At 48.0% G+C, this 141,549-nt stretch overlaps 3 protein-coding genes and 1 long non-coding RNA gene across 9 annotated transcripts; 1 reads left to right on the top strand and 3 right to left on the bottom strand.

Annotated features, from left to right (window-relative positions):
• Positions 1-22,418: 22,418 nt before the first annotated feature.
• PARD6B (par-6 family cell polarity regulator beta) lies at positions 22,419-38,682 on the bottom strand. 3 transcript variants are annotated; one of them, XM_041417903.1, is made up of 4 exons: positions 38,510-38,682; positions 33,481-33,703; positions 26,152-26,940; positions 22,419-24,498 (listed from the first exon to the last, which is right to left on the bottom strand). In XM_041417903.1, exons 1-4 carry the CDS (start codon positions 38,573-38,575, stop codon positions 24,404-24,406), a joined length of 1,173 nt encoding a protein of 390 aa, XP_041273837.1. In that variant the 5' UTR covers positions 38,576-38,682; the 3' UTR covers positions 22,419-24,403. The 3 variants fall into 3 exon arrangements, with proteins under 3 accessions (XP_041273837.1, XP_041273838.1, XP_041273840.1); XM_041417904.1 differs by having other exon boundaries at positions 38,522-38,682; XM_041417906.1 differs by lacking the exon at positions 22,419-24,498 and having other exon boundaries at positions 25,139-26,940.
• Positions 38,683-41,707: 3,025 nt separating this feature from the next.
• LOC121343028 lies at positions 41,708-47,556 on the bottom strand. Its single transcript, XR_005953630.1, has 3 exons — positions 46,749-47,556; positions 42,566-42,724; positions 41,708-42,094 (listed from the first exon to the last, which is right to left on the bottom strand). It is a non-coding gene; the product is annotated as an uncharacterized LOC121343028 (long non-coding RNA).
• Positions 47,557-48,661: 1,105 nt separating this feature from the next.
• Positions 48,662-89,560, top strand: RIPOR3 (RIPOR family member 3). Of its 4 annotated transcripts, none has more exons than XM_041417827.1 (22): positions 48,662-48,788; positions 66,277-66,404; positions 69,171-69,317; positions 71,400-71,478; positions 71,845-71,868; positions 72,003-72,056; positions 72,735-72,884; positions 73,387-73,450; positions 73,804-73,847; positions 74,454-74,579; positions 75,600-75,745; positions 80,741-80,870; positions 81,236-81,820; positions 83,346-83,482; positions 83,725-83,857; positions 84,295-84,403; positions 84,796-84,960; positions 85,115-85,273; positions 86,179-86,381; positions 86,890-86,973; positions 87,761-87,851; positions 88,627-89,560. In XM_041417827.1, exons 2-22 carry the CDS (start codon positions 66,304-66,306, stop codon positions 88,722-88,724), a joined length of 2,829 nt encoding a protein of 942 aa, XP_041273761.1. In that variant the 5' UTR covers positions 48,662-48,788; positions 66,277-66,303; the 3' UTR covers positions 88,725-89,560. The 4 variants fall into 4 exon arrangements, with proteins under 4 accessions (XP_041273761.1, XP_041273763.1, XP_041273762.1 ...); XM_041417828.1 differs by having other exon boundaries at positions 48,759-48,777; XM_041417829.1 differs by lacking the exon at positions 69,171-69,317.
• Positions 89,561-90,053: 493 nt separating this feature from the next.
• On the bottom strand, positions 90,054-122,968 carry PTPN1 (protein tyrosine phosphatase non-receptor type 1). Its single transcript, XM_041417831.1, has 9 exons — positions 122,821-122,968; positions 100,342-100,432; positions 98,700-98,800; positions 97,375-97,473; positions 95,784-95,921; positions 95,128-95,337; positions 94,561-94,722; positions 93,716-93,951; positions 90,054-93,217 (listed from the first exon to the last, which is right to left on the bottom strand). The coding sequence occupies exons 1-9, from the start codon at positions 122,881-122,883 to the stop codon at positions 93,013-93,015; spliced, it is 1,305 nt and encodes a 434-aa protein (XP_041273765.1). The 5' UTR covers positions 122,884-122,968; the 3' UTR covers positions 90,054-93,012.
• Positions 122,969-141,549: the final 18,581 nt, after the last annotated feature.

Here is a 141,549-nt window from a genome sequence, read left to right as displayed (position 1 = left end):
AATTTGCTAATTTTTTTAGATGCCTGTGATAGTAAATCTGGTGCTTTGGTGTCTAGCCCCTCACTCTCTCTATAACATTGCAGCTATTTCGACTCACACCTTTCCCTCTGACCTGCAGGCATCACATTCTCTGTACCCCCTTGCCATGGGGCATTTTTGGGGTGACTTCCCAAAACGGTACCATAACCACTTCCAAACCCACTCCTCCTTTGGGCTGCGTGCCCCAAACCCGGGGAGGATCCCTTGTTACCAGCCGGAGTTAAAGGAACCTCGTTCTTATCTGGGGTTCAGCTGCTGAATCACTGGGAATTGAGAGGCAAAGCTCCCAGTCCACACAAGGTTTTCCAAAGAGGGCCCAAGGAAAGCTTTTCCACAGCGGGACAAATGCCCCCCGGGGCAGGAGGAGTCTCTGTGCTGTGCACAGCTCGCAGGCTGAGATGAAATAATTCCTTTGTGGTCAGGCTGCTGGGAAACTCAAAGGAGAAGTGAGGTGGTTGCTGCTAAGTAGGAGGGGCATGGGGGGAAGAGGGAGAAAATGTCTGGAAATTCCAAAGGCTCTTGAAATGATCAAAAGAGAAAGGTTTGAGTAGGAGCAAAGAGCTTTTTGCCTCCAGATCACTCGATTCCTCTGTGTCCCCAGATCATAAAGGCCAGATCAAGCTGCTGCTGGAAGCAGATCTCTCTTGATCTGCCCCTGCATTCTATTAACTTAAAGATCTAACAATGAGGGAATAAACTGAGAAAATAAAGATTAAAGGAATTACAGAGGAATTTAGCATTTGGAAGGCAGTGTAGCACGTTCAGATGAGGCCTGATCAAATAATAGTAAAGAAAGGATTAAAACATTTACGAGAGCTTTTGAAAAATCAAGCGCACACCACTCTGCACTTGCAGGCAAATAAAAGCACTGGCATGTAGAATCATGCCTGGAAGATTAAAACTTCTGCTGGCAGCTTTAGAGACTTCAGTCAGCTGCATTTTAACAGGCAGCCAGGTTATCCAGGGAGACAAATAGTGTGACAAACCGTGGAAGGCACTAAAAGCACCCCGGAGAAATGCAGTTGGAAGCCCCCAGGCCCCAGCTGGCACAGCAGAAAGAAAATGACCCATTTAAGGGCAGAGTGGCCACTGACAACGGCAGCCCAGCATCAGAGCAGCAAAGCTGGGTCTAAAGGTGATCACTTCCAGGGTACATCACTTCCAGGTGGAAATTCTCTTCAGGACAGGAGTCGTTTCTGTCCTAAGGCAAACACAGCAATGTCAAACCACTCCAGCTTTCAGAGCAGAAGCCTTGGAGCCCAATTTTTGCTTTCCTCCCACACTACATATCCTGCACCCAGCATTCCTTGGATTCCATGCTCCATATGGAGCACCTTTACCACCACAGACAGGTAAAGGAATCAAACTACTGCTCTGTAAGCCCAAAATGACTGAATGAGGAGCACAAGCTGCAGGATTTTCTTCCTGGAGAAACACAAAAGTCCTTTCCTTCCTGTTGTTCTAAACATTTCTGTGCAAGCACTTTGGAGCAAAGTCAATTCCATGCAAGCTCCAGGAAGCATCACATAGATCTTGTTGACTGAAACTGGTCATTAATGACAACCTTTCACTTACAACATGTAATTTCCTCAAGGCAAGGATAAATCAGGCTTCCCTTGTGAAGTACAATACCATGACAATACAAAAAATCTGCCAAAGAGTTATTTGTATTTCATAAATAATAATGAGGTACATGAAGTCAAGAGAATTTAGAAAAAAACACAGGAGAAAAAACCAACAACCGTGTCCCACTTTTCCACCCTCGGTCTCTTCAGATCTGTTCAACAGCTGCAGTGGTGATCTGCACAAATCAATACTCTTGCAGAAGCCTTGGGAGCTCAGTTCACTGGCTGCTTGGCAAGAGACAGGAGGCAGGGATGCACACAGCAGTGTGGGATGCAGTGTGGGATGCAGCAGAGGCAGGGCAGCTCCCAGAACCCAGCCCAGGATGTGCTGAGTGCACAGCCCAGGCGTGGTGTTTGCTCTGTTGCACACCAGCTGATGGATTCAGCTCCTCACCAACAGAATCATTTCCCCAGGATGCTGTTGCCAGGAGGAGCAAGTCCTTTCCAAGAGAAGGTCTGGATGTGTTTTGTTGCCATTTGTGGCTGGTGTGACAGTCTGTGTCTGTGAGGCTTCCTCGGGCAGCCAGCCCTGGCTGGGGCATGCCCAGACTCCCAACTGCCTCGTGCTCAGCTTCAGGAAAGCCAGGAGGGAACTGGAGGGAAACAAGGAATGAGACAAACCAAGACAAATAAAAACCAACATTCTGAGCATCTCAAGCTCCAGGAGCAGCACAGGCAGAGACCTTCACAGCACCCTTCTAGCACAAATACTCTCATTTTATCAGTAAGGTAACTCCATGCATTCTTTGCCCTGGCTTTTACTGCCAGCTCTGCTCTCAGGTTCCAGGTCCCTGTACAGTGGGACAATCTAAGGAAGGGCCTAGGACAGGCAGATCAGAGAGGGACTATCACAGCAAGCTGGTAAAAAAAGAAAAAACCAACAAACACTAACAGAACCTTTGGGACCAGATAATGCATTTGGGGAGGCTAAAGCTGCTGGTTCTCAGCATTGTGAGGCTGCTGTCAATCAGCTAAAATGCCAGGGCAATCAGAGCAGGGTCTTGATGGCTGGAAAAAAGCCAAATGCCATGTTCAGCTTCCAGAAGGCTGAGGAGGAAGCACTACAGGATGTTCAGCCTAACCTCAGTCCCAACAAAAACATGGAGCAAAACCTTTTGGAATCCATTTCCATCACTCCAAAGGAAAGGGGATGATCAGCACAGCTCTGCTAAGGGTGAGCAGGGGGCAGTGACCCTAGTTCCCAGCTGGCAAGGAGGCAGCTCTGTGGGCAGGGCTGGTGCCCCTCAGAGAGCAGCAGCTGCCCTGAGCAGCAGCCTGTGGCAGGGGAGAGGTGGCACAGCGGGCATGGGGACCAGCACAGCCAGGCTGGACACACCAGCCACGAGCAGAGAAGAGAAGGAATGGGATGGAGAGCACCTTGGACACTCCAGCAGGTCCTGCAAGCGTACCAAAACTGCAAGTGTCAGATTTAGCCTGGCAAAATACTCCATATTCTCATGCTCATTGGGAAGGCATTCAGACAAACAGAGACTGACCCACCCACAAGTCACAGGAGATGGAAAATCACACGCATTTTCCAAGAGTAATACAGCAGGAAATAAAGATCAGTGAGGGCTGGCTTGTATGTGAACTCTAGTGAGCAGCTGGGACGCTGTTCTGTGGTGGTACAGCAGAAATTTGCCCACAAATACAAGAACAGCCAGCATGGTTTCACTGTCCAGCAAAGCTGAGGAATTTGTTTCCAGCAGAGACCGACAGCTGATTCTCAGAGTATAAAAACAGGGCAAGTATGCAGCATTCCTGCCTGAAATACTCCCCAACCTATAGGAATTTGCAGCATAAGAGTTCCTAGGAATAGAAAGATAGCTTTGCTAAACAACTTTGATGAATTTTAAGATATATAAATCTTCTTTTCAGTTGCAACTGCAACAGTGAGTTCCAAACCTCAGTGATACATCACATGTCAAAAACCCTCCCTTACTTCATTTGGAGACCATTTCTTGATAATTTCTGCTTGTCTCGTGCAATTTCGGATTTCCTAAACTCCACTGGATTCCTGTTGAGTGTGGAAAAGAGAAGACTGAAATCTGCTTAGCTGTTTCCCAGAGGGATGTGGTTCCCAGCTCCTGCTCCAGATGCCTTTTCCAGTCCTGCTGCAACAGGACCAGGACTTCAGTCAAAGATGAAACCACAGATGCAGAGAGGGACAGAAGATGGTTTTCATTTTCTGTCTTCATACTTTTCCCAATATTCCTAACTTTCAATTCTTTCTTGCTTGTAACTGACCTGTAAGTTGAAGGTTTTCCTGAGGCCATCTGGATTACTTCATGATCTCTTTCTTTAATGAAAAATGCTGGTTCACAGACCAACACCACTCACGTGAGTCTTCCTCGCATCAGCCCCAACTGCATCACAATTTATCAACACCTTGTTTTGGCCAGAGTTTTCCTCTCAGTCTCACAATGTTGCAAGGTCTGCCTGCAGCTCTCTGCAGTTGCCATTCCCTTTTGTGATCTCAAAATAGCCAACCTTTCTCACCTCATGGTTTGCCTCACTTTCTAAATACTTTGTGAACACTGAGCAGCGTGCTGGAGATACAGACAGCACCTGAAAGGTTTCTTCCCAAGATTTTTAGCTCAGGATAATGGAAAATATTTGTGAACCCAAGAGGATGAAGGAGCCAGCACTGCACTTCTACACTTTGCAGGACCATCATGGAACATATTTGAGTATGTGACTTTTAGCAACCAGCCACAGTGCTTTGGTGGGAGGAGAACACCCCAGACAGTCCCTCCCCTGATACAAGCCTCTGTTCCTTTCTTTTGTAAAAAGAAATAAAGTTTTCTCTTACGGGACGGAAATCAGAACAGTTTTGCAGTCCCACAGAGTCCTGCTGCAGAGGGCACTCAGGAAAGGGAAGAGCTCAGCAGGAACGGTGGGGGCTCTGCCTGGGTTACCCAGACTTTTCTGGAAGAGACCCTACCACGGTTCTCCTTCAGCTGTGTCAGCGGGCAGAGCAGGGCACAGCAGGGCTGGGGGCCCAGGGCACCCAAACCCGGTCTGACCCCGCAGCCTGGCCAGGCAGCGAGGGGAGCCCCGGGACACACGGACACACGGACAGACACACACATCCTGCACGTCTGGCAGAGCGCTGGGCAATCCCTGCAGGTGTGGCCAGGCAGGCACAGCCCAGCTCGGAGACCCCCAGGCCCTGCGTGTGAAATCCCTGCGGCAGAGCTGGCTCCGGCCGCGTTCTGTGCCCAGCCGGGGGCAGACGTGCCTCGCTCATACCTGGCTTTTTTTCCCCAGCCGTATTGACACAGGGACTCTGCGACAAAATGAACGCTACTGAAGCCCGAAATATCTGCACCGACTATAAATATATTATGAAAGAGCTTTAAACTCTGCCCTGGAGCACTTCCCGATTGGCTGCCAGTGATGTCACACGGCCCCGGAGCCCAGCGGAGCGCGGGCTGGGGAGGCTCCGCTCGGAGCTCGGAGCGGCCGCCGGCGGCAGCGCGCACCCGGGAGCGGGGCCAGCGCGGTGTGACAGCGGAGTAACCGCGCCGTGTAACCGCGGTGTAACCACGGAGTAACCGCGCCGTGAAACCACACAGTGTAACCGCGGAGTAACCGCGGAGTAACCGCGGTGTAACCGCAGTGTAACCACGGTGTAACCGCGGAGTAACCGCGCCGTGAAACCGCGGTGTAACTGCGGAGTAACCGCGGAGTAACCGCGCCGTGAAACCGCGCCGTGTAACCGCGGAGTAACCGCGGAGTAACCGCACTGTGTAACCACGGTGTAACCACGGTGTAACCGCGGAGTAACCGCGCCGTGTAACCGCGGTGTAACTGCGGAGTAACCGCGGAGTAACCGCGGAGTAACCGCACTGTGTAACCGCGGTGTAACCACGCCGTGAAACCACAGTGTAACCGCGAAGTAACCGCGCCGTGAAACCACGGTGTAACCGCGGGGTAACCTCAGTGTAACTGCGGTGTAACCACGGTGTAACCGCGCCGTGAAACCACGGTGTAACCGCGGAGTAACCACGGTGTAACCGCGGGGTAACCGCGCCGTGTAACCGCGGTGTAACCGCGGAGTAACCGCGCCGTGTAACCGCTGTGTAACCACGGTGTAACCTCAGTGTAACTGCGGTGTAACCGCGGAGTAACCGCGCCGTGTAACCGCTGTGTAACCACGGTGTAACCTCAGTGTAACTGCGGTGTAACCGCGGAGTAACCGCGCCGTGTAACCGCTGTGTAACCACGGTGTAACCTCAGTGTAACTGCGGTGTAACCGCGGAGTAACCGCGCCGTGTAACCGCTGTGTAACCACGGTGTAACCTCAGTGTAACTGCGGTGTAACCGCGGAGTAACCGCGCCGTGTAACCGCTGTGTAACCACGGTGTAACCTCAGTGTAACTGCGGTGTAACCGCGGAGTAACCGCGCCGTGTAACCGCTGTGTAACCACGGTGTAACCTCAGTGTAACTGCGGTGTAACCGCGGAGTAACCGCGCCGTGTAACCGCGGTGTAACTGCGGAGTAACCGCGGAGTAACCGCGGAGTAACCGCACTGTGTAACCGCGGTGTAACCGCGGAGTAACTGCGGAGTAACCGCGCCGTGTAACCGCGCCGTGTAACCGCGGTGTAACCACGGAGTAACCGCGCCGTGAAACCACACAGTGTAACCGCGGAGTAACCGCGGAGTAACCGCGGTGTAACCGCAGTGTAACCACGGTGTAACCGCGGAGTAACCGCGCCGTGAAACCGCGGTGTAACCGCGGAGTAACCGCGCCGTGAAACCACAGTGTAACCGCGGAGTAACCGTGCCATGAAACCACGGTGTAACCGCGGAGTAACCGCGCCATGAAACCACGGTGTAACCGCGGAGTAACCTCAGTGTAACTGCGGTGTAACCGCGCTGTGCAACCACGGTGTAACCGCGGTGCAACCGCGGAATAACCGCACCGTGAAACCACAGTGTAACTGCGGTGTAACCGCGCTGTGCAACCACGGTGTAACCGCTGAGTAACCGCGCCGTGAAACTACGGTGTAACCGCAGAGTAACCGCGCCGTGAAACCACGGTGTAACTGCGGTGTAACCGCACCGTGAAACCACAGTGTAACTGCGGTGTAACTGCAGTGTAACCACGGTGTAACCGCGGTGTAGCCTCAGTGTAACTGCAGTGTAACCACAGTGTAACCACGGTGTAACTGCGGTGTAACCGCACCGTGAAACCACAGTGTAACCGCAGTGTAACCTCAGTGTAACCGCGGAGTAACCACGCCGTGAAACCACGGTGTAACTGCGGTGTAACCATGGTGTAACCGCACCATGAAACCACAGTGTAACCATGGAGCAACCTCACTGTAACTGCGGTGTAACCTCAGTGTAACTGCACTGTGTAACCGCGGTGTAAGCGGAGTGTAACCACAGTGTAACTGCAACATGTAACCACGGTGTAACCGAAGTGTAACCACAGTATAACCGCACTGTGCAACCGCGCTGTAAGCAGAGTGTAACCAGAGTGCAACCACGGTGTAACCACAGTGTAACCACGGTATAACCGCACTGTGTAACCAGAGTGTAACCACACAGTGTCTCCAGAGTGTAACCACGGTGTAACTTTTCCATGTAACCAGCGTGTAACCATGGTCGCCGTGAAACCACGGTGTAACTGCGGTGTAACCATGGTGTAACCGCACCATGAAACCACAGTGTAACCATGGAGCAACCTCAGTGTAACTGCGGTGTAACCTCAGTGTAACCGCACTGTGTAACCGTGGTGTAACTGCACCGTGAAACCACAGTGTAACCGCGGTGTAACCTCAGTGTAACTGCACTGTGTAACCGCGATGTAACCGGAGTGTAACCACAGTATAACCGCACTGTGCAACCGCGGTGTAAGCAGAGTGTAACCAGAGTGCAACCACGGTGTAACCACAGTGTAACCACGGTATAACCGCACTGTGTAACCAGAGTGTAACCACACAGTGTCACCAGAGTGTAACCACGGTGTAACTGTACCATGTAACCAGCGTGTAACCATGGTGTAACCACAAAGTGTAACCACGGTGTAACTGTACCCTGTAACCAGAGTGTAACCACGGTGTAAGCCCGTGCTCACTGCCCCATAGCCTCACCAGAGCTGCCGCTGTGCTCAGGCCCCCTGTGCTCACAGCCTGCCCGGGGCACAGGACAGCGCTTCGCTTGGAGAGAAGCCTTCCTAAAGGGTGCGGTGAATCAGCGTTTGGGTGTTAAAGACACACGTGTGCACATTCAGAGCAACCTTTCCCAGCAGTTGTGACCTTACATTTCTAGTCAAAGGTGAGATAAGTACTCTGCCCTCCCCTTTCCCCACAGGAACCTGGCCTCCAGTCCTGTTTGAATAAACTGCTATGGAAGTGAGGAGCATTTCACACAAACCCTAACAATACCACTGTCCCAGGCTGCTCCAAGCCCTGTCCAGCCTGGCCCTGGACACTGCCAGGGATCCAGGGGCAGCCACAGCTACTCCGGGCACCCTGTGCCAGGGCATCTCCACGCTCACAGCAAAGAATTTCTTCCCAACATCCCATCTAACACTGTTGTCCCTCCATTGCCCCTTGTCCTGTCACTCCAGGCCCTTTTAAGCAGTCCCTTTCCATCTTTCTTGTTGGTGCCTTCAGGTGAAGGCTGCGTGTTTTTATCCACTGTTGTTCCTTCTGCCTTTCTTTGCAGTTTCATATTAAAGACAAATGTACTAAAATCAGTCATAAGAAAAAAACCCCGCAAGTTCAGTGTCTAAAAAACTCCCGCTTTCCTCGATTACTCCTAAAGGACCTCTTGACCGCTGAACCCAGCACATACCACGGGTTATTTCGAGTGGAACAAGTCCATTAACTTGTAAACACTCCTGGAAACCGGGAGGCAGCGCCAGCCCGCTCCTGCTCCCGGCTCAGAGCCGCAGTCCGTGCGCTCACACTCGCCATCTGCTCGGCTGCGCTCGTACCGCAGGACAAGATGGGACTGCTGAGACTCCAGAGGAGCGCGAGAGGACAGCCCGACCTCACCGAGCCATAAACTCGGGCTTATCTGGGTTTTCCTTCCAGCCGCACACCCCTCGCTCTCTCAGCGCCCAGCGCAGAGGCTCCCGTGTAAAACGGGCTGCCCAGCGCTGCTGCCCGCCAATGGCGCCTGGGAAACCGGGAGAAGCCAGCGGAGCCCGGGCGTGCAGCGCGGGCAGCGAGGGACCTGGCGGGGACAGGCGGGGCCGGGCGGAGCGCGGGGGCGCGTAGGGAGGCGCGGGGATGTGGGGGGATGCTCAGGGATGCGGGGATGCGGAGGGATGCGGGGATGAGGAGGGATGCGGGGATGCGCGGGGATGCTCGGGGATGCTCAGGGATGCGGGGATTCTCAGGGATGCGTGGGTGAGCACAGGGATACGCGGGGATGCTCAGGGATTCTCGGGCATGCGAAGGGATGCGCGGGTGAGCGCAGGGATGCGCGGGGATGCTCAGGGATTCTCGGGCATGTGAAGGGATGCGCGGGTGAGCACAGGGATACGCGGGGATGCTCAGGGATTCTCGGGCATGTGAAGGGATGCGCGGGTGAGCACAGGGATACGCGGGGATGCTCAGGGATGCGCGGGGATGTGAAGGGATGCGCGGGTCAGCGCAGGGATACGCGGGGATGCGCAGGGATGCTCGGGCATGCGAAGGGATGCGCAGGTGAGCGCAGGGATGCGCGGGTGAGCGCAGGGATGCGCAGGGGCATGCACACTTTGCTGCCGCTGCAGCGCAGCAAAGCCCCTTCCCCGGAACATCGCGACATCAGCCCAGAGTGCCCGAGGCCACGACCCGTGATGGAATGCGCTCCATTTTGGGAAACAGGCACGGGTTAAATTCATTCTTTTCAAAAATTAGATTTGCAGTACAAACCCCTTCTCAGTCCCTGGGAAACTAAGGAAGATCAATGCTTTTCCCTCAAAGTCACACAGGGCTGAAAAAAGGGCTTTAGCAGCACATAGTGATGCCACAAACACCTGAGCACAAGGCATTCTTTAGACCGAAAACTGCTTCACCTGGTCCCAGATCCTTCACCCCTCACACCCACACCCTTTTACTGCCAGTCCAGCTCTCCCCTCTGCACAAAGGAGCCCAGGTGTTTCTTGAATCCACTTTGCCTTTCCAACACTTCACTCATTCCCATATTAATGAAATCCATATGGTTAAGTATTACTGCCCTGCCTGTCTTCCTCAAGGCCCTTTTGCAGAGACTGAATTCACTTTATGACTAGCTTTCCCTGTACTACAAAAAGTTGCAGAGGTTTTATGAGCACCTTTCACGATTCTGAAGGCTACTATAAAATGCCTTGTTTACTGGAGCCCATTTGGACATGAGGAACCAAAGATGAGTGTCTCCTATTTTCAAAAGCATCTTTGTCCAAGATCACCCCTTTTACAGCTTTCCACTTAAGAGCCACTTCAAGAATTAATGTGGTAGACTGCATATATTAAACTGGAAGCTCAGAGACAGAACAGCTTGCATGAAGAGAGCTGCAGTGATTTTCAACCCCAACTGAATCCTGAGTATAAATTATGAACTTGTTTTTATAAAGTAAAATGTTTGTAAACAGATAATAATTGTATAGCTTTTTTTTTTTTTTTTTTTTTTTTTTTTTTTTTTTTTTTTTTTCCCCTGTGCAGAAATAAAAATAGGAACAGAATAAACACAGAGATTTTTGCTTCTGTCACAGTGAGACCACAATTTCCACAGACATTCCTCTGATGGGACACCATTCCAGAAGTATCTATTACATGGTTACAGCAGTAAGGAGAGGAGCATAACGTGCTTGGAGTCAATAATCCACAGAAATATGGTAAAACAAAGTCTCCAACATGCTCACCACAACTATGGCTGGCAAGAAGAGAAATTCTCAGTGTACTAACAAAATCCATTTGAAATGTTTAACTCTAACATCATCCAATCTTCAGGATGTTCCCTCATCTCAGCTGGAATAGAATGTGTAGCTGGTAGAGCACAGACCGAGAAAAACAGTGTAACCAAAGAAACCCTGAAACAGGAAAGCCAGTCAGCCTTCCCTAGTGAGGCAATTCCAATATTTGGGAAAAGGTATTTTCCCTTAACAGCAGCTGTATAAATGGCACACCTGTAGCAAAGTTCCAGCCCAGGTTTGTGAGGAGCAGCCCTGACCCACAGGTGTTTCACACACGTTGTTTTGTAACACTGAGCACACCCAGCCCTGTCTGACGGTGTGAATGTGGCACTGAGCCTGCACTGCAGACAGAAATGCAAAGTACAGACAGCAAAGCTGCTGCAGCTGCAGCCACCCCCCCACTGCCCCAGCAGCCAGGCCTGCAGAGCTGCAGTGGAACATGCAAACACTTCCACCAGTGTGAGCAGCAGCTCTGCTGCAGTGGAACATGCAAACACTTCCATCAGTGCGAGCAGCAGCTCTGCTGCAGGAACACCGAAACCCTGCCATTCGTGTGAGCAGCAGCTCTGCTGCAGTGGAACATGCAAACACTTCCATCAGTGCGAGCAGCAGCTCTGCTGCAGGAACACCGAAACCCTGCCATTCGTGTGAGCAGCAGCTCTGCTGCAGTGGAACATGCAAACACTTCCATCAGTGCGAGCAGCAGCTCTGCTGCAGGAACACCGAAACCCTGCCATTCGTGTGAGCAGCAGCTCTGCTGCAGTGGAACATGCAAACACTTCCATCAGTGTGAGCAGCAGCTCTGCTGCAGGAACACCGAAACACTTCCATTAGTGTGAGCAGCAGCTCTGCTGCAGTGGAACATGCAAACACTTCCATCAGTGTGTGAGCAGCAGCTCTGCTGCAGTGGAACATGCAAACACTTCCACCAGTGTGAGCAGCAGCTCTGCTGCAGTGGAACATGCAAACACTTCCATCGGTGTGAGCAGCAGCTCTGCTGCAGTGGAACATGCAAACACTTCCACCAGTGTGTGAGCAGCAGCTCTGCTGCAGTGGAACATGCAAACACTTCCACCAGTGTGTGAGCAGCAGCTCTGCTCCTGCATTCCTGACAGTGTGAGCAGAGGGACTGAGGTGAAGAGACAATTCCTGCTCTTGACTGGCACCAGCAGTACCCTCTCTGTAAGTAATTTAACTCTGCACAGGGCAGTGTTATGTAAAACACTGCCCAAGGAAGATTTTTGCTGCTTTTCAAGAGCAAGCATCACAGCCAGCAGCCGTGTGCTGCAGAGTGCATTTCAAGCTGAACTAACCAACAGTCCCTGGCACTGACACGGGGGAGGAGCTCTGCTTCCTATTTTCTGGCACAGATCAGGCCGGCTTACAGAAAGGCAGCATTTTACAAATCTTTACATATGTAGCCAGAAGCTTTTGTCAGTGAGATCCAATTATAGCTTAAAAACAATTCCTATGACAGAAAAGAGACGAGAGCACTAATGAAGGTGCCTCTCTGACAAATCAAGTTTTTTCTAGTTGTTTTTGTTCATTCATTTGATCTCAGTACTGGAATTTTGTAACAAGAATTGGCTCCGTATCTTTCAAAACATAAAGGGCCTAATCCCTCCCATTAGAGAACAGGAAGTCAGAAGCCAATCTTAGCACTGACTAAAAAAAGGAATCTGGATTGTTATTTTAACTTCTTTGCTGCACATAAACGGGACCATTTTTCCCCCGGTGCCACTGCAGCACGATGGCTCAATGAAAAGCTGATTGTCCCCAACCAGTGGCACCTGTTTACACAAGAGCTTTGCCCCAGGTGCTGTCCCTGGAGCAGAGGTGGCTCTGCAGTGTCCCCCGTTGCTGCTGTGTAACTCCTGATGGTCGTGCCTGTGCTGTCCTGCCTGGCAGGGTGACAGGGTGACAAGGACACATCTGCCACAAAGCCTTTTTACACTGCTGGGAGTGCAGTCCATTCAGGTGGGACAGGCAGAACTTTTGTGTTTTGACTTATGTTCTTGTCCCCTTGAAAACTGCAAACTGTCACTGTCACAGCACTGTGACAGCTGAAATCTTGACTGCTGGGCCTACTGCATCCTCTTCCTTGAATGTTCCCACTTTAAACCAATTTATTTCTCAATGCACAACCAGTGAGGGCTCTCAAACCAGTTAATGTAGCAGTCCAGGTCACAATGGAACTGGATGAACTTCAAGCACAGCTGCAGGTAAAATAAACTGAACATCCCCCTAAAGTTCTTAACATTACATATTTAAGCACATGCTAGATTTTTTTTTTGTTGTTGTTGTTTTCCCCATTACTAAAAAAGTGGCCTGTAGTACTCAGCACTTGAAAATTAATGAGCTTTAAATATTAACATAGTACACCCCCAGTCTTGAAATATTCTGCTCTATTTTCCCTCCTCTCATCTTTCCCATCTGGTACAGTTTAGTATTAATTCAATAAATATTTTTCTTCAAGACTGTCAGAAAAATCTCATAGCACTTTGAAAACACCAAATATTATCTTGTGAGGTAAATTAGGACACAAAAAGTAGTGTGACATACATGTGATCACACATTGTCAGTGGCAAAGAATAACAGAAATTGCAATATGTGCTGCTCTGGAGTCTTCAAGAAGAGAAACTGCTAATATACAGCAAAGAGTGAGGCTGACACCTCCCTCGAGTTACATTTGAAGGATGATCTGCAAAAGTTAAAAAGTGCAAAGTCTCCACATAGGAGAGATTTCTTACTCCAGTGATTTATTTCTGAAAACAGCAAGAGTTGCTAATGCCCAGCCTTCTTCCATCCGAAGATATGAGTGGTTTCTTTAAACTCCACATGCTGAAGTTCTCTAAAATAGATTTACTGTCCTTTCTCTAAGACTGCTGCACCCCATTCAGCCAGGGCACAGATAACATCTTTGAAGGAAAATGTCTGAAATTACAGTTTCTGCCACACGAAGTTCAAGCTCTACAGCAGAAAAGCTTTTCCGCCACAGAGCTGCAAACTTCACAAGAGAAGGCTCCTTCCCCTGTTCTGCTCCCTCTGGAGGTGTTTTATTCTTACAACCCAGCAGACTCACCCAGCCATGTTTGTAATTTATATTTAGTACAAGGTCCTTTGTGTTCAGCCCACCTTGATGTTCCAAACACGGAGAGTAAATCCTGATCACTTTTCTCCTACGGATTACATCCCTTTCTCTTTTCTTCACTAATGTCATCATTCCAAGGTGCTTGCAAGCATGATATGCAAAATTTCAACATTTTTCTTAAAAAAACAAAAATGAAAGCACTGTGCTTGTTCAAGCCCAGCTCAAGGAAGTTTCTGTGTCTCCAGCCTGGCCTTCGTGTTCTTACTGGTGTCCCAGTTACACAACATTGTTTGTATGGGCAGCCCAGCCCTGCAGAACCTCCAGCTTGGATCTTTTTTCCAGATGGGCTATTTGCTGCAGGTTTAACAACTTTGGAAAGTTTTAGGGAATAAAACCAAATCAATTCAGATAATGAAATTAAGGAAAAGTATGTGTTGTTTAGCTCTTTTGAAAAGTCCCGATGCCTTCATAAGCTACAGCAGAGATTTTAAATTGGCAGAAAACTACCTTCATCTGGGACACATTTTCCCATTTCCAGGAAAATATGACTGAATTTGGCCAATTTACAATTCTTTACTGAATTCTTTACTCTATATAAACTGTGTTTTCCTGGAGATTCACTGGAGTCTGACAGCTGGGGATGAAATCAGTGTGCACCATCTCCTGTGCATGCCACACTGAACAGTCATCATTGTCCTGGCAGCTCCTCTTTGCCCTGGACCTGCAGGAGCTGAACGGGATTTTTCCTGCAGCTGAAGCTCCCTAAGCTTGCCCTGGCACCTGGCAGAGCTGTGAATTTGTGCACCTGTGCCCAGTGCTCAGTGGCACCTGTGAGGAATGGAAGGGCTGAGGTCAGGAAGGGCTGCCTGGAGCTAGGAGAAATTCTTCTTTAACCACACAGAAATGAGTGAGGATCTTATAGCTGGAATGGAGAGAACCTGGCACCGGGCAAATAGCGCAGGGAATTTTTTGGGCATTTTCAGGTATTTAATCTAGATTCTCAAATAAATAATAAATGATCACTGTAGGTCATTTGATCCGTGGATCAAGCTTTATAAGCTCCAAGAGGTACTTGTACATTTTGCTGATTTACTTGTACATTTACATTTTACTCCAACAGGTACTTGTACATTTTTACTTCCTAAAAAAAGCCAAGTCGCACATGAGTCACATTTTTCACAAAATGTGACTCATTTGTGTCTTTGCTTATTTTAGGTAGCTGCGTTTTTTAAGAACCGAGTATAAACGTAACAATATAATATATAATTACTCCTAGTAAGATTTTATGGTATTTTTATTAGCAGAAGGAGTAGATCAATGCAGATCAAGTGCTTTTACAGTGCTCTAAGTGTTCTGCAATAGCAGACCAAACAGCAGTAAACAAACCAGCAGTGTCCCCTGCACCACTGGGGTGTCTTTCCAGGATGTCCTGCAGAGCCAGCAGAAAGGGGACACGGACACCCAGGGTGGGACCCTTCAGGGGAGCTAGAGATGCGATGTGCACGGCTGGCTGATGGCACAAAGCACAAGGAACACAGAATACCTTGGCGTGAGCTCGCAGCTGAGCGCACGAACCCAGCAGCAGATCGGACAGAGCGCAGGAGCAGTGGGAGCTGGTGATGCCAAGCGCTGTGGTAGAGCAGGCTGCCCTCGTCACCTTCCAGAATGCACTGCAGGGATTTTTGGGCAAAGAAACCCATCTGTCCTGTTCCACACCTAGGGCAGGCTAAATGTGCCTGGCTCCCGGGCATCTGTAAAGGGGTGCAGGGGTCTGCAAGGGTTCCGAGGTGTCTGATGGGGTTTGTAGGGGTCTGGAGGTGTCCGCAGGGGTTTCTAGGTGTCTGTAGGGGTATACAAAGGGGGGGTATATATATATATAGGGGTATACATAGGGGTATATATATATAGGGGTACTTGGCGTGTCAGGGTATTTTTAGGGTTGTATAGGGGTCTGATGGGGTGTCTTGGGGTCGGAAGAGGTGTGTAGGGCTGTGTGAAGGTCTGTACAGGTCCGTGGGTGTTTGCAGGGCTCTGCCGGGGTGTTTTAGGGGTATTTTAGGGGTATTTGTAGGCTCCGGAGGTGTTTGCAGGGCTGTGCCGGGGTGTTTTAGGGGTATTTGTAGGCTCCGGAGGTGTTTGCAGGGCTGTGCCGGCGTGTTTTAGGGGATTTTTAGGGTTTTTTGGCAGGCTCCGAGGTGTTTGTTTCAGGCCCTGCCCGCCCGCTCCCCCTCGCCCCTCAGGCGGCCCCGCGCGCGCCCCGGCGCCACCTGGCGGCGGCGGCCCCGCAGCGCCGCCCGCGGCCAAGATGGCGGCCTGAGGGCCCTGAGGGCCCGGCCGCGGAGCCAGCCCGGCCCCGGCCAGAGCGGGGACAACGGGAGGGGACAAAGCCAGCGGAACGGCGGGGGCACCTCCTCAGAGCCTGTCCCAGCCTTGTCCAGGGCTGGGACACTCACGTCAGGCACCACAATGTCCTGCGGCAGAGGTGCGAGAGCTTCTGCTGGGCAAAGCCTTCTACCGGCTTTATTTTTCTGTATTTCTCATCAGAACTAACAGGTACTCACTTGCTGTACAGCACTGTACTGGAAAGCTGTTTGTGTCTTCTTTATTTCTTATTTAACACCAGTACAAGTGGCACTTCACTAAACCAATAGACTCCAGCTGACATGAACTAATACTTGAATGAAACTTGTTCCCTACTGAGTGATTCACTTTGCAACATCATCTTAATCAAGCTTGAAAATTCATTATTCATTTTTTGCAAATGTAAACAGCATTAAGGAGATTTGTGCCTTGCCCACTGCAGATGTGTAGATGACAGAAGTAAGACAAACACTGTCAGTGGTTTAACCACACAAAAATGATGTGGGTATCCTGGACCAAGCGTTGTGTCATCACCTTGAAAATGCTGAACACAAAACCAAAACAAAGACCCCAAGATGTGGACATGTGTAAGTGGTCTGATTATTGCAAATCATTGACAACCACATATGAAAAGATGATGTCAAGGAAGAGGCATGGGAAAAAATTCTCTGAATAATGAAACTGAACAAGTTTCCATTTTTTTTTTCCTTGGAGATAGAAATAAATCACATCAACATTTTACTGTCAAAATGAAGGAAGCGGGTGAGGAGAAGCTATTTAAAAGGTTGTTTTAGGAGCATCTTTTGTCATGACAAGAGAAAATTTTAAATAAACTGCCCCAAAATAACATTACCAAGGTTACATCAGCACCAGGCTGAGGTGGGATATCAGCTTTGTGCGGGTCACAACGGGAGCACTCCCAAGTGCTCCCCACTTTGGGGTTTGGAGCCTTCCTCTCTCTTTCCGCGGTGGAGAAGTGTCTCAGCCTACAAAGGGAAACCCCAAAACCTCGGGCTCTGCCTTCAGGGGTGCCAGGCGGGCTCTGTTCCTTCCCGGTGGAGCTCAGCCGGCCGCCCCTGGATCCGGCAGCTGCCCACGGTCCCGCTCAGTCCCACCGGCACCGGAGCCCAGCCTCACACCCCAGGGCTTCATTCCTACAATCCCAATAACCAGCGCCAGGCAATTAACGAGGAAAAAAATCGCAACAAAAGCGTGCAAATACTTATCCAGCAGCAGCTCAGCTTCACTCAGCTCTGCATCCCAGGCACGGGAGTCCCGCAGAGCCGTCTCTGCTCATCCCGGGGGATTCCCGGTAACTCACGGAGCATGGGCCGGGCCGGGGCCGCTCCTGGCCGGAACCGCCCCGCCGAGGGCTCGGTCCGGGCACAGGAGCCTCGGCGGCTGCAGCGGGACCCGGCCGGGCGGCGGGGGCTGCAGCCCCCTCGGTACCGTCCCGCCGGGACCCCCGGCCGCACCTGCAGCCCCCCGTCCGTGCCCCCGGTAGGACCGGCTCGGGAGGCAGCGCCAGCTCCGCGCCCACCTCCTCCGGGTCCGGGGCTGCTCCGGATGAGCATCCCCGTGCATCCCGAGCGCTCCCGGTGCCTCCCGAGCGCCTCGGTGCATCCCGGTGCCTCCCGAGCGCTCCCGGTGCCTCCCGAGCGCCCCCGGTCAATCCCGGTGCCCCCGGTGCCTCCCGAGCGCTCCCGGTGCATCCCGAGCGCCCCGGTCCATCCCGGTGCCCCCGGTGCATCCCGAGCGCCCCCGGTCCATCCCGGTGCCCCCGGTGCCTCCCGAGCGCTCCCGGTGCATCCCGAGCGCCCCGGTCCATCCCGATGCTCCCGCTGCCTCCCGAGCGCCCCCGGTCCATCCCGGTGCCCCCGGTGGCCTCCCGAGCGCTCCCGGTGCCTCCCGAGCGCCCCCGGTCAATCCCGGTGCCCCCGGTGCCTCCCGAGCGCTCCCGGTGCATCCCGAGCGCCCCGGTCCATCCCGATGCTCCCGCTGCCTCCCGAGCGCCCCCGGTCCATCCCGGTGCCGCCCGAGCGCTCCCGGTGCCTCCCGGTGCCCTCCGGTCCATCCCGGTGCCCTCCGGTGCATCCCGGTGCCCTCCGGTGCCGCCCGAGCGCTCCCGGTGCCTCCCGGTGCCCTCCGGTCCATCCCGGTGCCCTCCGGTGCCTCCCGAGCGCTCCCGGCCGAGCTCAGCGCGCCGAGCGCGGCACCCGGCGGTGCGGGGCGGGAGCGGCTCCGGTTTTAGGCACCGGGAAATTAAATGTAGCCCCAAGGTGCTCGGAATTTCTCCGTCCCCGTCTGTGGGTTTCGAAAGGATCTGAGGTCACAGACGTGCCTAGCCCACACCCAGGTCCTGTCCTTGCCCTCCTCCCTTTCTTTCTGCGTTCCTTTCTGCACTATAGAGATCCAGTCACTGACCACCTGAAGCTTATTTGAAAGACAGTTAATAGCATGTTTAATAAAACCCAAATGGTCTTTTGTGAGTAGTTTTTTGCTTTAAGTTTTAGCTCATTTATAAACTCATGAGTTTCCAAAAATATACCTGCTTTTCTCATTTTGCTGCACAGGACAGAGAGTATGAATAGCAGACTAAGTAATAAGGTTTGCACAAGATTTAAGCAATAAGGTTTTTCAAATTTCAGAATTACAACACCAAGCATTTTCATGCAGCATTCAGAAAGTCAGAGAAATCTGTTTCTATATTCCACTTGTTCTCCTCAGCATTTTCAGAACTTCAAATAATTTGTGCCCTCCAACAGAAAAGAGAATCCCACTTTTTTTTTTTTTTTTTTTTTAATTGACAATATCCAGAACAATAACAAAGAAGCAAAAGGGGAAAAAAGGCAAAAAGCCTTGAGAAATTCCAGTGTCTCACAAGAATACTCTTCTCATGCCTAGACTTTACTGCTACAGCTGTAAGAGTCTAAAGGGACAAGGCTTGCAGGATATTTTCTTTGACCAGGTTATACAGCTGCATGGAACAGACAAACTTGTGGCCATTGCAGAATTGTGTATTCCTTTCTGCAGTGTGTGGGACTCTCACCTCCTCCATTAGTTCATCTCCTCTTTGCTTCCTGCTCTTTTTTTTCTCCATTTTCTCTTGCAGCTGTGGATATTAGGCCACTTCCAGCCCTGATTTAGGCAGGACAGCCTGTGGCACACAGCAGCTTTGTGTGTTGTGAGCACACCAGCCAAATGCCATGTATAAAAGCACGAGCCCTGCACTGGGTGGTGTCCCTACCTTGCCTGGCTCCTGTCACATCTGCTGCTGCTCTCTGTTCCTCAGCTCTGAGTGCTGCCATTCCATTTGTGGTTACAGCAAAGCCATTATCAGTACCTGGGCACTGCCAGGTGCTCACCAGAGCACTCTGGAGAGGTCACTGCACCTCACAGGACAAGAACCACGTTCTGGTGTGGGGACAGTAAATACACTCTTGTACACCTCCTTAAACATAACACCCCAGAGCCTGAAACAAGTCTCTCACTGATGAAATGCAAGGTATTTCCTTATGCTATCAGGTAATAAAATAGCAGTTCAATAGAAAGGAATGTTAATTGGAAAGAGAGGAAATGATATCTTATTAGCAACACTTCTGAACTGGGTATAAGAACTGCTGGTTTAATAGCACAGCACTTCTTTAATCGCTTTGTGCTTCATGGCTCTAAAGCACTTTTAAATCAAGCACACGACATCAAGTCCCCAGAGACAGATTTATCTCCTGTGTGAGAGGAAAAGTACACAAGTGATCTGTCAGGGCTGCACAAGGAGTCTGAATTCCTACATCTTGGCTGCAGTCTCGCCTCCCCAAGGACCAGCTGTGCCATTTATTGCATACTTCTACAGCATCCAAGAATATTGTTACCATCCAGCACATCTTCCCTTGTGTTAGCATTGGAGGCCGTTTGTGAAGCTACCTTAAAGCTGATTTTTCCTCTCTAGCATTACCATGTGCAACTACATCCCAGTATCTGAGCGTGACACTTGTATTGCAAGGAACACATGCTCAGAAGACTTCTGCAAAGTCTGTAGAATGCCACAGGTAATTTGAGGGTAACAAAAATCTTCAAAGGGGTATTTAGCCCTAGTCTAAATCTTTCTCCTTGTGGTATACTAGGGAAAGTAGGATTACTTATGAAAATCCTGTATCTGTAAGCATGCATGAATTTTCAATTTCATAAAATAACCCAAGTCCTAATGAGCCTTAAGAGCTCATCACCTTGAGAAAAGTTGAATGCTCCTGGGTTTAAAGGACACATGCAGTTAACAGCTGCATTCCTTCCTCAAGGAGGCAGCAGTAGGGAAAGTTAGTCTTCCTTTAAAGAAGTTTCATAGTTTTAAGAAAACTGCTGTGGGTATGAGCGCTCTGCAGAAGCAGCATTGCTGACCTGAGTGCACTCGAGCCTCATTCCCTGGCAGTCCCAGACCAGCTCCGTGCTGTGCCTCCTCTGCAGAGCCAGCCCTATCAGGCTCACTCCATCCTCTCAGGCATTCCCGAGGACATGTCCTCAGCCTGCTGCCTCACTGGGTGACCCCAGGGCCCTGCTGAGCCAGGGAGCACTGCAGAGGATGCACTGCAGAGCTCACACCATTCCAGGAATGCCACGCTGCTTCCAGCATTCCTTCCAAGTGTCCTGTGCAGAGAGCAGAACTGCCCCAGCTCCAAGGCACTGTCTCCAGCACCCAGGGCAGCAGCCTGGGCTCTCTGGGCTGCACTGAGTCAATGCTGATCCCAGCCTTGCTGTCCCCTCCCCAAGGCTCTGTCTGCAGGGATGGAAAGCCCTGAGCACACAAACAAACCAGTCCTGCAGACACGAGGGAGGTGCAGGGCAGAACTCTGCTCAGCCCCAATGCAGCAGAAACAAAAGCCACACGCAAAGGGCTGAGCACAGCCCCAGTCTCCTCCCTGGGTCAATGTTTACAAGGGCTGCCAAGGCAAGAGGTGGGAGGAAACAGTTGTGAACGAAATGGGTTTGAGTTCAAGCTGTCCCATGGACACTTCTAGAGATACTCACAGCAGCAGCAACTGGACACAGGTGACAGCAGCACCGGACACAGGTGACAGCAGCAGGGGCCTGAACCTGTCCCAGGAGCAGTCCTCAATGGAGGGTCCCTGCTACAGGAGCAAGCACAGCACAGAGAGCAGCAGCACTGAGGGACACACGGCTGGGACTGCCCAGGGACACAGCCCTGCTCCAGGGCAGGGACAGGGCACATGGAGAACACCGCCAGGGACACAGCCCTGCTCCAGAGGAGGGACAGGGCACATGGAGAACACCGCCAGGGACACAGCCCTGCTCCAGAGGAGGGACAGGGCACATGGAGAACACCGCCAGGGACACAGCCCTGCTCCAGAGGAGGGACAGGGCACATGGAGAACACCGCCAGGGACACAGCCCTGCTCCAGAGGAGGGACAGGGCACATGGAGAACACCGCCAGGGACACAGCCCTGCTCCAGAGGAGGGACAGGGCACATGGAGAACACCGCCAGGGACACAGCCCTGCTCCAGAGGAGGGACAGGGCACATGGAGAACACCGCCAGGGACACAGCCCTGCTCCAGAGGAGGGACAGGGCACATGGAGAACACCGCCAGGGACACAGCCCTGCTCCAGAGGAGGGACAGGGCACATGGAGAACACCGCCAGGGACACAGCCCTGCTCCAGAGGAGGGACAGGGCACATGGAGAACACCGCCAGGGACACAGCCCTGCTCCAGAGGAGGGACAGGGCACATGGAGAACACCGCCAGGGACACAGCCCTGCTCCAGAGGAGGGACAGGGCACATGGAGAACACCGCCAGGGACACAGCCCTGCTCCAGAGGAGGGACAGGGCACATGGAGAACACCGCCAGGGACACAGCCCTGCTCCAGAGGAGGGACAGGGCACATGGAGAACACCGCCAGGGACACAGCCCTGCTCCAGAGGAGGGACAGGGCACATGGAGAACACCGCCAGGGACACAGCCCTGCTCCAGAGGAGGGACAGGGCACATGGAGAACACCGCCAGGGACACAGCCCTGCTCCAGAGGAGGGACAGGGCACATGGAGAACACCGCCAGGGACACAGCCCTGCTCCAGAGGAGGGACAGGGCACATGGAGAACACCGCCAGGGACACAGCCCTGCTCCAGAGGAGGGACAGGGCACATGGAGAACACCGCCAGGGACACAGCCCTGCTCCAGAGGAGGGACAGGGCACATGGAGAACACCGCCAGGGACACAGCCCTGCTCCAGAGGAGGGACAGGGCACATGGAGAACACTGCCAGAAAACACTGCCTGCTGTGCTGGCCAGGAGAGAAATAGTAAGCCCAGCTGTTGTCACACCTGAGAAAAAGGATACATTCTTCCTCATTTTGATTTATCTGACAAAGTAATTGAGAAAAAAAAATTCATTTCTATATCCATTTATTATTTTGGTCTGTAAAAATATAAGACTAATATACAACTACATCTAGCTTGATTTTTGTAAAATCAGTCTTCATTCGGTGAGATACCAATGTACATTATACATTAAAGTTGTAAGAAAAATACTGATATTTGACATTTTAAACAAATTCATTCATGTAAAAATCACATTGCAAGTAAAATTTAATTAGAAAATACATAATATTCACAAAAATACACATGTTAAAGACAGCTTGTGAGAACATTGTCCTAAATTTAATTCAGGTGTGGAAAAAAACATATGATTCACAGTTAGGCTTGACTTCTCCAGTACCACAGCAGAACTTTAAAATAAATGCATCTTAATTCTACTAAGAATTTGTTCTTCCTATTAAGGTGCACTTGGATCTCCCAGCCACCAGGGAGGAATCACTTGTCCCCCTCTGTGCATGTACACAACATGTAACACTAGTCAAAGGAATTTTAGTTTTTCATTCCATTCTGAAATAATTTGGGTATTTCATAAATTAATTTCTAAAATCTGGATTGAAAATACAATTCACACACACAGGATACTTAACACACAGATTACATCAATAGCAGCGTAACATTGTCGATCATGCGCAGCATCCTCACTATCACTGCTGGATTTTTTTTTTTCTCCTTTTTTTAGCTATAGATAAAATCTATATAAAACAGTCAAGCCTTAAAGTATTGTCTTCCAGGGAGAAAACAGTATAGATGTTAAAAATTTAGGAGGTAGTGAATGAAAGGCTAACAATATCAGCATATTTTAAAAAACCTTATACTGAACCCCAGTATCATTTATATATAAAATTAAATTTAGCCACTCATAATCAACCATTGATCATCCCTAAGTAGCAATTTAAAAATCTTTTGTAATTAGCAGTGTATTTATTAGTAAGATATGGAAGAACTTTAGAAAGTTTATGGTAACTGCAGCAGTAAGCAATTACATGCTGTGCAGTCTGTCATTGTACCTGTAAATACATATTCTTCAGTTTTATTATTTTAAGTTTTTATCAAGTCCCAAATGCTTAGTTTTACTACATGTCACCAAATTTCTGTGAAACAGAACATGATCTATGTCAAAAATACCATTATCTCAGGTTTAGATTACTCAGTTTGCAGGAGAGGTCCTAGGAGATGAAGTCTCATGCAGTTTAGAGCAGGACCTCAGTTAAATTTCTACAAGTCCTTAATACTGGCATAAATATTATTCCAACTACCCACACACAGGCCTGGCAGCACAGCAGCCTCGGGGCTGGCACCTGCCCAGTTCCTGGCCACACTCAGCCCCCCCAGGCAACTCCAAGCTCCCAGCTGTGATCTGAGCTGTGAAATCCTCACGGGCCACATCAGCCCCAGAGGGGATCTGCATGGAATGAGAACGTTACACCTGCACCAAGTGCACTACCAGTTCCTTCTCTGGACCTCTCTTCTCTTCCCATCCAAGTGCCTTTATTCCTTTGATTATTCACAATACATTCAAGTAAACCAAAGGCACAGAAGTGCAAACTAGCAGAATAATGAGTCTCACCCTCCACTGGTGATTTCATACAGGAAGGAAAGCCTTGTGACAAAGGAATATAAAGATATTTTCAAAGTAAACAATCTTCCATAAAGAAAGGAAGTGTAGAGCAGCACTGAGAGAAAACATGCACAGGTAAAGTCTCCATGTTGCAGAATGAACATTTCTTTTTCTCATTTCACACTGAGGGGAAACAGTTACTTCATTTTCAATAATTATTAGCAAAACAAGTGAAACACTTGAAAGACCTTGCTCTTGTAAAAGATTCCAGGGCTCTCCACACACACACAGAGAAACCATAAATAAGTGTAACAAAAAAAGCCCCTCACCTGTATTTGCAGAGTACCACTGCCTGCTGTGCCTATTCTCCATAAATCCTAAGGGAGATGAATGCCTCTCCTGGCACCTTGGACTCCAAAGGCCTTGGAGGTTTGAGAAAACTACTGCTCACCAGATACTAATTTCCAATGTGCACTTTGTAACATCAAACAGCAGGGATTTGTTTCTGCAGCAATGTCTGCATCATCACAAAAACCTGAAACAAACACAGGTTTAGGCTCCGACAGTCTGTGACGACTTTTACCATTAAACTTACAGTTGAGTTGGTCTCCTATTAGTAAAGTTAGCAGAGGTAGATTTTCCTCAAATAGACTGAGGGGAAAAAAAGAAAGGGGTCAGTCTCCCTTCCCACTCATCACATCTTCCCAGAGGGTGGAACACACTCCCAAGCACCTGACTGCTGCTCTGGGGAGCACAGAAGCACAGGACAGAACTGGCAGCACCCCCCTCCTCCTGACAGAGGCCATGGCATCCCTGGGGAGATCCTTTTCCCCAATCCTGTTAGTCCCCAGCTCAAGTTCCTACCACAACTTCTGTTCCCAGAGGAGGGTCAGGTTGGGAAGCAAGGGCTGAAGGGGTAAAGCAGGAGATACAAAAAGGGGAAGGATAAAAACAATTGGTAGAAGCCTCCCCTGCAGCTGTCCCAGTGAGTGCCGTGGTTACACACACACCTTTGCCCTTGCAGGATTTGTCATCAGTGTTTTCACACACAGCAACACTGTAACAGCCACAACACCCAGCCAGGGGCACACAGCAATCTGCATTTACAGAGCAGATCCTAGGAATGAATAAGTTAATATCACATGGCTCAAGCAAGGTGTAGTAAAGCCTCATTCTGATTTAAAACTTTTTTTAATCCAGGGATTTAACAAGACTGTTCTAACTTGTTCAGGTTTGAAGAAAGTCACTTGTATATAACCCAGACTCATTTCAACAAACCTTTGCTAGTAGAAATCATTACAGTTTCTACTAGGACTGCAAGTGGAACAGAGATTACATTATGCTATTTCCACAGCATTGTTTACATTTGATTTGTTTGTAATTTCCTGGGATTAGTAACTAAATCCAATGATATCCTTAAATATTGCAAACTAGGATGAGAACAGGTCTTTGATGCATTAGTGTTAAGACTTTCACATCTGAATTTCAAAATCAGAGTCATTAAAAGTAAGCTTGCCTGGCCATTAAAACCAGTAATGGTGCCTGACTAACACGCCCGTGGTTGCACATTCACTCACAAAGGAACAGTGACCTCCAAAGCCCACTGCCCCCAGAGCCCTGCTGTCCCTGTGCCAGCCAGGACCAGCCCAGTCACCCCCCTCTCTTCCCAGCCCACCTCTGGCCCTCTCCCAGCTCTGCCAGCGGAGCAGCAGTGGGACAAGAGTGAGGGGGCTGCAGAGAGGAATGTGAAACCACAGCCCATGGCACAGTCAGCTGCACACCTCAGGAAGTTTACTTCTATAGAACCAGTAGTATACGGCATAAAAAAATAATAAAAATCAAGTACCTTCAAAAGAAAGCTCACAGCCATCTCTTAGCTATCCTTCATTTTCAATTTAAATTTTCCTCATTCAATTTCAGCTATTTATCAATTATCGTCCAGCTTTGTGAATTATTTACATTGAAGTGCAGAATTAATGAAGTTAGTCAACTTATGTCATTTTAAATTTCTTGAATTTACTTTTTTTTCCCTCCTTTTAAACTAACTGCAGTGCTTGGTAGATGGAGAGGTATAAAATGTGTTACATATTAAGCCCAATTAAAACATGTATGGCATCCTTACTTATACAAAGCACACCAGTGTCATTTCATAGTGTTATTATAGTTCCATCTTCTTCTAAGGACTTACGCCCTGGCTCTGGGACTTCATACTCCATGCTAATGCTGCCTGCTGAGTGATTCAAGTTCATCTCACTGGAAGGAAGGAATCCATTTTGTGTGGACTCGTGGAGGAGTTCAATTTGTGATAAGGACTCTATGCTTTCGCTGGCAGGCGCAGCTTTTGGGATCTGCTGTGGCTCGCCACTGTCTTCGATAATAATGTCCTCCTCATCGCTCTCCTCTTCTCCTTGCAGCAGACTCCCCAGAATGTTTGGAGTGCTGCTGGGAAGGCTGGACTCAGTGGACCGGCCGGAGCTGCCCGAAGTCCGACTGTTCCTCACGACGTTGTTCCTCTGGTTGGCGGGTCTGACCGTGACGATCAGGTTGCGGCTGTTCGCAATCATCATGTCTGTAACTTGATCGAGGCTTTTTCCTGACACCTCTATCCCATTCACCTCCAGCACCTCATCGTTGACAGCCAGCAGGCCCGTGCTCTGAGCCAGCCCCCCGGGGACCAGCCTGGATATGAAAATGCCCGGCACCTTCTCCAGCCCGTGCGGGGTGACCCTGACGCTGGAGCCGTCGCGGATGTAGAAGCCCAGCGGTTTGTCGGTGCCGTACTTGTAGAGCCGCACCCTGCGGTGGGTCTCGGGCAGAATATCCACGTCTATGATGGAGGACACGGGCCTGAAGTCCTGGGGCATGCTAATGACAATGTGGGGTTTCTTCTTGTGGTTATCCGGACGCAGCACGTTGGATAAGACGTTCTTCTTCCTCGTCACGGTGTCCGTCCCGAAGGCACTGTAGTCTGCATCTTCTGTAAGACAGAGCACACGGGGATTAGAGCCCGCAGACAGCCAGGCCACGCTGCTCCCGTGCCTCAGCTCAGCACAGGCAAACAGCTCAAAAGAAGGTGTTAGCCTTACTGTCACAGAAGAATTTCTCTCTACTCACGAAACAAAAGCTTTAATGTTATGAAACACAAAGTTTGGAATACTTTTGGTTTTCTACTACCGAAGAAAAGAGTGCAGGAAAGAAATGAAAACCGGTTAGCAGCAGCAGACACAAAGAGCTACAGCTGCCTGAGAAAGGGTAGAATGGAAAGAGCGAGTACATTCCTAGAAACATTTTAATTTTATTCAGAGTAATTCCACTTGCTAGTTTTCTCTCCTCAGGTTTCAGATCATTGGAAAAGAAAGAATGAAAAAGGGAAAGCAGCCAGCATGCCTATTATTGCCTAGTTACTGGGAGCCAGCCAAGTGACCTGGATTCAAACTCCAGAAAGCTTATTCCATTCTGCACTCTTCCCTGCCCCCACGCCATGTAGGTAAAATGGCTGTGGAGCAGAAACAAAGAGACCTTGCACACAGATACTTCAAGCAAAACTGTTCATGCAAGCAATGCTGTAACTGCCACAACTTGATACAGGAATAGGCAAACGGCTTAGAGCTTAAAAAAATCCAAAAGAAAACATATTAGTCCTACAACTACTTGTAAGAGACAAGAAAACATGTTCTGTGGAAGCAATACTGATTTCTGAAATGCTTATTTACCAAAGGTTCCATTTTCCTTTTTAATATGCAATAATTCACCAAAAAGAATCAACCTAAATACATTCAGACCTGAGCTTCCTCAGATTTACACTCATCCTTACTACACACATCTTTGGCCTACAGGGGAAAACCCCAATAATCATGCAGAACTGGAGTGCACTAACCCCAGGACCCAGAGAAGCTGGGATTTCTTTGTATTATCCCATTCAGATGCCATTGGTACAGCCAAGGAGGTGGAAGAATGGCTATACATTTCAATCTGTGGACTGGGCTGACTGTGGCAATGCTGCCCTGGTGGCATTTCAGGACAGCTGCCAGCTGCTGAGGAAATCAATGAGTGCACTTGCTTCTGAGGCTGAGATATACACACATGAACCAGTTACATTTGGACTCCTCAGATGCTTCAAGCAAAATAGAACAGAGAAAGTATTCCTAGAGCAACAGGCTAACACTACTGCAGCATGTAACACCAACTCCTCCCTCCCTTCCCAGCCTTTAGGGCTGCTGAAAACAAGAACAGTCCTTTGGCTGCTTGGACCTGGTACTCTGAAAGATAAAGGACAAGAAGAAAAGAAACAGATTTAAATTAGTCCACAAAAAAACCTCAACAGGATTTATTGTCAGCTCGTGGCTTGTGTGTTCACAATAGTGCATCAACATGTTTTAGAAAAATGTGTCCTGATGATGGCCTCATTTACATTTCTTTTTTATTTCTTTTGTTTTTAAAAAATAATTACACCGTAAGAAAGGCAAAGCTTTTGCTTAGCTGTTTGCTAAACACAGAACATCTTTTGCACTGATGTTTACAGCTAAAGCTGTTCAACAATTGAATGCACACAATCAGGAGTTATTTCTGAAGATATGCGATTCACACAGCCCTACTATGGCCTGAAGTCACTTCTGTGGCAATCTGTTACTTTGTAATTTAAAATTTAATTAATATAACACTAGATCTTAACATCAAGCACAAAGGCTTTAGAAACAGCCTAAAATCTAATCTTCCCATGTCTAGGAGTGTTAGGTCAGCTGTGTTGAAGAGCTGGTGCATTAAAAACCAATTCAATCTCCCCACCAAAGCATTTTAACAGGTGAACAGAGTCTGAAGGGAAACACCTACAGAAGTGCAAACTCAGCCTTTTCTCTGCAGAAGGCCCTTTGGAATGTCTGACTGACTAAGATCAGCTGGTTAAACCCCTGTACTCCATCCACTGCTGACAACACACTGACTTTCCAGGCAGCACGGAACAATTCTTTTCATGTTTGCTAAAAAGTTATGATCAAAGGAAAAGTGAGAGAAGTTTTGTCCTTATCTCCCCTGACAACCCATCCAACCAGTTTCCAGTTAGACATCTGGTGTTTCATTGAAAGGATTTTTGCAATTCAATGAGGTGCAATAACTTCTCTTTTTTTATTTAGAACTACAATTGTTTACAAAACAACCTGGGAAGGACAACTGTGAAATCAGACCCCAGACAGGTCTCACTTTAAATACAAGGTAACACTTGCACTCATTCCTGCTGAAGTGCAAGTTGCTGATGACAGCCCCAGGACACCGGTGCCACTCAAGCACTCTGCTCCTGCTGCTCTTAGAACAGCTGGTTTAGAAAAAGACACAGAAAACAGGACAGCAAAGCTTTGTCAGGACTGATTCTGTCACGAGTGCTCTCCCATGTGCATTACAACATCAAAATGTGTTCAACTGCTGGGGTTTTCTCCTTCAATTCAGAGAATCAGACTCTGTGGTATTTTACCTATTCTGTCATATCAAACATGTAAAGCATTCAAAGATCCCAGCTTGCCACAGTGGCTGTGAGGCTTCTTCACCTTCATGGCAGGACACACACCCTGCAGGAAGTCTGGCACAAAGTGGATACACAAACACATTTATTACATCCCAGGAGCTCTATCATGTCCTGTAAATGATCAAAGACAACCAGATCCCAGCCTGCCTTCCACAGCTACCAGCTGGCAGCTTCTGTCCAAATCAAATTTTTCCAGTTAGCAGAGAAACACGAAGATCAGCTGCAACAGGACTGGCTTTGAAATAAATATTATGTAAATGTCTGTATGCAAATAACAGATTCCAAAGGACTTTTTAAACAAAAACTAAGAGCAGAAAAACATTTCTTGGAAAAGAAAGGAACTTTAAAAGTTTCTTTCAGAAGACAAATAAGAAATCTTAAATTGACCTGGTGGTTTTGTTTTTAGTAACTCTCTTAAGTTACAGGACACATGGCTGAAATAAAAGCATCCCAAAATTGCAAGCCAGATGTCAAAACATTACGAAACCCTGAAAAACCAGAGGGAAAGTTTTTTTCATTATATCTGCTCTTAATAGTTAAATAATTCAGAACTAGCATGAACCTTAAGATAGACAGTTAAGGTTAGAGAATTTGTGAGGAAAAAAACAGTGGAAGGTTGATAAACTCATCTCCCCAAATCTCAGCAGAACAGCACACTCTGGGTTACCTCTCTTCCACCGCTAAACAAGTTTTCTAAAGCAATACTCTCAAGTACAAAGGCATCTTTGTTCTGGCACCTCACTAATCAGTTTAAAGCCCCGGCAAAAATATTTTGGCCTAAAGCCAAAGGACAAGGTGTTAACTACAGATAGTGTGAAGGAGAACGTCCACACGGTGCAGGAAGGATTTCTCCCCCCAGCAGTTTCAAGCTCAAGGTGGCACCAATCTGTACAGACTTATTACATGAAATTGAAAACAAAAGCCCTCAAATGCCAAATCTGGTTTCAATTTAATGTTATTGAAGACAGATTTTTGAAATATTTTCCTGACCCATTTGTAAATCAATGTAGAGTTACCCGTTGAGAATTAAATTTTCAAAGGCCCTAAGTAGTTAGTGTTTGAACAGAGATGCAATTTAGCATTTTTTAAATATGACCCAAGAAATCTCTAATTTACTCACAAAAACATAACAAAATATGGTTTTAGGAAACCAACCTGTGCTTTAGGAAGAGGCCTCAGAATAGCCAGACTAGTCTACAAAGAGCTGTTTAAAAAGCCAATTGCTCTTACCTCTCAGCAAAGTAAAGCTTCTCAGTGACAAAGTGTCTCTCAAGAGGCACAAGTGGATTAACCAAAGAATCCACTTCTCACTAAATACAGCCACATCCATGCAGAACTTGCAGGAGTTGGATATTCTAATTTAGAATCCTTCAAGGGACTGCTAAGGGTATTATAATGAAATGTATCTTCTGTTATCTCTGCTGTTCTCGTATTTACAATGCAAAGTTCCCCACATCAAGCTCCCTTCAGCCTGTGCAGACTGTTCCCCTCCATTTTCTCTTCAGAAAGGTTTTTCTCACAGACAGAGTGACTCCCATACATCTGGATTTAATCACAATACATCAGTTTAACCTTTAAATACCAGATGTCAACAGTACCTGTTAATCTGTTAAACTGCAGAATGAAATTCCAGCAAGGAATGTTTTCTGCAAGCTGACAGCCAACCCTGACTTGTGCAACATCAAGCCCCAGTTTAGATTTTAGCACTGGAGCAGTTTATAAAGTATTTTAAAGGAATTTTGTGAAATACAATTAGAGGAACCCAAGAGGAATAATTTGTGATTTAATTACAGGACCTCTAGGCTTTTTACCACATCAACCAAGCCACATAAATGTTCAGGACAAACAGAGCTTTCAGAAATGAAGAGTCAAAATCAAACAGGAGAGAAGAGAGTTCTTACTCTGCCATAACATTTCCCAAGTTCTGGAGTCCCATTATCACAACCACTGCTTATTAACAGAAGCAAAACCATCTTGCAGCTCCCATTTCAACCCCTCGAGGTGTTCCTTGCATGCAACATACTAAGAAGTTACATTACATTAGATTTCACTGCAGTCTGCTCATACCTCAAGTTAGCTATGCACAAATTGCATGTAGTTTCTAAATAGTTAAGACAGTATGATAAAAATTTCATACATTATAAGGAATCAAAACACTTTCTCTCTTCCCCACAGTGGCTTTTTTTCAAATATCTTAAATTCCCAACTGCTGCTGCTGGAAATACAAAAGAAGTCAAAGTTCCATTACAAAACCCACAAAAACTTTTCAGCTGATTTAAGAGAATGCATGAAAGCCACAAGTACCCTTGCAGGTGGAAAAGTAACTTGTGTCACTTATTATAGTTCCAAAGCAGCCCAGATCAAAGCAGGTATTTGCTAAGACATTTCTTTTCCATTCCAGAGGCAGAGCCAGTAAGGTTGCTGCAATCTGAAAATTAAGGACAGTTAAATCACACTGCACAAAATATGAACCATCCCTAACTCCACCCATCCAGCCTTGGCTAGAGGCAAAGCATCACCAATAAAATACAGAATAGTTCTTTCTGTATTTTCCATCAAACAAACACCTACCCTATATGCAAAGATGTCAGAGGAGGCAAAGCCTCTATTTCATCAACAGATGTGATCAGTGTGATCACAACTAATGGCCAGCAAAGTGCAGGGGGACTGTGGTGCCAGCCTGGGCTCTTTATTCCCTGAAACTCCACAAGCAGAAGGCTCTTGTGTCCAAGGGAAGGCAGTGACACCTGGGTACCTCCTACACAGCTTTTCCTGCTCATCAATTCTCCTTCTGATGAACTAAAATGGATTCGTCATCTTCTACCTTTGTGCATTGTATCAACTCCTGGCACCAGAGCAGTAGCAAATAATGCACCTGGATCAAATCAAGGTAAATGACTGTAGGAAACTAAAGAAGCATTACAAATGCAACGTTAGACCTGTCACAGTAGGAACAATCTAAAACCATATGGTGTTAAAATATAAACTCAATAATCCCAGTCTGACAAAGTGGCTTATCCCTTCCTGTCATATGGCTACTGTAGGGGATTAGATGGAATCACAGGCCTTGTGTCCCTGCAGGTTCTGCTGAAGCAAATGCTCCATGCCTTTGGCATTTCAGCACTGAGAACACAGGCCTTACCAGTCCATACTATCCACACAAACAAAACAAACATTTTGCCAGCACTCAGCAGCTGCCAAGCAGCCACACTGGTTATGAATATTGGGTTTGTGTCAGGCTCTTGTGGAGCTGTTCACTTTTTGGAGTGGGAGTTCACAAAGGGTTCTGATGCCCAAGCATCTTCCAAGGAAAAGATGCCTGTCTTAGCAACAACCAGGAACAACACCACAAGAACAAATACAAACTTCTAATTGGATTTTTTTTCCCTTCATGAACAAAAGCAGACAGTAGGAACACACAACCAGAGCAGACACACTACTTTTAAAAGCAAACCATCAAAGCAAGCAGCCCTCACTCCTGAGGTTTGCTAACTGATACAATCTTGTCAACTGAAAACTTCAAAATGTTTTATTAGGAAAGTGTGATAAGAGTAGCATATTATGAAGTTAGTTTTGAATTTATACTTTAATATTGCACTTAATATTTGATGTAATAACATTTTTAATATTACTTTCCATCTTGTAATGGTTTCTCCTTGTCTGATCAAGATTGGAATTTTAAGTGAAAAGTGTTCAACATACAGAGCAGAAAAGATGAGAGGTTAAAAGTTTATTTTTATTTGCTTACATAAAACCAGAAAGAAGCATTTGCTAGAGATTTAACTTGACTTTAACTCAACTAAATATAAGCAAAACATCACAAAGTATAAATAGGTTGCCTGAGGAAGCCCTTGCAAGAGAAACAAGCCATGAATACCTTTCACGACCCGTAATTATTTTGGAATTTGACATGAAGAAATAGGACTGAAGGGTTTTTTCCTCCATACATCACACTGTAACTGGATAAACAGATTATTATTCACATTCTTCAAGGGCTCTTACCTTTCCTCTGAATGAAAATCCTGAGGAGAGGATTGGCTGTGGAAACTGCTTTGTGATAATTGTCATCATTATTGATAGGCAGCAGGTCTCCGTGAATGTCCGTGTACCCCACCAGAACATCAACGTTTGGGATCTTGTGCACGTGCTGCAGTAATCCATAAAACTCCTCAAACTTTCCAGGTTTGGATCTCTCCAGAGAAAATCGTCGAAATTCTGCCCCAAACTACAACAAAATACATCTTACATCATTAATATGGAAGCAGCAATTATTTTATGTTAAACCAGAAACATTAGGGAATTAAAAAGCGCACTAAAAACTACAACAAACAATTCTGACACGGTATAAAACAGCCCGTGAAAACAGCTGGTTTTTTTTCCCAAATTATAACCAGTTCTGTAGCTGGTGAAACCAGGTGTACCTTTAAAAACTACAACAAACAATTCTGACACGGTATAAAACAGCCCGTGAAAACAGCTGGTTTTTTCCCCAAATTGTAACTAGTTCTGTAGCTGGTGAAACCTGGTGTACCTTCGAGCAGCCAAGGCTGTTCCGTTGCTCCATTTAACTGAGCACTGAGGTGACAAAGCAGTGCAGGGATTGCTGCAGATTCTCACAGGCTCATGAAGCAACCGCGCTGGCCAAGGGACAGAGCAGAGGCAGCGCTGCTGTGGCGCTCGAAGCAGGACTGTGATTAACATCCTGTGGTATGTGCCTACCTGGAATTTGCTTCTGAGAACTACCGGTGCCCTTGAGAACAGCGTGCAGAGATGGTTACACAACCGTGGGTCACCCACGCAAGGCTGAGCAGCCTTCACACCCCCAGCTGTTTGGGCAGGAAGTGAAAAGGCCCCTTGGCTGTGAAGACCACAAAGAACTGCTGGTCCTTTTCAGTACAAGCCCCGTGCAGCCCGGCTCTGGGGAGCTGATCCCAGCTGCACTCTGCTCCTACCTGGACAGAGCAGAGCAACCAGCCACTGCCTTGAAGGGCAGAAGATTCGCCTGCACGAGCAAGGCTCAAATCTTGATTGCAACAGGCTTTTAACTCAGGGCTCTAGCCAGGGTATAGAACCTGGATTTTCCAAATCTGGCAAGGTTCAGAAAATATGGAAAAAAAAAAATTAGTCACTGACACTACTTTCAGGGGTAGGATTTGCTTGTAGTCAACATAATCATTCAACAAAAAGCCCAGCTCACAAATCCACTCAAGCTCAGTCTCCTAAATCATCTCTAAAGCCAACACTTATTAAAACACGTTGCTTATTAAGGCAATGATAGTGGGGGCAGGCAGAGACTCAACTGTGTGCCAAGAAAAGGATGAGCATTTAATGCAGACTAGACAAACAGTGGTTTTTTACCACACATAGCTAGTAAAATGTTGGTCTTCTGCCTAATAAGGGCGGGACCCAAAGCAAACAGAATATTGGATAAAAATTACTCCAAATCCTCCTTATCAGGCACATACACAACATACCAGAGATGTCAAAAGGAATTCAGAGATAGCAGCAGCCAAGGTTACAAAAACCAGAACGGATTACATACAAATTAAAAGGATAATCATACACAACATACCAGAGATGTCAAAAGGAATTCAGAGATAGCAGCACCAGGTTACAAAAACCAGAACAGATTATATACACATTAAAAGGATAAAAAATAAATAATTCAATAAACCTCCGTTGGCTGCTTTTTCGTGTGAATTTTTACTGCTGACCTACAGTGAAAATAAAGACTTTAAATAATTTCTTTAGCGAGTTTAGTTTTAAGCGAGCAGAAGCACACGTGGAACAAAACGCTCCGAGTGCAGTTTGAGCCCCAGTATCACACACTTGGGTGTATGTTACACACAGCAGATGTGGAGGTGCACTTTTCCTCACACCTGATTACAATCTTTTGGAGAATAAAAGCCTTGGAGCGCTCACATACAAACAAAGCACTGAAAATCGGGAGACAAGGACCTCGTTGTTAGCACATTAACATCATGCTAACCCAAACCAAGCTACACCTTCCACACCCCACCTTCCTCCAAAAGCTTCAAATGAAGGCATTATCTGGGAACATTCCTGCCCTAAAAAACCTGCAATTAGCCTAACATTGACTAACGAGGCAGAAGGGATGATTCGTAGCTGCTTACAAACAAAAGCCCAGCCCACAGGAGGAACTCCCATCACGTCAGAGGCAGCACAGCTTAATCGTGACATCAGCGCAGGACTTCGTCCTGTCTCAGCTCCTTCCTCAGCTGCGGGAGGAGTGAGCCCGCAGGAACTGTTTGGCTTTCAAGGATTACACAGTTTAAACATAATTCAGTAATAAAAGTTTTAAAAAGACAACAACCTCACCCTCAGGCTGGAATAAATGTTGAATCTTACCACAGCAAGCAAAGGGCCAGATTTTCAAACCTGTGATTTTTGTTTTTTCCCATGTTATTTTATACATATTTGGTGCAAATACCAAAATACTCATAACCCACTCGTGTTGCCTAACACAGTTTGCTCAATACTACTAGAAAGCAGGTAAAAGACAAGTCCAAGTGTGCAATTCCCTTATTGGAATCCCTGAAATGTCTGCATTTTCCATCAGATGCTGCCCTCCACCCCATGGAACAGGCCTGCACTCGATGTCCTAGAGGAGGTGAGACACTGGAGGGGTAACTGAAGCAGAGAAGGCTCCTTGCCACCTGAGCTCTTCACTGCCCCTCTGGAACTCCCCCGGGAGAAGGCAGGGGAGCCACGGCAGCACACCAGGAAGGCTCCCGGGGGATGCTCACTGAACACTCATTTATGGGTCACCTTTTTAAGCCCTCTCAAACACAGCACAGAGCTGCTCCATGCAAGTCTCCATCACTGGCAGAACAGGAGCTGCAGTGACCTTCTCTGGCTTACCAGTTATTAAGATTTTACTGAGAGAAAAATATTATCCCAAGTTTTGAGAAAGGGGGAAAACATGAATTTTAATATATAGAGAACTAGAGGCTTATTTTGGGGTTTCTATACCATCAGTAGGAACTCTAGTCTGGGCTATAAAGCTTTATTTTCCATGACAAGAAAATGGGCTGACTGGGATTCAAGTGGGGAATCGCCAGGGCAAGCTCAGAGCAGTTACCCAAACTGAATAAACTAAACTAACAAAAAGATTGTGCTCATGTAACTGCAACCACAGTTGGGCTGTGCTGGCCCAGCCCTGTCAGCTGAGGCACAATTATTGATTTGGAATATCTAAATAAAGAGCTGCACATCACAGAGCAGCCTTCAAAGCCCAGGCCACTCCACAGGAATGGCTCCCTCCACCTCCCACACAGGCATTTCTTCTTTCTCTTCAGAATTGCTCATTTTCATAGAAGGAAGATGACTCCTCTGCGATATTAAATTGAGGTGCTGTTAAATAATGCATTAGCAACAAGTAGTTCTAGGAATGCCTTGAATCCTGCTCCATAATATGCACTTGAGGGACAATCCCTATTCATTAGGGCTACACTTCTCTGTACAAACACCAGGAACACATCACACAGCTGATTCCCTAGAGAGATTTTAAATCAAGGAAAACACACAGCGGGGAAAACAGTAAACCTAGAGTTCTGGGCTGAGGAAACAAGCGATTTGGGGTTTGTTAGCACATCATACTGATCATTCTCAACCTCGTAAGAGCATAAATAAAAGACTTCACCATCACAGCACTAACTTAACTGGTATTTGAAATAACAACTACCAGATACTCCTGTGCTTGCTGGTTTAGGCCACATGAAAAATGAACACTTCAAAGAAATAGCCCTCAACCAACGGCACATTCTCCAGAAGTTCCAGCACTTGATGCATTATCCTGAAACATCCACACAGCTCAAGTCCTGACTGCTTCACCTGCACTGCTGCTGCAACACCTCACTGGCAGGAGAGGAGGGGACAGAACACAGGCTGCTCCCCACTTTAAATAAAACACAGGCTGCTCCCCACTTTAAATAACAGCCCAAGAGATCCGTGTGTCCACCAATGGAAAACACATTCCCACGTGGATGCACTTACAATCTAACTAGGCAAGGGAAAAGGGACTTTAACTCAACATTTCTTTAATGAACAGTAACACTCCATCTCATACTGTACATCCAGCAGTTTTACAATTGGAAATTATTACAAACAGAAAGCAGAACAAAAAAAAAATATAATTTCTCTCAGAATATCTAAGTTTTAGCAGAAAAACTTTCCCTAACCACTAAAAAAAATTAAAAATAGAAGAGGCGTGACGCATGGGAGAATTTACAGAGCTGGGCAAAGCTGTGAGTACCTGGCACGGGTGATGTCTGCGGGAACACACAGGTACACACTCCTGCAACACTGCCAGGGTAAAAGTCTCTCGGGGCCTCTAAGAGAAGGCAAACTCCACTTTCGGATAAGCTAGCCAGGGCTCACCTCTACCTCCACTGTGAGCCTACGCTGTACCGCCCAAAAAGCTACAGAAAGACATAATCATTGGGGAAAACAGGTAACTACAGAAACAGTCACTAACAAACACACTCACTGCAATTCGGACAAAGAGAGGGTCTTGACGCTTGAGAATTATCACAGAACTTTTCGGGTTGGAAGGGTCCTCTGGAGACCATGTAGTCCACTCCCCAGGCATGTCTCCAAACACCTCTTTTGGCCCAGCGATCCCACACTTTCCCCACAGCACATATTTGCCTGTACGCCTTTTAGTCTGTCCAGAAACTCAGGGGTCAACTCCACTTACCTGTTTTTTTTAAACCACTTCAAAACCATTTATATTTTCGCCCTGCAAACAGAGCACCGAGCAAGCGACCCCACCACCTCCGGCAGCCGCGGCCCCGGGGGCAGCGGGACAGGTGGCGAGGCAGCGCCGGGGCCCGGCGGCCTGCGGAGCGCTCAGGCCCCGGCGGGGCCGTGCCCCGGCGGCCCCTCGGGCAGGTGAGTCAGCAGCCGTGCCCGTCCCTGTCCCCGCAGCGACACCGCTGCCCGACGGCCCCGCAGGGCCGGCCCGGTCCTTCCCCCGCGCCCGCGGCCCTCAGGCGGCGGCAGCTCCCACCTTGCTCTTCACCTCCATGGTGCCCAGGCCGCGGCTGCCCGCGGCCCCGCGCTGAGCCCGGTTCATGCCTCGCGCGGTCGCGGCGTCCGCTGCTCTCGCTGCTCTCTCCGCCGGAGCGCTGCGGGACGGGCAGCGGCGCGGCCCAGCCAAAAGCCCCGGCACCCGCGGCCGCTCCGCCGCCTCCGCCCTCAGCGCGGCCGGGCCGGGGCGGGCACCTGCCGGGGACCGGGGCGGGGCCCTCGCCGCGCCTGCGCCGCCTCCGCGGGGCCGCGCAGGGGCGGGGTCGCGCACCTGCCGCCGCAGCGCAAGATGGAGGCGGCGGTGCGGGAGCGGTGCGGAGCTCTGTGCTGCCGTCCCTGCAGCAGGTGCCGGCCGTGCCTCCGCAGCCGTTGTGCCGCAGCCGGGGCTGGAGCGCGGCTCGGCTCCCGCTGCCTCCTCAGGCACCTCCCGCCCCGGGGAGCCGCCATCCCGCGATTCCGCATCCTCGCACAGCCCTCAGGAGCCTCCATGCCGTGCTCCGGGTCCTCCACAGCCCTGAGGAGCCAGCCCGAACCCTAATAATCCCACAGCCCTGAGGAGCCAGCCCGAACCCTGATAATCCCACAGCCCTGAGGAGCCAGCCCGAACCCTCCCGCAGTCCTGAGGAGCCAGCCCGAACCCTAATAATCCCACAGCCCTCAGGAGCCAGCCCTAACCCTTCCACAGCTCTGAGGAGCCAGCCCTAACCCTGATAATCCCACAGTCCTGAGGAGCCAGCCCGAGCCCTAACCCTCCCGCAGTCCTGAGGAGCCAGCCCTAACCCTGATAATCCCACAGCCCTCAGGAGCCAGCCCTAACCCTCCCGCAGTCCTGAGGAGCCAGCCCGACCCCGAGCCCTAACCCTCCCACAGCCCTCAGGAGCCGCCATCCCGCGGCCCTGCGCCCTCACAGCCCCGGAGCCCCTGAGGGCTCTGCCCCCTCAGGCATCGACCTTGGGGATGGACTGAATGATCTCCGGAGAAAGATCCCTTCCGGCCCAGCGATTCTGATTCAGGGGTCTCGGGGTCCCCCGAATGTAACACACAAATCACACCAGTGTTGATGTTTGCAGGTTGCATAAATAAATCTTGGTCAGGCTGAAAGTGTGAAGTCTCCCTCTCGGGATGTGGCCACCTGTAAAGGTGTTCGTGGAGCTTGTTTTCATTTTAGTCACAAATAAGACTGCAGGATGTGGTAACGTCAGAGCTAACCTTCCTTATTGTATTAATTCTGAGACAGATCAATTTCATTTAAAGGCCAGTTAAGCTACCCTGACAAAAGTACAAAACCCACAGATTGTAAAGTCTGAAAAAAAAAGACTTCTCACATGTGTCTGGGCAAGAGGAACAGTATTAATTCTGAGACAGATCAATTTCATTTAAAGGCCAGTTAAGCTACCCTGACAAAAGTACAAAACCCACAGATTGTAAAGTCTGAAAAAAAAAAGACTTCTCACATGCGTACGGGCAAGAAGAATGCATGTACATTAATCTCATTATATCAACAGACCTTTGAATTACAGGTCTGTCCATTATCTATGAACTGGTAGAACAGAGCACAGAGTGAGGTTTCATCGTGCAGATCTTGTGTGGATGGCGGTGATGGGAGCTCAAACAATGCCTTGCAACTGAGGCACGCCGTGGGTGTCTAGTCATTCTCAAGGCTCACTTGGTAATCGGTAATTAAATAAAAAGCATCCAGTGCTGAATCACTTCTAAGTCGGTGCTGATTTTTGTGCAGTTGATCTTCCTCCCATCACGCCAAAGGCAAAGGAATTGCAGCTCTCACTCGAGCCAAGACAAGCTGTAATTAGCACAGAGGATATTGTTAATAGTTAAGTATAGTTTGCTGCCAGACGGTGTCTAGGCTGATTCAAGTCTTCTCGTCCTTTATCCAGCATGTGTTGGTTTTACACTGCAGAAGGATGCGTGGAGAATTCAGCCTGTAAATTCAGATAGAGTCTGTGATCATGGTGCAGTAGAAGGCAGATTACAGCTATGAGAGCAAGACCAGGATAAAACCTCTTATTCTGTCACTTTGTAATTATAACATTGAAAAGAGTTTGGACTGCTTTCCATATCTGTTTTCTACAGCTCTATTTAATGAGCTGAGCACGGAGAAGAGTGCAAGAGACAAGGGAACAGTGATTTCTCTGGGGCTTTAAAGCTGTTGGGTTGGCTCTTTTCTCCTGGAGAAAGGGAGGAAAAACCTCCTGGAGCTGATTTCTGCTTGGAGCCGTTGTGCAGTTAATTTTACTGCTATAGATTTATGAGGTATCGCCTAAGATAATTTGTTTTCTATTGTGCATTCCTAGCATGGCTGGAGTGCCAGGCAGTGGGTGTGGGAGCGAGCCTGAGGAGTCAGGGCAAATTCATTTCAAGTCACTGGAACCAACCTAATAAAATGTATTAATCACTGGCTGGCTTTCATCACAAGGAGCTGACGTATGAGGAAGGAATGTGATAAACAGTTTGATCTCAGATAAAGGTGGGGAGCGAGGCAGGCTCTCTGTGCCTGTTGGAAGGTTAGCTTATAGAGCTATTTTAGTCACAAGTTCTGGACAACCTGTGATTCAGACCTGATCAAGCTATTCATGGCACGTTCCGTTTCTGTGAAGTTGAAAGACAGGTTGGGTTTCCTGATCTCTGAGCAGCTGGGGGAGCTTTTTTGGGAGGCTTTTTTTTTTCTTCTTTGTTTGTTTTGGTGTAGAAATTCCATCACTTAGGTCCACCGTGCAGTACAGTGAGATGTGCTGTGATGTTGCTTTCCTGTCCCAGATTTCCCACATTTTAAGTGGAATTGTATTTCATACAGCCCTCCTGGGATTTCACAGAGTACTTCCAAGAACAAAGCACAGAAAATTTCTGTCAGCATAGGTTGACTGTTACTGATGATCCACCTAATCTTTCATTGCATAGTTCAGGGCTTATGCTGATTTCATATTTAACATAAAGTAGTCTTTATTTACACTGTCAGTGCCAGCTCAGAGGAGTGATTGTGATCTAGATGTACTAGATTATAATCTGATCTTGTCTTGGAGTTGATGAGAGACTGGAGGGTTTTTTTTTGATGGGGAGAGAAAACTAAGAGAGAAAAAGAGAAGCTTTCTTTTCAAAATGATAATAAGGTCCTGCTTTCTTTAAAAAAATAAATTCTATACTTACAGGCTTTGATGCCTTCTGCAATTTTGATCCATTAATCTCGTGTCCCAGTTACATTTCCCTACAAAGAAGCATTTTCAGCAGCAGTGTATACACTGGATACTCCATTTTCAGAATATTGGGGACCAGCGTGACCTCAAATTGCTTTTGCCCTCCCCTTGGTAAGTGAGGGACGCAGACAAACCAGTGCTGCCACGGAGGCATCTGATGTTCACAAAGGCAAAAATATTGTCCAGCACTGCTTCCATGTCCCCATGAACCCAGGGAAACACGTGGAATACCTTCCTGCCGATTGGGCTGGTGTGAGGCTGAAGTGTGACTTCACAAACGCTGCATCAGAGAGGAAGAGTCTGAGAAGAGGAGCGTGTTACTTCATCTCCATGGAGCACACTCCATTCCAACAGCCCTACACAAACACAGGAGTGAGGCTCAGAAGTAAACCCAGGGCATGGCAACGTAGCTGCTTTCTTAATAACGGGAGATATTTATTTATTATTATATTTTATTATATTTTATATATATTTAATATATTTATTTATTATAATATTTTATTATATTTAAATAGCACTCGTGTAATAAAAGTTTTATTGCTTACCCTGAAATTGTGACAGCTATAGGATTTTAATTTTGGGGTGGGTTTTTTGTTTATTTGTTTGTTTGAGGTTTTAATTTTTTTTTTTTTTTTTTTTTTTTGGGGTTTTATTTTTTTTTTTTTTTTTTTGATGGGGCAAACAATAGTTGGGTTAGTAATGAGTTTTTGTGTTCTGTTTCTGCCTTTGCTGTCTTCTTTCCTGTCAGGAAAACTAGCAGCATTTTTTCCTTCCCCACTCCTCCTCCAGGAACCTTTAGTTGTTACTTTGATGCAATATTTACTTACCTGTCTGTGACAAAATGAATTGATTGTTTTTAAAGCTCATATATGAGATCTTTTCCAGTAAAATATTTATAGTTTCCTGGCGCTGGGGGAAGGTTTCTTTCGTTTTGTACTTTTGTTTTTTCTGGCTTTATGGGAAAGGTTGTCTTCATACCATGCTGCCTGTGAAAGAAACATTTGTTTCAGGTGTGTTATAAATCCAGTTATAAACTAGGTCCAGCAATAAACTCATGAAGTTTTCTGAAAATACTTTCCTAGCAATCAAAAGCTGATACCGATACATTAATTTAAATTCTCTGAGGTTTCTAACTAAAATAATGAAAAGCTTTTAAAGCTTTTTCTTCCCCTTCATCTAGTAATCCATTTGTGTCCAATGAGTCTGAATTCCTTTGGAATTCCCCCTTGTGTAAGCAGGGCAGTTGTGCTCCCAGCTGACACCTCACACTTGTGCTGTGTGTGGGGTTTAATGATTTAACTCTCCTCCACGCTGCTGCTGAGCTCTCCAGGGCAATGGGTGACACTTCAGGGGTTCTTTACACGAAAGAATTCGTGAACATTTCCTGTTTGGTTTTCCACTACTCACTGAGTATTTCTGCTCCAGAATTTTGGGGCCGGGGGAGGCAAATCAAAGGAATAATTGTTGCAAAATTTACTTTAAACTTCCTTTGGTGGTACAGATTGAGATTTTAATTTTGTCATATTCTTAGCTTTTTATCTCTGCCTAATAAGCCTTTTGGAATAAACCCTTTGCTGTTGAGCTTATCTGGAAAACATATTATGGCTATTTGTGAAGAAAGCTCTGTCCTCTGCTAGTGACTGTCACCCAGTAAACGTGACAAAAGTGACACTTTTAAGTGCCAGCCCTGAATAAGGAGCACTTTTGCCACAAAGGAACATTTTTACATGAACGGTGGCTGATAGACCTCAAAATTAAAGCGAAGCAGCCTGTGTGGGCTCCCCAGTTTAATGTTTTATAAGCACAGCTCCCGTTGCACAGTGCCTGGCGTCCCAGCTGGGCTGGCCGGTGTTGTGTGCTGTCCCCTGTCCCCCAGGTGTGCCGGGTGAGCACGGCGTGTTATTTTAGCCTCCCTTTGTGAGTTTTTGTAGTGCTCCCATGGCCGAATCCCTCCTGCCCCGCGCTGTGGTGGGTGCTGTTCCAGGACAGGAACGCCTGAGCAGGGCAGCTCCGGGACAGCTCCGTGTCCGACTGAGACAACGAGCGCATTTCGCAAATGACTCCTGCATATGTAATGACAGCAAAAATGAGGATAGCTTTTATCGAGTAACGAACCGCTGCTCGTTGAGGCTGAATTATCACGGGATGGCGCAGGAGGCAGGCGGGAGCGCTCGCACGGGCTGGCAGCAGGAGCTGGCAGCTTCAGAACGGGATCGGACGCTTGGGAAGGGAATCGCTGCGGACAGGCCGTGTCCTGTGCCCACGGCGCGGGCAGCCGGGGTCGCCGCTGTCGCGACTGTCGCCGCTGTCGCCGCCGTCCGCCCGGGGCTGCAGCGGGGGCCGCCAGAGGGCGCTGTGCCCGCGCTGTCCCGGTCACCGGGGCGCTGTGACCCGAGCGACGGCCGTTAATTGCACCATTAATTACACCGTTAATTAATTACGACAGCGGCCTCGGCTGCACCAGGCTGCGCGGGACATGAACTGCTCCCATAGCCTTACGTGCGTTTGTAATGGATGTATCACATTGATGTTACCGTGCTTTAAATGTCACACAAAATCACAGAATGGCTTGGGTTGGAAGGGACCTGAAAGCTCATCCCACTCCACGGACAACTTCTGCTATCCCAGGCTGCTCCAAGCCCCATCCAAGCTGGCCTTGGGCACTTCCAGGGATGCAACACTTCCAGGGATAGCACAATGTTCCCAGGGATGATGCACACCCGTTTGATTTCTTTGGTTTGTCATAGGCTTCTTATTGTAATCACAAGATGAAGTTACCAGTACTTTAGGAAAATGTAAAACAATTACAAGGAATAAATGTTTTGGGGGAATATGAAACTTTTATTGTAATTAGAGGATCAGATTAATTTAGGCCTTTTTTTTTTTTTTGTCTCAGTGTTTATGTGTCCATACACAAACAAGCCAACCCGCTGTGAGACCCCAGAGAGAAAACAGACAGGTGTGTACACATCAGTGCAACAGAACTGCCCCTGTTTATTAACCAGACAGTGCTGGGGCAGTGGTCGTAAGTAAAACTACAAAAGTACAAGCCAAGGAGGCTTGAAAAGTAATTCAAATTTTCCATGCATGTCACATTTGGAAATACTGAATCCTGTGAGTTCAGCCACTGTCCCAGTTGTGCTGAGGTTTTAGAAGATACTCTTTGCTTCTGTTGGCAGGTCTCTTAGCTTCCCTCCTGAGCTATAATACCAGGAACTAAAAACTCCAGCACAGATAGATGCACAAAGAGGGAAAAATAATCATGTGCTTGGAGCTGGGGATGTGTGTTTACAGTTCAGTCTCACTGTAACCCCCTCAGAGGCTCAGAGCAAACGCTCTGTGCAGGGGGGGTTTGCTGGAACGTGCTCTGCAGCTTGTTGTGTTCCAGCAATGAAAGTGCCTGGTCAGTGCGTCGATAGGCTGAGGAGAATCCACTTCTGTGCAGATCACTGCACATTACGAAGATGTAAGTAACATTCTAAAATTAAAAAAATACAAACTAGAAAGGGGTGGGGTGGAGCCACAGGCAAATGTTGGCATACATATTGCTTGCATTAGGAGCAGAAGAATTATTGTCTCTGCGAGTCAGCCTGGTGCAAAGGATCACAGCAACAGGCCCAGCTACTGAGTTATTAGCTCTTGCATTTATAAACAGAGTTCTGGTTTACAGCAGCCTTTCTAAAAGTCAGTTTAGTCTGGATCTTCTTGAGAAGGCTGGGCTGCTCTGCTGGTTGGCTGCCTGTAATCTGGTCCATTTAGAAAACAAACAAAAACTACTTTATTCAGGATTTAAACAATAAAGTCGTGATTAATCTGATCATGCCAGAACACTGGAGATGCTGAAGCACTAAACGTGCAATGTTGTTGCAGCCACGGTGAATGCTTTGTTGTAAAATGATCTTTGTGTATCGTTGGCTCACAGTGATGGATGCTGAGTGGCTGAATTTGGGAAGGGTTTTTGTGAAGCACGCTGAGATCTTGGAGGAAACATACTGGCATTTTTTTATGTTCCATTAGGCCTGAGACACATCAGAGTGCGTTTTATTTTTTCCCTGTAAATATTATAATGGTGCCAGCAATGCAGTATTTGCTGCTTTTCATATGCGTGAGAATACTAAACATATGTATTTCTAAAGGAAATTCCAGAAGAATGTGAAACTAGCTTGTAGCAATAATTTGTAGGTTTGTGTCCATTGTTTTCAGGAATATGTAAATTGTTACATTATAGAACTCACTTTGAACCCTGCTGCATAATTAGCTGCACTAAACATCAGTATTCAATTTGGGAAATCTGTAGCCAAGTGTTTTATTAGAATTTCGTGGAAAAGAGGAATGTGAACAAAACCATAGAGCAAATGATCTGAAATGCAGTTAAAAATAATGAAAACCAAGCACCAGCCACATAAACACACCAGATGAAGACACAGCAAATGAAGACCATAAAAAACAAACTGGAATAAAAACACATAAAGCCATTCCTCGGCTGAAGTAAACGGGGACATCTGCACCAGGAGTGAGGGAAGCGTGGTCACTGCTGTTTGCTGAGGGGCTGCTCTGTGGATTTTGTTAAAAGGCTCACGGTCAGGAGGAAATGACATTAACAGTAGTGGGGTTTTGGGCAACTGGTTGCACAGGGCTCCTGCAGAGATTGGTGTTGTGGCAAATGTCCTCCTACAAATCCGGCTGATTTCAGCTTGTCCCAGCGTGCTCCACCCTGCTGTGGGGCCAGCACTGGGGACAGGGACCTGCTGCAGTGACAGCAGTGTTCCAGCACTGTCCTGAGCTGCAGGAGCTGCCGTGGCACCTCCCTCTGCCTGAGGCTGGGCACACAGCCACTGCTGCCTGCCTGGCAGCCTGGAAAACCCCAGAGAGCAGCAGGACAGCTGCAGCTGCATTTGCTGGGGAGGATCCTTCAAGCACTCAGTGGGTGTGATCATAACCCCCCAAAATGCCAGGGAAATGAAGCCAAGAGTTAGCAGAGTCACAATGACTGGAATGTCATGTACTCACCTGTACAAATCCAGGTGTTGGCATCTCCTTGCTCTGCGCTCCAGGTGCCCCAGCTGTGACATCCATGGTGTACCATCGCTGCCCTTTGCAGGGCTCCAAGCCCCAAGCATTTTGAAGACCTGGTGTGAAACCCACTTTGGCCTCTGTCTCAGCACAGTTCTTTCTAACACAAATAAAACCAGGGTGCTCGAATTGTTGGTTCAGGCAGCTCCATCTGCCCATCTGGTTTTGTGTCTTACTGCTCTCACTGTCATGTGTGTCAGTTCCCTCACGAGCATGTTCAGCTGTGCAAGAGATCTTCCTCTGCCTCTTTCCAGACTTTCCTTTAAACATGTGCACAGATAATACAAATCCTGACCAACTTCATAAAGAACTGGGAAAGAAAGAAGTAACCCTGCCCTCAGAGGTTCTTGTATGGGATCTCTGGTCAGCTGGAGCTTTGGGAGCTTCACTTTGTGTTTCAGCTCCTGCAGTGGGGTGGGTTTCAGGATGTGTGAGCTGGATGCTGCAGAGCATGGTCCAAAGGGAAGAAAACACCATTACTAATGAAGTTATGGTAAGGGCATGGCCAAATTCCATGCAGTCAGCTCATTCTCCCCGTGGGGAGTGTCTGGCTGCCTGTGCTGTCAGTCAGTCAGCACGGGGAAGTGCTGCTAGAAACCAGGGGAAATGGAAGATGGATGAGCCACAGCAGCAGCCAAGGTGCTTGCCCAGGCAGGGACAGGTTTGTGTGGGGTGTTTGCAAAAGGCCCGGCCAGGCATTGTTCAGGAGAGAGGTGTGAGTGCGGGGGAGCACGGGGTGAGACAAGGAACAGGGAAGGGAGATCCCAGCCTGCTTCCCAAGTGCTGCTAGAAACCAGGGGAAATGGAAGATGGATGAGCCACAGCAGCAGCCAAGGTGCTTGCCCAGGCAGGGACAGGTTTGTGTGGGGTGTTTGCAAAAGGCCCGGCCAGGCATTGTTCAGGAGAGAGGTGTGAGTGCGGGGGAGCACGGGGTGAGACAAGGAACAGGGAGGTCCCAGCCTGCTTCCCGCATGACAGCTTCACCTCCTTCTGCCAGCACTACCTGGAAGGTGTCTCAAAGGCTGCCAGGAGGGAGCTCGGGCCCAAGGAGCAGTGCCTGCCCGCAGAAGCCAGAAGGAGGTCAGCAGTGGGTGCAGCAGGAAGGACTGGAGCAGGATTGTTCAACAGAGAATCAAAGGGAGCAGTGACATCTCCCCAGTAGCAGCAAACCCATGGAAGGGCGGATGGGAGAGGCAGGAGGCAATGAGAGAAAGATGATGATGATGATGATGATGATGATGATGATGATGATGATGATTAGCGTTGGATGACCGAGGGCTGCAAGAGGAGGGAACCTTTGAAGGGACGGTGAAGAGGCAGCGTGGGGTGAGGGCAGAGGAGGAGGGAGCAATGGCTGGGGAAGGTGGGAAAGGCGGGATCTGGGCACGGCAGAAGAGGCCGGAGCAGAAGGGGTGAGAGCTGGGGGCAGAGGAGCGGGGGAATGCCGGGGGAATGCTGCAGGGACGGTGTCCCGGGAGCGCTGCGGGTGCGGGGCTGCCCTGCGGGAGCCGCGGAGCCGCTGGAGCGAGCGAGAGGGCGCCCGGGATGCTCCTGGGGAACAGCAGAGGGTCCGGGCCGTGACCGCGGCTCGGCATGTGCTGGAGCCGCCTTCCCAGCCCCCCTGCCAGCGCCAGGGGGGTCGGAGGGGGAGCGAGGGAGAGAGGGAGGGAGGGAAGGAGGGAGGGAAGGAGGGAGGGAGGGGAGCGGAGGGAAGCAGCGAGCGGCACGGAGCCCTCGGCATCCAGCGGCAAGCGAGCGCTCCGGAGCCGCGGCTTCTTGGAAGCGGAGCCCGGCTGGGCGGCGATAAGCGGCGATAAGCGGCGATAAGCGGCGGCTGTCCCGGCCCTCCCGGCCGCCCGCACCCTCCGCGACAGCCGCGACAGCAGCCGCGACAGCCGCGACAGCCGCGACAGCCGCCACGGCAGCGGAGCCGAGCCGCGCTCCGCGCCCGCCGGCCCGAGCGCAGGTGGGGCACAGGTAGGGCACAGGGCACACCTGGGCACACCTGGGCACGGAGCGGGGCTGCGGGGAGCGAGGCACCCTCTTCGCCCCCAGGGAGAGCTGCGGTGCCGGCAGGGGACATTACCTGGCGGGGACACGGACACCTGAGCCGGGATGCGTCACCTGGGGGGGATGTGGTCACCTGCGGGGGGATGCGGTCACCTCCTGGGGGATGCGGTCACCTCTGGGAGATGCGGTCACCTGCGGGGGGATGCGGTCACCTCCGGGAGGATGCGGTCACCTGCGGGGGGATGCAGTCACCTCCGGGGGATGCGGTCACCTCCTGGGGGATGCGGTCACCTCTGGGAGATGCGGTCACCTGCGGGGCAGGCGAGCGTCCGTAAGTGGGCAAGCCTCAACGGATGCCGAGGCTCCTGCAGAGCTGCAGCCGCGCAGCGAGGCTCGGTAGCTTTCTGTCCGGGGGGAAAACATTCCCGGCAGGAAAACCCCGGAACCCCGGCAGGACCGCACCTGGCTGGGGCAGGTGGAACAGTGAGAGGAGCAGGATGAGGTTTATGCCATCCCATAGCGTTTGCCTTTTGGAGGTGTTGTTGCATGAGCTGGTTGTGTTTTGCTTAACTCTGTCTGTGCAAAGATTACATTTTATTTGCCTTCTTTTTTTTTATTGCTTATTCTAGTAAATACAAGTTGAGGTTTTGGGTCACAGCCCAGTTACATTTTGATTCAGACAGAGTTTAATTTCCCCTTTTAAAAAGTGTTTTAAATAAGTTGGGCCATATGGAAGTAGAGCTGTTAATCAACCAAAGAAACTTGAAAGAGTTTGAAAAATAAGGTTATATATTTCTGGAGCCATTTCTTGAGTATTGAACTAGCACCAGTACTCAAACTCCTGATTCAGTCATTTCCGTTGCTGGGATCAAGACTTAATCTGTCCATACCTGCGTTTTCACAGCTGCAAAATAGGAATTACACCTATTGGAAAGTCCTTAATTAAAAACAAGAAAAGCAGAGGAAGATCATTTCCAAGGGTAGTAAACAGTGCAAAATATGTGTGAGGGAATGTTGCATGTTGAATGGAGAGGCTCCCCAAGGATGCCGTGGCTGAAGGAGTGTGCAGGGAGGAGCTCCTCTCTGTTGTGTTCCTGTGTCATGCAGCTCATCCCTTCCCTGCTGCTGCTCTGAATCCTGCACGGTGACTGACACAAGCACCACGTGCAGCAACGCAGGAAAAACTGCACAGACCCTGCCAAAATGGGCTGGAGCTGTCGTGGAGTGGCAGGCACAGCCTCTTTATGCCCCAGGTCTGGAGAGAGATGCAACACGTGTGAGCTGGTAGAGCACATTAACCTGGCAGCATTCTCCTTCAGTCAGAGCCTGGATACCCTCTGGGGGAGTGGAAGGGCTTCCCTGAGCTGGCAGCTCCTCATCCTGAGCCAGGGCTCCGTGCTGGAGGCAGGCAGGAGCTGCAGGGGGGTCTGTCAGCAGCACGGGCAGGCTGGGGAGAGGCAGGCCAGGAGGGAGTTATGTAATGGATTCCCAGGGGACAGGGCAAGGATGGGGTGGTTTCCTTCTGCCAGGACAAAGAACAGCTGCTCGACAATGCTCTCCCCAGCCCTGGGTTCCTGTGGACAACGCAGGCAGGGAGCTGGGATCCTGTAACAGCACATCCACCAAGGCCACTTTGCTCCCTTCCAAGCTAATTAATTCCTTCACAAATGCTCCTTTGCAATATCCCCATAAAGAGTCTGAGAAATGGACTAGAGCCACTCTGGCTAGAAAGGGAAAGCAGGCTCAGTCTGTGGGGAGGGGAAAGCTGTGATCCCCATTGTGATCCTCGTGTCTCTCAGGGGTCTGAGGAGTGACAACGTGGGGTTACAGAGCACCAGGACCAGGCAGAGGTTCTGGGTATAAAAACTTATCCAAGACAAAGCAAGGGAGGGGGAACTGTCTCAGAAGGGTTATTAATTTGTTCCTTTTGGATGAAATAGATAGAAAGACTGGAACTGAAAGAGATAATTTCTGTAAAATAGTAGGTTTAATATTATTTGAATCTGCACAGTTGATCTCAGCCAAAAGGCTGAGGAAGAGGGAGCAGACAGAGTTGAATTGTCCAGACTGTTGTTGGCCAGCACTGGATTTTGGAAGGTGATTGGCTGGTGACAATCCAGAATTCCAGACAGGAGTTGTGCAAAGGACATCAGCCAGCCTTTAATGGCTACAGGTGCTCGGGGCCCTGGCTGCAGTTCCTGTCCTCGGACGCTGCCTCCAGAAGCACAAAAGGGACATACATATTTATGAAATACCAGGTTTTATCCACTTTTTCCAACTTTTCCATTTCTGCTGCCAGTTTATTCTCCCTGAGGACAGACTGCTTTAAACCAGTATGTCTTCAAAGATAGAATGCCTGAAAACTATTGTTTTTATTCAGTTCAACTTTTTAGGGCAAAAAACTTGGTTTTCAGACAGACAAGGCATTTAATCACCAGTAATTCAGAAGATCAGAACATTGAGACGATCTTGTCATTAAAACAGAAATACCCTAAGTGTAGTTAGCAAACAGATTCATATGTAGCTGCTCTAGATGTGAATTTAGCTGCTTCAAATTATATAAAAACTATTTTATGGAGAACATATGCAATCATTATTGGGACAGTAACTGTGTCAGTGACATTGTATTGCTCATTCAATATGTTCTTTCCATGAATCCATCCCTGATCTGCTTGATGAAGTAGCAAAAATCTACTTCCATTGTTTCCATAATGTAAAATCTATTGGTCCTCAAGAGCTTGAAGGGCTGCATGTTTTGGGAAGAACGTTTTCACTGGAAGAGTGCTCAGGGAAGTTTGGAGTGCCCATCCCTGGAGGTGTCCCAGGAATTCCTGGAGGTGCCACTCAGAACCCTGGGCTGGGGACAAGGTGGGGATGGGGCACAGCTTGGATTTGGTGTTCTGGAGGGATTTCCAACCTTGGTGATTCTGGGATTCTGGGATTCTGGGATTCTGGGAGGGGTAGCTGCTCTTCCTGGGGCAGCTGAGTGTTACAGCCCCTTGAGGGGTTTTGGCCTCACGTGCTCCTGCAGGTCAGGTGTGGAATGGTGAGGACACAGCAGGGGTTGTGCAGTGCTGGAGAGAAGAGGCCAACATCAGTCTGGCCCCATTGCATGCTGTGTTTATGATTAGGGGATGAACCTTGCTCCTCTCAGCTGGGTCATTTCTTTATTTCACACGGTAGGAACAGCAGTAGCAAAGCACTCACCATTTTATTTCAAAAACCCTGGCTTACAGACCGTGTTTACCATGAGAATTTTCTGTAACCATTGTTGAAATGCTTTAAAATTGCAGTTTTAAGCTCTGCATAAATATCCCCAGGTGATGCTGTGTGTGCCTGGGGAGGCAGCAGGGGTGACCTGCTCACGGATCCCTCTCTGCTCCACCTTCTTGCAGACAGAACAACAACATCACTTTCTTCTTGCAGGATAGTTAATGCTCTGGCCCAGAATTACAGCACCAGATGTGTTGCCACAGAAACAATTTAAAGGGAGAAGGAATTGTGAGCAAATTGTCTTTCTTGTGGAAAATGTTTGAGAGCCTCTCCTTGGTTTCCCTGTTTCTGTCTATGTGCAGAGAATCAGGGACAGTTTTGCTTTTGTTTGGTACATCTGCTATTGGTTTAAAATTCTCTATACAGGGTTGAAAATTGAAAAATATTCTATTATGGGCATGACTTATGTACCTCAGAGACATTTTTTATTAAATCCTGATTCATTTTTAGAAACTTTTTTCCTTTAAAAATGTGCTGTGTGCTAGCTGATTTACTTACCTCCACTTGCAACATGCTTTGCAAAATATTTCCAGTCACAGTTGTTTCTGTGAAAGGGAGAAAACATTTGACTTTATAGTTATCCCAGATTTGGATGCTGAGAATTAGGATCACATTCTCCTTACTAAAACTGACATGCTGATGAAAAGAGGGAATGTTTACAGGAAATATTTTTATTTAATTTTGCCTAGGAAGCCTTAAAGTAGCCAAAGCCCTTGATTTTAGCTAGCATTTCTTGTTCTCAAACCAGTGGATGCTCTATTCAACACACTCTTTTCTCAGCTGTTATGAAAATAACATGAATAATACTATGAAAAATTCTGAACAAAATGCAATGTGAATTAGCTTAACATGTTCCTTTGACATTTTTGACCACAGCATAACTGCTTTATCCTGCAGGTTTGCATTCTGTTTGGGAACAGTAACGAGAGGAACATCCAGGAGGGTCCCAGCCCTGGCAACATTTTAAAAAGGCCACAATCCAGACCTAAAGAGCCTTGTTTCCACAGCTCTTTGTGCTTCATGCATTTGGGAGGTCTTTGTCCCTGCACATTTTGAAACACTGCTGGCTGTGGAACTGAAAGAGCCATAACTGGTTTATCTTACCAAAAGCCAAGGGGAAGTTTGGGTCTCTTTGGAGTGATGGAAAGGTTTGCCATATGCAGTTGTGTGCACGATGCTGCCCATGGTTTGGCAGGGAATGGACACACAGGGTTATCCTGAGAAACCTCCTGTCCTTATTTGTGTGTTTAGCATTCCCCTCTGTGACAGTTATGATTATTAAATCTATTTTCTTACAGCCAGACTTTCAACTGCCCCTGAGTCTGGAAATGCGCAATTTATTCCCTTTTTTTACTCATTCCCGTACAAATCTGGGATCTTCACTTCTCCTTTGATGAAAATTCTTTCTGACAGAAATACATCCAGGTATCCCTGAGTCAGGAGCAGTCTCTTGTGCTTTAGAAAGCAGTCGTACCTTATTCCAAGTGTCCTGCCAGAGCCCTGGATTGCAGCCTGGGAGCTCAGCAGCTAGGCTGCGTGCCACGTCCCACACCGGAGTCCTGGCAGCTCCACAGGCATCCACATCACCCTCCAAGATCTGCCAGGCCGATAAGAATCTCATTTCTCTCTTGCATTCCTGCTGCAGGCGCAGCTGCAGCGCTGGGCGTGGGAGGAACGCAGAGCTGGGGCTGCAGCCTGTGCGTGCCCAGGTCAGAGCTGAGCACAGTGGGAGCGTGGCTGGGGATGTGCAGCCCTGCAGCCCTGCAGTCCTGCAGCCCTGCAGCCAGCTGTCTGCTCTGGGAGCTCCCTGCGTGCAGCCAGCCCTTGTGCCCTTGATCAGTTCACATCTCTGCTCTTTGATCCCGTCAGAAGGCAGCTTGCTGTTTCCTTAGGCAGTGGAGCTTTCCCAGACAGGCATTGTAAACTGGAAATATAGGTGCTTGTAATTTTCTTAAAAACCTCCTTTGGGCTTGAAATGTCTTGTGCTTGGTTTCAGTCCAGTGTTGACTAAGACTGGAAAGTGTGAATAATGTCAGTTCAGCTGTATTTGAGTTATTGAAATGAATTTTAAAACGATGTACTTTCCACTTACATTGTTCCATAATTCTCTGCACTTACATAACCCCTGTTTTATTATTGAAATTGCTACAGGCTTGAAGGGGGAAATATAATTTTCCAATACTGGGCCTGAACAGATAAACAGGGAGGCAATTCCAAGGCTTCAGTGTGCTTTAAAATCTGAATGTTTCTGCTTTAATATTGGTGTGAATAGGTTTGTACTTTTACTAGTGCAGAAGAAACAGCACCTCCATAACCTTCCCCTTCCCTGGGCACTGAATTTCTGAGATGTTTCCACTACGTAATTGAAATTTCACAAAGAGAGTCTCGAAGATTTCTCCAGATTGTAAGGAAGGATTTTGTTTGATGAGCTCTGTAAAGTTAAAATAGCAGGCCAGGCTTTTCCAAAGGGATATTCCCAGTGCAGCTGTGTGAGCCAGCACTGCAGCCCAGGGCATGTGGCTGAGACTTGATCTGGACAGAAAGCTCAGTGGCTTTGCTGAAGTTTTGAAGGCGAGTGGTTTGTAGCAAGTTAGTGACCTGGTTTTTAGAATGGCAGAGAAGAGAAGAGCATTTACAGTGAGTGGATCACGTGTGGAAATGCCTGGGTTTGGGTCCTGCAGTAACACACAGCGTTCTGTCAGTTTGTTGTAAATGTAACTGCACGTTTCTTTGGGCTGTTAGTGCAGCTCTAATGCCCAGATGGATGGAAAGGTGTCACTGTTGCCTGAAATGGAGCCCCAGACACTGACCTGGAAGGTGAGGCCTCCTCTGAAGAGCCCTGACATACAGAAATGTTCCTTCAGTGGGACAATAGAGCTGCCCTTTGTGTAACTCTGCTGAGGTCATTGGAGCTCCTTCCTAATTCCACTGGGGCCGAGCTGTGCCTCTCCCTTTTTCTGAAGGGTTCACATGCCAATGTGTTGTGCAACAACATAATTTGTTAACAAATAAAGAAGAATTTAAATAACCTTACAAAATCGGTTTGGGCATCCCGGCTGCCTGCAAACAAACAGCAGAAGTGCAAAACATTTAAATGGCAATGCAAAGTATCTCAAAATTGCTTGAGCTTGGGTTCTTCAAAAACAAAACCACAACTGTAAGGAGAACATGCTCTGCAGGAGAAGGCTCTGGATGAGAACACACACTGCATCTTCTGGGCAGGTCTCCACTCCAGACATCATTTCTGTGCTCTTTTCCCCAGAGCTGTAGTAACACATGATGAATCTTTTCCCCGTGTGTGTATGTGGGAATTTGACTACTTTTAGTTTCATTTAGAGCAATAAGTGAGGATACTTTGACCTGTAATTGTCAAGTTATATTTACAGTACAGTAAAACTGTATCTTCTTGTAAAATATCTGCTTGAGGAAGCCAAGTCATACGGAGCAGAACTGCAGGGTTCTGTCAGGACATGGAGCACTGCCTGCCCTGCTGCTGTAATTGTGTCAGTCTGGATTTAGGCCTGGCTCTGCATTACTGCATTGCTGGAATCCCTTGTCAGTATGTTTTCTACCTGAATGGGCATTTCTGAATTTGGAAGATAACCCAAGGGTGCTTTTGTGCCAGGTCCCTGCTCTGTGCCCTGTCCAGGGCAGCTCTGGAGGATCCCCAGTGGGAGTTCAGAAGATCACTGGCCCATAGATGCTGAGTAAACCAGTCCAAGGTCTAAGAAAAACTCCTTGTGATGCTGAAAAATAGGAAACACTAAGCAGATGTGTTAGTTGCAGTAAAAGCTTTGGGTCCTCAGGGAACAAACAATTGGGTTCAGAGTCTTTGAAGAAGTCTGAGACAGAGAGCTGATGGATTTTCTTGTGCACAAAGCTGAAATGCATTTTCATGAGTGACTCTTGCCGTGTTTGTTGATGGTATTCATAACATTTCAAGGGACCTTAAATTACATTAGCTTTTGGCCTAAATGTTGAAGTGGTTTGATCTTGACTGATCTTGCTGAGCAGCTTCTGCTTAGCACTTCCAGTTGTGTCTGCCTTTTCCTTCCAGGGAGCAGCTCTGGTGTGCTCGGGCTGGGTGCTCTGGGGGCCCTGACATTTCCAGGAATTTGTTATCTCTGGCAGAGGCCTCGGCACTGGCACTGTCAGTCACTGATAAGTGGCAAAGTAAACATGTTGCTGATGAGACAGTGCCCCTTCAGTGGCCGAGCACCAGCCTGATTCCATGGCTCCTCCAGAGAAACGTTCTTCTGCCACCATTAATTGTTTAAATTGTCTTTGCTGTATGATTCTTGTTATGACTTATCTACCTCTTGCTCCCTTTCAATGCAGAGGGTCTTTTTCTTGTGTGCAAATTTCAGTCACGTTAGAGCCATCACTTCCTAGTCTTGCTGAAACACTTCTGAAATTATTTAACTTCTAATGAGTGTGAAAAGAGAGTTTTCACCAGACCCTTCCCATTTGCAACACCTGAAGGAAGCAGCAGTGACAAACCCGGGCTGGGAGGGCAGGGTGTGCAGGCCAGGCAGGGCTCAGCCAGCCTCAAGCACAGCCACCCTCCTCTGCAGATGAGCTCAGAGCTGCTGTGGGGAGCTCTCCCTGGCACACTTGCAGGAGAACAGCTTCAGAAAAGCCACGTGAAACAGCCCTTGCTGGGGTGTCCTCTTTAGGCTGGAGCAGATTTAAGGGGCAGCAGTCCCTGTGGGTTTTGTGGAGTTTCCTGGGTAGGTGATGCCCAGAAGTCAGTACACAAGTTTGCCCCCTCTGATTTTATAACTTTCCAGAGAGTGTTGCTGTGATTCTGTTTAGGTTTGAAACAATCCAAAGCTTTCTTCTAGGCAGGGCCAGACTGACTAAACTTGAATATCTGGTTTAAAAGTAGATGTAGTCCAGTTTAGACTGCATTTTCCTCAGCTGCTCTCAGCACTATTTGTATCCTAATGCACATTAGTCTTTCAGCTGTTTCCAAAGCCATCTCCTTTTGAATGTTTAATATCTAAGAACCAATTAGTTCCATTTTGTTTTCCTTGGATAGTTTGCAATTAAACATTCTTTTAAGTGGGCTTTATTTAGCTAATTCCATCACAAAAATAAGCTCTAAGGGAATGAAGAGAAGTTCAAGCTAGCCAATGTTTATTTTTATTATTAATAATTTATATTATGGGAGTCCCCAAGGGAACCAGGGCCCCACTAAACCCAGTTTCCTCTGCATGTAGTGACTGTGTCTCACAAGAGTTTATTCAGCAGAAGATTCCTTTTTGCTGCTGTGGCTCAGTGCAAGGGACCTGCTCCACACTGCAGGGGAAGGGCTGATGAAGAGCACATCAAAACAAATCAAGAATCATTGTTTTAAAGAAGCTTAAGCTAGGCACCAGAGGGAGAATCTGATGCATCTTTTCTAAAAAAGAAAAAAAAGCCACACTTATGTATTTTTCCAGCCTGAGTGCCAAGTCATGACCTCCAAGGTCTCATTGATCATCTCTGAAGTGATGGCAGTGCTCCCAGTGGCTCTGGGGGAGCGAGACTGGGCAGAGGAGTGATGCTCCTAAAAGTGTTATCTCCTTCTGAACTAGCAGCAGGAGACTCTGTGTATTCCAAAAACACACTGTTGGGCAGAGTTAGTTTAAAAAATGCTCTTGTTAAGTCAGATTCCTGTCAGAAGTTATGGTTTTCACAGCCCCTGATCCTCCAGAATTGGTCTGCTTCATGTTTTACAGAAGCCTTGAGAGGAGCAATTGAGAGTCCCCTCGGAGCTGCTGAATGCAGAGGTGACCAGAGGCAGCCCTGGGCTCTGTAAAGGCTCAGAGGGGTCAGAGCAGATCCCTTCCCCTGGGGCATCCTGCTCCCTGCTCCTAGACATGGTTTTGGGGTGAGCAGGGCTGTGGGGGGCGAGTGCCTCAGTGCAATTTTCCTCCTGGAGGAATCCCCATCCTCCTCCCCTTCCCTTCTGTGGGAGCACCAGCCTTTGCAGCACTCTTTCCATGATTCCAGAGGCAAGAGCTGGACAGGAGTTTCCTGAGCCCACTGCTGTCCTCGTGAGCTCAGCTTGAGGGGGGTGAGACATCTGCTTCCAAGTACAGCCGTGTGCTTGGGATGGGGGCTTTTTCTCTCCACAGAAAAATCACTCGATCTGGCCAATTAAGACACAGATTTTATAGGAGCTAGAGCTGGGCTGTGCAAAGTTCACCTCATTAAAAACAAGCCCAAACCAAATAAAAGCAGAAAATAAGAGTGTAAAAAATGTGGGCCATGAATGTCAGAGCATTTGTATTAGGAACTGGTAAGAAGTGAAGGGAAAAGTACAGACATACCCACATCCATTCAAAGTTCCTGGGTTTTTCCACAAGTAAATAATTGGCTTTAAAGCATAAACCTTTTGTCCCTTCTATTTCTATCTTCTAAGAAATTTTATATACTTTTCCTCTTTTTCCAGTGTTCTTTGGGATACTGATCCTAACCTTCTTTATTTCTGTGGCACAAGATTATCTTGGTAACGTTTATGGGAATAAGCCATGGTTGCCACAGGAAGTGGCTGGATGGTCCAATTCCTAGAAAAGAGACAGTTTTCCTGGTCAGACAGGTAAATGACACAGGGTGTGTCCCACTCCAGGAGCACCAGGATGCTGTGATTCACAGAATTCAGGTTTTGGAGATAACAAATGACATGCTGTTGGACACCAGCCCTCGCTCCTGCTGGAAGTTTGTAATTTGATTTGGTTAAACACCCTTCCCAGTGTCATAATGAAAGCATTTATCTGTCCATCGTGGTGCTGCCATTGAAACTTAGCCTTGGGACTTTCCACAGCCCTAAGGCTGAGATCAGGGACCTTCCTTGTGTCATAATGAACCCGGAGATGGCTCCAGCATGGGCAGGCTGGCTGGAGACAGGACCACACCTGATGAGAGTTTGTAGCACACACTGAGGCACAGGCTGGGGAAACCAGGGACACTGGGGTCTGTGTGGCACAGGGATGTGGGGTCTGTGTGGCACAGCAGGGTCTGTGTGGCACAGTGGGGTCTGTGTGGCACAGTGGGGTCTGTGTGGCACAGGGATGTGGGGTCTGTGTGGCCTGTGTGGCACAGCGGGGTCTGTGTGGCACAGCGGGGTCTGTGTGGCACAGCGGGGTCTGTGTGGCACAGCGGGGTCTGTGTGGCACAGCGGGGTCTGTGTGGCACAGCGGGGTCTGTGTGGCACAGCGGGGTCTGTGTGGCACAGCGGGGTCTGTGTGGCACAGCGGGGTCTGTGTGGCACAGCGGGGTCTGTGTGGCACAGCGGGGTCTGTGTGGCACAGGGACAGTGGGGTCTGTGTGGCACAGGGAGGGTCCTTGGGGCTCATCATTGATGAGGAGGAATCTCCCAAGGCCAGAGCTGGTGGGATTCAGTGCCAGGCAAGTTTTGCTTTGTCCCAAGCACAGGAGCCTGTGCATCCTTGCAGACTGCCGTGCCTGGCAGGGGTTTGGGAGCCAGGCTGGGCTTTGGGAGCTGGAGTCTCTCCAGGCAGGCTGAGCTGGCCCTGCAGGTCTGGCAGCTCAGGGGGCCAGCCTGGCAGCTCCACCTGCCTGGAGTGCAGCCCTGCAGTGTGTCAGCCAGCTGGAAACTGAAACCAGGCAGGCCTGTGCTCCCGAGCCAGCTGGAAATGGGGGAATTGTGCTGTGCCCCCCCAGCAGGGAAGGCAGAGGGCTCCCAGCCCCTGGGGAGTGAGCACAGAGCAGGGGGCACAGCACCGGGCCAGGGGCACTCACTGCAGCTTTTCTGGCTCCAAAAGGCCTCAGAGGGGTGCACAGCCAGCTGGGACTCCCACATTTCCATCAGGGAAAGGGCTCAGCCATGCTGAGCTCCCCCAGGGCTCCCTGGCAGCCGCTGCTGCTGCTGGGAGGCACCGAGAGGCCACGGCACCGTGTCTTGGAAAATCATTTCCAGGTCATTAACTGGGTCAGGCCAGCTCCTGCTGCCGGGATCTGCTGGGAATCTGGAATAAATGGCTGATTGATTTCCTCTGGATGTGCATGCTGCCGCCGAGAGCAGAACTTGGAGCTGCGTGCTGAGATGGAAAGTGATTGGAAACACAGGAACATTTGGGGTGCTGCTCGGAAAGCAGCTCGCCCTGGACTTGAAATGTGAGTCCTGTGTTCAAAGAAGCCCCAGAAATGGGGCCATCAGAGCTGACCCCAGCACGGGACAGGCTGGCTGAGAGCACTGCCTGTGACAGTCAGATTTATTGCTGCCTGGACTCCAGAATGCCATTTCCAGAAGCTGGCAAGGAGCTTTGGGAGGGCCTCGTGAGCAAAGCAATAACTTGGATCAAAGCTGTTTATCTGATTTTCTTTCAATGGCCCATGTATGGCTGGAGGAAAGAATGTCAGATGTGCAGTACTTAAATATCTGTTCAAGAGCTGAATCTGCATAGGTGAAATTTGCAGAAGTACCAGAACTAGTCACACACTGAAGTCCTGTCTTTAAACAAAGCAAGCTCTGAATGTAACTCTTATTAAAAATCAATTGAAGTAGCTCTTAAGAGCCTGAAGTACCTGTGAGAGTGGGAATTATATTCCTGAACCATTTGGCATTTTCAGAACATGACCTGGCAGATGTGAGTTTGGTACAGAGTGAAGGGCCCACCTCACAATCTGAGTCAAACAGGCTCAGGTCAGGCAGTCCTGTGGAACATGTGCAGCCACACAGGGGAGCAAAAGCTTCCATCCAGGGCAAAGCTGTGATGTAATTGCTCATGTTGCTCAATCTGAACCCAGCAGGAATGCCTGGTGAATGGGTGGAAGCTGTTGGTGTCCCTTCTCTCCCTTTCCAGCAGCCTGTTTTAGCAGATAGAGCTCCATCCCGAGCACACATCTCCCGTGGCTGTGCCTGCAGGGCTCTCCCCTGTGTGTGCAGGGCAGCTCAGCTCACAGCAGCTCCCAGGTCACAATCCCTGCTGGAGGAACTGCACCAGACCTGCTCTGATTCTGCTGGGAATGCTGGTGCTGGGAGTTCTTGCCACAGCCTGGGTTTGTCTGAAGAAAAGATCCCTGTTTGGGTTAAAATACCCATTTTGAGATGTGTTCTGAGATCAAGAGCACTGTGTGTCTCCCTAATTCAAATTACTTTTCTTCTTTTGAAAGATAATTTTCCTTAGTTCTGCCCATAGCTGTATAAATAGAATGTTTGTCAAACAGCTGAGCAAAAGCACTTGAAACGTAAGGGGCCTGAATGATAAATTTGGAATGTTTATGCAGCACAGTAGACATTGGTCCTGAGGTCAATGGTTTTCCTGAGGAATGCTGGAGAGCAGAGATGGAACTCAGGGTGGATTTTCCCAGGGGATTCAGCCCCAGCCTTGCCCCGGGGTCACTCCAGTGCTGCTTCACCCAGGCTCCATCCCAGGGCTGAGCCTGCCCCTCTCACCCCTCTCATTCTGTGCCCTGGGTGCTTTCCATGGCCAGCCCTGCCGAGTCCGAGGCAGGGGCAGAAATCCCAGAACCTTCCAGGGTCAGGCCAGAGCAGCCCTGAGGCTTTGGCAGGGCTGCACTCCAGAGGGGCAATCTGACTTTTTTCTTTATCAGAATCACAAAAGACAAACGCTGCTGTCAGCTGTGGTAGCCCCCCTCAGCAGCCCCCAGGAGGGGCAGTTAAAGGCACTGCCCCCGGGTTTGGGAACAAGCAAGGAGAAAAATACCTGTGATTTCATCAATGTGATGCAGGCAAACATAGCCCAGCTTGTAAAATCAGTCTTAAAGCCAAAGCTTTTTGGTGTAATTATGCTAGGGTTGTCTTTTCACCCACGGAGTGCTTGCAGTATATATTTCTTTCAGCTAAAACTCTGATCCTGATAGAATTCCAGCAGCAAAGCTGTTATTCTGTTAGAATTTGTAATACATTCAGGGAAGCAGAATGGAAACCTAGGAGCTCTGACTGACTTTTTTTTGAAACAGCTGATGATAAGTTGGAATCACATCCCTAAAGTCCAGGGAAGGTCTCTGAAGGCCCTAAATGTTCATGTACTGAATCCCTGCTGGTTTTGGTTCTGTGCTCTCAAAGCTGGGTCTCAGCAGAGGTGCTGCAGGACCAGCACAGCCCACTGTCACCTTTGTTTGGCTGCCATGAAGGGAATTTTATAAAACCACACTGGAAAAGACATAAATTCCAGGTGACAACTCTGCAACAAACTTATGTGCTCGGCTGTGCACGGGGAGTCTCCTGACAGGCACAGATCTGAGCCCCAGTTTCAGCAGGAAGGCTCCAGTCCCTCCAGTAAACTGTTGGGCTTCCCAGATCCTGAATGAAGTATGATGTTGTGACAGTACAAAATGAAATGAACTCTCTTTGCTTCCCACAGCTAGAAGATAAAATCACTCTCTTGTCCTTCCAAGCAAAGCGAGTGCAATATTTACAAATGCAATTATTTACAAAAATAACAAGGGTCTGAAGGCACAAGGAGAAGGTCTGCCCAGGCAGTGGAAGGCAGGTTGCCCTGATCACAAAACAGTCTCAAGGGTGACCCTCAGGCACTGAAGTCATGAGCAGCTGATGTCTGGCAGTAATTATTTCTACAGTGACAATGCTTTGATTTCAGCCTGGCTTCAGTGGTGCCAGTGAAGAGCAGGGCTGCCCATGGGTGAGCTCTGAGCCTGCCCAGGGCCCACCAAGAGCAGCTTGGACACAAACACAGCCAGGAGAAAGTGTCTCCTACCCACTGCCCACAGCTGGAGCATCACAAACTTTAGGGAAACATGAACTCTTTCCTCTAGCAGGGATTCACCCAGTGGGGAGGCCAACACAAAATCATGGCCACTCATTTAAAGCACAAAACACCAGCAGAAACATTTTGCAAGTCGGTGAGTCATATTTTCCTCACAAAACTGTTGAAACCATTGTGCCCAGAAACAATTAAAGATGTGAGCAGGGCTGGAAAAGCTTAGCCACAAACACAAACAGACACCATGATTTTGTTTGTAGGAGGGGAAGGTCACTTGGCTCCAGGAGCACCCTGAGCCTCAGAGAGAGGAGCAGAAGGGGCAGCTTGTGTGTCCTGGCTGCCAGGACACTTGGACACACCAAAATCTGTCCTGGCACACAGACCCCTGAGACAGGGCCACACGAATTTAATCTGAAAAAATTCTGCTTTGACTGCAAGATGCATTTCTGAGCCCCGAATTGCACAAATCCCCCCTGTTGAAGCACCCCAGCCAGGGGCCCTGGCAGCTGGGAGCTGTGCCCAGGCTCACCAGCTTTGTCAAGCCTTCTCCAGACCCCGTGGCCCTTCCAGCAGTTTGGGGTTCCAGCTGCCCCTGGCAATAAACTCCTTTATTCTGCTTTTATTCTGCATGTGCAGCCCTGGCTCACTGCTGTGCTCACCTTGCTGCTCCTGGGCAAGAGTGAAAGGGAGGAGGTTCCTCTGCTCCCCAGGGCATAATCCTGGTTTTATGGGGTTTGGACTCTCTGGCTGCACAGCAGAGGTTTCAGGTTGGGAGGCAGATTTGAGCTGAGCTTTGTCAGGGTCCTTATCTGATTTATGTCTCCTAAAGGGAGGGTAGAGTTTGAGATGGGTCCAGATGCTTTTTCTCAGGGGCACTTGTGTAGCTCAGCACTTTTATACAGACACTCCAGCTAGCAAACCCTCTGTTTAAACAACTGCATTTATAAGTCTTTCTTACAAATAAAATATTTTATTGACATCCAGCTTATGGTCCTCTGCTCAGGAGTGTGAAATGAGCCATAGGATTTCTGGGTCACCACGAAAAATCCATGTGCAGGGGGGTATCAAGAGGCACTGGCATTTTGAAGCAATAACCCCTTGAATGGTGCTTCATTTAAATTCTCTTCATTCCCAGGGAGGTGGAGGATGTGCTTGTGGGCTGCTTTTGAGAGGGGCAGTGCATTGGGGCAGGACAGGGCAGGGGCAGTGGCCTTGGGCACTTACAGAAAGCAAACCACCCCAGAGGGGCTGACAGGATTTTGGCCATGCCCGTGTGAGGGCCAAGGCATGAATTGAAGCAGTGCTTCTCCTGGAAATCCAGAATTACACTGCATTTGCAAACACATGTGGTCAGATCCAGGCAATCTGGGCAGTTTCAGAGTTTTGGGGGTCTGTTCATTTCCCACAGAGTCCTTCACATCTAGAGCTCAGTGCCACAGCTTTTACTTCAGGAGTCTTCTCATAATTTTCCCCTTTCTGTTGCCTGCCAAGGGTCTGCCTTGTTCCATATCTGTGTGCTCCCAAGGCTTTCAGAGTCATGTTAGGCAGGCTTTAGAGCAGCTGCTCTTTCCTCCTCCCTTATACCCATGAACTGAATTTCCCAGGTTAAAAAGCTGAAAAATAGATCCTGGGAATCTGGCTTAGCCTTGATGAGGGATGTGGTCAATAACCACAAGGCTATTCCTTTTATTTCTTCCTTTAACAGCTTGTTATGCAATTACATTTTTCAGTAAGTTGCATGCTTTCTTCAGGCTAATGATCCTTTTGATGGGGTGACAGTTCACAGACTTACAAACATCTGAAATCTAGAGGGAAGGATGGAAAATATTTTGAAACTTCAGCTGAGATATGATGCAAGTCTGAGCTCTGATGAAGGGTCTGAGGGGGATCTTTTCAAAGCACGACAATTAAGTGCTGTATGGTTTGATTAAGGCTGGGGGAGAGGCACCTGAATTTTGTGTGACAGATTTCTGTGGGTCCTCCTGAGGCTCTGGAGTCCCACGGGCTCTGCTCCTCTGGCCTGGCCATGCCCAGCCCCTCTTTGCTTGCTCAGCAGGTTGATGACAGAGCAGGTTGGCTCTGTGATCATTGTCACAGCTTGCTCTGCAGGGCTCTGCCTGCTTTTCCCAGGTGTTTTCCTGAGCCTGGCACAGCCCACAGAACAGGCAAGGAGCTGGGAGTTTAAACCCAGCCCAGGGAATGATGAGAGGCTTCTCCTGAAGAGGCAGGATGTCTGCTCCTGGAGATGCAGGACAGCTTTTGTCCCTGCTTTGGGTCCCCAAAGCCTGGGCCCTGCAGTAACTCCCCGTGCTTGTAGACTGGCCCAGAATTAGCAACACACTCTGAAACCCCCAGGGATGAACTGAGCAGCTCTTTGCAGGCAGCCCTGGCAGGCAGGGAGGAGTTTGCTCTCCACGTCAGTGCAGGGCCAGGGAAGAGCCTTGCACTGACCCCTCTGGGCTGGTGGTGGCCAAGCCCCAGGGCTCCTGGCAGGCTCCAGGACTCCTGGCAGGCTCCAGGGCTCCTGGCAGGCTCCAGGGCTCCTGGCAGGCTCCAGGGCTCCTGGCAGGCTCCAGGCTGAGGGCAGAGCTGCTCCCCAGCACCCACTGATGGACTCGGGGTGCTCCTCACAGCACATTCTGTGATGGGGACAAACCTGTGCATGGAGCATTCAGAGCTCCTTCCTGGACTTTTACTTCTCCCTCCTAACACATCCTCCAGCTTTTTGTTATACCCGGGTTTACTCACTTGGGGTGTTTACATTACACCAGCTTGAGGGGGAAAGGAAGGGAATTTTTCTGTATATGAACTGTCTGGGTGATTTTCTACAGCTGCTTTGAAGGATATGTCTGTTACTTATATTGGGACTTGGATTCTGTAGACATATGGCAGAGAACACAATTCTCCACAAAGCAAAAGAGTTTGACTGATGGAAAACAAGAGAGCAATCCAAGAGAAACCCTGCCAGAGGAGGAGCATGAACCTGAAATTTACTGTTGAAACCAGACTTCTGCCTTGGGCTTGAGCAGCACGCAGCCAACCCCACCACTGAGTGCAGCGTGGCTCTGCACAGATGCAAGGAGCTGCTTTTGGGACCCAGCTGAGTCTGGAGCTTAAGTATTGTTCTGGCATCCACCCTGGTTTGGAAACGCACAGGTTGGCCCCCACTCCTGAAGCACTGGGACAATTACAGGGTTTTTAAAAAGTCAGAAACGTAGAGAGCCTCAGAACTGAGGCTATTCTGGCTTTTGCATAGTGAGTTTGTAAAATCAATCAGAAATCGAAGAGGGCATGAGAGATTTCATTTTAGACCACTCAATCCTTTATTAATTGCACCGTGGATGGCAGCACAGGAAACGTGAATTGCAGACAAGCCTTTTTTTCCAATTTATTCCGCTGTGTGTTGTTTTGACTTTCCACTTGCCCGCAGCAGCACGAGAACGCCGGGAAGGTCTGGCCTCATCTCTTTGTGTGTTGTGTTGCAGGAGGCAGCAGACCTGCTGAGGGGAGCCATGTCAGTGAAGCTCACCTTCGTGTCCCCTGGGGACGGCGGTGGCATCAGCAGGAGCTGCTCCTTCACCGGGTTCAGCACCGTGCAGAGCAGGAAGCTGGGGTGAGTGACACAGGGGCTGCTGGCACTGCAGCCACGGGCAGGCTCCAAGGAGAGAAAGCAAGGCACAATTCCCTCCAAGGGTCTCTGGGATTCACCTTCTGAACATCAGGGAAAGGAGAAACACAGTGCTGCTTTGGCACCACACTCTGTATGGAAAAGCTCTGTCAGACTGTATGGAAAGCTCTGTCAGCCTGTATAGAAAAGCTCTGTCAGACTGTATAGAAGGGCTGTCAGACTGTATGGAAAGCTCTGTCAGACTGTACAGGAAAGCTCTGTCAGACTGCATGGAAAGCTCTGTCAGACTGTACAGAAAGCTCTGTCAGACTGCATGGAAAGCTCTGTCAGACTGTATAGAAGGGCTGTCAGACTGTATAGAAGGGCACTGTCAGACTGTACAGGAAAGCTCTGTCAGACTGTACAGAAAGCTCTGTCAGAGGACGGTGCAGGCAGGCTGGAGCTGCAGTCAGAGCAGCAGTCCCTGCAGGAAAGGATGCACCAGGAGCAGTGCTGAGCAGCTGTTCCTGCAGCAGGCACAGCCCAGCAGGCTCCCAGTGCTGCAGACACAATAATTCACACATCCTTAGGGCTGTCCTCCTAGCTGCAAAGCTTTCCTGACCAAGTGCCTCTCTTTGTGCCCTTCTAGGATGTTGTTTTTCATTATTTGAGTGTTGGGACACAGTTTTGTTTAGGAATCGCTGCAATAGGGAAGATTTCTGTCCTAGATGCTCAGTCACAGCCCAGTGAACATGAGAGCCGGCCCTGGCACAGACCAGAAGTTTTTGAATCACCCTTTCCTAAGTTATCTCTCCCCCAGGCACTGCTGCACAGCCCAGCAGGAGCTCGCAGGGGCCCTGTGCAAGGTCTGTCCAAGGATGAGACACAAATCAGGCCCACATGGACATTCTTGTGCAGATGCTAAATATACTTTTGCTTTTCTTCAGCAACTTCCCCTTGGGTCTCTCAGTCAGACACGATTTTGTATTATTTCCCCACCAGAGTCTCCACAGGAAGTAAATGTTATTACTGTTATCTGTAAAGTGGGAAATCTGATCCTGAAATTACCAGGTTCACAAGGGAAAGCAGCATGAGAACATCCAGCTTTCAGCTACTGGCCCTGCAGGCCATGTCAGCTCCTTCACTTTTGTATGAAATGCACGGAAATGGGATTAACACCAGTGCTCAGATGGGCTGCAGAGAGTGGGCAATCCCAGCTCCCTGTGTGCAGGACTGAGGTGCTGGACAGGGGAAGTCACCTCTAGGATTTAGGGTCTGCACTCCAAAAATCTGGAGGTAAATTCCACAATGAAACAAAACCCAGGAGTATTTGGGGTTTTAATTTCAAAACAAAATCATCTTGTCTCTTCTATTTGGTGTTTTGCTAATTAGAGTACTCTAGAGCTTGGAATTAGATGCTATTTCTTCTTAGCATGAAAGAATTTTTTAAGCAATGAGCATTCTAGGAGACTTTCAGCTGCTTTTATTGGTCAGACTGCCCCTTCCAGTGTTATTCCTTTGAAAGTCTCTAACTTTGCATGGAATTCCCAAAGATACATTATCATAGCAAAGTGATATTAATGTGAGGTTCTAATTTAACAGTTATGTTCCTTGTTGTAGGTAACCTCAGCTCCAAATGGTTTGGTTAATTAAAGCATCATAAAAACCCAAGATAATCAGTGGTGTAAAGAAATTAAGTATCCAGCAATGTTTGGCAAGCCCTAGTTTATCAGATCTTTTGCAGAACAGCTGTTAAAAACTGCAGTTAAGTGGGAATTTAGGACAAGGATTGTTAAAGTAGGTGCTCAAGGGCTTCTCTAATAGGACTAGGGACAGCTCTCAGGTGTGCTGGGCCTGGCTGGAATCACCAGCACAAAAATCTCCTCAGGCCTCAGCTAAAGCCTGGAAAGCAGCCAGGGGGGAACTGTTGAGCCTGATGGAGCTCATAATTCCTCCAGGTGAGGAGAATTTAGGATGGAAATTGTAGAGAAGGTAGAAAGCTTTTCAGAGAGCAACTGGTTGGTCTGGCTTGCTCTGGGAGATGGGAAACTTCTGCAGGTAATGTTATTTTAGAGGCTTTACTTAGAGGGATTATTAACAAACCTATGTAAAAATAGCCAAGACTTAGGGGAGGATTTGGAGAGAGGGAAGCCAGGCAGGAATTATTTGCAGAGAGCTCATTTTCTGCTTCAAAGGTGTTTCTAACTGATGGTTCAGGGTGTTCTAACTCCTTAGGGTGGCACAAAACTCTCTAATAAAAAAGTGGGGGACTTCTGGTAGAAACAACATTTAATTTTGACTTTGCAGTTGCTTTTAAAAGTAATTAGCTGAGCTGTTAGATGCTAAAAAAACCCCTTGATAATGATATTTTGTGTGGCCCTGGCTTTTGGAAACTGAGTAGTGCTCTGAGCCATGGTTTGAATGGATGGTGAGGGCAGGAAGCAGCAGCTTCTGGAGGCTCTGTAGGGGAGCTTTGCCCTGGGACCCTGAGCAGTCACAGTTTGTTGGCTGGATGTCAGAGGGGGTCAGCAGGGCTCCCGGGGTGGCTCTGAGGTGACCCAGGCTGGGGACAGCCCTGCCCTGCCTGCCCTGCTGGCACACAGAGCCAGCACTCTGGGGTTGCTCTTTCTGCCAGGTGCTCTCAGGTGCCCACGAGCGTGGGGGTTTTCAGTCAGTGTGTTTGGGATGGTGGAACTGTACCCCGAGGATGCCTCAGGCAGCTCTGGGCTCCCAGGCTTTGCACCTTTGCTGAGTTTCCTTCTCTTCCTGCAGCAAGTCCCTCAGCAGAAGCTCAGTGAGGTCCAGGATGTCACTGAAGCCCCCCAAGGCCTACAATTCCCTGCAGAAGGGGGCACTCATCTGGGATCCAAAGCCACTGCAGGTGAAGAAAATTTTTGAAGCTTTGAAGAAAGGACTTAAGTAAGGACTTTTTCAATATTGTGATTTGCCCTCCCTGGTGGTGCTGCTGAGGTGTGTGTGGCACTGTGCTCTGCCTCCATCTGGCATCCCCGAGCACTGGGAAATGCATTTCACTCCCTGCTGGCCCCTTGCAGGCTCTGTGCTGTGCCAGCTCCTGGTTGAACAGTGCCAGTGGCACTGCCCATCTCCTGGCAGCACGGTGGGCATGGCACGGCCACACCTGGGCACAGATTGGCACAAAGCTTCTGGGCAGGGAGCCCTGTGGGGTTTGCTGTAGCTCAAAAAGATGAGTTAAAACCCAGTCTGAAAGTGAGGCTGTGCCCTGCCAAGGCAGAGTGGGGAGCCTGGCTCATCAAGCACTTCAGTTCTCCTTGAACTAATTACAGAGTCAGCTGTTCTAGGAGGGGTCTTTTGGGTTTTTTTTTTTCTTTATTTTCTTTCTCCCTCTCTTAAAAGAATTAAACTCAGAAGTTCAAAATAACTCTGTGATCTCTGGGTGCCTTGTGAGGCAAAGGTCTAAGCAGGTTCACCTGAAAACTGCAGCTTTTTGATTCCCCAGAATGTTCTGGGTCTGTTATCACAGGAACTTCATTTACAGCCTGCAGCTGCTCTCAGAAGATAAAATCCCCTTCCCTGGATTTGTGAGCCCTGGAGCTCTCTGTGCTGGCAGCCTCCTGCCAGCTCCTGCTGTGGGTTGCTGCTCTGCTCCACATTTTGCTACTGCACTCATTTTGGTCATAGTTTGTCTCCTTAAGCAAAGGACACCAAATGCCCTGGAGTAACACTTTACAAAGCCACTTGTGTCACGTTTTTAGTCCAATAAAACACTATGAAGTCTTCGCCCTAAAAATATCCACCAATGTCTTATTAGAGGATTCAGATTTAAAAGAAACAAGGAAACCAAATGTTTTTGCAGAGCTGAGAATTTATCTGAGCTTAGGGAGGAGAAGCTATAAAGTGGGTCAGAATTTGTTCCCAGTTTTGCATGAGTGCCACATGATCAGCCTGCTGCCAGCAGTGAGTGGTGCCTAATTGACTGAGCAACCTACAGAACACAGCTGTATCAAATAGCAATGCAGAGGCCAAATTTTAAGTAAATGCAGACTAAGTCCACTCGGTGCTGGAGTGACTTGAGCTCTCAGTACAGAACATATTTTACGTGCCTGTTTCTTTATAACTGTAGAAAATACCTCTTTATTCTGTTAACCATGTGGCTGCCATTCCATCAAGCTGATAACTTTTAACACCCTTAAAGCTAAAAGTGATGAAGCTTTTCTGAAAGGTGAGTGCATGCTTTTCTGCCTCCAGCCCTGGCTGTTCCTGGGCAGGTGCTGGGAGCTGCAGCTGAGTGCTGGGGACGTGGGATGTCTTGGGGGAGCTGCTTTTGGAGCAGCAAGAAAATGAAATGCATCAAAGCGAATGTGAGGAAGTGTAGCTGTCTAAAATGAAGTTATTTTGACTGCTTGGAGACTGTGTCTAAGAATGTAGTGTTTACCAGGTGATTCTGGTCCCTTTTAAACGCTGGAGGAAAAAGTTACCTAAGTCTGCTGTGTGTTAAAAGCAGAGTTGGAGGAGTCCCAGCTGAGAGGGCTGCAGGCTCTGTGGAAAGTCCAAAGGCACAGCCCATGCATGCAAGCAGCTCTGGAGAAGCCAGCTGGCACCTAGTGCTTCACACCTTGCAAAACAGATCTCATCCTGGAAAAAGGATTAAGAATTGCCTTAACACAGCCTTCAGCTGTGTTTGCTGAAGCCTGGGCTGCATCTGCCCCTTACCTGGGCAGGGTTTGTGAGCTGGGCTGGGCGTGCAGGGCTGCAAGGGGAGGGAGGCTCTGCCTCCCTGAGCTGGGGCTGGTTGTGGCCTCCTCCTCCTCCTCAGGCACTGAGCAGATGAACCTTTCTGTGCCTCACAGGAAAGGGTCAGCTAGGAGCAGTCAGAGAAGCCTGAGAGGCAGGTCTGTGATTTGTGAGTGGCTTAGAGCTTGATATTCTCCTCCCCATGGCCTGTGATGTTCTGCTGAAGCACCTCCCCAAGGAGCCTCTGGTGATGCCCCAGGGTCTAACATGGGCTTCCTCTCCCTCCAGTGAATACCTGGAAGCACATCAGGCCGAGCTGGATTATCTCTCTGGGCGGCACAAAGACACAAAGAGGAACTCTAGACTGGTAAGGTGGTTTCTGTGTTAAATACTGAAATAAAGATCACAGGAGCAGCTGCCTTCTCCCACCCAGGACTGCCAGGGGCTGTCCAGTTAAAACACTGGGGTGGGATCCTGCAAAGCAGCACGGTCACAAATGTCCCAGGTGTGAGAATTTACCTTGAAACTTTTAATTTCCAATACCAGCAGTGCCCTTCAGGTTGTGTTCCTTTACTGGGCTGTATCTCCTTGTGTCTGCCCACTGCCCAGTGTTTGTAATGTTCATTGAGTGTAAATCTGGATGCTCCTGGTGAGTCTTGCAGCACCTGTGGGAGTCTCATTGGTGGTGCAAATCCAGTGCTCTCCTCCTCAGCCTGTGCCATTTCTCTTTCAGGCTTTCTACTACGACCTGGATAAGGTAAGGCTGTTGGGGATGGGCTGGAATGTTGTGAACAGAGAAAATGGCTGATTTTCTGTCTGCTGTGTTACCCAGTGACACATTTGGGAAATAGTTTCTTACATCCCTTTCTCTCTCTCTGCCCTCCTGGAAAGCAAATCCGCTCTGTGGAGAGATACATCAGGAAATTGGAGTTTCACATCAGCAAGGTAAGGGTTTATACAGTGTACCTGTGGGGCTCCCACTGCTTTGTGAGGGATCCATCCACGTGGAAAACACTCTGATTATGGCCCATCTGAAGGGGAGACTGCTGGGGACTTGCTGAAAGCTGCAGCCACTCTTTTTACAGCAGGAGGGGATTTTTATTTATTTATTTTCCTGAATGGCTCTATTCAGGCTGAATGCTGGCACAGCCCAACCTGAGTTTTCCTGTGAAACCAGTTTGTATTTTCTGCCAGTTTATTCAGAAAATGCTGCTCTGGGAAGCCTGTGGTGCTCTCCCCCCTTCCCAAGGGGCCACAGGGCAGTTCTGTGCCTGCCAGGACTTCCAGGGGCTGAGCCCCTCCTCTGGCACTGCCAGCACTGCAGGGCTTTCAGGCTGTCTTCAGGGAACTGGTTTCCTCCTCTGCAATTTTTGTGGGCAAAGTGGTACTCTGCTTCTTGTCTTCTACTCTGGAAACAGCAGAGCTGGTTGTGCTCCTGGAAAGAGCACGGGCTGTCGAGGAGCAAACTGCAAAATGCAGGAGTGCAGATCCTGCAGAGCTCTGACAGAGGGGTCTGGGTTGGTTGTTGGGTTTTTTTTGCCAGGAAACACTGGTGATGTTCCTTTCCAAAACTCCTGAACCATGCCAGGGTAACTCCAGTGCCTTCTTTCCCACGTTCCAAAGGTAGAAGAGCTCTATGAAGCTTACTGCATCCAGTGCAGGCTGCGGGACGGGGCCACCAACATGAAACAAGCCTTCTCCCTGTCCCCTGCCACCAAAGCCTCCAGGGAGAGCCTGGTGGAGCTCTACAAGAACGTCCAGGAGTGCACAGAGGTAGGAGATGGCCCTGCCTGCTCCTCCACAGACTTGTACTGGGAGCTGCTGCTGGCTTTTCTTCATGGTGGGGGTTAAAAACCCAGCGTGGGGGAATGAAATGCCCTGTGCCTGGCATGGAGAGTGCCCTGTGCCTGGCATGGAAAATGCACTGTACATGGCATGGAGAATGCACTGTACATGGTATGAAGATCCCTTGGTGCTGGGGTCTCTTGTGACTTCCACTGGAAGTGTGGGATGGCAATTGAAGGAATAAGCTGTGCTGTTTTTCCAAAACCTGTAATGGAGGGTAACTGACAGTGTTGAGTCAAGGAATTCCACTCTTCTGTGGAAAATCTTCTGTTGTACAGAACCCATTCACTTTACTTTTATCTGCCTTTACTGGTGAAAATGTTTGTGTGTCCTTTGAAAAAACATGAGGGAAATGAAGTCCTTTAAAAGAAGTAGCATGTGTGGGGAAGCAGCTGCTCTGCAGTGCTGGTGATGGCAGCCTTTCTTCCAGGACATGTGCTTCATAGAGGGGGCTCTGGAGGTGCACTTGGGAGAGTTCCATGTGAAGATGAAAGGTAGGCTCCTTTCTCCTTTCCTCGTTCACCGATTTGGGATTTCACCGATTCATTGCTTTGGGGTTTCTGGGTGGCAGTCTGACCCTCTGAGAGTCCAGTTATTCAGAGAGACCTTGCACAGAATTCTGGTTTTGCCCCAGTGCCATAAAGCAGAGCTGCTGTGGTATCCTAGACTCCAGTACAAAGCTGACCAGCTTTCTTTTTCAGCTCAGTTAAATGTTGTTCTTTTCAGAGTGTGCTGGGCTGGTGGTGCAGAGGGATGTTCCCCAGAGGGTCACTGGGTTTACTGCAGGCTGAGCTCTTGGGGGGCTTTGTAAAGCTCTGCAAACATTGGGAATTTCCTTCTCTTCCAGGGCTGGTGGGCTTTGCTCGTCTCTGCCCAGGAGACCAGTATGAGGTGCAGTATGCAACTTTTGTGCATTTTGTCCTTTTCCCTGGGGTGGGAGCAGTGGAGCACGGGGTGGGAGGTGCAGGAGGAGAGCAGGGGCCAGACTGTGCCACGCCAGGCTCTGCTGTCGGGAGAGCATTGGCACACTCCCTGTGCCCTGGGCAGGGGCAGAGGGGGCTGGATGTGATCTGGGTGTTATGGCAGGGTTTAAGTGATGCCAGAGATTGCCTACCAAACCCAGCTGCCAGGCCTGGCCTTCAGAGCTGCCCTGGAATCAAATAACAGGGGCTGCCTGTTTCCTGGAAGCTTGCCCTTGGCATGATGTGAATGCAGCCAGTATCTCCCTGGCTGCTCTCCTGTCCTCACCTTTCCCAGGGAATTCCAGCAGTGAATTCAGTGCCTCAGCAGCACCCCAGCTGCAGGGCTGTGTGCTCTGGGCTCTTCCCCAGTGCCTTTGGGTGCTTTTTGGGGGTTAAAAGCTGCTCCCCCATTCCTGTCTCTGGTTTTCTGCTCTGTCCAGGGTCCAGTGGGCAAGGGAATGGCTTTGTTCTGTGGGCTGAAGGGAATGGTCTGGGACATGCTGGCCCAACACCCTCTTGCCTCTGTGCTTTGCAGGTGTTCGTGCGACTGGGGCGCCAGAAATGGAGGCTGAGAGGCAAAATTGAGACTGATGACAGCCAAACCTGGGACGAGGAAGAAAAGATTTTTATACCCAATCTGCACGAGAAGTTTGAAATCAAGGTGTGGTGTGTAATGGTTGGATTGGAAGCAGTGGGTTAAAACAGGTCTCCTGCTACTTCCCTCTTGGGTTACCAAAATTCTTAGATAATTTTCTTTTTCTAACTATGTAAAAAATGGCAGTTAGTCCATGCTCTGCCTACTGAAGGGCCATAACTTCTGATTTTCCTTTGGCACTAGTACCTGTATTAGCCCATCTGCTTTCCCATGCTCTGGGATGTGTGGTTGTGTTTAGGGTTTTTTTAAAGAACTCCTAGATCAATATCTGGGAGTTTTCAGGATGCAGCCTGGGTGTGGAGACACAGATGTGCATGTAGATACTGTTCCTGCCCCCCATGTGGATGTTGGGTACCTGCAGTACTGCTCTCTGTTTGAGCAGAGAAATTCCCATGTGGAAAGCCAGCCGTGGTCCTGGCAGGGGGGGCAGCACTGCCTGGCACCACTCAGGGGCTGGCCTGCCAGGAGCTGAGGCTGAAGGCTGTGCTGGATTCTGTCCTACTGGGGAACTGTGCCAGGGCAGCCTGTGGGCTCTGGCAGGCTGATAAAGCAGCTCCTGCAGAGCTGCCCTGCCTGGCAGCAGCACCTGGTGACACAGGAGACTGGAAATGGGCTCATCAGGGGTTTTTTTTTACTGTCACTGCACAATGAGGATCAGGTGAGAAGCTAATTCAGATCCCTGGTTTGCCATGATTGTTGTAAAAACTCCTCTCACTCTGTGTGACAGTGACAGTTTTACTCTCTTTGTCAGCTGGTGAAAGTCACTGGCAAATGTCCTCCTCACCTCCTGTTCTTCCCACTTAGTGCTCAGTGATGAAAAGAGCAGGTTTAAGCCCAGCAAAAGCTGCACAGCTGTGTGTCCCCTCTGTCAGTGTCCCTTGTGGGGACAGTGGCTGACAGCTTTGGTGGCGCAGAGCTGTGCAGGTCGGGTTTGAGCAGATCTGACTGCTGGGCTGCTCTGCTCTCCGTGGAGGTGATTTGGGACTGCCTGCTGAGCTGGAGCTGGGTGTGTTTGTGCCCCTGCAGGTGACAGAGCTGCGAGGCCTGGCCACTGTCCTGGTGGGGGTGGTGACATGTGACAGCATCAGCTTCTTCAGCACCAAGCCCCAGGCCATCGTGGTGGACATCACCGAGCTGGGCACCATCAAGCTGCGCCTGGAGGTGCTCTGGAAGTGAGTACACCCCAGCTGGGGCTCTGGGAGCAGTGCAGGGTGTGTCCCTGAGCTGCACCCAACATCTGCTCCCCTTTCTGTCTGAGAGCAGGGTCCAGAGCATCCCCGCTCACAGCCAGCCCTGGGCAGGAGCTGCTGCTGGGAGCAGGCAGGGCAGGGGACAGCAGCAGTTCCTGTGACCTCCCAGCTCTTCCTTTGTGTCACCACAGCCACAGCACCTCGGCAGTGGCCTGGCCTAGCTCTCAGCTCCTCACAAGCAGCATTCCATCTGCCTCCAGGCACTGGGGGTGTGAATACAGAGCACAGAAAATGTCTCAAAGGTCGTGAAGTGAAGCTGAAAGTAGCAGTTGCTGGGCACAATGAAAAAAATACACAGCTGAAGTTTTAGGACAGTCATTGTTAGCAAGATCTGATCTGTTAAAAAGCAGCTTTCCCAAAGGCTTGGCACCTTTGTATGTGCACTGTGAGTAGTTGTGGATACAAGACTGTTGGTGCACTCCAGGGAAGCTGCTCACAGATGTACTTTTAAATAGCTGAGCATTGTCACGGTGCCTGTGGTTTGTTAAATTGTTTTATATTTTAAATCTGTAATTTGATTTTTGTAGTGGACTACTGCTGTTATTAAAAGTAGATTCTCACTGTTGTGGATGGTACATTGGCACTTATTCCTCCCTCCAGACTCCCCAGCCCAGGGTTTTGAGGCAGTTCTGTTATTTCTGCTTTGTGGCACTGTTGTCTCACACACAGAGACCCGTCTGCAACAAATCAAGGCTTTTTAACCTGTTTCCACTTGCCTTTGTCCAGGATTGCAGCAGCCCCTCAGGTGCCAGTGACACTGCCCTGGTCCCTCTGCAGCCTGGGCTCTCCCAGCCCTGCCCAGCCCAGAGCCTCTGAACATCCCTGGTGCCAGGAGCTCCCTGAAAGGCCCCTGTGACCTGAGCAGGCTCTGCCAGGAAAATCAGAAACAGCTCTGCTTCCATGGCTGGGGCAGGAAAAGCTTTGCTGCTGCACTGCCGTTGTCTGAGTGTCCCTCGTGCTGTGGCTCCTGACACTTGTGCCTGCAGCTGGGCTGAAAATGTGGCCCAGCCACAGCACCTGAAAATGATTTTCAGGAATAAATGGCTTGAAGTCAGTAAGAAATAACCTCACCTTGGCAGAGGTTTGCCTGCCCTGTTTATGATGCTTTTTCCTCCTGAGATCTGGCAGTGGCCACAGTATGGAGTTTATAGTCTGGAAGAAATCACTTCTGCTCTGTGTTGTGAGCCCCAGCAGTGGCACTGACAGGCAGAGTCCTTCATCCACTCTGTGGAGCTGCTCCCTTCTGTCCCCTCTGTCAGGAGCTCCAGGATCAATCATGCACACAAGCTGCTCTTACAGAGGAACTGGATGAGGAGAGCCCCCTCCTGCTCTGGGCTATTGCACAGCTCCCCTAAGCTGAATCTCCTCTGCACGTTGAATTTGGGGCAGAACTGGGCAGACAGCTCCCATCCCAGTGCTGCTGGCACTCCCTGGCTGCAGTCTGCAGCTCAGAGTGCAGCTTTGGGCTGGCAGGAGGAGCACGTCCCTGGGGTCTGGGGCAGCATCCCAGAGCCCTGGAGCTGGCAGAGCCCATCCCTGGGATTTGGGAGAGCATCCCACAGCCCTGGAGCTGGCAGAGCCCATCCCTGGGATTTGGGAGAGCATCCCACAGCCCTGGAGCTGGCAGAGCCCATCCCTGGGATTTGGGAGAGCATCCCAGAGCCCTGGAGCTGGCAGAGCCCATCCCTGGGATTTGGGAGAGCATCCCAGGCTCTGTGTCTCTGCTGTGTTTAAGCTTGGGGGATGTGTTGGGGTCCCACCAAGTGGATTCTCCAGAGCTCTTCTGTGCAGAGCTGGCCTCTCCTCTCTGACAGTCTGTGGGGCTGTTTACAGAAGAGAGAAGCTGTGTGGTGATAACTCAGGGTGTTTCTGTTTTCAGAGATAGAGCACTCATAAGAACAGTTGCTTTTCCCTCTGATTTAGGAATAACTAAACAAATCCATCTGATTTACCCGAAGTTCCCTGAGAGGCAATTTTTCAGTCTAGACCTGCTTTGTGAGAAATCCAAATGTAGATCTCTCTTCTGTTTCTAAATGTACATTTTCTTTAAATAGGCCCCTGGTCTGGGCTCAAACAAAAGTGCCTTCAGCTCCTTTATAGATGGTGCCATGAGGAGTGTGAATGAGCTTGGGCCGTTGCAGAACGGCTTTGTTGGCCAGTTTGGCAAAAGGCTTTGGGTTTTTTGCCAACCTAAACAGCAGTCTGAATTCTGTGTCTCACATGCAGGATAAAGAGGGCTGTATTCTCCTTCCAGAGCTCCAGTGGTGCCCTGCATTGGGACCCAGGGGCACCATCCACTCTGGTGGCTCTGCTTTGAGCAGTGCTGGCCTGGCTCTCAAGGGCTCCTGGAGCAGGGGGCAAAACCTGAAGGGAGAGGAGAAAAGGAAGGTCTGGCTTGGATTTTGGGATGCACAGCTGCTGCCAGTGTTGCTCTTACAGATGCAGGCTTAGGTGGAGGGGCAGTTCCTCCTGCAGGAGCTTCAGGCAGTGATCCACTGGTGCATCTCTGCTCTCACAGCTGGAGCTGAGCCAAGCTGGATAATCTGGAGACTGGTTCTTGTTAGGCTGGACAGGGTGGTGAGACCCAGCAGCCACCTCTCTGCTGAATTCCAGCATTTTTCCCAGGGCTTGATGGGGGAAAGAAATATCTCATTATTTACAGTGAGTCCAGTCCACTTGACTAGAATTGGCTTTTTGGGGGTGTTAATGTAAACCTGGGTTCCCTGGCTGGGCAGTGGGATTCAGGCAGGGAATTCTATCCACACTTCTGGGCTGGGGGTGTTGAATCCATGGAGTGGCTGGGCAGGAGAGGAGTGATTGGGGCACAGAATGGGGACAGCAAAGATGATCAGACTTGTGGGTCACTTTAGATTTTTTTTTTTTTTTAATAGAGTTTTTCAGTCCTGAAAAGCTGTTGCTGGATAATCCTGTGCAGGCATGTGGATGTTGGCTGGGAAATGTGGACAGGAAATGTGGAGCCACTATTTCTCTCAGTTCAGCCCCAGCCACCCCCACCCCCCATCAAAGTACTTGCTCCACAATTTAAGGTTAAACAACGACATTCCTGCATAGCTTTTACCTATGCAGAGGTTTTATGTCAGTGATTTCAGGAAGTGACTAAACAAACTGAGGAAAAGCCAGTGACAGTTAAAGACAATAGTCTGCTTGCAGAGTCTGCTGATGACAGCTCCCAGCCATGGCTTGCCTGGGACTCAGCCTGTGTCTGGGGAAAGCCCACTCCCTGTGCCTGGCTGCTCTGCTTTTCCCTGGAACATCCCCTGCTGGCCCTGGCAGTGTCAGAGCGCTGGGGAGAGGGAGCTGTCCCAGTGTGAGGGCTTGTTTGCTGGGGAATGTGGAGGGAGGTGATGGATGTGCCCGGGGAGCCCAGAGATGGCAGAAGCTCCAGAGCAGAGTCCATTCCTGCTGTCCCCTCTGCTCTCAGCCACTCCTGGAGGACCAGGAGCTGCTGCTTGTCTGGAGCCAGCTGAAGAGCTGCACTTTGCTGGAGGCTTTTAGGAATTGTCACGGGGGCAAAGCAGATTTTGTTTGTTCTTGTTCCTCTCCTAGAAGTGTCATTTTGCATTACTGCATCACTGTATTAAAAGCTGAAAATGAAAAATCTGAGGAATGGATCCCTGTGACTTTTGTTAAGAATGCCATGGGTAGGAGTCATTTGCTTTCATTAGTAAACACAGCAGGCTTTGGCTGAGAGGCTCTTGCTGTCAGAAACCCGATTTATTTCTGCCCTGAGTCAGTGCAGATGGCTGTTCCTGTGCTCCCAGGACGGGGCTGATGGAGCCCAGCTGGGTGACACTGCCTGCTCCAGCCACTGACCTGGCCTGGGCAGCTCCCAGGCGCTCTGTGCTCGCAGGAGCAGAGTGCTGCACTGCAGGGTGTCCCTGTGCACTGGAGGGGCCAGAGAGGGCTGGGACTCTGCTTTTTGACTTTTGCTAGAGAGCAAAAATTCATTTCCCTGCAACTGATTAGTCCTCGTTATCTCTTGCATCTCCTGCGATGCACAGCTGAATTCAGCTGATTTTATCCTGCTCTTTGGGTGTTATATTCAATCACTGAGGCTGCAGATTTGTTGCAAAAATTCATTTTTTTCAAAATGCCAGTACTCAAGAGGGAAAACAAACTTTCTTTTGGTGGCCCAGTACATCTCAGTAGGCAACAAAAAGTAACACATATAGAACCCAAACTTGCTTTACTTAACTTGGAATGTGTTTTCTGTCTCCTGGTTAGCTGAGCTGTGTCCCAGGGGATCATTCATGCGAGTTTCCTTAGACTGCTTTGAAAGAAGTTGAGAAACCAATGGCTGAGGTGGAGTAGGTAATTAGGAAGTCTTTGGGGCAGCCCTTGACAAACCCTGGCAGACCACAGGCAGGTTCCTCTGGGGCTGTGACTGGCTCATCCCTGCCTGTGTGAAGCACAGACCCTGCCAAGTGCACTGCACAGGCCTCCTCTGCCAGCCAAAGGAATGGCTTATTAATAGCTGAAGGATAATGAGGGCTTTTATTGGTTTTTCCAGGTGCTGTGTGCTCTGCAGGGGGGAAGCTGGCAGTTCTCCTTTATTGCATGTGTTGTATTTCCTTCCTCCATGGTTTTGTGGCTGTCACTGCCCAGCACTGGTGCCAGGAGGGCAGAGCACTCCTCCTGCCTTTGGGCCCCCTGGGCTGCTCTTCCAGAGCCTCTGGCACAGGTTTCTGTCTAAAGGCTCTTGAGAAATCCATGTACAAACCACAGCCTTTTTGCCTGTGTCTTTCTCTGCTGGAGCAATCAAAGATTCTGGCTAGAGAGGCAGTTTCTGTTTCATTTTATTCTCTGTGTGTGCTGACTAAACATCCCTGTTCAAATCCTACCCACACCTCTGTGTTCTGCTCTCACTGACACGTGGGCCTTTGTTTTCTGCTGCAGCCCCTTTGACACAGAGAACCTGTTTCTGTCACCTGGAAGCACTGCCAAGTTTTCTGTGGGCAGCAGGAAGAGCTCCTTGTACAACTGGACCCCCCCAAACACCCCCAGCTTCAGAGAGAGGTATTACCTGGTGAGTACCTGGGGAGAGCAAAAGGCAGAGCACAGACCTTGGCTTTTGGGCTGGATCAGACTGTCCAGGAGCGCGCTCAGAAACGTGAAAGCAGCACTCTGGCACCTTTGCAGTTTATTTTGGGGCTTCGTTAAATTTTTCTTTTCACCCCTATTCTTTTGAGTTCTATTTGAGATTTTTGTAGAACAATTTAAAAAACCCTCAATAAGACTCTGCTCAGCAGCAGAGATGGTAGGGGTGGGGGTGTCTGCTGCAGTATTCTGTAGTGGGAATCCTGCTGGGAGCCAGGAAAGCAGAGTCCCCTCTCCCAGGTGGGACCTGGGGCTTTGCAGCCTCTCCAGGCTCACCTGGGGATCTCTTTGCAGTCTGTTCTGCAGCAGAGGCAGAGCCCGGGGCACGGAGGGGAGGAAGCCCAGCCTCCCAGCATCCTGAGCTACTTGGCTGCCTGCGATTTCGATGTCCCTGGGAGGAACAAGCCGCACAACCCCGCGGAGACCAGCGAGGGAGACTCGTTCAGCTCGGAGGATCAGAAAGGGGCAGAATCCAGAAGTACAACCCCGGCCCTGGACCACAGGACGCTGCCGCTGGTGATTATTCAAGAGACTGGAGCAGAAGAGCGGCAGCATCCCCTCCCAGACCACAGCACCCTGGACATCCTGAAGAAGACCCCATGCGGGGATGGGTTCCCAAGGAGCCCCTCCAGTTTTCCCTCCCGTCACAAGGGCAGGAGAGACTCCTTCAGCCAGGCCCGGAGCCGCCGCCTGGCAGAGCAGGAGAACATCAGCCAGAAAAGCTGGAACGCTGCGAACGAGCTGAGGGCGGAGGGGCGTGCGAGGCCGATGGACAGGACCGTGCAGGACGTGCTGGAGCTGCTGCAGACTCGCGAGGAGGGGCGGGCGCCGCTGGAGACGCTGCAGTGCCAGGTGTCGGCTCTGCGGGACAGGCTCAAGGTACAGCGGGGCTGCTCCGGCCTGGCCGGGCTGCCTGCCGGCTCCCGGGTGGGTTCGGGGCTGCTCCGGCCTGGCCGGGCTGCCTGCCGTGCTCCCGGTGGGTTCGGGGCTGCTCCGGCCTGGCCGGGCTGCCTGCCGTGCTCCCGGTGGGTTCGGGGCTGCTCCGGCCTGGCCGGGCTGCCTGCCGTGCTCCCGGTGGGTTCGGGGCTCTGCGGCCACCAGAGGCCGGGGGGACACGGGGAACGGGCACGGGGCTGCGGGGGACCGGGGGAGCAGGGACGGGACCGGGGGAGCAAAGGCAGCCCCGGTAGGGAGGGACCGACGGGGCAAAGGCAGCTCCGGTGGGAGCTCCGCGCTGAGCAGAGACCGGGCTGTCTGTCCGTCCGTCCGGCCCTCGGGCTGCTGTCTGTCTGTCCGGCTCTCGGGCTGCTGGACGGGGAACGGGCACGGGGCTGCGGGGGACCGGGGGAGCAGGGACGAGACCGGGGGAGCAAAGGCAGCCCCGGTAGGGAGGGACCGACGGGGCAAAGGCAGCTCCGGTGGGAGCTCCGCGCTGTCTGTCCGGCTCTCGTGCTGTCTGTTTGTCCGTCCAGCTCTCGGGCTGCTGTTTGTCCGTCTGGCTCTCGGGCTGCTGTCCGTCCAGCTCTCGTGCTGTCTGTCCGTCCGTCCGGCTCTCGGGCTGCTGTCCGTCCGTCCGTCCGGCTCTCGGGCTGTCCGTCCGTCCGTCCGGCTCTCAGGCTGTCTGTCCGTCCGTCCGGCCCTCGGGCTGTCTGTCTGTCCAGCTCTCGGGCTGTCTGTCTGTCTGGCTCTCGGGCTGTCTGTCTGTCCGGGCTGGCTTTGAGCTCTCGGTGTGTTCGAGCTCGGGGTGACCGCAGGCTGAGCAAAGCCCGCTCCGTGCCGCTGCCCCTGCTCCTCCCGGCTGGACGCGCTCCTGCCCTGGAGGAAAGGTCCCTGTGGAGCAGGCAGGGCTGGAGCCGGGCTGGGGATCCAGGCTGCGGTAAGAACTGGTGGTGACACAACTGCCCCGGCCTCCTGCTCCAGTGAAACCCCTGGGAAAACAGCATTTAACACCCAAACCAAGCACCCTCAGAGCAGCCTTTCCAAGCGGGTGAAGGTGGTGGCTCCGTGAAATTCACTGTTGGTGTGAAGCTCTTGGGTGCTGTGCTGGGATGTAACAGCATCCCAAGGCTGCTGCTTTGAGCTCAGGAACAGGGAATGAGTGCAAACTGTGTTAGTGACAGAGGATGCAGAAAATATCAGCTCTCACCAGCCTTGGGAGGCATGGAGATAAAGGATAAAGAATCCACAGAGATTAAAATATTGAAACATGTTTTGAATTGAACTAGCAACATAATTTTGGGGTCAGAGAGCTGCACCAAGAGCAGACTTCCCTGATGTGTTAAGAATGAAATCAGAGAAGCAAAGTGATACATTATTAGGAATAATTTCAAAACCAGTAAAGAACAACTGTAAAATGGCTGGCCAGCTACAAATAACAGTATTTCTGCTTCCATTTCATCAACAGCTGAAGACACTTCACAAACATTCCTCTATGGAGAGTTTGATGGTGGAGACAGTGCTGGAGAGTTTTGATTTCCTGAACAATGACTGCAGTGCTGATGAGCTGTCCTTGTTTGGGAGCATCAGGACAGGCAGTGTCAGGTATGTGCTCTGCACCTCGTGGGACAGGCAGAGGGGTCCCACAGCTGCCTCAGTGGGCTGGGAAACAGCCACGGTGTCAAATGCAGCACAGAATGGTTTTAGAGAGGGTTATAATTGCAGTTAAAGAACACGCTGCTTTCTGTTCAGTGCCACCTGGTTTCTTTTCAGCTGCTGTTGAGAGTGTCCATTTCAATTCTGTTTAGTGGTGAGACTTGTAACTCTCTTTTCCCTCCTCTCACCAGCACATACAACGACAGCGTGCTCCAGTCCCTGAGCTGTGACACGAGGCCAGAAGCACGGGATGTCACTACTGGGGACGATAACCTAGACGTGCTGCTGATAACACACCTGAGGCTGTGCAAAGCTCTCCTGCAGGTACAGAGCAGCCTGGGGGCACTGCCTGCCATTGTTGATGCTGATTACAGGAGAATTTGGTGTTTTGTTTGTTTGATAGCAGCACGGAGACTCAGAATGGAGACGGGTGCATTAACGCTGGGTGCACGTGTGTCCACACAGAACGTGTCACACAAACCTCTGCTGCCTCTTCTCTGCGTTTTGCTGAGGCTCTGAGCAATTCTCTGTGCCCAAAGCAGGCTCCAAACACACAGGCTTGGCTTGGCTTGGGCCATGTTTAATGAATGAAAATCTGCTACAAACGGGGAGCAGGTGTCTGCTGGACAAGGGGCCTTCTGATAGCAGCTGGGGGTTTCTCACTTGTCTTAAAAGTTGGATTCTGAGAAATAAATCCTCATTTATCTGGAGCTTGATCCTGCCCTTGTTTCAGCCCCTGAGTTATGTCTGTTGCGTTTCAGAAACTGAAGACACCAAACATAGCCCAGGTGGTCCAGGAGAGCATTTTGGAAGAAGTGTCAGAGCAGACACGAGTCCTGGGGGATGTCCTGGATCTGTCTGTTGAGAAAAGTGAGTACCTGCCTTCCCCCAAGGCATGCAGAGATGGGAGAGCTGCACCCCTGAGGTGCCTGCTTGATCCCACCCAGACCCAGGGCTTTCATTCTAAATTCCTTGCAAACACTGACATCATTAAAGCAGCTCATCATTAAACCAGGGGCCATTCTTTGGTTCATTTTTTCTTCTACACAGAAGGAAAAAGTTTGCAGAAGTTGGTCTCAGAGAAAAGAGTAGCTGAACTGGTATGTTTTAAACAGGGATGTCTAATTTTTAACAAAACTATCTCTAATAAAAATACAAGTCAGTGATGCCCCAAGTCCAGATCGGCCATCTGCTGCTGAATTTCTCCTGTAAAATCCCAAATCTGCTAGAGCTCACTGACTTTTTAAAACATTGGGTTTCAGTTATTCAGAAGACTAAAAAGAAGAAGCAGTATCTGAAAATCTGGAGTGATCTTGCAGAGCCTGGCAGCAGCATCTTGGTGACCTCAGCAGAAAGGTTCCGTCATGCTCTGAAATACACCATGATGCTCAAAGTGAAGGAGAAGTACCCCAGCCACCTGGAGACAGGTACCCCCTGAGCTCCAGGCCACGCTGCCTTCATTTCAGTGCTGTGCTGAAAACTGTCCTTGTGCATTTAAAAAGCCCCAAACCCAAACCTGCTTGCTTTCAGCAGCCTCCACATAACCAACCTGCTGTTTTGTGTCTGTCCTGCTCCCTGCAGTGCTGCAGAGGCTGCTGGAGCAGATCCTCACCTGTGATGGGTTGCTCCCCTGCTCCCATTTCCAGACGGAACCCGTTACTTTGTTCCAGTTTTTTCGGTACCTGGAGAGACACCACATTGGCAGCCTGGAGAAACACCTGGCAAAACTGGCTAAAGAAGGTAAAGGCAGGCTTCTCCTGCAGGGACAGGGCAGTGCCCTCCAGGTTCCTGCTCCAGATACAGCTCCAGAGCAGGAAACAGCCCAGCCCTTGCACTGACAGCTTGTTTCCATTTTAATTCCCCTTACGACCATGTAGTTTTAATCAGAACAGGAAAAGCATGCTTGACTCCCATGTCTGAGCATGTGCAAACAAACCTCTGTGAAGGATGGGCTTATCTTAAGTGCCCTGAAAATAGGTTCTGGGATATTCCAGAGCTGAAGCAGACACAGAGTCAGGAGCAGCCTCCAGCTGGATCCAAGGACTGAGCACAGTCTGTGGCTTGGGTTCACTGCTGTAGCTGGACTCAGACACAGAACAATAAAATTGCAGAGGTTACTGACTGCACTTTGTAGCCTGAGGTAGCCAGTGCCTCACTGGCATCTTGTCCAACATGTGAACGTGCTCCAAAACTTTCTCTGTACTAGGAAGGAATGATTTAAACATAGTCCTGCTGTCGGCTGCATCCTCAGGCTTGTGCTGATGCGGAGGGCTCGTGTGGAGGGGGCTGAGAGCCTGAGCACTGCCCTGCTGTCCCAGCCTGGGCACGGGACAGTGCCAGCCTGGGCAGGAGGCAGGGTGGGCACAGGGCTGTGCTGCGCTGGCCCTGCCCGCTGGGGCTGGCCCCGGCCGGGTGTGTGTGTGTGTCCCCCGGTCTGGCCGGGTCTGTGTGTGTGCCCTGGTCTGGCCGGGTTTGTGTGTGTGCGTCCCCCGGTCTGGCCGGGTGTGTGTGTGTCCCCCGGGCTGGCGGGGTGTGTCTGTGTCCCCCGGGCTGGCCGGGTGTGTGTCCCCCGGTCTGGCCGGGTCTGTGCCCCTCGCGGCGGCGTTCCCCAGTGAGTGAGGCCGCTCTCCCGCTCTTCCCGGCAGTGATGCTGATCGAGGAGCTGCAGTGCCCCGGCAGGCTGAAGACGCTGAAGAGGCTGAAGGGGAAGAGGCTGAGCCGGCTGCAGCCGCTGCCGAGGACGCTGCGGCTGCTCGGGCTGCTGCAGCTGGACGAGAACCACCGGGTGGGCAAAGCGGCCACGGCCTGCCTGGCCCGGGCCGGCGGCAGCGGCAGCCTCCGGGCCCGGGTGAGCGCGGGGACAGCGGGGAATGCGGGGAGTGGTGGGCACAGCGAAGACTTTGGGGACAGCGGGGAGCTTCCCGGGGCCGGCGCCGCTTTCCCGGCCCCGGCGCCGCTTTCCCGGCCCCGTTCCAGCCCCTGAGGCGGCGGAGGGAGCGAGCCCCGCTGAGGGAACGAGGCCCCCGGAGGGAGCGAGCCCCGCTGAGGGAACGAGGCCCCCGGAGGGAGCGAGCCCCGCTGAGGGAGCGGGCCCCCCTGAGGGAACGAGGCCCCCTGAGGGAGCGAGCCCCGCTGAGGGAGCGGGCTCTCCTGAGGGAGCGAGCCCCGCTGAGGGAGCGAGCCCCGCTGAGGGAACGGGCCCCCCTGAGGGAACGAGCCCCTGAGGGAACGAGCCCCCGAGGCCGCGGTGCTCCGGTGCTCGCTGCCTTGGCTCATTTCGCGGGGATAACGCCGCTCCTGTCACTTGGATTGCGTATTAAATTGACTCTGTGTTTTATTCTGCCGTTTTGCTGCAGGCTGTGCTGTTTTACAGCGATGTTTTGTCCGGCAGTGACACGAGGCTGCAGCAGGCTGCGTGCCTGGCTCTGAAGAACCTCAGGGTGAGCGCTCCGGCTCTGCCCCGGGCCCGGAGGGGTTCCTGCGGCCGGGAGTGCCCAGCCCCGGCTGCCAGGGCTCCGGACGATGAGTGCCATTATTCCCAGGGCAGCAGGAGAGGCAGCTGTGGGCACCGGGGAGGGGCTGCCCTGCCAGGCACAGTGCAGGGTGTGTGATCTCCTGGGATGCTCAGTGCTGCAGGACAGTGTCTCACTGGGGACCTCCAGCACCAGGATAAACCAGCAGCGTTTCTGTACCAGTCAGTTCTAAACGTTTCACTGTAGAAATCTGAAGTTAAATCAGGGGGGTATTTTTAACAATAGCTGATTAAAGTCAGAAGACAAAAGTAATATTTGCATTGCTATTATAAGAAACAGCACAGATTTAAACCTTCCCAAGAGCCCTAAGCTGTAATAGGTTTGCACACAAACAGGGAACCAATGTCTGCAAACAGGCACAACAGCAAACCAGGGCCTTAAAGTCGATTTGCAAAGCACCAGCTGGGATTAACCCTTTCAGTGAAGGTCCTTGTTGGGTGGCACTGATCTAATGCTCCCACAACCTGTACCCTGGAACTTTTACACTTTCTGATGCCCTAAAACAGAGGGAAGGTAACAGAGGTGAGATCATATCAGGAAATGTAACTGCAAGCCAGCATGCTGGGGAAGAGAAAGGTCCTGGTGGAATTTGGATGTCACAGGAGATGGGAGTTTGTGTCTGTGTTTGCTTTGTAGAAAATGTCCACCAAATTGCTGAAAAGCTGCTTAGGCAATTTTTTCTTTTTTCCAACAGGCTGTGGAGAGCATTGAGCAGGTTGCTCACCTGTGCCAGTCTGAAACAGAGGAAGTCAGGAATGCAGCCAGGGAAACCACACTGTCCTTTGGTAAGTCAGCTTGGATTGGTACAGCTTTGAAATGGTCTGAAAGAGGGATGTGAAATAGTGCAGGACCAGGAGGGGCCTCACGTTCAGCCTGAACACATCCAGGACAACAGAAATATTTCATCAACAGCTGTTTCATACCATGAATATAAACTTTACATCACACATAACAGCCAAGGGCCCCTGATGAAGTTTACAGAACCAGACCAAGGAGATCCTGAAGGATTAAGTGCTTTAGGAACCACTGAACCTTTTGAAAAGGTTGTAGATAAGGACTGACAGTTTTATGCTGGCTCATTACCTGTTGCTACACTGGAATCCAAGTGACAAGTGACTGACAGTGGAGGGGACCTGATAAAATGTCAGTGCTCCCCATCTCCTACTGCCCAGCATTTGTGCTTTTCCTGGGGGCTCAACAGCTGGAATGCTGCCAGAGCATGGCCAGGTCATGCAGGAGACAACCACCTACCTCCCTGTTCTGTTCTTCCAGACCCCACTTTGAGCCAGGCTTAGTTCTGGGCATCCCACAGAACACTCAGGCCCACATGGCACAGTTTTCCAGCTGTGATGCTCCAAACTGTTACTCATGGAAATCATTGCAGGAGGCCTGATTTTCCATGGTGGCTTCCAGCAGGTTTTGGAAAACTTCCCTGAGGGATGTGTTTGTCACTCGAGTCCTTCCTTCCAAGCAAGGCTGTGGCAGGAGTGTCCCCAGAGGGCCAGGTTCCTGGGGGTGCTGTGCCTGTCCCTCAGCAGGGGCTGTTTTCTCTCTCCACAGGGGAACGGGGCCGACAGGCCTTTGAGAAGATGGACAGGATCTGCTGTGAGCTGAGAGAAACAGCTCAGGAGGCCGAGATTGAAATCACAGTGTTTTAGCAGTGGCATGTGAGGAGCTGGATCCCGTTGTCCTCACAGCCACACGGGTACCTGAGGGTTTGGTTTTGCCTGGTTTCCTTCTGTCCTGTCCTGTCCCTGCTACGTCCTGCCCCAGGACAGGTTTATTTCCAAAGGGAACAGTTTGTCATCTCCATGATGCAGCCTGGAATGTATTTTCTGTCTCTCAGCACATGATGAAATACCAAGTGCTGGACAGATCAAAACTAGGATCTCTCAAAATGTGGATCCAGGTCTTAACTGGAGTTCAGTCTCCATCTTGCAGGAATTAGCTGCCCTGCTCCAACTCTGTCCAGTATGATCTGTTTTCCCAGGAAGTGCTTTATGAATTTGGTGTCCTCCAAGGAGAGAAATGACCACTCTCCCAGATCAAGTGCCCTGTCAGAACAAACCCAGCACCACTGCTTGGTGGTTTCCTTTGCTTGGGCCATTCAGCTGCAGAAGGAGAACCTGGTACTGCCTAAGTCACTTTGCAATTGCTGCAGCTCAGGCCAGGCCCAGCAGGGCCAGGCTCTGTCAGAGTGTGTGTGCTCAGCTGCAGGGGATTTGCCATGTGCAGCTCTGACTGAGGAGGGACAGGTTTGTTTTTTTTAAATTCTGGATTTAGTCATAGACCAAGACTTCTCCTCATCCCCCAGCCCTGGTGACTGGCAGGGTGCCCATGGGGAGCAGCCTGGCTTCAGGTGCAATACTTGAAAGGGGGTTGGGATTGTGTGTACAGATTTTTATATATATATACACATAAAACTTTTCTATTTGGTATTTATTTGTTGGATTTCATACTGTTTTCTAAAGTTCTAATAAACCATTTGAGACAAGTTCCTGTGAGTGTTTCCTACTGCTGAGCTTGCAGCCCTGGGGACAGGTAAGAGGCACTAAACCCCCAAGGAAAAGTTGGCCCTGATCTGCCCTGTCCTGCTCCACTTTGGTAAACTCTCTCTCCATTTGTAGGTTTCCCTAAAAATATAAACCAAAGGTAAGTACTGGAATTCAAACATCAGGATGTGCAGGCTGCAGCTGCAACCAGAGTCAGCATCAGCTCCTGCAGAAACCAACCAGGCTGCTTGAGTTCCTGCACCTCTTACCCTTAAAATGTAACTGTTCAACGTGAGAGACCACAGGAGGGAAATGGAGGTGGCAGGGAGACATGGGGATCCTCCACTCTTTTACTGGAGCTCTGCCTCCAGGGAGTTCTTACAGCAACATTTAAATCTCTTTACTCTACCAACCCACCCCCCCAGCCCTCATGTGCACGTGGGCCAAGCAGGAGCCCATGGATCCAGCCCAGAAGCAATAACACATTCAAGTGAGTTCTTTAAAAAAAGAGTTTTTATTGTTACAACTAAAATGAGAACTGAAAACTTGTATGGGAGATTGAAAAACTGTACAGTTGTACTCTAACCTGGGAGGCCCAGCAGCGGCTTACACAAAAGACAAGATACCTGAAACTGTATTATACCAAAACATTCAGCTTTTTTGTTGAGTTTTTACATTTTTTTTTATAAAAGTTTATTCTATGGCAATCTGTAAAAAAGAAAGACCTGATGAGTAAATATTTGCTTAAGGCAGATAGCAGAGCAGCTCACTAACTTTCTAACGAGTCTAACATGGATGTTTGTCCATTTCCAAGAACAGGTTACCCAACACCCCACTGTGCTACGGTATATACACCCCCCAACTACCACAGACAGTACAGGACAGCAAACAAAATGGGCACAGCTCAGCACTGCCAGCCCTGCCCACACCTCCCTGGGCTCTGGCACAGTCACTGTGTCCCAGACAGGCTCAGAGCTGGGCCTGGAGCACAGGAAAGAAACAGGCACCAAGAGGGTGCTCAAAGCTCTTCTGTCATCTGCAGGAACTTTGGGTAGAATTGTTTGCAGCTGAATAACTCTGTACTCAAAGGAAGGATCCTTTATTTTCCTGCCGTACCCAGGATTTAAAATATTCCCTCTTGGGAAGGTGGCCCAAGGTGGGTTGGGTGTGTTTCTTTCCCCAGGTGTCCCAGGGCCAGGGGAGGTGTGGAAGGGCTGCCTGAGCTCTCTGGAATGTCTGTACTACACTCACTCAGCTGAAAGGAACATGCTAGCACCGGGCACACGGAGCACACGGGATCCCACGGGAAGTCATGCCAAGGATTAGGCGAGTACATGGGCTCTGATAAACACCAATCGGTCCAGTGCTGAACAGAGACACTCAGCAACACCCTCTGAACCACAGCCACTAAGGATCAGGTCATGCAAATATCATTTGGGCACATCAGGAAGCAGGAATATAAGTTCTGTCACCTTTCAAGCACGTGGTGTTTCATTGGGACACCAGACTTCACATGCACTTTAATACAAAGGGGTACAAATGGTGCCTCAGGGCAGGGTCCTGCCCACGCTGCAGAGAACAGTGGGGACAAAGCAATCACAGAATGTATCTTAAATACACAGATGAGCCATTATATATTACCATTTTTCTATACTCATTTTTCCTGTTTCCAATAATATAACTAAATATTGACTGATTACAACATTCCTCCTTTCAAGTACTGGTCTGACCAACAGTCTCACAGGTAAAGGATTGATTCCCAGTACTACCTGAGGATTTATTATTGTACTCTTGAAAAGCCCTTGATGCAAGCTTAACAAAACACAGAAGTAACTCCCACCCCCACCCACCCCTTCACCTACTCACCCACTGAAGGAAGAGCTACACCTACAGCCAGCTTGGCAAAAATAAATACGGAGTGGAGGGGCTCCCCTGGGCTCCTCCACAGCGAGGGCTGCACTGAGGGTGGTTAAGTGCTATAAATCTAGAAAGACTTTAGAACTAAAACAAATCAGTAACACTGCTGCAGATCAGCTGTCATGGGGCAGTTCAATCACTACAGCTCCCAGGAGTGCCTTTGCTCCTGTCCTCTGCACCACGACACAAGCAAAGAAATCTTTGCTATTATTGTTGAAAGGATTCATAATTTGGTATTACCCCGAGGAACAGCACTGGCTGCTTGGTGCAATGCTGCCTTCCAGTGCCAGTGCTCCCCACACACCCCAACCCTCCCCTAGCAGCACTTCAGCCCCCGAGCCCTGGCTGCTGTGGGACCCCACGGGGCTGAGCCGTGGCTGCCAGAGCCAGGACTGGGATCTCTGCTTCCAGCACAGCAGGACACACCAGCACTGCCATCATAGCCAAGGGGCAGCTCGGAGCCCAGCACGGCTCCTGCTGGCCTGTTCCTGGCCAGGGCAAGCTGCCCAGCAGGGATTGCTCTGGCTCTCCCCTGCTCAGAGCCCCACGCTGGGCCGCAGGGAGCAGCTGCAGAGTGAAACTGCACTTTACATTCCAAATGCTGAGGTTTAAGGACTGGTCCTTCCACGGGCCACGGGCATGGCCCCACTGCTGGTGGACATGGTTTGGTTGAATTTCCCTTTCCTGCTTCTTTCCCTCCCCTCGACCTCTCCCAACCCAGAATATAAAAGTAAAAACAGCTTTAGAAAGGATGGTGCAATGTAAAGAGGCATATGTGCAAGTAGAGTGCAACAAAAGTCAATGAGGAGATACACTTAGTAAAGAAAAAAAAAGAAAAAAATCAAAGAGCTGGACGTGTTGGGATACCCTGAGCAAATGCAGAAGCCTGGTTCTATCAACACAAGTAAAACAATCAGCTCTTTAAGAACAATTATGCCAAGATTAAATATATCAATACCACAGGCACTGCCCACAACTCAGTCTTTAAAGATGAAGCAAATTTAAAAAAAGACAAAAAACAAACCAAAAACCAACCGCAAACACACCTCCCCTTCCACAAGTTTACATTCTTCAGGTATGTGGGTTTCTTTTTCTTTTTTTGGGAACTTGTCAATGTAAGTCATGTATTTGGTTACAACACTTGGAGAGTACAAGCAAGTTTCACTTGTGCCTAGTTTTTCTGAAACAAAAAGAAAATGAACTGGCTTTTTAAAAAAGGCTAAAAACAACAATGTGTTGTAATTCTATTATTTAGTTAAAAAAAAAAAAAGAGAAAACAAAAAAAGGAAAACAGACTATTTGGCATTTTCTCTGCTTACTCCTGAATATTTCAAGGCCCTGAGATTACAATATTATGTTCTTGGGACCACAGGGCTGGATAAAACCCTAGTGCATCAATTCTCTCATTAAGCCCTACCCAAAGTTCTGGCCTTTCCCCCTAAATCTACCTGCTCTGAGCCAAGGCTGCCCTGCCTCGGGGGCTCCGCGGAGCCGAGCGCGAGCCGGGAGCGGCGCTCCCGCGGCTCCGGCCCACGGGTCAGTGGAAACACACCCTGTAGCAGAGATAAGCTCCTGCCGTGAGGAACGTGAACATGCAGATATTCACTAGGAAGGGCTTCCAAGTGGCCACCACGTTCTCATCCTCCTCCTCCGAGTTCTCCTTCACCGACTCCTCCTTGCGGGGCGAGAGCCGCGGGTTCTCCCCAACAGTTCTCCTCCGGGGTTCAGTGTCGTGACTAGTGCTGGGGACAGAGGGAGGGACACTCAGGGCTGGGTAGGAATGAATATTCCGTGCTGGACTGGTCATGGAGAAGAGAAGCCATGCAGGTGCTTCAAGGGCAGGGAACACCACAGAGCTGGAAAGCTCTTGGAGCTGCAGCAGCCACCAAGCCCAGCCTGTCTCCAGTCAGGACACATCTGGCTGCTCAACAGAGGTTTAGGAAGAGCTTGGGAGGATTCTGTACCCTTTAAAGAACAAGCTTTAACCACCACCTGCTTTCACTGCTCATCACAAATCTGTACCAAGACAGGCAGTGAACAAACCCAGCCCACACCCACAGCTGCTGAACACCAAAGTTCTAAACTCGAGCACCTGCTCAGAAAGGGATGGAACGTGGCTGCTCGTTCAGCCCTAACTCCCAAAGAGCATCTCAAGGTGGAAGCGAGCACCTCCTCCCCTGTGTCAGTGCCTGCCTGTGGCTCTGTGCAGAGCCCAGCTGTCAGGGCAGGGAGTGCTTTACCTGTCTGTGCTGGGGGCCGCAGCTGCCCGGGCCCTGCCGTCCGGAGCCGCCTCCTCCACGCTGCTGACCGAGCTCCTGATCTCCTCCTCCACTGCCTGGGGCTTGGCCGAGAGCTCGGGGGGCTCGTGCATCCTCCCGTTGTGCAGCTCTGAGGTTCTCTTCGGGGGCCTGGGAGGTGGGGGGGTGTGTTCAGGGGGTGGCTCCAGGTCTTCGTTGGAGAGCTCTTTCCACTGCTCCTTCAGGGAAGGACAAACCCTGTTAAGCTTTTCTCTTTCAAGGTGCTCCAACTTTAAACTTTACCACAGCAAAATCTTTATACTCTACCTTTTAATTAACACTTACAGTGGTTCTTCATTTGCATTGAAAAAAAACAAGAAAGAAAAACCAGACACAAGAACTCCAAGCTCAAGCTGAATCCACTATACAAAACATATTGGCCATATATGTAAGAAATTCTAATCTGCTTCTAAAAAACTAAAAAAAAACAAAATAAAATCTATTTTGCTAGAGTTCTGCTTACCATAAAAAACCCTGATGAATTTAATCATGACACTTAAACTTCAGGAATATTAGAAAACTTGTACTGTCTGAAATTCCAGGTGCAGCAGCTCCACCTCAGTCACTGTGCAGGAAAGCACAGGAGGCACCTGCTACATAACAGGTACTTTTGGAAATAAATAAAATACAGCACTTTAGGTCGTGACAGATTGTAAAGCACTGTACCTAAAAACCCCACAATATAAACATGTACTGAAGCTGAAGCAAGCACCAAATGTGAAGCTTCCTTCCATCCTGTTCCTCCCACCCACGTGCTGCAGTTCTCTGGAGCTGCCAGGAGCACTCACTTGCACTGAAGCATCTCCCATGATGAATTTTGCCCCTTCAATAACGGCTAGGTAGGAGAACCGGAGCTGGTCTGCAGTCTGGATGAGCCCCATCCTGTACTTCCTCATTTCCAGCAGAACCTGCTTGACGTCCACGGAAGAAGGATCTTTCCGTTTGTCCATCTGCAGACAAGAATGTGAAACATGTTTTCTGCTCTGATGAGGTTCACTACAGTGACTCATTTTGTGGTAGGGCCTTCATACCACCCTCCACACTACAGAATGAACAAACTCACACACAGCTGGTATCAGCAGCTCATTACCAGGTCTCCAAAAACATTGAGGGGAAAACACTGGGCCTCAAATATGCTGCTTTCCCTGAAGGCAAAGCCTGTCTTCGTGAATCATCTGAAAACTGGAGACTTCCCTTCCCCACACTCAAAAAGGCCACTTTAGGAACCAGACCTGCCTGGGAACACACTCCAGAAGAGCAGAGCACAACAGGGGCAGACCACAGGAACCCTCCCCAGCCCCTCCACGTCCCCCCAGCGCTGCCCCGTGCAGGAGCCCTGCAGCAGTGGCCCTTACCAGCAGCAGACAGGTGTCCACCAGGCAGAAGGTGCCCGACCTCCCGATGCCAGCGCTGCAGTGCACCACGACCGGGCCGTGCCCGGGGCTCAGCGAGCCCGACTCCCGCACCTTGAACAGGAAATTCAGGAAGGACGCCGGCGACTCCGGGACCCCAAAGTCGGGCCAGGTGGTGTAGTGAAAGTGCAGAATCTCTCGAGTTTCCTGGGTCTGCAGAAACAGGGTTTGGGAACTGTTTCAGTTTGGGTATACCAGTCGGAAGGGCTGGGAACAGCTGATTGAATTCCAAGGACAAAGTTTCACCAGTCTGAGGGAGCTTTTACAGCTGCACAGCCAAGAAACTAATTACAAGTAATGGTCTCTTGCTGTGAAGGTCTCCACTGGGAGCAAAGGGAATTGGGTAAGTAAATTTACTTATTTCCAGTTTAGTTATTTCAGCTCAAAAAGCTTGTGAGACTCTGGGTATGGCTGAGACATTAAACTGCTGGAGGGTCCCCAGGAACGCCTCATAAATACCCAAGAGTTTCATTTCCACAACATCTCACGCAGGATCATCAAATCCAGGATAATTCATGACCACCAATTTCAAGCCCTTGTTGGTGAGGAGGTGAATTCACCCCAAGGAGAGCAAGGACTGGGTGAGACCTGGTACTCACAGTCAGGTTTTCCAACTCCAGCTGTCGTACTGTGTAGTAGGACTTGATATCTTCAGATATCAATGTTAGTTTCAAGTTTGTATCTTCAAAAAACATTTCTTTCTCTTCCTTCCGTGGCCAGTACTGTGCACACTTTACCTAAAACCAAGCAGGAGACACATAAATGTCATTACCCACTCCTGACTGAATTGCAGTTTTCTTATGAAGGTCTCCCAGAGAGATGAGCTCTGCAGAGACTGCTGCATGCCAGGGACTTTAATGAGCCAGCCAAATAGCAAAGCAGCACATTTTCAAGTGTGCAGGAAAAACCTGGAGCTAAAATACTCATCAGCAGCACGAAAAGGAAAGTCTGCACCCAAGCTGCTGACATGAAATGTGGGGACCCTGTGCCTGGGAGAACTGGCCCCTCCTGCTGCCCCTGAGCCACTTCTCTGCCCTGGGATTGGGGTCATCCTCCCCTCTCCAGGCTCTGCACATGGCTCAGGCCTCTCTTGTTAAAGGGCAAACAATGTGGTCAGACCAAAAGTGGAAGAACGATGCTAAACCAGCAGCAGGCTCAAGACTAGGATGATTTTGGACAGTATTTTAATCAACAGAAAATCCCTTCAGCATTTTCTTCACAGGTAGACTAACAGTGGTTTTGCTCAAACTAATTTTAGTTTATTTTGGAAATACATCCTCTTGTTTATCGGGATGCAGAATGCAGTTGTGATTCTCTGCACTTTTTGTCTGGATTTGTAAAAGTTGTAGCAATTGCCTTTGTGTCTAATTTCTCCACAAATGTGTCTGCAAACGCTGTTTTGTTGTGCTCCACTCTAAGCCTCCCACTGCTGTTTGCTGAGGAGTGTAAGCACTACCCTAAGGGATCACAGTCATTTGTTTTGTTCAAAACTAGAGCAGTGCAGAGAGGGAGCAGGAATGGTTGGAAAGGAAGAAACTATTGAAAAATTTGGTTACCACATCTCTTTTGAAGATTAAATTTCACTTGCAGTACGAAACCCAGCAAAACACTGGAAAATCCAGGCTGCAGTTTATTAAAACACAGCTCATTGCCCAAGAATTTTCCTGATTATTGGGAATGTTTTTCTGATGATGCAAAAGCCTGTACCACCCAGTTATCACTGGTGGATACCCAACACAATACTCACTGCCCTCCTCCAAAATATCTTTATACATTATGATACTGTATTCTGTGCAGCAGTGACACTGGAGATCAGAGCTCAGTGGTGATGGAAACCTGCAGCCCAGAGCTTCTCTCTCTACTGCAAAGCCACCTGACACTGCAGAGCCCTGAGAGGTGCAGTCTGTGCACACTGAGAACAACTCCAGAGCCCCTGGTTAGCAGCAGAGACTTCCACTTGTGTTTTATTTTAGCCAAATTCACGAGAAATTAGGCCCCACAATTACAAACCCAGTGATTTTCTGACTGCACTAAGATCAGTTCACCAAGTATTCAATTCCAGGTACAATTTCTTAGACAAAGCTACTTGCAGTCATCCCATCCCGTTCTTTGGGTTGGTTTTACTTGTTTTTTTATTAGAGAAAAGCATAAATGTGATGAACACACAGCTAGAGCTGGGTGAGTACTTACGGATCCCTTTTCCATCACTCTGTTCAACATGACAACACCACGGCTTTTCTGTTCCCAAACCATCTCCCAAAAGTGACCACAAGTATTTGGCAAAGGTCCCTGCAGAGACAGAATCCCCAGAAATAAGCATTATTTTCTGTAAGCATTCTTCCCCAGTAAGAGTCCCTGCACAAGGCAAGAGATTTAAACAAATAACAAGCAACTTCTCATTCAAAATTGTAAAAAAATGCAGTGAGACAGCTTTAAGTTCCATGTTATGAATTCACCCATGAAAGCATGGTTAATCTTTTCCCCCCATACATAAGAGGAAGAGAGACAGAGTCTCATTTGTGAGAAAAGAACTGGGAGTGAAAAATGCTGCATTTTCTTAGGAAAGATATACAAAGGTCATGGGGAAATAAACCCCACTGACTAAAAGCAAAAATAACATCTGTGTCAATCTGCTCTGCAATCCCTCCCCCTTACTCATGATGCTTGAAAATTACTTGACTAAAACACCCAAAAGGATGCAAAATCAGTTAACAAATTATCTGGTTTTCCAGAATCTTCACAGATTTGCCTTGGGACTGAATGAAGTAGTGACTCCTTTTAAAGATTATCTATTCTCAAAGTAGAACTTCCTACTTCTGCTATGTTCCTTTGCCATTTTCTACTCTGAGCTATTGCTCTGAAGTTTGGGTTTGATCCACTCCTGTGCTCAGACAGAAGAGCAGGTCCTCAGAAAGAAGGACTGGATTGAAATGAAGCCATTCAAAGCCATTAAATGTGGAACAGGACAGTAAGCAGTGACCAGTACCAGCCAGCTGCACATCTGACAATTCCCCAGAGTTCCCCCCTGTGATCAACCCCCATCCTGGGGCAGGGCAACGAGAGCTGAGCTCAAAGGACCATTTGCACATTGCACACTGCTCTGCCCATTTCTTCCTGAGAAGATTTATCTCTGTTCTTTAGAAACAGGAAGGAAGAGCTGTCACTTGAAAATATTAATCCCAGTCTACCTTTATCTGAAGTGTGGGAGGAAGGGGTAAAAAAAGAGCCAAGATTAGAGATCAGGACAGTCTCCAGGGAAATGAACATTTAGCACAAACAAGAAGCCTGGCACAGTTGCTGGCTCTCAGAATAAGACAACAGGGCATGTGGGTACCTTTAATTTGTTATACAGATAGGTGTGGAATTGACAGGTTCAGGGAAAAGCAGTGACTTTTATACACACACAGATGTTTGTATGCACTTAAGTAGCTTTACAATAAAGAAAACAAACAGAAAACCCACGAAAAACAACTCCAGCCACCGTAAGATTTTTATTACCCACTGCCAGCAGTTACCTGGGTAAGGATGTAGCTCCTTTGGGCCTCTTCCATTTTTATCAAACTAGCATTGATATAGTCATTGTCACCTTGGTTTAGCTTAATTCGACTGTGATCAACTGCAGCACAATTAGAAAACACAGGTTAAGGAACAGGGAACACAGCACATCCTCAAGCAGCTGAGCTGTGCTGGCAATGCAGGCTCAGCCCCAGCCAGGGCACAGCACCCAGAGCAGGAGCACAGCTCACAGCTCCCCTCCCTCAGCACCCCGCAGGAGAGAGGCCCTGGGGTCTGAAATAATCCCCCCTGCAACGTGCAAACCAGGTCACACTGACCTATCCACTGGTTTTAAATAAGTCTAATTACACAACATCTTTTCAGCTGAAACATTCAAATACAGGTTGTTAAAGGTTTGTCTTAAACACAGATTGGGCAAACAGGACAGAGACCTTTTATTCTTATAGGTATTTAGCTACTGTTCCCAACCTAGCCACCCTCTGATGTACAGAAAAAAATGATCAAAATTCAAGAAACACAGTAAATGTAAATGACTTGCTCTTTTGTTAGTCACTTGCTCAGCTTGGGACTAAAGAAACCAAACCACCAACTAAAAAAAACAAAATACACACAAGGGTTCCCACATTTTGCAAGAAAGCAAACAGACTGGGACCAGGATTATCTAAAGGCAAGAAGGAATTTGTTACTCACAACCTCAAACATTAGAACTGCTTAGTAAAGCAAACTATGTGCAACATTACTGCTCTGGTTAACTGCCCCAAAGGCTTCAGGAGCTTTTGAGCACCAAGCCAGCAGTTCTGTGCCCCAGAGCAGCACTCTGCCCTGGGACAGCAGCTGGGCATCTGCTGCACCCTCAGGGGACACGTGGCCAGGGCTGGCACTGTCCTGGGCACTGTCCTGGCCAGGGAAGGCTGCTCAGACTCCTGGGAGCTCCCTGCAGTGTCAGACACATCCAGTGTGATTTCTGACCACATCCATGGAGCAGCATTTGTGCCCTGTGACTGCAGCCCAAGGACCTGGATGGCAGGCGTGGGCAGGTGGCAGTGGGACTGTCCCTGTCCCTGTCCCTGGGATGGCAGCAGGAGAGCCAGGCTGCAGCAGCACAGTGAGCTGTGCTTGTACAGGACCCGTGCCCAGAGGTGCATTTCCCCCAGCACAGTTGACACAGCCATTTCAAAATCCCAGCTGTGCCCTGGGAGCATCCCCTGTGCTCCTCCTCTGCTCCAAGGAGCTTTCCAGCTCAGCTTTGTCTCTGGCAGAGCTCTGTGCCACTCTGCTCCCAGCTCCCAGGAGGGGCACTGCTGCCCCCTGTGCTGCCTGGCAGGAGGCTCTGCTGGGTGAGAGCTGCACAGAAACCAGCCCTGCCACTTTAGAAATGCTAATTCAGCCCCCAGTCTTTAGCAGAAGAACTCAAAGGTAAAGTAGAGTCTTTTACAGACTCTCCTGTGTGCTGCTCTTGTGTAACTCTATGGATATAAAAGCATCCTGTGACACCAGTACAAATAAATAAATATAATAACAAAGAGTTGTCTTGGGTGCTTATCCACCCAGCAGAATCTTGTCCTTACAAAGAACATTCAGCTGTGAGAAGTCATTAGAAGTCAACAGTCTTACAAACAATGGGAAAGAAAGTGTACTTACAGGGGCTGACATCTCTGTACCTATTTCTATTTTTGTTTCTGGGATGTTTGGCCACTTTACATGGAAAATCACTGGCTTCATGCCTGATGTCCTGAAACAAAACAAAACAAAAAACCAAAAACTCTGTTACATATGAATCCATCTAATTTCATACCATTAGCTATTTTAAGGCAAATACCCATCTGACTTCACATCTTCATGTGAGAGAATTCTGGACAGAAAGCACTCTGGGCCTCCAATTAAGAACCGAGTTTAAATTTCTCAGAATACAACACTAACATTATGTATTAAAATATTATTAATTTGCATAATAAAACAGCACAACATTCACCAGACATTATGCTTTCAGCTCCTGAAGGAGCAGGGTCTCTGCCCCAAAGCACTTCCACATAAACTGTTTTAAGCCCTCGTTTGCAGCATCAGTGAAAATATCAACCCTGCTTCTGACTCAGCAGCAGAGAAAACATTCATTGTGATAGAAAAGAACTTGTCTACCCCCCCTGGCATCACACACACACAAGGTATTTGTCTAAGACCACTTTCATCATTATCCTGAGTTATCAGCACGATGTCACAGAGCTGCAGTGGTAAAGTCAGTGGTTCTCAATTGTTGTGCTCAGCTACAACAGATGCAGCACCTCAGACCACCAGGGCTCTCTCAGGTTTGCTTCACATGCATATAATAGCTCAGCTATCTGAGACAATTTCAGAAGTTAAAATAAAAAGAATTCTGCTGTCCTTGGACATTAGTGCCAATTTGCTGAAACAGAATTTCACATTGTAAGTAAACACTGTGCAAGCACAGCTCTGCATATAAAGAATCGTGTACAACGCTCAAGATCTTTTCAAGTGGGCCATCTACTGCAGCACATTATCTGTTTATCTCTTGTGCTGCATTATTCAGGTATGTACCAATTTACCCTGAATGCTACATGTCAGGAGAAGAGTTCTGATTTACATAAAGCTGCCCAAAATTAGCACAGTATTCCAAAACTGAAATAAGGGCTGACATCAGCTGCCAGCTTTTTATAACTGAACACATGGCTGCCAGTATTTCTGCTTATGAAGAATGCAGTCTGGAGAATATGATCTGGACTGCCACAGTCTAATATCTCAAACATGAGGCAGCTAAAATGGGTGTTTTCAGAAATTGGTCTCTGACACTAGCTTGGTGACTTTGTACTTCACAGGGATTTATTCTTCCATACTGACTGTACAGGATTAACAAGAGAAAAAAACCAGGGAACTAGGAAAATTGGTTTTCTAGATCACTAACCACATTTCCCAATTGTGTGTTGAAAATCCCTAACACCCAATACCAACACAACTCCCTCCCCCCACTCAGGATTCATATTATCAAAAGCATCAAAATGCAAACCAAACCAAGACCCCTAAGGAATTTTTCTGTAAATACTGGGCTATTTTAGCAGCAGCACTAATACACAGTTTCCTTTCACAGCATTAACAGATTTGAAAAAAACTGTCCCCTCTTTTAAAAACAAATGGATCAAATGCTTCCTTACAAAATGGAATTATACAAAGGAACTCTAATACAAAAACATTACACTGAAGCATCCACATGTATGTGCACACACAAATTACTGCCAGTCCCCAGGAGTTCCACAGATTCCAACACCAACATCAGGTATTTCAGGAACTGAAAGTGGCAATTTATTGTGCAGGGAATAGAGAGCTGGCTGTTACCTCACCAGCGAAGATCAGATCTTTTTCAAGATGCCACAGGGCCTACAGGTACTTGGTGAATAATGGAGTTCTAGAGATGCTGAACTCCCACAGGCACAGGGAAAATGGAAAGAAACAAGGCACTGGTGTGCCTTCAGCAGACTATTTAAAACAGCAGTGTATTTCTGGAGCATGCTTCAAGAAACAGGAAAAACCACGGGCTGGGGGGTGGGATGGTAACAAAGAGGGATGGAGGCATGGCAACAGGCAAGCTGCTGCCTGGTGTGAAAAGCCAGCCAGCACCCAGCGCTGCTGAGCGCGAAGAACACGGGAAAACAGAAAATCCTGGAGAGCAGGCATGCCTGCACATCACACAGGGCACATTCCTCTGCAACGTGGGGGAAAGTGCTTTGCAGTTTTGGTTGGGTTTTTTTGGAATACAGAAGTTGCTAGAACATCTAGAGTGACCAAAGGAAATTTATCATCCATGGTCACTTCCAGGACACGAAGCTGACTTTAGTGGAAATGCAATTGTCTTTAACAGAGAACATGGCTGGAGAGAAACAACCCAGTGCCCACAGGAGTTACCCACAGCAGCCATGTGGCCACGTCAGGGGCCTTGATGGACTCACATCATTACTGACAGCACTCAGCTGCTGCTGGGGTAGGCTCAGGACGGGCTCAGAACAGTGCCACAAGGTCTCCAGGCTGGAGAAATCAGACTCATGGAATCATTGTGCTCTGAGGAACTGAAAGCCAGCGATGTCACGAGAACTGAAGGTAGGGGATGAAGGCAGGGATTCATGAAGTTACAAAACACCTTCTTGAATCACACCAGTCACACTGCAGAGATCCTGCCTGTCGAAAAGGAAGCTTGACATTTCATTTAAAAGGTCGTGCAATATAAAACTTTAAAGAGGAAGGGCTAGAACTGAAGTCAGTTTTCCAAAGTCAAATGCTCTGGGTTTGGAGCATGAGTCACTTCATGCCACTCATCTCCTGGTTTTAAGCCCTGTTCCCCCAACACTTTGGGGTGGAAAGAGGAAGTTTGCTGAAGCCCTGCTCTTCAAACGGGAACTTCTGTAGCTCTGAGCACAACGGCACATCGGGCTTCACTCTCCCCATCCCGCCCAGATGCCAGCAGGAGATTCACAAAGAGAAGATGCACCTCAAAATTTTCAAGTAAATATTCTGTAAGACCACAGGAAGAGGCGGCCATGCCATCAGCCATTCAAGCACACTGTGTAGATTTGTGTTTAGAATAGACACTAAAGGTGCAGTCTCAACATCTTCAGCTCCACCAGAGACTGCCAGGAAGCCTTGCAGCAGGGTTCAATTTGGTCACACTATTTAACTGCACCATAAACTCTGGAGCAGATCAGACTCAGAGACAACAATTTACTGTCACTTTAGCAGTTCTGCTCCTATGGGAAGCAGCAAATGCCAAGATCTTAGCAGGGGCTACAGAATTGCTCCTAATCCATCTAGGCACTCACACTAAGGACAGCACTTCACAAAAATCATATATAAAGACTTACATAAAAAAGTAATCTTAGCTTAAAAAACAGGTTTCCTCTTAAAACCACCACTGAAAAATGCAGTTTTGGTTGGGTTTTTTTGGAATACAGAAGTTGCTAGAACATCTAGAGTGACCAAAGGAAATTTATCATCCATGGTCACTTCCAGGACACGAAGCTGACTTTAGTGGAAATGCAATTGTCTTTAACAGAGAACATGGCTGGAGAGAAACAACCCAGTGCCCACAGGAGTTACCCACAGCAGCCATGTGGCCACGTCAGGGGCCTTGATGGACTCACATCATTACTGACAGCACTCAGCTGCTGCTGGGGTAGGCTCAGGACGGGCTCAGAACAGTGCCACAAGGTCTCCAGGCTGGAGAAATCAGACTCATGGAATCATTGTGCTCTGAGGAACTGAAAGCCAGCGATGTCACGAGAACTGAAGGTAGGGGATGAAGGCAGGGATTCATGAAGTTACAAAACACCTTCTTGAATCACACCAGTCACACTGCAGAGATCCTGCCTGTCGAAAAGGAAGCTTGACATTTCATTTAAAAGGTCGTGCAATATAAAACTTTAAAGAGGAAGGGCTAGAACTGAAGTCAGTTTTCCAAAGTCAAATGCTCTGGGTTTGGAGCATGAGTCACTTCATGCCACTCATCTCCTGGTTTTAAGCCCTGTTCCCCCAACACTTTGGGGTGGAAAGAGGAAGTTTGCTGAAGCCCTGCTCTTCAAACGGGAACTTCTGTAGCTCTGAGCACAACGGCACATCGGGCTTCACTCTCCCCATCCTGTTCACAAGCAGGAGATTCACAAAGAGAAGATGCACCTCAAAATCTTCCAGTAAATATTCTGTAAGACCACAGGAAGAGGTGGCCATGCCATCAGCCATTCAAGCACACTCTGTAGATTTGTGTTCAGAATAGACACTAAAGGTGCACTCTCAACATCTTCAGCTCCACCAGAGACTGCCAGGAAGCCTTGCAGCAGGGTTCAATTTGGTCACACTATTTAACTGCACCATAAACTCTGGAGCAGATCAGACTCAGAGACAACAATTTACTGTCACTTTAGCAGTTCTGCTCCTATGGGAAGCAGCAAATGCCAAGATCTTAGCAGGGGCTACAGAATTGCTCCTAATCCATCTAGGCACTCACACTAAGGACAGCACTTCACAAAAATCATATATAAAGACTTACATAAAAAAGTAATCTTAGCTTAAAAAACAGGTTTCCTCTTAAAACCACCACTGAAAAAAATGAAGACACATGATGCTGCTGGAAAAGGTGGAAGAGTAAAAAGTCACAACAAAGTCAAGTGGAAGTGCTCTTTTCCCAGGATGTCACTCAGGCTGGTTTCAGAATGGAAATACCCCTACAATCCACTGAGGTTGCAAAGACCTGTAGGGAAGAGCACAAGAAAACCAGCAAGTACCAAGAGATCCACAACAAACACCAACTTTACACAAACGGGAAAAGGTCTTCAGATTCAGCATGGGAGAGAGCAACCTCTCAACTCATGAGAGAGGCCCTGAACTCACTCCCCAACACACAACTGCTCATGTAGCCCACCTTGACAAGGAAGATTTGATTTCTTATCCTACATTAAGCTTCACATCAGAGAACTTGGGCAAGAACAAGAAATGAGGATGTAACTAAGAGGAAGGTCATCTAAAGATCAGATAAATGAACAGACAGCTGCATCACACAACATAAATCTTAACAAGCAGCTGCAGAATTTTAGCCAGCTAAGTGAAATAAATGTGGATTTTAATACCCTTTAAACTGGTCTCCTAGTTTTGCTTTCAGCTAAGATATGGTAGGGTTGATTTGCTTACTAATCTCCCTCAAAAAAAAAAAGAAACCAGTTGCCTACTATGTAAAGCTTCTTCCTGAGGTCGAGCAGCACAGAGAGGAAAGGACAGGCTTGTTTAAAGTTCAACACCACTATTACACGAGGTTAAAATAAATAAATAAATAAGAAATCACACACTTGCAACACGGTTTCCTAGAAAGCCCCCTGCTAATTCAGCACTGCCCGGGCACTGTGAGGCTTTGTGACACCAGTCAGCTGCTGGAGCACGGAAATAACCCCCCAGGAGAATGTAAACTGGGCATGGCTGCCATATTAAATCATATCAACACGTGGCAAAGCGGGCTCCTTTTTCCCAGGGCCGGATTTATCACAGCCAGCAGGTATTACAGACTGACCAGTTCCAACATGCCCCACTGGAGAGGCTCCTGACAGCAGCTCCTGCAGCCCTTCACTGCACCACTGCATCTGGGAGATAACTGCACACTGTAAATGCTGTTTAACCTGCACCTCAATGGCTCTCAGGGCTTGGCTGCACCTCCAGAAGGGAGAAAACCACAGACTTGTGCCACTTCCAAACTTTACCAGTGCATTTATTCTGCATGTTCCCAGAAGGAAGGCACTGCTGTCAATAAACCACAGCAATACTGCACAGCTCAGCTGCTCGGATTCTCGGATTGCCTCAGTGCCATCTGCAATGGGTAAAAACTGATTTTTCAGTTCTGGTTCTTATGAGAGTTGCAACACAGACAGGGAAATCAAAGAGCTAAACTCTACTATCAGGTTAAAGAATTACATGAGACTTCTCAAATTTCAGTAAGTTCAAAATATAGTTTGTCCTTGAAATTTATGACCCATAACAGAAGAAGTTCAGAGCTGCTGGCAGGAACATTCTACTTCTGCTGTTCTGTAGCCATGTACTCACTGCCAAAACAGGAAACAACTGAATGGAGCGCCAGCGTAAGAAAACAACTCAAGTTCCCTTCTTCTTCTTCTTCTTCTTCACATCCATCTCTATTTTTCCTCCCAGACACTCAATCTACCCAGAAGTGCATCTTGGACATTATTGGAAGGATAGAGACGTTTGAGAATGTGAAATGGCTTTTTCTTGACAGCTGCTGTGCAAAAGCAGAGCTTTGCTATCTGTATCATCAAACAAAGTCAGTGCCAGGAAATAAACCACACTCTCATTAAAGTGTCAAGAGGTTCTAACTCAGTTGCTCTTCTTCTGAAAGAGAAATAACCACCACGATGAGATCCACATCTTGATTTGCCCAAACATTAGGGGTCTCTACATGAAGAGTTCTGGTTTAACCTCATCTCAAATAGCCTGGTGTAGCCCACAGACCAGATATTCACATAACTCCTAAAGGAATTTAGTCTGCCTAGCAAATCCAGACCTTAATTTGTTTGCAGTATGGGTTTTGTGTGAGTTTAAAAATGTATCATTGCTGGCCCGTAGGGCATTCCAGGCTTCACAGACTGACAACTGTGGTTATAAACAGTCCTGCTTTCCTAGATACCCAGTATTTTCATTCTGACATCTCACAGCCATCTAAGAGCATTAGAGCTTTTACAGAGCTACCACCAAAAAAACACAAACAAAAGGCTTCAAGGCTTTGGAGGCTTCAGAAGAGAAAAAGAAGACAAGAACCCTGCAAATGCTAGAACTGAGGGAGGGATAAGAAACTCTTCTCACACCTTTCCACGTGCTGCATAACCAAGGTATCTCCTAGAATTCAGACAAGCTGCAAACGGTATGTTTCAAATTGGAAACAAAAGGACAAGAAATGCCCCCCACTGCAGACAGCTCACAGTTTCTCAAGGGGATCTCTGGCTTCATGAAACAGGAACCATGGAATGATTTACCATGGAATTTTTACCCATAGTCACTCAGAGCCCTCTACTCTCAGAGATGCTGTGCTGATAACCTCAGTTAATGTTAAGTTAATGTACTATCTCCCCCAAATCTTGCATAATCATTATCACCATTCCCCCAAATCTTGTGTAATCCATTACCACCACGTAATCTTAAGATAAATGAACTAATTTGATTAGTAAGTAAATAAGATAATCAAATGTAAGTCTTGCTTCCTCACCAGGTAACACATTCAAGGTCTTACCAGTTAAAAGCTGAACAGATCTTTACAGACTTTTTTTCCTTTCCTCCCATTTTTGATCCCAGTGTATGCATCTGCTCCAAGACTCCTGGCTCTGAACACATCTATTCAGTTGGGCATGCTGGCACATGCCCACTGAAAGAACAGAAATTTGCAGAATATCTGGTGTTACCTGCAGCTGAGGAGGAATCAGAAAGGCCACTGCAGAACCAGGTATTGTTCCAGCAGAGAAGGACATTATCACCTTCTGCCTGAGGAGATCCCAGGACATTGCTTAGTACTGAATCTACTGTCCCCTAAATAATTTGGGAAGATCATTAACACACTCATCTAATGACCTGTGCCAGCCCACTGCCATGAGCAGGAGCACACAGACAGAACAAGCTCTGTGGGCTCCATGAGTAATATCACAAGTGAGTTTGAAAGCAACCAGCCCTAAGTATCTGAGTTCCACTCTTCCTCCTAAGCCTCAATGAAGTCTTTTGAAAAGAGCCTTCACTTTAGATCAAGGCGTGCACTGCACATGCAGTGAGCTACAACCGAAACCCGTCTGTGGTGTTTGTGTCCTTTCACCTTTTCCTGGAAAGTGTGTTGACTAAAAGCCAAACAAACAGCACAGCACTTCAGCTGCTTAACAGACAAACACCGCAGTCATTTCACTCAGGACAAATATTTTAAAGAAACAAAATAAGATTGCAAATGTTCGATTTATTTTTCAAAAAAGAAATGCCAACATTCGTGTAGTTGTCTCACCAGCAGTTTAAACTCACACAGATGCAGAACTATCACAGCATTATTTTTAATCCTTTTGGAGAATACATGAGTTTAACACGTCTAGGGTACCAATTGGTATCTTAAAAATACTGGTCACAATAACAGAAAACGAGACAAGTCCAGTATTCCCCATCTCCAGTGACATCTGCTCATCTGTGACACGCAGAATTTGCTAAAATACCAGAAGTACCAAAGAAAAAAGGGCAGTTTGCCATTCCCAAGCGATCTCATCCTTGCTGAGATAATTTTCAACATAAGGTACCACCAGTGAGAGAGCTACTTGCCTAGCACACAGCACGAGCAGAAGGTACAGAGAAAACCAAATTCAGCCTGAGAAGAGCGTTCCAGTGCTCCAGGGTGGCCAGAGGCAGCTCCACACGAGGGGCATTCCCACAACACGGCCCAGACAAGCTCCCAGCCACCTTCCTGAGTTGTGGAATGAGCCACGAGAGCGCAACACAGCGCAGAGGTCCCAGCAAAGGGTGATTCCCCCACACTGCAGCTGCCAGGACACACGACCCTGCTGCTGCCCAGGCTGCCAGCACACGGCCCGCTGCCCACCCCGAGCCCTCTCCTGGGACACAGCTGAAGGAAAAGGACAAGTGCTTCTAAAGCGCTCCCAAACACCAACCACACCTTCCTGGGAACACAACCTCACCAACTCACTAGCTTTCCCTTTCGTCCCTAATTGAGACTAATTAGGGAGCAGCTATGAAGCACCAGGGAGTTTAGTCAGGAGTAAGGCTGTGACTCCCTCAGGGACACGTACAGGACCTACAAATACACAAGACCTGTGGTGTAGATAAAACTTCCAGCTACTACGAAGTCACCATCTCTCCTAAATCCATCATTTTTGCTTATCCAGAAGAGATAAATTATTTGTCCCAAGCTTTGGGACATTCTATAGTTCTTATCCTCAAGGCAATCCTAACAAGTCAGAAAAAGGTTTTTTAAATGGTCTCCTAGTGGTGATGTTGGGTTTTTTTTTCAGTTTGATTTTATACCTATACATTTAGCACCAGGACAATTCCCTGGAAGGTACATGATCCCCTGAATAAGATCACAAGGATTTCTAACCCTAGGTTTAGCAAACAGGACAATGCTTCTGACACTTCTCAGCCCATTCTGCAGCACTGCTTCAGTGGCAGAGGGGTGAGGGGGTTCCAAGAGAAGAAAACAGACACCTCTCCTGAAAGGTGCCATTGACTACATTAAAGGGGTTACCAGTAATGAAGACCAAAGTTTACATTACTACTTGAAAACAGGAAATAATCTGGCCTCAGAAATTCTGGTGGGTGCTCAACATAAGTATTACAAACTAGGTGGAATCAGAGATGTCTACACAGAGATGAAGTCAGAGCAAAACCTTCACCGATGTCAGAGAGGCCTTACAGAATCACACGTGCCTCAAAACAAAAAATCTCAGCTGTCAAAGAGCTCCACACTTCCCATATTTACTTATCAAGCTCTTTACAAATTCAACAACTTGACTTGGCACCTTACAACACCTCCCAGAAGCACAGGACACGTGGTGATGCCATTGACTACATTAAAGGGGTTACCAGTAACGAAGACCAAAGTTTACATTACTACTTGAAAACAGGAAATAATCTGGCCTCAGAAATTCTGGTGGGTGCTCAACATAAGTATTACAAACTAGGTGGAATCAGAGATGTCTACACAGAGATGAAGTCAGAGCAAAACCTTCACCGATGTCAGAGAGGCCTTACAGAATCACACGTGCCTCAAAACAAAAAATCTCAGCTGTCAAAGAGCTCCACACTTCCCATATTTACTTATCAAGCTCTTTACAAATTCAACAACTTGACTTGGCACCTTACAACACCTCCCAGAAGCACAGGACACACGGTGAGTAATGGGGTAATGGGGAAGCAGGAGACTTTGTTACACCCAAGACTTATCATCAATTCCTTTTTGTTATGCCGTTAACACACCATCAGCACTTGCTGCAAAGGGAAAACGGGCTGGTTGTGAGAATGTGTGTGGGAATCCATGGGATTAGAGGATTTTAGGAAAGCTGGGAAAGAGAAAGGCCTCAGAGACAGTAAGGATAGTGAAATGCTAAAGTCAAATGTGCACACACACAATCCTTTGCCCATCAGAGACTCAGAGCTACAAAAACATACTTCTAGGGTTTACAAAGCAAAATACCACACATATTTTCACATCACTGCTATTGTCCTTTGAATACCCTAATGTCAAGTTTGTTGTTGTCGTTGCATTCCAAAATAAACATCTCTGCCTTCTTGGACTGCTGAAATATTACAGGCTTTCAATGAGAATGAGACCTTATTCTGGAGCAGGGATTTTGATCTCCACTCTCTCTTCCAAAGAGCCCTCGTGTCCTCCCTGAGGAGTGGTGCCCCAGTTCAGCCCCAGCAAGGACAGGCAACACCTCTGGCTGGCTCTGAGGGCTGCTGCTTGTGCTCTCCCAGGGGGTCATTCCCAGCTGGGGTGCTCCATCTCCTCAGTTTCTAACTTAGTGTCTCTCCCTACCATTTCAGGAACCCAGCCCTCTGTGCTGGGACAGCTCTGAGTTCTCCTTTCAGCAGGGAGGCCATTTCTCTGGGCAATTTCTTTAGGCTCTTGCAGGAATGTTTTTTCTTCCCTGGTTCCTGGAGGCAAGGGAAGAAAGCTTTAGAGGAGCTCCCCTAGCCCATCATGAGCACTGTGGAAAGAAGAACTGGCCCTGGAAGGGAGCATCACTCAGAGCCAGCCCTGGGAATCCTGCACTCCTCCTGCAGTCCTGGGGAGAAACTCCTTGTAAACACAAAAGCAGTTCTAGATTTACCCTCAGTGGTGTATTTCTGTATTTTCCGTGATGACACGAAGCCAGAAACAAAAGGATTCTTACCTAGGAATCAGAACTTCTGGAGTTTGCCTCATTTTTATTTTCTTGATTTGAGCTGGTTTGAAAGTCTCTTATCATCATGGAAACAGGATTTTGTGAAAACAGAGCAAATTTGCAAGCCTCATTTTCTACCCCCAACACTGACTAAAACTAAACTCAGATTTTATCTATGATAATTTATAGGATAGAGAAAGCAAGCAATTGGTTCACAGAAGAAAATATGAATTACAATGTTTTTTCTTTAATACTTATCTGGAGTTAAACGAGTTATATATGCATTTAGAAAGTACAGCCAGCTAAAGCAGTTTTAGACACCAGCTTGCCATATGCTATGTTAAAATTACACTGAATTTTTTTTTTTTAAGGAACAAATTTATGCAAGAAGTGGGTCTATTCAGTACACTCAGTTTTTGAGGAATGCTTTTTCTCATCCAGTAATCTTTGCAGAAAGTTCCAAACAAAGTTTAGTAGAAAAAAGAAACTAGTTCAGAATGTGATTTTGAAGCTATCTTCACAATATCTCACAGAACTGCAAAGGCTTTGTTCCATTTAAAAAGCAATGGACTGGTTGCACTAGAAATGCTTATTGTCAGGGTGATAAATACACAACAATATAATTTTTAGAAGTAATAACATGAGTATCATTGAAAACTAGAGACCCTGTAAGATGGCTAAAAATAGTAATTTGAATTCCTAGCTTAGTCAGCTTGGCCAGAAACAGCTGTGCTCACTGTAACCTCTAATTAGTTTGCATATTGTAAGAGCCCCAAAGATTTTTTCCCTCTCCAAAACCTACTAAATTAGCCTTCACAGCACAATGCTGTTACCACACCATGCAACAGAATATCCAGGCTTCAGAGACTTCCCACTACTCTTTCTGAAGAGTTTCATTTATAAAGGCAAATATTCTCATTTGATAAGGTAAAGGCCAACTCCCCTCCACCTGGAGCACTCAGAAGAGCCTGCCTGGAGAGAAAGGTCTTGGTTCTAACACAAGCAAACCATTCATTACTTTGAAACACAAAGCAAAGTCAGAATTTAAAGCAAATTTCTCTTCCCTCATGGCTAAGGGGTGTTCCTCTGCATAAATCATTTAATTCACACTGGGTGTTCCAATGTGAATCTAAAAGCTAAACTGAACTTTCTCATGTATATGCACAGGTTAATGAAACAGTCACACCATCACTACAGCGGGGCACATGTTCAGACCATGTCAGTGTTATTTTTCTATTTAGAATGCTATGGGACAAGCAACAGCCATATTTCCAACTTTCTACTAATTCCATAGAAATTCTCCAAGAGATAAGGTCGTATGTACAGGAAGTACTAAAACACACCAGCAAGGGAGTGGAGGAATTGTTATATAGGAAATTGTGAACTCTGCTTTACCTATTAAAAAAATATCATTAGCCACATCTTATTCAGTGGCAAACTTCATTTCCTTGAAGCTGTTTGTACCGTGCAACGCTCTACTGGCTTTCTTGAGTTAGATGTATGAGGGGGAAAACTGAATTTATTTCATATCAAGGAACCCCATGCATCCAAAATGATGAACCATATGTTACACAGGTACCAGCTCCATAATGTAAGTGGGTCTGCATTCTAGCTGCTCCCTACAATTAAGGGTATAAGACAAAACTCCAGCAAGTTCTGATCTATGGCAAAAGAATGTTTCACCACGTTGGCCATTAGCAAGTAGACAGGCAATGGAACTACGGGTTCATTCTGCCAAAGCGTGCTCATTACACTCTTACTAAAAGCTTTTTATCATTTCTAACCTAACAAGATTCCAAGAGTTTAAAGAGAATGTACAATTACCAGGATTGCACAATGCAGGTTCATGCCTCTGCATGCAGGGAAAGGTCAAACTCGAGCTCTGCTCCTGCAGCAGAACCAGCAACCAGCCCTGCTTCCAGCAGCTTTGGTTCTCAGCACACTGCCCAAATCCCTCTTTGGGAACTTAAAGTGGCTGGAACTGCTTAACTACCATTTCCAGAAAGAAGTTTTAAGTATCTTTTCTTAAGAAAGGCTTTCGGACAGCAATTGAAGGAACTTGCTGGATTACCAATTTGCACGAACAGCTTCTTTCAGCTGGGATCTGTTTAACGTGGTGGCTGCAGTTATAATTACAGATGCCCACTCCACTGTACTTAGAATATTCAAATTTGGAAAGGAAAATCGTAGTGATGATTAAAACCATACTGAATTCACTGAATGGTGCAACCTACAGGTTGCCAAGCTACTGCAATGCACACAAAAACCTGCTGAGAACAAACAGTACTGCTGAAAACAGATGTTAGATAAAGCAGAATTAGGATACTCCTGCTTTTCCACATGACTGTCAATTTGTGTTTAGGAAAGCAATCTAAGCGAGCTAGGTTAATATTAAACCCTTCAGCATTCTGAGCTGCTCAGCTCCCACTCCATGGCCCAAACACAGTTTGGGGTGAGTCAAACACTGCTGCCGTGTCCCCAGCCCACACGTGTGACACTGGTGTGTCCTGCAAGGGCTGCACAGGCAGGGTGGCACTGATGGGGACAGCAGACTGCCCAGCCAGGGTGGCAGTGATGGGGACAGCACAGACTGCCCAGCCAGGGTGGCACTGATGGGGACAGCAGACTGCCCAGCCAGGGTGGCAGTGATGGGGACAGCAAACTGCCCAGCCCCCAGCTGGCTCTGGGGCAGGATGCCTGGACACCCCTGCTCTGCACCAAGTTGCACATAAAAGCACAATGTTTATGCAACTACTTCCAGAGTAGTAAACTGCTCTAAGGGTCAGAGAGAAAAAGGCAATACGCTTTTTGGAAAGGAAAACTTAACCCTTAAATACTTACAGCAGAGATGTAAATGTGTAAGACAATCCACCTATGGCCAACGAGCCTGGGAACTGGCATGAAGACAACCCCTCCCATAACCCCAAACCAGCCAGACCTTACAAGATCAAATGTATTCAGTATTTTTAGTTCTCCAAGCTGCAAAGCAATGCTTCAAGACACTGACAGAACCAATCCTGTGTTATTAGAGGATGTTTTAACTGTCACTGCAGGGACAGAGAGCTTTCATGCCCAGCTGTACAGGACATCTCATCTGAAAGCAACTGAGACTTTATAAAAACAAATGTCAGTGTTAAACAGGGACATCACATAATCAAGATAAATGCTCACAGACATCTTAATGCAGGACAGATTCGCACTCTGCACTCCAGCACATGAAAAAGGCTGCAAAACTTGACAAGCCAGGCCTTCAAAGGGCTGGTGAATGCTCCCCATGCTAATAAAACAGACTGCAGTGAGAGCCAGTTGTGTGCATCAGATGAGATAAACAGTTCTGCCACTTCATACATCTACTCATCCTGCTAGTTAAAAATAATTAATTCTGAGCACTAAACCAGCTGATTTAGCACAGCCAAGCAACCCTCACAACTTCTGCATCTTGTAGTGGCAGTATCCTCTCTGGAAACACATGAGTCCCATTACTTCCAGCACTCCTTGCCAGCCCAGACAGGGCTGCACCGAACCCACCCCACCCCAGGCTCCAGCAGACTCTTGCTCATCGTGTTCCACTTCCTGCCAGCTGAAGCCAGTTATCAGTTGTGACTAAACATGCTTTATCACTTGATGCCTACCTCAAATCCTCATTTGCAGCTGTAGAACAGATCTGGAACACTTACAGAAAAAAATAATACTAAAAAATGCAGTAAATATCTTTAAATAAACCCTTCACATCTATCACAACCCTTTCCATTCCCCACCACAAAAAGACAGCTACACCAAAGGCTCCTGAGCACTGATTCACAAATAAAGGTTATCAACAACCAGAATCACACACAAACTCCTTTAATATCAACACTGCTGAGGGCAAAGCATTTTTAGATTATATTATTCTTCTGTAAGTATTTCAAGACAATTTTGTCTGTAGAGAGAGAGTTTAATATGCAGAACACATTGTTAGCAAAGACTTTGGAACAAGAAAACCCAAAAGATGTAGATGTTGTTACATGAAAGCAATAAACGTTTGAAGGCTTGCTCTTAACTGGGTAGCAATATTAACTTATCATCTATTCTTAGAAGATAATAAGCACATAACAGTTTTACCACCCCAAATTTCATGCGGTGGAGAACTCAGCAGGCAGAGCAGCACACAAGGAATTTCCTGCTGTCAGCCAGTCAGTCACAGAGGAGCACCCTGTACACTGGATTGTGTGGGTGACCAAGCAAAGCCCTGAATGATGGGCTTGGCTCCCAGTGGAGGCTCCTGATGGTCAGCTTTACACAAACTGCAAACACAAAATCAATGACAGATAAGACGTAAGTCAGTAGTTTCCATGAAACCTTTCTGCTCCATCTGCTTCCTGACAGGCTCTAAAAAGACTGGTAAGATTAGACCTCTCCACTAATGCTCTCACGTGGGCTAATAAATCCAGGAACTCAGCAGCTCTAAAGATTTCACATTTTTTCAACCTCCTGTTCCAATCTTTTGCCTCTACTGAGCACCAGATGAGTCTGATGGACACAGGGCAGAGAAGCTCCAGAAGCTGAGGGTCCCTGAAAACAGAGAAGGGCTGAGCACCGTGGGCTTGGCACCTCCAAGTGATCAGACCTTCCCTCTCCCCAGGCCAGCAGCTGCTGTGCCCTGCTGCCACCAGCAGCCAGGTGCCACATGCTCCCCTGGTTCATCTCTCAGGAGATGTGTCAGTTATCAGGGACTGCTGGAGAACACAAGGCAAAGGGAAATCATGAAAGAGCCAGGCAGGTGAGGCTGCTCAGTGCCAAACAGCCCTGCCCCAGTGCTCACACCAACGCCAAGCCTGCCACTTGAGTGCCCTGCCAGTGCCACCCCAGCTCATGGGAATGTGCAGGGATCAGAGGAGGGGGTTTCTTGGTTCCCAGCACACACTGTCCTGCACAGGAGCTTTGAGACAGATCTGCTTTGAGGGGAAATCTGCCCTGCTCATGAAACACCTGAGGCCAGTTCTGAGAAGGTTTCAGTACTGGGAATGAAAAGAAGTACAGGCTGAAACACGATTCTTGTTCGTGACATCCCACAGACCATGAAGTTCTAGGTAGCAACTGTGATTTACTGTGAAAATCCTCCACTGGCAGAAGTTTAAGAAAGAAGTGACAGTGTTGATTCCAATTCAATTAATCTCTTAAGGAAGAAAACAAAAACATTTTCCAGAGCTGGGTAGCTGTTCACCCCAATCCTTTACTGGGTAGAATTCCCCATATCTCTTCCACTTCTGGAAATATGCAGAAATTCTGTCAAATGTGTCAATATATATTTTAAGAAGCTATGTAGTATTTTTCCAGTTCTTGCTCCAATGACCCACCCTTTCCTTCTTTCCAAAAGAAGTTCCTCTTACTAAAACCTCTTGCTTGTGTCAGAGTTGTGTTTTTCCTGTAGCCCCCATCTTTAGTCACTGATGGCTGTGCAAATGTTAGGAAAGGAGATACAATTCCACGTGAGGATGGCAGAGCTTTAGTCCTACTTCAAGCAGCTGCAATGACTGTACAGAAGACTGGAAAAAATAGGCCCCACACTGTAAAATGGAATCGAGATCTTCTGAAGGAGCATGGGTTATTTTTCCTGTCAGAAAAAGGAAGTATACTCTTCCTTAGTCAAAGATGCATTTTTAAAATAGATTTCACATTTTACTTCCTGCCATCGCATTAAAAGGTCACGCTGTTTATGTTACTGTAACCTGTTACTGTGGGATCAGGAATGGTATAAACAAGCAATTCTCATTGAACTGTGCACAGGGGAAGAAGGTTATGAGAACATTCCTCTTTATGTGTAGAACACTTGTTCCATATAAATATAAAGAATCTCAGAAACAGAGTGTCTTTTGTAGGATGGCTCTCAGCATCAAGTACATGAAGAATCAAGTACTTGACAGAAGCAGCATAAAATTCTGGGAACTTCAGACACAAGCAAAAGCACCTGACAGATCACAACCATAACAGCTGCTTTAAGTCCAGAATGGTACTATGCAGCAGCATTTTGAATAGCAGTTATTTTAGTACATGAACTACAGAGTTGTCAGTCCAGAGGGGAGGGTTTCCTCTGCCTGCAGCGAGGTCTGCCCAGCTCCACACTCACCCCTGTACTCCACAATTGCCTGAACTGGCAGAATGCAAAACCTGCTGTATTGTTGCTTTATTTTCTATTTCTATTGATGTAGAAACCGTTTTAACCTTCTAAGGAGAAAAAGACTGCACAGAACAATGCAATCTGATTAAATGAGCTCTTCATCATTAGTGAAACTGGTAAATCTTCATCCTCAGGGCTAAAGGTGACTTTTGACCCCTTAAACTACTTGTTCATAAAGCATCCACAACAACCAAGAGCTGAGACAACTGTTCACATGGAAAGTGTACAGAATTAAAAGCAAGAAAAAAATAGAAAAACATTTCTAAAAGTTTCATATTATGCCACCTCATTTTCCTTCCCAACCAGGATGTAAATTTTTCTACTGTTCTATGAACCTGCTTTCTTAAATGCAGAAAATACAACCCAATTTGAAAGTAGATCAGCTATCACTATTAGCAGAATCACATGCATTTCCAAGAATCACTTTTACCAGTTTTTCTGGGTATAATATGACAGGCAAGCTGTTGAATCTTAGCTATATTCTGCGTGGGTGAGAGAAAAAGCACATCTGAATTCACAGGGTATGGCAGAAATGAACTGGCATTTGTACTACACGATCTACAAAGGGAACACACAAAGCAGTTGGATGCTCTATCAAAGTGCCTCTCCCAGTCAAACCAGCAAGGGCATGTCTCCTGGCACCAGGGAGGAAAAACCACCTCTTCTGCAAATCAACACGAAACAAGCTGACCAATGACTAAAAAAAAGCCCAGAAAACCTCAATGGTAAGTGCTGCAAACATCCAAGCTCGAGGATCAGACCAAGTCTGTGTTCATTATGAACACTGCAGAGAAGCAATCACTTAGTAAGGAATCACTGAGTATCCTCAGGTATTTAATGAGGCTAAATTCACTACCCAAACAGATACTTAGGTAGGTCATGCAAGTGACACTGATCTAAAACCTGGTAATTCTCATGTTTACAAGAAAGTAGCAGTGATATTTCAGTGGAAGCCACATCTTTTGAAGACTCAACTAAAGAGAACCTTTGGACAAAGTCCATTTGCAAAGCAAGTATTACAGGAAAACATTTAATTTTAATGTTTAGTTAACTACAGGATGAACTGTTATTTCAAACCTACCCAGCATATTTAGAAAGTTATTTTAGTTTGAAAAATATTTGGCCTACCACTACCACATTTTATTCTCTGCTTACAAGGGCTATTTCTATTTGAATTTACCATCATTTGGCATGTGGCCAACACTGCTTTTCCTTAACAATTTTCTTCCATACATCTGTGCTTCCAGCACACAGAGGAGGCAACAGTACCATGTGGAAGAACACACTAACACCATAAAACCCTTCCAAAAATGCTCAGAAGCAGGTGAGCACTGTGTGTACATTGTATGATTTCTAAATTTTTAGCAAATGACAACCATAACAGGCTCCATTTTCCACGCTCTGCTTCCAGCAAGACCATCACAGAAGCTCTGGGTTCAAGTATTTAGATTTTAAACTCTGTAGAAAAAGCAAGAGTAAGTGACTCAGGTAGCTTTATATAATGGGACCTACCCAATCTGAAATCTGCCAGCAGCAGACACAAGAGCTGCTCTGAAAGAGCCAGCAGCAAAACCTAACCCAGAGCAGAGTGCCCTGAGCCAGCCCCAAGGGCACCAAGGTGCCATCACCTGCAGCTCTGCTTTCAGGGAGGATCCTGACTTTGAGAGACACTCTGCTTCTCCATCACTAACCCCACACACGTGTAGGAAGACTCAGTGTACAGCACAGAAAACATGGAATATCCTCAGCTTATTGAAGGAACAGAGACTCCCTGCTCTAAAACCAGCTTTCCACAACCAGAGCCAATTATGCTGAGCCTCAAATGAATCAACAGAGCACGAATTAAGCAGTGGCAAGGCACTGCATGCAGAGACCTGCAGCTAGAACTGGCAGAATAAAGCACGAAGATGCATTTATAAAAGTCATGTTCGTGCCACAATTTATCTGCTGCTTAGCACCCGAGCAGAGGAGTAACCCAAATGCTCTCAGACTGCAGCCTGCACTCTTGCTGCAGCTCATAAACCAACAACACTTGTAGAGCTTCCTGTCCACTGACTTGAAATACACAACACAACCACACTGTTACCATTCTTCAGGGTCAACCATTTCACAGTTTACTTCCAGCATCAAAATCCATCTACAAAAGAAAATATTCTACAAATATCTTTCCAGAGACAGTGAATACCTAAAAAACTTCCCACACCTTTTCTGTCTTGACAGAGCGATATCCACAATGTCCAATATATTTTTCTATCTTCCTCCCATAATCTGAATGAAGTTAGATTAATATTCACAATTTGTAGTATTTTAGTTTAGCTTACAGAGGCTTGAAAAACTAACAGTTACATTAATATTGGGTTAAAAGACCCTCAAAAATTAATAAAGAACCTGAGAAGAGTTATTTACAGGCCTCAAACCCTACTCCAACTACACTTCAGCTTTCCAGAGATAGGTAGTTCTGTTTTCAGGATACTCACTTCCAAACATGCTGGAAAATCTAAACTATATCCAGTACTTATTATATATTCCAGTAACTATAAAAACTAGAAAAGAATGCACATTTTAGTTTCATTTTGCTACCTTCACATGGAAAACTCTGCATGAGCTGTCCCCAAATGACAGTTCTGTCTCCATCCATAGTGAATGGCATCCCCAGTTGAACGGTACATCAGTAAATAATTCACAGGTATTTTTACTGCTCCTGATAAGCACATCAAAGTTAATATCATTGGCCAACATGCTAAAGTCAACATATCTGGTTTATATAAACACAAGAAGCAACTCTACCTGTACTTGAGGGATGTGTTTTTAAGATAATATCACGTTCTATCACCCTGTGTAAGAAGTTAGAAACTAAAATATCTCTGAAAGTTCTGAAAGACTTCTGCATGTAAAATTACTGTGGGAGTCTGATACTGCACTCACTGTGAGTGCCAAATGACAATCCAGCGCTGTTTTGATATTCTGGACAAATACCCACTTTTCTTCCCTGCTCTAAAAGCCTAAACTGTGCTTTCCTTAGCTTTGGGGTATGGGTTTTTTGTTGTGACATCTCCAGAGTGAATGCTTCTCATTCCAACAGATACTTCTAATGATCTTTCTGCAGGGTGCACATCATTCACTTACCCTAAGCATTTGTTTTCTGTTGCACACCTTTACCACAGTTAGTACACGGTAAAGCTCACATTGCTCTAACTTACTGTTTCATGGAAGAGGATTTTAATTTGAATGTGCCTTTCTTAAGCTTGTATTTCTCTGAAATACAAGCAACAGCCAGAACCTTAGCAATTCTTTTTCTCACTTGGGTCCCTGAACAACCTCCACAGGATCTCATGGCTCACAGTTCTTGCAACAAGCAAATCTAGAGGAAAGTAAGGGATAGAAATAGGTATTCAAAACAAATAAACATTAAAAAAAACCCCAGAGTAACAAAACATGAAGAACTTCATCACTGTTCACCCTGCTCTGACCAGCTGTCCAGGGAATGGTTCCACAATTGTGCAGTGCCCAAGACACGATTGTCACAAAATCACCTAAACAAGGTCTTCATTTTGAAATGTTTGTGTCCCCATCCTGTGATTACTTCTGCTGAAAAAAGAAGGTAATCTAAATTCTATTCTTTCACAACTGTACTATCATAGCTGAACACAGCTTCCGCTCGTCCAAAAAAAAAGAGGCATGGGCAATTTTAACCCTTCCAAGTCATGTGGCACCCAGACACGTTCCCTCAGCCACACCTCCCTGTCTGCTGCCAATTCTCCTGGAGATGCTGTGCTGTACCTCGAGATAACAGACTGAGACAAGGATGCTCCAAGACTGAGCTGCAGGATGCTCCACCTGCAGCACTGGTGACGTTTCTGGATTTCAGAGTTACAACCAGAACACTGAGGTACCAGAAGCCCGTGGTACAATGACCCTGGGGGACAGTGTTTTTCTGCACCAACCACATACACTGCCCTACTTACTGCATTCTTCAAGCAAAAACCAGTGTTGTAGGAAAACTGCTTTGTTAATGTCACAGCTCAGACACCAAAAGCACAGCTTACAGAGAAGTACATTGCTCTTCCAGATGTACAGGAGCTGCCAAGATGCCATTTTCAACAGCTTATTGAAAAGCAGGATGCAGCTGAGAAACTGAATTTCATTACATAGATGCACATATTTACTAATCAATCAGGGAAAAAAACCCACCCCCTGCGCTTGTCAATAGTTGGATGCAAATCAAAGAATCACTTTAGTCCTTTTTTAAATTGAATTTTAGTCCTCATTCAAAGCTCATGCTGTGCCACAGTTTGAGCAGGCCACTGAGTCATATCATTCAAAGAGAGCAGGACAAAAACATCACCGAATGCTGATCCCTCATTGAAAATGGGCCATTCCCTCATTCTACTCAGATATTTCACTTCTGTAATTAAATTGTACCTGTAGAAATGTACCACTTCAATTACAAAGCTCTATTACTCAAAATCATTTCCTGAGCACTAAGCCTGCAACACACCAAATCATCCAGAACAGTTCAGCAAAAACATAACGTCATATATCCACATGACTTTCAACTGATACAGTCAGCAAGCACTGAGACTCGGCAGGGAAGGGAAATGTGGGAAATGGACCTTCCGAAAAGCAGGCTCAACATGTCAAGCTTATTCTCTAAATGCCAGACAACTGAAGATGTTCACCCTGCAAGCTATTGCTGTAAAAACTTGCCTGCTGCGACTCCGAAACAGAAGTCCATTTATTTCACTTTTACACACCTCCTTCTCTCAGTGGTCTATTGCCAGAGAAATTCACAGTGAAAAAAGCGAAGCTCAACGTCTGTGTTGCAAACGTGAACTTCAAGCCATTCATTTATGCAATATACCAGCTCAAACATTCAAATGGATGTTACAGCAATGCTGCCGATCTGACTGAACACATCCGCCCAGTCATTCATGTATTTCTGCTTCTCTTAAACTTCATTTTAGATAAAGGTGTGAAGAACTTTTAAAGATAAAAGCACTAACTTCTGTGGCTTGTATATGAAGCTGGATCCAGAAGGCAAACACTATTGCAAGCATTCATGCTTGTCACAGGGTTCTTTTAAATATCACCAAAAGATCTAAATGCAGCAAACGGCACAATAAAAACCCAGTACCAGCTAGCTGCACAAGTATTGCTAATTCGCTGCTTCAGGCTCTGTTCTACGATTAAGGCGACTGAAAAGCTAAACGCATCTGATGCCCCCTTCGCTGCTTCTCTGTCCGAACCCAAAGAGAAATTTGAGGGATTCGCTGTCCCCGCTTCGGGAGGGGCAGCTCCAGCAGCCCGGTGTGCCCGGGGCTCGGGCAGCGCGGTGAGGGGGCTGCCGAGCGGGGGCTGCCCCGGCCGGGGAGCGGGGAAGCAGCGGGGCGGCGGGCAGCGGTGCCCGGGCAGGGCAGGGCAGGGCTGGCCCTCGGGGCCGGGGCAGCACCGGCGGCATCGCGGGGAGCGGGAGGGAGCAGCGGGAGGGAAGGAGGGAGCGCTCCCCGCCCGGCGGCGGGGCACAGCGGGCCGGGCGCTGCCCCTCACCTGGTAGATGGCGGGCCAGCTGGCGGCCTGGTCCAGCCGCTGGAACTCCTTCTCGATCTCCATGGCGGGGGCCTGGCCCCCCGCGCCGCTCCGGCTGCAGCTGCTGCCGAGGCCGCGGCGGCTCTGCCCGGCCCCCGCCCTCCCGCTGCCGCCGGCCGGGCCGGCCCCGGCTACGGCGACCCCGGCCCGGCGGAGGGGCCGCAGGGCGGCGGGGATGGCGAGGACGCGGCGGAGCGGAGCCATTGTGCGCCGGGCCGGCCTGTCCTGGCCGCCGGGAGCGGCTCGGGTCGTGTGTTCGGCCGCAGTCCTGGCATTCCCGTGCGGCCGGGGGGTGCCGAGGAGGGCACGGAGGGGAGCGGCGGGGCCGGGCCTGGCAGCGCACGGGGCTGGGCTGCGGGTCCCCGTGCCCGCTTAGCGACATTGTCTCTTGGTGCAGACAGGACATGGAGAGGGTTTGCACTCTTGCACGGTGTGCAGAATGGAATCGGCCGCGTCAGTTTCCCCATACCCTTTGGTTTAAGGAAATGGACAAGCTCCGGATGGTGTTCGATCGTCTGTTCTCGGCGCTTGCATTCCTGCTCCGAAATGGCCGTGGCTAAACAGGTGCTGTGGTCCTGTCCAAGCAGGGAACCCTGTCAGTCTGCCTCAGCTTTTTCATCAGGCCATTCCTTGCCAGATGGACTTGTAGCCTACACGTCTCAGAGAGCCCTCGTCCGTAGAACTGAATTCGAAATCCGAATATTCCAACCATACAGACACATATCCCAAGTAATACATTCCAAACAAATTGGTGTTTGGCTGGAGATTTCACAGCGTAACCTAGCAAATCAGTGTATCTTACATTTCTTCATAAATCTCTGTTCATCACAGTGGCAATATGTGTGACAAGTGACATTTTAAATGTGTCAGTCTGGTTCAAGAAATTATTTTACTAAATAACTGGAAATTTTTGGGCGGGTAGACTACTTCCTAAATATTTGCTTTTATCTGTATGTGACCATACAAAAGAAGAAGCAATTTGCAGAGTGGCACACATTGTGACTCTCGTTTTGACAAAGCACAGCAAATTGGTGGATGTGCTACGGAATTCTGGCTTTCCTTTTACATGGAACAATATCCAGGGCTAGAAAACTGAGACCCTCACAAAGAGCAGATACCAATTTATGCCAATCACAACTTTGGGTTGGAAAATCCCTCCCAGCACATGGAGTCCCAGCTGTGCCCCATGCCCACCTTGTCCCCAGCCCAGAGCTCTGAGTGCCACCTCCAGGAATTCCTGGGGCGCCTCCAGGGATGGGCACCCCAAACCTCCCTGGGCAGCTCCAATTCCTGCCCACCCTTTCCATGGGGAATTTCCTGCTGGTGCCCCCCTGAGCCCCCCTGGGGCCGTTCCCTCTGCTCCTGTCCCTGTTCCCTGGAGCAGAGCCCCATCCCCCCGGCTGTCCCCTCCTGGCAGGAGCTGTGCAGAGCCACAAGGGCCCCCCTGAGCTCCTTTTCTCCAGGCTGAGCCCCTTCCCAGCTCCCTCAGCCCCCCTCACAGGACACTCCGGACCCTTCCCCAGCTTTGTGGATATGTCCCTGGCATAAAAGCTTTATCTCTTCGGCACCTTGTGCCCACGATCTTCAGGTACCCGTCCCAGAGAGGACACTGGGGTGTTTCAGGGGGTGCCCTGGCTTGCTGGACCCGTTGTTGCCTGAGCAGCGTGGGAGCAGCAGCAGCTGTGAGGGGCTGTGAGGCCTCAGTGGCCGCAGGGGGAGCGGGACAGGAGCCGGGCAGTGGGGACAGCCTGGCAGTGTCACACAGCAGCGGGGACAGCCCTGCAGTGTCACACAGCAGTGGGGACAGCCCTGCAGTGGCACACAGCAGCGGGTCACACAGCAGTGGGGACAGCCGGGCAGTGCCACACAGCAGCGGGGACAGCCCTGCAGTGCCCCTGGGCAGCAGGGACAGCCCGGCAGTGTCACACAGCTGGACAGAGGGATTCGGCTGGGACAGACCTGCCAGGGGGCAGGTGAGCAGAGATGAGAGTGAGGACAAGGAGATCCGACATCAGAGACCGGACTGGGACTCAACGCCAGGCCGGGGGTCAGCGAGTCAGCGAGCCACGTCAGGCCCATGCTACCTCAGGTGTGTGTGAGGGCTGAGGGGTTACACAGGTGTGTGTGAGGGCTGAGGGGTTACACAGGTGTGCAAGGGCCAGGGTCCAGCAGGTGTGTGTGAGGACTGGAGGGGAGGGGGGCCCTCAGGTATGTGAGGGCTGAGGGGTTACATAGGTGAGTGTGGGCTGGGGTCCCTCAGGTGTGTGTGGGCCTGGGCCCCTCAGGTGTGCACAAGCCCGAATCTCTCAGGTGTGTGCGGTCCCAGGCCCCTCAGGTGTGTGGCCCGGGTCTCAGGTGTGCGGTCCCGGGTCCCTCAGGTGTGTGCAGTCCCAGGTCCCTCAGGTGTGCAGTCCCGGGTCTCTCAGGTGTGCGGTCCCGGGTCTCTCAGGTGTGCACGTCCCAGGTCTCAGGTGTGCGGTCCCAGGTCTCTCAGGTGTGCGGTCCCAGGTCCTTCAGGTGTGTGCAGTCCCAGGTCCCTCAGGTGTGCACGTCCCGGGTCTCAGGTGTGCAATCCCGGGTCTCAGGTGTGCGGTCCCGGGTCCCTCAGGTGTGCGGTCCCGGGTCTCAGGTGAGCGGGCCCGGGCCGCTCTCCGGGTGGCGGTGCCGGACGGAAGGATGTCGCTGTCCCCGCACAGCGGCATCCCGCAGCGTGCAGGAGCCGCTGGGTGTCACTGCTCCATCGTGCGTGCTGCAGCCGAAGCCTGCAGGTTTTACACTATTGCTTTCCATTCCTCATTGTGAAGGTGCACTTTTCCAGAATATTTCAGTTTAAAATGCTTCTGCGGGGAAAATTTGCCCTGGCATAGTTTGGCTTGTTTTGTAAGGTTTCTTTGGTGGCTACTGAACTATTCCCTTCTCAATAGAAAGCAGTACAAATTAAAAAAACAAACAAACAAAACAAAACAAAACAAAAAGGCAAAAAAAACTAACAAAAAAAACCAAAAACCAAACCAAAAAACAAAAACAAAACAAAAAAACACTAAACAAACCAAGCATCTTACAACACAATTTATCGATGGTTAGGATAAAATAGGAAAGATAATAGGAATGTCTGGGTTGGAATTGTTACATCTGTTTTCATGACATTTCCAGTCCTGGCTTGCAATGGAAAAAGGGTAAATTAATCTCTGGATTTATAACTTCAGCTGAAGCCAGAGGGGTTTATCCCAGTGCTGAATTGGACTCAACTGGCCTCAGGTTTTGGATACCTGTCCCAGCAGACTTGAAGATCTGAAATATATTCCAGCCAAGAATATGGGCTGAAAACAGCCACTTGGATCAGACATATGTGCCCTACAAACATGTTCACCCTTTAATACGTATTTAATCCTCAAATTGTGCCTCCACACAAATGCAGAGCAGCAAAAAATTTCCTAACAGCCTTTATGAAATTTATGATCTAACTTACAAAATACTAAAAGTTGCAAAATCTGCAAAGCATTGCAGGGGAAAAAACCCCACAGAAGAGATTAAAAGTATTACTGGTGACTTAGATCCATATAATAATGGAGGATTAGGTAAATGAAAATGTTCTGTGGTCTGAGGACACAACCCTTCTTGCACTTTGCACAGAGGAAGGCAGTCCCTTCCCAAAATAATTCTAACATGTGCAACTTAAGGCACACTGGTTTTTTTCCCCAGTACAGTTTGATTCAGAGGTTTTGGTTTTCAAATTGTCCACTAGAGCCTGGCCCTTGAAATGTCAATGAGGATCCAGGGGAAAGGGTTGGATCGTGTTACTTATTTCTACTCCATAAAAAAGGCAGGTGCTTGTCCAAACTCAATCCTACATTTCAATCCTCTCTTCGTCCTCCACAGCTCAAAGCAGCTTCATGGAGAAAGTTGTGAACACACAAATGAAGGGCACCGTGGGGTGGCAGGGCGTGTGGCTGTCAGCTGTCAGCCTTTGGCTTTTGGGAAACGACTTCTGGATGGCATGGGATGGAACTTCAATGTTGTAAACAAGTCTGTGTTAAAGGAAAATAACTTGTGTGTGTGCCTGGCAGCTTCTGCTGGTTCGGACCTTTTAGAGCCTCCGTGGGTTTGCAGGGTGGTTTGTAACCTGCTGTGGCAGGAGCAGGGAGAGGCAGAAATCTTTAATCAGAGCTGTTAATGACTGTCTCACCGTTGGGTGGCACTCCAGTCCTTACTGCTCGTGGCGATCACAGCCTGGATTTTACTCGTACCCAGGATTTTAAAGTCAAGTAGTAATGATTGGGAAGACTTTTTTTTTTTTTTTTTTTTTTTTTTAATGGCTAATGTGATAATAGAGTAAAATTACACTTGCAGAGCTGGCTTTAGTTTCTCAGCATTGAAATCTTGCCAGATTGTTTAGGATTCTAAATAAAGATTTCCAAATGCAGTTGGTTCTGTCACAAGGGACTCAGGTGTGAGGGACTCTCTAATGTCAGGGGAGGTGTGTGTGTGTTTGTGATTGTAAGGTAATTTCTCCCCAGGCTTTCAGTCACTGTTTTGTGCTTTATGCAGTGTTTTAGATTAGTGAGAGAATGTTTCCACCTTTCCTTAGGTGATCCTTTTTCCTTGCAGGAGGTGCAGCATCCCTGAGTCTGGAGTCACTTTCCCTGCGCTTCCCAGGGCTGCAGAACGGTGAGTGCCACCTCTAGTCTGGCAAGCAGAAATATTTTTCCCCTCCCACTGAAGAAACGAATGTTCAAGGGAATGTCTGCATTTCATTCCAAGTTGTGGCTGTGGTTACAAAGCCGGGGAGCATTTTGTGGTCACTGACACGGCACAGGTTCCTGCTGGGACAGCGGTGTCCTTGCTGTCACCGCGAGCGCAGCGCGGCAGTCAGGGCAAGCAAGCTGCTGCAGGTTTACCTGGGATTCCCACAGGGATTTGCAGTCTGCCCCTAGTTCCTGGCTGCCAGCAGCCTCAGCTTGGAGCAGAGTGAGCTCTGTTTATGGTTCCTGGCTGCACTCGAGGCTGGGTGTCCACGGCAAAGTGTGTGGCAGCAATACCGAGCGAGCCTCAGCTCCTTTGCCACCTGCTGCTGGTTCCTGAGGTATCCCAGCCCTGCAGGTCTGCCAGCCCCAGTGTTTATGCAGCTGCACTTGGCAGGGGAGGTGGGAACACAGCCGCTTGAAAAAATACCAAAATCCCCCCAAAAACACCACCACCAAAAAACCACACCCCACAGAAAAAAAGAGTTTTCTTCTGGATTAGTTTTAAGCAAGATTAGGTCTCTAGTAGAGTAAACCACATTGGCACATAAGCTAGAACAACAGAACACATTGATGCTTGGGCAGGAGGAGAAGAGAAAATTAATATCAGTACCATGAAGAAACCACACCCCACAGAAAAAAAAGAGTTTTCTTCTGGATTAGTTTTAAGCAAGATTAGGTCTCTAGTAGAGTAAACCACATTGGCACATAAGCAATATTTCTAGAACAACAGAACACATTGATGCTTGGGCAGGAGGAGAACAGAAAATTAATATCAGTGCCATAAACCAGTATTACCACTTAAGACTCCATCCTGAGACACCCCAGCTAATTCCACAATTTCAGTGATCCAGTGTTCTAAAATGTTGTTATTTGTAGTATTAGTATTAGTAATAATAATAATAATTATTATTATTGTTGTTATTATTATTATTATTATTATTATTATTATTATTATTATTATTATATTTGTGACTAAATTCATGCCAGCCATAAGTCAGACTGTAGTAACAACAAATATCTTGTGTGGAAAGAACAGCCTTAATTCCTTTTTGTCTAGGAGGAGAACAAAAGCCTTCTCATTTCAGGTAAGCCTTTAAGTGGAAAAAATAGTGATAGGAAAATAAAATCTTATCCATTTTAACCAGTATTTCCTTGAAACAAGTGTGACTATTTTTGTATTGTCCTCTAAAGAGCAGTTATTTCTGGAGGCACATCTAACTACTTTTACAGTGTGAGAGTTTATGACTCTTTATTTAGTTCCCATAATGGAAGAGGAGCTCAGATCAACTCCCTTTTGCTGAGTCCGAGGGGCTCAATAAAACTGCTTGGGAAACTACCACCACATTTGGGATGGCAGCAGGGAGATTTACACTCTGTATTTCCCCAGCACTGTATATAAACAAGCATCTTTCAGCTGAAACATTTTTTTACAAGTGAGATACAGTAAAAAAAGTCTGGCCCAGTTTGAAAAGTAAATGAGACAGAAAAATCCTTCTGCAGGGCAAAGAAACCTCAGTGCCTGGCTGGCCTTGGTGCCCACTGCCAGGAGAAGAGGGACCTATGAAACTTTCTTTTAATGGGTTATCTGAATCTTATCTGCTCAAACACTTCAGAGTTCAGGAAAAGCAGCCAAAGTCAATTTCTGCTTAGAGTGTTTAAAACAAAAAATAAACAGAAGGGAGAAGTTGTGCGTGTGCAGGAGGAGGCGTTGGGGTGGAGAATGGGCAGGGTGGTGGGGCTGGGGAGGGGATGCTTTAACCCACATTGAAAATCTGAAATCCTCTTGGATCTATCCGTTGTTTTCTCAAATGAAAACGAAATTGCACAATCCATAACTGTGGTGGTGGAGAGCTGCTGGTGCTCTCTCTGACCTGCCAGGTAGGTGAAACAATTGTCAGTACAAATTACAGAACAACTGTGTCATTATTCAGAGACAGTTATCTGGGTCTGCAAAGCCTGGAAAATGCCTTCTGAAATGGGTGAAACAGAAGCAGAGTTTCCAGGTCTTTGTTAATATTTTAAAGTACTAAAAACCCCAAACCAAGCCCCTTCTCAGTGTGCACTGTCTGATGACTGAGTTACCTGCTCTGTGCCTCCACCCTCCCACCTCAATCAGGTGTTCTCAGCCCGGAATCAAGCTGCCTTAACGCTGAATGCAAATGGAAATGCTTGTATTTCACTGTAATTTCTCTTCCAGCCTATTAACACCTTGTCTATTGAGTAAGTAAGGGCTTGTGCTCTCTGCTAACCTGTCACCAGAGGCTTTCAGAGCTGCTCTGTTCCAAAGGAAGCTCCAAGAATGATTGTGCCAGTCTAATGTCTTTAAAAATCAGTTACTTTGTCTGTGGCATCAGGCACACCACATATGAATCCTCTCTGAATGCTCCTGATAAAGAATTGAAACACAAGCTTTTCTTTATAAAGAAAATCCTTCCAACAGGAATGAATCTCTCTTTTGTAGCTGATAAAATAGGAGAAAATTTAACCAAACCAATTTATTCTGGCTCCTATGAAAAATGTTTTCAGTGAAAACATGGAACACTTACAAAATATCAACATTTCACTCCTATCTGCATGTAGATCAATATGATTGGGTCACAGTGACCTCTCAGGGAGCAAGTGTGCGTGGCAACCAAAACTAATATGTATTTTAAGGACTAAGGTCCTTAAAAAAACAGAAACCACCTTTAACCACAGGGATTCTGTTCCCAACAGGATAATTTCTATACTATTTCACAGTTGGTTTCGGGGAAATTTTAGCTTTGTTGTTGCTGTTTTTTTCCCCACAAGGAACTTTTAAGATGAAACAAGGGTCTTCATTTCTGCTACAGCAAAGCATTTTCAATGCTTTCAATTAGAACATCTTGTTTTATGAAGTGAAAAATCTCTGCTGCCAGAGCATAGTTTGAAGTGCAGGAAAAGGCTGTGTCTTCACAGGAAATTGCAATTTTTCAGTGAAGCAGCATCTCTGAAATTCATTCCACCATGTAACACTTCAGTGAATCACAATAGTCTGGGGTTCAAGGTTTAGTTTCCTTATCTGAAATAGAAATATGTAGCTGAGCTTGGAAGAGCAGGGATTGGGCACTGCTTGGGAGCGTTTTAGCAAAGCAGCCTTTGTCTAAAAATGCTGTTTCTGGAAGAGAAACACTTGTGGATGTGTACTTTTTACAAAAGACACTGAGCCTCAGATGGAACTTGTAGCCAAAGGAAGAGAATGTGAGAGAGCCTCCCACTGTGGAAGATGGAGAGGGGCAGTGGTCAGTGCTGGCAGTCCAGCTTTGTGCCTCCAGTGCCTCAGAGAAGTGTCCTAAAGCACTGGCTCTCTCAATGTGTCTGCCTGTTACAAGGGTTATGTGCTCGTGTTCCCCTCTTGGAAAAGATTGGAAGATATTTCGTTTGTTCCAGTTTGGAGCACAGCCAGATTGTGACACTTCAGGATATTTCTCAGATATTTATTCCTGACCAGCCTCAAGTGGCTGAAGCAGAGGCTTTCAGCCTTTGTGCAGTCTCCCTGTGCATCTTGGCTTCACTCCTCCTCCTTGGGAAGTGTTTGTGCCCTGCTTGTCCCGCATGTGGGGCCCAGATGAGCAGAGCCATGGGATGCAAGATCCACCTCGTGGCCTGGAATTCTGGCACCGTGTCCCTGCTTGGAATAGGTGGGGCTCTGCACACCCAAAACCAAAATTGTGTGTCGGGACAATGAGACAGTTGGGGCTTGTTTGTGTTTAGGTTTGCACATTCTGCACATAAGCCATTGATCCCAAGTAAATAATGGACAAGAGGAAATCCATTAAATAAGTTATTCAAAATATCATAGAACTTGTCAAATTAATGATTTCACAAGAGGCATCCAACCAATTGTTTTTGCAATACAGCAGTTTTTTAGGGATTAGAGAAAATCTAAACTGTTGGCAGGCAAAATCCAGCTGAGGTGAGATAAAAATTTTTGCATTAGAGCTTAAAAATATGGAAAATGTTGATTTTAATAATTGTCAAAAATTTTTAATTATTTCCTTTATCAAAGGAAAGGCATAGGACAAGGATGAATGTATGAGCCTGAGGGCAGTTGATGTTGACCAAAGAGTGGTAAATGCTCAGTAATGAAGCTTTGGTCAAAGAGAAGTGGCTCAGTGAGATGTGAAGCTAGCAGAGCATCCATTACAAATTAAGAGATAAATCTGTGGCTACTTTGAAAATATTCTTTATTGCTCAAACTAAGAGCAGTCAATAAGAACAACTTACAAAAGGGATGGAAAAAATAATGTTACAATTATGGTTTAAATGTTATGAGATTAGAAAATGAAAATAACTTCTAATTTAGTAATTATAAAATAATGTCAAACTGATAGGTAATATTTTCTCCATGTTGGGGTTTTAACTCAAGCCAACATTTCTGAAGCCAGGATAATCTTTCAATGATAACGTGACTTGACAAAAATTCCCTTTCATTAATCCATGTATAGATGTGGGTAGCTGTAGCTTGCAGTTCACTATAGACACTGCCCCTGGTATTTCAGCAGTGCTCAGTTTTATCAGCTGTCATTATTAACTATGCCTATACTGCTCCTGCTGATTAGCAGGTACTGGGATAATGAGATCAGCAAGGTGTGAGAGGTTTATTAGACACTGGCACCCCAGTTAAAACTCTCCATGGAACAGATTTGTGGGCTTGGGCAGGGCATTTTTCTGTGAAGAGTGGGGATGCTATTGTCCAGATTTGTCTCATTTCAGCTTAAGTAGTTCCAGATTTCAGTGAAACATAATGTTTGTGAACTTTTTTCCCTTCATATGTCCCTGATGACTGGGTATTTTCAACTGAAAAGGGGTTTGGACACTCCACTTACTGATGCTGTGACCTGGGCCGAAAGGAATTGCTGAAATTGGCTTCTGGAATGTGCATGAGATATTCATGAGTCTAGCTCAGCCTCACGCTGAGGAAGGAAGTGCATAGCTCATTTCCCAAGGTGTCCTTCCTGCCTGCAGTGGGCAGGAGCAGAGTCCTTGAAGAGGCACTGAAATGCAGAGAGCTTCTGGTGGCATTTGCTGAGCAGCCTCAGACTCCAGAGTAGTTGAAATGCAGCAAGAGCCCAACAACTCCAACAGTCAGGAAGGTGATGGACATCTTCAGAAGATTTTATTGAGAATTACATTGTAAGCGACTGACATATACATTTGTTTCCAGAATTAATTCCATGATAGGCTATCCTAAGATTCACAGGAAATTTCTCCTATAAACTTCTACAAGTCAATGGCTGCAGTGCTCCAGCTGTGGGTATCAGTGATGGAACCCTGGTGGTTGTCAATCAGGCATTCTAAATTCATATCAGCAATACCCATTGCAGTTGTTGCTATTCAAATATTTCCTAGTGCCTTTTATATTTATTATTATTTTATTTCTGTGCTTAGTAGTTAGCTTGGAAGCTTGCTGGTCTTTGTTTTTTACCCAGCACCTCAATTATGGTTATGAAGAGACTTATAAGATTGTTTTTCTGTCCTTAAACCACCTTCTGAGTTTTGTGTACTAACACTGCAAAGTCTCTACTTAAAGACCTGTTTAATATTTAACTCAAATAAACAGAACAGAGATTTTTTTAAATACAAATCAATTGCAGACCAAAAAATAAATCTTTGGATCATGGTGTTTCAAATAATTTGAAGTAAAAAGCAAGAAAGAACAGACTTTTGGAGCACTTCAGCAAGTGCTGCAAAGAGTGGAATGGAAAGCATCACGTATTTTAGGACATCTTTTTGCTGTGTGCTGTCTCTGTTAATAAGATTGGTGCTTTGCAGTAGCAACCTGAGAAGGTGCTGTGCAGAAAAGCAAAAGCAAAATATTGGACCTGACATAGTTCATTGAATTTTCTGCTGATTTGCCCTCAGCCTCGTTCTCTGAACTCCCCCTTCCCAGCCAGGGTGATAAGTTTCTGCTTGTTGCTGTTTTTTTCCATAGTAGAGCTCTTGTCCCAGTGCCAGCACATTATGTTCTGGTTAGAGCCGTGACGTCAAATGGCAGCTGGCTGCAGGCCAGGGAATGCTGCTGGGAAGCAGTGAGTGAATGAATGAATGAATGGATTTTGGAGCTCACTTTGGAGCTGCCTCTTTGGGAGCCAGGAATCCTCGTGTAATGCTCAGTCAGCTGGGTAATGGACATTTATCAGTGCTCCTGAACAGAACTGCAAGGAACTGCGGTGGGGATTCACAACAGGGACAGCAATTCGGGGGAAATGTTGTCATAAACTTCAGGTTCAGAACTGGGAATAATCAGGAGAAGCATGAAGGAAGAAAGATGTGATTCAGTGCAAAGTGACTGCTGAATTCTATATATAGTAAGTGGAAGAAGCCTGAGCCTGGAATAGTTACTGTCTAGTGCTCAGAAACTGAAACACACCACACATTCCAAATTGTAAACATTCCTGTGAGCTGATGTAGTAACAATGCATTTCTTTTTAAAATAATATCCTTATCTCTGCATGACAATACACTTTTGTTACCTGTACATTTGCAAAACTGAGGGATCAAGATTCAAATCAGGATTCACCATCACTGTCTGTATGAAGTTTTAGTTATTGCAGTCAGGTTCCATGTCCTCTCTAATGCCCAGCCTTGCATGGAACAAATAATCTTCCTATGACAATACTGTACCTGCTTGCCTTCAGTTTCATTATCTGGAGCTCATCAACAGCTGTTTGCACAGAAAGAGTAAATGGAACATTGAGAGCACCCTCAGAAGTTAGCTACAGCTTAGGTTTGGCAGGAGAACAGAGTGCACTCTTGAATTTCTAAGGGATAAGGGAATTCACATATGGAAGCTACACGGATGGATGATGTGGCATACCATGCCAGCTGGGCCCTTCTGATGTGCAAAACCAGGAGCTGATGAATTTAGGGCTGTCTAGTAGTACTCAGAGTTCCTCATGGCACACAGTAAAGAACAGCATTGAACACGTCTGTGCACTCAGAGTATTATAATAAATGTTTTACTGTTTCATCTTTTAAAGACACTGTAATCCAGACTGAAAAAAATTCACACTTCCAAATTAATTTTGCTCATTGCTGCTACTCTTCCATGAATATAAAGGTGCACTTCTAAATCTTCCACTCAGTAGGAAGCAGCATAACAATTATAGCTATTCTGGCATCCAAGAGATGCACAGTACCCCGTTGTAGAAGAATACCTGCATTCTTGGATGTATTTACATGTCTCTTTGAAAGGATTCATGCAGCTCAGAGAAAGCATGACTTCCTGAGTATTGTGTAAAGTGACAAATTAATTTTTCATGCCTGATAAATCCAAAGATACATAAAACTCATTGTTCCACATAAGTGACTAAATTCTCTAATTAAGGCATAATGCACATTTATGTGTGTGCTTGCCTCCCTCGCTTGGGCCATGTTTTGAAATTGGGAGTATTTGTAATAGAGTTAAGGACAGATAAGGATCTGCAGCAGTGGGCTGGAAAAGCCTGGATTTAAACAGGAGCCTCTAAAACCATGGCCATGCTCTACAGTATCCATCTGATCAGTCAGGACAGTGGGAGAAAAAGCTCTTTTGTGATCCTTTTTTTCTACTTCGGATGACAAAAGGATAACAATGAAGGGAACAATGGTCCCTCAAGCAAGGAGTGATGCCATTTGCTTCTGCACCTTGTTTTGCAAATTAAGTAGGACTGCCACAATGCTTTGACCTTCTTGGCCCAGCACCACTCTCAAGAGCCCTCGCAGAGGTGGAGGATCTCTTCTCATGCAGTGTGGAGCAGTCTGAGACAATTCTCCTCAGACAGGAGCAGTGGCTTCCACACTCTTCTGAAGAAACCAGCAGCAAACAAAGCAGAATTGTGCAGTAGATCTTCTCAGAGGCCCCTGTCAGTGCAAAGTGCCAGTTTGTGTGACCTGTGACAAACCTGGCTGGGATGTCTGTGGATACCTGCCCCTAACCTGCGCTGGGGTGAGCAGCCAGGCGCTCGGGACACATGGAACCAGGAGAAACTGGGATCCCCAGGAGGGCTCGCAGCCACTTCTGGCTGTTCTGGCTGTCATTCTCTGAGTTTCGGCATCGTAGCTCAGAGGATGGTTTTTACAGAGGCGTGTGAGTGGACAGGGAGGCAATGACTTTATGGCAACGTGGGGAACAGTCACAGCTGCTGGCAGAGCAGAGAGAGCGTTCCCCTGGCTGGGGCTCACTGAGACAGGCACCTGGCACTGAGGTGGCCCTTGCTGGTGGCCCCAGCAGGAGATCTTTGCTGGGAGAGCCCTCCTGAGCAGCCGAGGAGCCGAAGCCCTGCGGTGTCACTGTGCCAGCGCCGGTGCCTCATGCGCGGCCTGCGGGGAGCGGAGCGCAGCAGAACTGTGCCAGCCCTGCGGTGTCACTGTCACTGTGCCAGCGCCGGTGCCTCGTGCGCGGCCTGCGGGGAGCGGAGAGCAGCAGAACTGCTGCCAGAGGAACCAGCTCCCACCAGCCCTGGGTGAGGGCTGGGCACTGCCTTGCTTCTCCCTCATGGGCTCCTCCAAGCACTCCTCGTGCCCCTTCACACCTGTGACCTCCGCAGAGGCCCTGGTGCTGACCCAGCCTCCGGCTTTAGTGCTCCGGGCCTCCTCTCCTTAGAGCTTCCACTGCTCCTTTTTCCCACACAAGTAAAGGGAGCAGCAGTGGGTGTGGGAATTTTGTAATGGGAGGACCTCAAAACTTCATGTTTTATTCGGGTTAGTTCCCCCAAATTTCCGTGCTGCTGGCCCAACCCATCCAATCTGTTTTGGTCAGCTGATATTAGGGCTGGACTATATGGTGGCACTTTTGAATCCAGACAGTGTCACAACACATGACTACAAAGAGCTAAATAATGACAATTAACTGGACTTCCTTGAACCTTCCGAGAAATATTCTGATTTATTCATAGCAAAGGTTCAGAGCTGCTCATGTTTTAATTGAACCACTTCAGTCATCCCTAAATGAAAACAGTTGCAAACAGTGTCCAACGTACATAGCCCCAGGCACTGTAAAACAATCAGATGAAAAGATTTCTCTTTGTCTTATTTATTTACTTGAAGCTAAAGAAAATGCCAAAATTCTGCCCTTGAATAAATCACCACTTTTTACATGCTTTACCCCAGGCACAAGTTCCAGTTTTTTCCTAACTTATGAGTTGTTTTTGTTTGTATTTGTGTTTGTATATTTTTTATATCCAAGTTGTTTACTTTTCCTGCTTCTTAAAATTGTCTCTTCTCTTCAGAAGTAGAGGAGAAGGAAAGAAATTGAGGTGAAACCACAACATGTTTTCATTTTCATGTAACAAACAGATCTTTTTTCACAAGCTTCTTGAGGCACTAAATACCAAATATGGCTTGAGACAATAAATTATAATATTCTTCAGAGAACGCAGAGCTGGGAAAAGAAGAAATTCAAGTGTTTGCAACATGTTTTAAGAGAGATAGCTGACTGAGAATTCATTAACTCTACATTGTCTCATTATTTGTATTTGTAAAAGATACCCATGGTGGTATTTATCCTTTTGCAGCTCACTGTCAGTGGGACAGTCCTTACAAGTGTGTGTACATTTATTTCTGGTTTTGAAACGCCTCTCTTACAAATTTAGCAAACTCCCCACGGAGCTGAGGCTGCCATGTTCAGAATGAGTGTCCGTGTCAGTGTGCACTGGTGGCTGCTCGGTGAATGCTCTGTGGTCTGGAATTGAATCCTGAGTAGTGCAGCAGGTCAGGCAATCAGCACTAGAGGAGCCTCCTGCAGGGGCAGGTGTCAAACTTGCCACTCATTTCATTGCCACTGAGTTACCCGAGTTCCATTGTCCAGGAGCATTCCCTTTCTTGTGTCACTGCAGTGTGAAGAGGAACAATCAGTTTGTAGCATCCCAAGGGAAGGTTCTGCAGAAACAAAATTATGCAAGGGGGGCTCAGGTTAAGGAGACAGAGTTTGGGGTGTTCTGATTGGTAAATTGCTCCATCTGTGCCTTCTGTCAGAAGCTTCAGACACCTTCACATCAGGGTTGGATATAATTTCCTGGAGTCTCTGTGGGACATGGAATTGTGCAGTCAGAGCCCAGGGAGGCTCAGCAGAAGCAATTTAGTTTCTCCACTCTGGGTTCTGTCACTGTGTCCTGGCTTCACCTCCTCTCACACAAAGTAGAATTCTTTCCTTCCTTGATCATTCAGTGTAACATTCATTTCTTATCACTACATGAACCTCACATACCTGTGTGCTCAAACAAACTGCGAAAATTAGCTGGGCAGGTCCTGCAAAAGGCCCAAGCATTTAACATATTCTGCTTTAACAACCTCCACTGAAAAATGTAAATGTCATTGATAATGAGATGATGAATGAGATAGGGAACAATTCCTGTCTTACACCTCCTCCTGCTGCTGTAGAATTCAGAGGTGAACTCTGCATATTGAGGTTTGTCCTGAGAAAAATGAACACTGAAAGGTAAATACTTGTTTATTAGGTGAACTTGCTTTATCCAGGACTTCACTGATTATTTTAATTATGAATGGAAAAAAAGTCTTCTGGTTTTGGAGCTCTGAACAGGTTAAAATTCTGAATTAATTTTATACATGAGACCTTTATAGATTAGACCACATGCCTGAAATGTGTTACAACCTCCCAGCCCCTTCTGGTGGCAGATGCTGCAGGATGAAAAGCTGAACTCTGTGTTAAGCCAGATCAGCAGCAAAGGTATCCAAGCAGAGCATTCCTGTGATCCTGATGGGATGACTCCACGGCTCTCTGGAACATGTTCCTGGAGAAGCTGAGGAGAGGAGTCAGTGTCAGGATCACTGCCAGACCGGTCGTTCCTCTCAGGTGCTGATTAATGGGACGCGGAGTTTTTGAGGAAATGCACAAACTCATTCATCCTTATCAGCAAACGTGTCCCGAATGAGCACTGTCAGCTGTCAGCCCATCTGCACATGCTGTACCCTGGCAGCTCAGTCACGGCAGGATGGTTGTTTGCTCTGCTGTTCTATCTCAGGATTCTGAGGTGTGTCCCGTGTGGGAAGATAGCGGAGGGCGCGGGCTGGAGGGAGGGAATGTTTAAGAAGTAGGATGATAATGAGCAGAGTGCTGTGCTGGGAAGAGCTGACTGAGCCCCAAGTGATTTTAGAAAACACAGCGAGGGCTTGCAGAGCAGAGCAGAGCAGAGCAGAGCAGCTGGGTGCTTTGAGGTTTGCTGCAAAGTGAGCTCGCAGTGCTCAAATGCCAACCTATATCATTATGGTAATTGTGGAATATTGTGGTAATAGGACTTGTGCCTATGCAAAGTGCAAGTAATGGGACTTACAACATAGCTAGCCTTGAGAGAGGAAAAAATGCAGCTGCCTCTCAGAACAGATGGGAGATGTCAGTGTTTAGAGCACGTGGTTTTAGACTCTCCAGGCTGTACTGAAATCAGGCTGCACGCCCACTGCCCACCTGATTTGGGGTTGGCATATTGACACGTGAATATTTCCTTCTATTGACACACGAACATTTGGGGTTTTCTTCGAGATGTCAGTGCAGTGTTTATCCAAGAGACTAACAGAGATACTGGTTGGAGGGGGCCTTTATTGAAAACTTGTTCAAAGTTTTGCTGGAAGCAGGGCGAGCTGGGTCACTGCACGGTGTAAGGCAGAGTTAGGAGTCACTGTACAGCAAAAATCTGAGTGGTTTGACAGAGCTGGGTGTGAGCAGAGCTTCAATTTGCATGGACACAAACCCATTCTGACCGATCCAATTCCCTGGGGGTAAAGCACCATTTCTATGTTGCTTTTTGCCATGGGGGAAGTATAAGAAGTGCTTCTGTCACTTGAGACAGAGCTGTCAGTTGAGACAAAGATTTCTACTCTAAACCATATAAACTGAGAACTCCTTAGTTTACAAGCAGTTACAAATCGTGAGGAATTGTTTTCCAGTCCCTTCTGCTGCATTTCTAGATGTATTGCTTCAGCTGCTGCTTTGAAGCCACCCTCATTTACACCACTATAAATAAGATGAGAAATGGGCTGATTTGATTGCTTGGGAAATTTACCATGAAATGTTGAGATTGTCTACAGGGGTGTTCAGTGTCTGCAGGCAGAGGTGGTGCTACAATAAACATAAAAGAAAATGAAAAAAATAGTGTTAAAAATCTGTATTTATGCAAAATGGAAGTCTAGTTCTAGACTAAATTCAAGAAAACTCCCCTGACTCTCTACCCATGGCGTGGAATACATCAGGTATCCCTGCATGGTGGGGAGCAGGCCATGATCCAGCTGAGCACATGGCAACACTTCCATTTCCACTGTATATTGTGGATATTTGCATTGAAGAGATCACTTCTGCTGGTATGGCTGAAACAGCTCTGCAAACACTGTCACAGGATCCTGGGATGGAGGGTTTTTCATAAATGCATGCAATGGAAACAATGCTTCTGAATAAAATCAAAACGCTAAATGAACTCTTCAGCCATCTCAGTGTTTCCATTTGGAATGCTGAATAGAGTCCTACTTCTAATCCAAGGCAGTTTTTATTAGCTCTCAGTGCATTTAGCACAAGCACAGACCAGTTCTGGAATCAGCCAGGGCACAACTTGAATAAGAGGGAAGCTATTTTCTGCACAAACACTAGATTTATTAAGGCCTATTTTTTCCTCTCATGAAAGACTAGTTGCAACTAGTTTGAGGAAGCCATCAGAACAGTTTATACATCGAAGGGCAGCACAAACAGTACATCTTCCACAGAATTCCAGGGACTCCTGAGCAGCAGTCCCCTGCTCTGGAACACCCTCCTGCAGAACTGATCCAAGTTGGGATCGCACCATGTGCAAAGTCCAGCCTGGTAATTCAGGCTAAAGGTGGACAAGTTCCCAGCGGCCTAAAATGGAGATTGCTTTTGCTTTATTGTCCATCTCACCCATCCAAGGACGCTCCTGCCACTGCTGTGCGCCAATGGTTTCGTTAATTACCCTGCTAATTGACTTGCTGCTGTCACACCACGTGGCTCACAACACAGACACAGTGGGAGACAGAGAATGAGGTGATGCATCAACTCACTCATCTTCATGCTCCTCAATAAAAAATCATTTTCCTGTTGATCCCTCTCTGGGGGCCTGTTTCATGTTTCACACACGACAGGAAAATGGCAGCAGAAGGTCCAACATCCACTGTGACCTTGTGCTTGCAGCACAGCTTTGGGAGGGTAAACTTTGCTTTCTCCAGGAGCTGCAGCAGCTTCCTGCACTTGGCCATCCTCACTGGTTGATGTTTCTTAAAGGCATGTTAAATTCTGTACAATTTTCTGCTGTTCTGTGAGGGGAAAAAAAAAAAAAAAAAGAAAAAATTATTTATATATTTGACTATTTAGATTTTTCCCCTGACTTTTTATTAGCTGAAGCAAAACTATGAAGTATTTGTGTATATTTTCCCCAACTTCTGAATTAATTTGGTTTGGTCATTAAATGTCTTTCAGTTAGTTGGTTTATGCCCATTCAGTAAGGGTTCCTGAGAAGATTTTCTATGGAAATGTATTAGTCTGAGTGCATTTGGAAATTGAATTTGAAGTCTATTCTCTCAGGACTGAGAGAATTTGTGTTTAGCTTTGTAGGGTAATCCCCTGACTGCCTCTTTTTCTGGTATATCAGATCTACTTAACTCTTGCCAGCTGTTGGATTTTGGAACACGATTTCAATTTTATGGGGTTTTAAATACCTGACCAGTTTAGAAATCTTTGAATGTGTAGGCACATCTGTATGCCTCTGTATGTGGTCACCAGTGGGGCTGACATAAAGGGAAAGGCAGGAGAAATGACTGTGCTGTAAATCTACCATCAGCTAAAGCTGAGTCTTTTTGAGCTGAACTGGTGCCAGAGTGAATTGTTGTGTTGCTGGAACTAAGTAAATGCATATTGCAGAGTAAATGGAAATGTGTAAGGAATGCTGCCTGTTTGTAAGTGCATTAATCTAACACAACTGCAGGCTGT

This window comes from Onychostruthus taczanowskii, unplaced genomic scaffold (assembly GCF_017590055.1).
Source record: "Onychostruthus taczanowskii isolate IOZ18803 unplaced genomic scaffold, ASM1759005v1 scaffold57, whole genome shotgun sequence".
Lineage (NCBI taxonomy): Eukaryota > Metazoa > Chordata > Aves > Passeriformes > Passeridae > Onychostruthus > Onychostruthus taczanowskii.
The sequence above is the reverse complement of the archived record's forward strand: the minus strand, read 5'-3'. Positions and strand labels throughout refer to the sequence as shown.

Excerpts from the sequence above, each read along its gene's own strand:
- PARD6B (XM_041417903.1), bottom strand. The coding sequence starts at position 38,575 with ATGAACCGGGCTCAGCGCGGGGCCGCGGGCAGCCGCGGCCTGGGCACC. Across the intron at positions 33,704-38,509 it reads CCATGGAGGTGAAGAGCAAG|TTTGGGGCAGAATTTCGACG; the intron begins GTGGGAGCTGCC and ends ATTTTGTTGTAG. Across the intron at positions 24,499-26,151 it reads TGAAGTCCCAGAGCCAGGGC|GTTTTTGTGATGATGCAGAC; the intron begins GTAAGTCCTTAG and ends TGTTTGTTTCAG.
- RIPOR3 (XM_041417827.1), top strand. The coding sequence starts at position 66,304 with ATGTCAGTGAAGCTCACCTTCGTGTCCCCTGGGGACGGCGGTGGCATC. Across the intron at positions 71,479-71,844 it reads CAAAGAGGAACTCTAGACTG|GCTTTCTACTACGACCTGGA; the intron begins GTAAGGTGGTTT and ends TTTCTCTTTCAG. Across the intron at positions 74,580-75,599 it reads ACGAGAAGTTTGAAATCAAG|GTGACAGAGCTGCGAGGCCT; the intron begins GTGTGGTGTGTA and ends GTGCCCCTGCAG.
- PTPN1 (XM_041417831.1), bottom strand. The coding sequence starts at position 122,883 with ATGGAGATCGAGAAGGAGTTCCAGCGGCTGGACCAGGCCGCCAGCTGG. Across the intron at positions 100,433-122,820 it reads GCTGGCCCGCCATCTACCAG|GACATCAGGCATGAAGCCAG; the intron begins GTGAGGGGCAGC and ends GTTTTGTTTCAG. Across the intron at positions 94,723-95,127 it reads TGGACACCTGTCTGCTGCTG|ATGGACAAACGGAAAGATCC; the intron begins GTAAGGGCCACT and ends TCTTGTCTGCAG.